The sequence below is a fragment of the Micromys minutus genome (genome assembly GCF_963924665.1).
Source record: "Micromys minutus genome assembly, chromosome: 10".
Lineage (NCBI taxonomy): Eukaryota > Metazoa > Chordata > Mammalia > Rodentia > Muridae > Micromys > Micromys minutus.
The window spans coordinates 9,932,088-10,076,266 of NC_137979.1; the positions used below are offsets into that span (position 1 = coordinate 9,932,088).

The window sequence follows — 144,179 nt, forward strand, 5'->3', positions numbered from 1 at the left end:
AGGAGAAGACAGACTCTTCCACAGTGGGTGGAGCTTCAAAGCCACAGTAACACACTTTCTCCAACAAGGCCACACCTACTGCAACAAGTCCATACCTCCAATAGTGCCACTCCCTGGGTCACACATATTCAAACCATCACAAGCACCATGAATAGATGGTGAGCTTGGTGCACTTAAGGAACAAACCCAGGGAAAATTTGACATGGTGTGTTTCATGAGGGGTCTAGAGTGAGGAGATGCAAAGCCAGATATTAGTTTGCTAATGGTGGAAATGTCAATGTTTCTAATAAAACTTCTCAGCAGGACCTGAACAGGGATAAGTGTTTCAGCTTCTGCTGGTCTAACCTTAAACTTCAGTCCTTGGGAGGACCCAACTTTGTGGTTGCTAGTCTTGAGCCATAAAACTAAACCCTATGACAGACCAGAAGTAAGAGCTCAGTAAAAACCTACTGGATAAATGAGAAAGAGGGTGAAGAAGATGTGTGGAGACCTAAGATGCACCTCTTTACCTCCAAGTACAGAGTGGACCTCACCAACAGCTGCTGAGAAAACATACCAGTCTCTGTGGAGTGTTTCTCACCAATGCACAAGGGAGACAGGCATACTGAAGCAGCCCAGCTCCTGGAGTCAAGAGCTGCTGTAGCCCTGCTGGGCTTTTATGCAGGGTCCACAATGCTCCCACCAAGCCTTCTTCCTCTCTCTTCTCCACCAGGAGTCTGATTTACGGTCTGATAACTCTCCTACTCCAATTGTCCTTTCTGACTCCCTCTAATTAAAAGAGTTGCTTTTGTTTCTTGAAGCACCCATACTAACACAGAAAATCCAGAATGCACCTGGCTGAGCTGGCAAAGCTCCTTGCCACCATGGTGTTACACGTTCTTCTCCAGTGCAAGCATTAAGTGACACAGAAGCCAGAGGAAGGCACCCATAGCTGCTTCTAAAGCAGAGGATATATGAAAAAGAAATGGAGAGAAGATTATGGAAGAGCCTTTTCTAGTTCCTCCTGTTTCTGACAGTTCAGGGCCATCTCAGATCCATAGTTTAAAGCCCCTGGAGAATCTATTTTGGTGACTCTAGAAGTTGAGGTTTTTCATAGCTGTCATTCCCATAATTCAGTCTTTGCTCGTGCAGCAATTTCTCATTCTTTGAGCTGGGACTGTATCGAAGAGGAAATAGTGATATAGATTGTAAAATATTTCTGCTGTGTACGCGCGCACACACACACACACACACACACACATACACATTAGACAGGGTCTCACATACCCAGGCTATCCTGAAACTATTTGTGTAACTGAAAATGACCTTTGACTTCTGCTTCTTCGGCCTCTACCTTCCAATACAGAGATCATAAGCATTCCAAATTTTTGGGATGCTGGGACTTGAACCCACGACCTATGGCATAGTAGGTAATCACTCTAGTGATTGAGCTACATCCTCGGTTCTCACAAATCTTTGCTAAGTACTTCTTCTACCACACCTGTATAAATTAAATGATACGAGCCTGACAGATGAGGGAACGGGCATGGACGAGCTTAAGCCACTTCTTAGAAACTTACAAAGCACAGACTATCCAGACCCAGGTCTCTGAACACAAAAGGCAAGGCTCTTCAACCGCACTGTGGCATTGCCACAGCCAGGGCTGTGAAATGAATACCTATATTTTCTGCCTTTCTAAAATCTGCCCTGCCTTTTTAGATGCAGCATCATTTTCAGACTGTGTGATGATTGTGGGGCTAATTCTACAGCATCTGCACAGTGATCTAAGATAGGCTAGTAATCGCACAAAGTCTCCCTGGGAAAAGCACACAACCCAAGCAGAGCCACTGAGCACTATATAAGATCACTAAGAAACCTCTTAAGGCAAGGATATTTTCCCTGAGGCTGTCTTAGGTACTTTTCCTGTTAGTGTGATAAAATTCCCTGGGGGAAAAAAAGGCACCTTAGTGAAGAAGCATATACTTTGCCTCACGGTTCAAGGGCACAATCCATCTTGGTCTGGAAGGCATGGTGGGAGGAGCTTGAGGCTTGAGGCAGTTGATCATATCTTAGCCACAATCAGGAAGCAAAGGAAGATGAGTGCTAGCTGGCTTGGTTATGGTTACCACTGTAGTGATAAAACACCATGGTCTAAAAACTCAGGGAGCACAGGATTGAGCTTACACTTCCACATCACTGTTCACCATAGAAGGAAGTTTGCTGGAACTCAAACAGGACAGGAGCCTGGAGGCAGGAGCTGATGCAGAGGCGGTGGAGGAATGCTGCTCACTGGCTTGCTCCCTATGGCATGTTCAGCCTGTTTTCTTATAGAATCCAGGACCAGCACAGGGCTGACACCTCTCACAATGAGCCAGGCCCTCTCATATGAATCACTGACTAAGAAAATCCCCTATAGGCTGCCTACATTTCCATCTTATGGAGGCATTTTCTCAACTAAGGTTCTCTCCTCTCAGATGACTCTAGCTTGTTTCAAGTTGATGCAAAACCAGCAGGACCCTAGGGTTCAGCTTTCTCCTTTTTATTCAGTCTGGAATATTAATCCAAAGAATGGTGCCATCTATAGTTAACCTACTCAAAAGAGCCCCCACCAACCCCCATAACAGCCACACCCAAAGGCCCACTTGACAAATGGTTCAAATTTTTATTGGGATTAATCATTACAAGTTGCTAAAAATTGTAATTAGGTAAACTGTAAAACCAAATGCTCCAGTGTGCATAATCCCTGCCTGGGAACAAGTAGATGCAGGGAGAACCTCTGCTGAGAGATGGAAACACAGCAGAAATAGCACCCGAGCACCTGGATCCAGCTATGCCTGGTGCTGATTCCCAAACTTGAGAATCCACAGCTCCTTTGAAAACAGTAGGCAGCTTGGGCTTCCATCAGCTGTGAAATTTTGAGAACAAATAATGTTATACAAATAGTGGTGGAATCGAAAGAAACAGAAAAGAAATTATAGTTACTGACAGGAACCTGATATGGATGCCTCCTCAAAGGCTCTGCCAGAGCCTTACTGATACAATGTGGATGCTAGCAGCTAACCATCGGACTGAACACAGGGACCCCAATGAAAGAGCTACAGAAAAGACTGAAGGAGCTGAAAGGGTCTGCAACCCCATGGGAAGAATAACAGTATCACAGTATCAACCACCCAACCCTCCTCAGAGCTCCCAGGGACTAAAACACCAACCAGTGAATACACATGGAGAGACCCATGGCTCCAGTTGCAGATGTAGCAGAGGACAGCAGTGTCTGGCATCAACGGGAGGAGAGGCCTTTGGTCCAGTAAAGGCTCGTTTCCCCAGTGGAGGGGAATGCCAAGGTGCTGAGGTGGGAGAGGGTGGTTTGGAGTGGGAGCACCTTCATGGAAGCAAGGGGAGAGGGGAAGAAGAATGGGAGAGAAAGGGAAAGAGGATCACATTTAAAATGTAAATACAGATAATATCCAATAAAAATGATTGTAAAAGTATAGCAATATAGTAATTGTAGTAGTAGTAATGATAATGATGATGATAATAATAATATTTTAGGTCAAGAATTTTATGTGGGACCAGCATGTTTGGCTTGTACCTAGCACCTGAAAGGCAGAGACAGGAGGTCATCCTCAGCTGCATATGTAATCTGAGGCCAGCCTGGGCTACATGAGATCCTGTCTTCAAGAAACAAAAAGTATTTCATGAAGTTTCATAAAACCAAGGGCCTTGCTATTTGTTTTTACACACATACACACACCACACACACACCACACACATACACACACACACACACACACACACACACCATACACATACACACATACACCACACACACCACACACATACAACACACCACACACCACACACACACATACACACCACACACACCAAGGAACAGAGTACAGAACTGAAAAAAAACTCAAAAGCATTGTTTTCAATTTCAAAAAGTCCATTGGACGATCACCTCTGGACATGCTAAGAGCTGCACCAGAAGGACAGGACACAGGATCACTGATCCTGTAGAGTTAGGTGACGGGGTTGGGCAGTGAAGGGGGAGGATACTAGAGTAGAGACAAAAGGTAGAGATAGAGGTGACTCTGGGAAAGGAAGGAAGGGTTTTAGATGAACACTGGAAATGCCCGCGTGAACTGGTTCTTTCCAGCCCAACTCTCCATCCCCTCCGCCTTCTCCAGAGCAGTTATCATCAAGCATGTAAAATCTTTGCCTGCCCCAAAAAGGTGAGTTACATGTGAGCAGTTGCTATGTCTGGCTTTTTTCTTTCATTATTGTGCCCTGCAGCTTCTAGAATCAGCAGGTATATAATGAACACTAATAAAGAATAACTCCATAATTCAAAGATACTTGTGTCGTTATATTCAGAAATATATATCGGACTATTATACATAACTGGAACAGTTCGATATTGCAACAGAATCTATGCATTACAATGTTCCACTGTCTAGAGATTTGTAATCCTACAAACAAAAGAAATATGTCCTACAAGCTACTTCTTCATTTTCCATGCTAACTGGAAGTGGATGGCTGAATCACAAGATGTGAAGGCCTCTTCTTTGTAGGGAAAATACCTCAGTCGAGACAGATGGACACAAAGATGTCGCTTCACTCACTAGCCGCCAGCTACATGGGACCACTATGATGAAAACACTAAGTCTGAAATTGGGATGTTTTAACTATTTTAAACACAGACACACACAGAGATACAGAGCAGGATAAGGGGAGGGATGGAGGGAGAGAGAACAAAGACATAGAGAGACACATGAGACCTTTATATGTAACCTTATGCTACATACAAAGTGCATGCATTTTACACATGTATAGAAAATGCAGTATGTGTATGCATTTTGCACATAAAGACCAGAGGCTGACACCAGATGTTTTTCTCTGCTGTTCTTTATTCTCTCTTTTTAAATAGGGTGAGCCATGAAACCCAAAGCTCACCAATTGACTAGACTAATTATCCAGTAAGCTCTGGGCACCTTCATCTCCTCACATGACAGTTACAGACACAGGCAGCTGCACTGTGATCTAAACTCTCACCTAGAAGCATCTCCCCAGCCCAACTTCAGAGTCCTGGTACAAAAAGGAATACAGCTGTGTTGATGTTTCTGTCTTGAGTACATGTTTTTAAACTTCCTATATATTAGGCTAAATAAGATTAGTTTCAATGAATCTCTCCCAGGCATCAAAACTGTAACTCAAACTTGTCATTCACACCAACTACTTCTGTTGGACCAATCGCTATTAAGTGCTGGGTTTGCAAACTCAAGCCTGAAAGCAGAATGCTAGATACTCATCACCCATTCTGGCCTCAGCCTGATTATCCCAAGAAACACCAAGAATCAATACTATAACCAAGTCCACATTGTTCTTCTCTTAAGCCAATTGTTTTGGCCCTTCAAGAAATGATACATTCAACATATGTGTGTATATGTATATGTATGTGTATGTGTATGTATATATGATGTATATGTATATATATATGTATATGTATGTGTATGTGTATGTGTGTATATGTATATGTATATGTACATGTACATGTATATTTATACATATACCACATTTGCATTTATTCTTTGCGAACTTTACACACACGTACAGTGTATTTCAATCACTTATACCCCTCCAACTCACACCTTCAAGCCTCCCCAGAACTTTCTCCCTATGTTTCCTTCTCACAACTTCATGCCCTCCATTTTGTTTCTAGCCCACTAAGTTTAATTTGTGCTGCCCATGTGGGTGTGGAACTACCCACTGGAGCATGAGCAACCTACCAGAGGCCATGCCCTGAAAACAACCTGACCTCTCTCTTCCTCACCACAGCAGCTGTCAATAGGTCTTCAGCCAGGGGGCGGGGCTTGTGTGCCTCCCACCTCTGTGCGGCCATATTGACTGGCTCGGCCTTCTGCATGTCTTGGGAATGGCTATTTGCTAGGGATCTTCAGCCGCGTGACTCCTGGCAAAGCACTCCCACAAAGGACCCTGGCCTTATAAATTTCTGACTTCATCATTCTTGTGCTAGAGACAGGTGGAACTGTCTTTGTTTAGCACCAAAATCAAATCAGCATCACTGAAAAAAATAAATGAGCTTCCTGGATCCCGGTGCCCCGCCACTTGGGGTTCATAACACACTCCCTTCCGGGGATTCTTCTCTCGTTTTTCTTCCGTTTCAAATGTCTTCCCATCTGATCACATTAGCGGAGTCCCTTGAATTAGAACGTAACGACTTTTGGTGTCTATCTGTTTCACTTTACATCACCCAGAGCAAGATCAAATCAGGTTTATGTTTCCCCTGTTCCTTCCCCAGCAACAGACCTTCTAATTCTTTGTTTCGGTCTGAGCTCTCAGGAGACGGTAGTCAGGCCGGATAGATGAGCGAGCCCACAGGCCCCAGGAATATGACTCTATCATCCATCCAGTCTCCACTCTGGCCTCCCACGAGTGCTCTCCTACTTTCTCACGCCAAGTCCACTGCAAACTAACTGGACTTGTTCACAGGAAGACTGTCGGATACTGTCTTTGGACCAGGCGTTTGGGAACCACTTGGGACTGTTGACAATGCCCATCTGGCCACATCTCACAGCCATGGATGGGAATCCCTTTGGTTGGGGGCCAAGACCTGTATTTCATCAAGGTTACTGTTTACACACAGCCTAGAGCTGAAGAGCCAGAGAGAATGAAACCAAATGTGTGAAAGGAATATGTCTGAAGACAGTGAAGGCAGAAGCTGGTGGAAAGGCAAGCTTGAGGCCTGCCAGATGTTGCCACTGTACTATTTGAGCAAAACCCCTTTCTCCTCTTTCCTGTGTGGGTTTTCAACTTCTAATATTCTTCTTTAGAACACATGATTCAACATGGAGGTGGCATTGGGCCCCCATGTGTCATCTTCACCAAAGCAACGAAGCATTATGCCAGTATTTAAGATGATAGTTGAGGCAGGAGCATCGGGGGTTTTATTCAAAGAAAAGAACCAGTCTGAGGAGATCGGTCCATAAGTAAAGCACTTGCCTCAGAAGCAGGAAGGCCTGAGTTCTATCCCCAAAACCCAAAGAAGGGGAAAAAGGATAAAATGGTATATGCTTCTAATCTCAGCAAGGGCCAGATCCTGGAGGCCCACTGCACAGCTAGCCTAGTCTATTTGGTATTCTTCTAGGCCATGAAAGATGCTGTCTCAGAAAGTGGAAGGTGAACCACCTGTGGCAGCCACACCTGTGTCAAAGATTCTACAGACTGACCTGAACTCCCCAAGTTATTGTGGATGATCCCTGATCCCTTCCCAGGCATTTCTCACTCAGCTTTTATCTAACCAATGTCCTCTCACCATCAGGTAAAGTCTTTGGGATGCATTAACTATGCTGTTAGCAGACCACTAACCTCCATCAACTCAGAAGCTAATACCATCATTAGATAGAACATTAAACCTATAGTGGGCATTTTCTGAGTTTCCTTTTCCTTGCCTACCTGATGCTTCCAGCATTGTGTTTAAAACTGTATTTCATTGTGTAAGTATCAAAGTTCATGGAGCCTTTTCCATTGTGGGACATGTCATTTAGGACAACCTTAATCTGTACTCCCAGGCCATAGTTGCTCATATTTGATGCAGAACAAACTCTCTGTGTCCCCTGTAAAGACAGGAGGAAACAGTAGCTGTGGCTAAAAATCTGGAGACATGGGCAATTTAATTCCAAGACACTTGTTACTTGTGCACAGTCTCCCTCTTAACATTGCAAAGACAACAACCACACACCCTGTGAGATTACCCTTCTCTGAATGCATTTCAGGTTCCTATGGGAAATGAGAATCCAGGGTTGACAGCACAAAAGATGGATACTCTGGAGCTGATGGTGTCATTCTTGATTAAATGAAAGCCTTAAAAGCCAGTAGAGATGAGTGTCTAGTTCAAACACCAGCAGGTCGGAGACTATAGACCCTCTGCATCCGTTCCAGCCCCAGAGCAGAAGCCTTCCTCCCTGCTTACAGCAGGCAGGTAGATGGGGCTCCCTCATACCCACTTCAGGGGGACATTGGTTCTAGCCAGACTCTCACTAAGCATATGAGCCACTCACTTTAAGATTTTACTCAGTCACTAATTCAAATGTCGGTTTGCTGTGTTTAGAGAGTTTCTTCTTTCAGATGCTGGTTTACAGATGAGAAAGAGCAGAGGAGGTGGGAAGAGTAAAATAGTGACCAAAGGTTGTACTAAAAACTTGACCTTCAAGCTATGATGACAGCACTTACCTTGTGGGAGCCTGTGTCTGCCAAGCATAATATCCTGTACTTTGGCCTGAGGGTGGGGACACAGGGATCCCTGCAGCTTGCTAGATGGCCACCACCAGCTACTTCAGTGCATTTCAGACCAATGAGAAAGATTGACTCAAACCCATGTGTATGATGAATGAGAAATGAGGCTGATGCTGAACTTTGGCGGCCACGTGCACACAAACACACGCAGGCAAGTTTACACATACAAACACACACATGTACAAATAAAATATACAAAGAACTGGCATATAAACAAAGGAGGGGAATAAACGGTCTCAAGCGTGAGAGTCCAGGAAAGAACAAACAGCAATCCAGACCACCAATGAAAAGCAGTTCTCTATAGCAGCCTTCAATGTAAAGGGCTTCAACCCACTCGCAAGGAGACACGAGTTGGATGTCTGGATTTAGAAACTAAATCCAATGGTCAGTTATCTCCAAAAAAACCTTGCCAATGGTCAAAACCCAGGGATAGGGAGGATCAACCTAGTGAATGGAAGCTGCAAACAAATTATAGTATCTGTAATGTCTGATAAAGCCGACTGCAAATACAAAATAATCAGAGAAGAAGGTTACTACATATCAATAAAAGAGTGGTTCATCAAGAAGACATGGCAATTATAAATATATCTACCCCATACGTTATGTCGGGGCTCCTAATTTGATAAAGCAAGTATCAATGGGCAATGGAAGGGGGAGTCTCTGTAAGCTTCACAGCCAGCAGAGTATGTGTGATGGAGACATGGCTCAAAAAGTTTAAGAACATTGGCTGCTCTTCCAGAAGACCAGGGTTCAGTCTCCAGCACCCACATGGCAGCTCACAGCTGTCTGTAACTCCAGTTCCAGAGCATCCAAGTTTGTTTTTGATCGTGAGTTTTAGGAGTGTTCTTTAATATACCAGGTTTCACTGTAATTTGACACACATGTATTTACATTCCTAATAAATAAAAAAGAACAGAATTTTTTTCAAATGTAGAACCTAGCAGTTTTTAACTTACTTGTGAGTGTGTGTGTGTGTGTGTGTGTGTGTGTATGTGTGTGTGTGTGTGTGTGTGTGTGTGTGTGTGTAGGAAAAGGGAACCTTAAGAGAAGAAGAAATCTTAAAGGGAAGAGAAAGGGGGAGGGTAAGGGAGTGCATTGAACTTGAAAGAAGCAGGGAACTGCTTGGGAGAAGAGGAAACCACCAGGAAGGAGATAAGAAAACAGCAATTGCTAGGGGGAAGTGAAGTTTAAGAATGTATGTGTGTTATGATGTCACAGTAAGACAGTGTGGGGTCATTCAGAGATTCAACCATCTGACCACGAATAAATTTTAACAAAAAATAAAGGGCTATATTCATATATTCCCACTGTATCCAAGAACACTCTCAGGATGTAGCTCTGTATTACACTAGTAGGGTGGGGGTGTTATAAAGGCACAACTCACAAGGCTACATACTTCCGTCTTCACGAAATCAGGGGCAAGAACACAACCTAATGTACTTTCTACCCAGTGTGATCAGGCACACATCCTGCCTTCATGTGATCAGACACACATCCTGCCTTCATGTGATCAGGCACACATCCTGTCTACATGCAGTCAGGAACAACCAAGCTTGTTTACAGCAGCAGAAACATGCATTTTGTACAAGACCAGACAATTACAAGAACAGCCCCCAGCATTCCAGGAAGCTATCTGTCCTTGGGCAAGTAGGGCTTCCAGGTTAATAGCATTTTTTGTTCTATAGTTCTCATAAGCACAGTAATTTTAAACTTTTAAACACAACATTCACCATCTAAAACCTACTTTGCATGCTAATGCAGAGACAAACTTGAAAGGGAAACTGACTCTTGAGTCAAAGAATATTGGCAGAAATACTTTCACTTTGGTCTTGAGATTAGGACTACGGATAAGCATCATGTGTTTGAAGGAAACTGTCCCTAAGTCAACCATAGCTGAGAACGCTGTAGAGGAGAGGAGAGATCTCTTCTGTGGTTCATAATCCCTCTGGTCTCAAGACTAGGCTGGTACGCACTTAAAAATGATTGCTCTTCATTTTCAAAAGTAATTGCCTAAAAGTTCCTGACACCATTTGAGGAAAAAAAAAATCTTAAGAACAAAAATAAATAAATAAATAAATAAATAAATAAATAAATAAATAAATAAAACACTGTAGTAATGTAAATTGCCTGGAACCTGAAGGGTTGGTAGCAATCCACAGGAGACTGAAGGTCCTGGTACACATGCTCCAGTGTTCTTACAGTCTAGCTCCAGGGATGCTCCCTTTGAACATGCGAGTAGCTTCTACAATCATGAAATCCTCCTGCTACCAACCCTAGGGGAAGACTGAAAAACAAAATGAGCCCATATGTTCACTGATACAGAAAGCAGAGGAGCCCAGAGAGAACATAATGTCTTCCTCCTTCTCCAACTCTCCTAGACGGATAAGCACCTATTAGTAATTCATTTTGTAAAAGACTTCAGCACTCAATGTCTGAGGTGAAAGGGAGTCCTTAGTTTTGCTTTGTCCCAGCCAAGATCCCAGGGACCGAGAAGAGGTGAAATTTCTCCTCCAGTCTTGACATGATAAAGGAGTCTGTCCAGAGATGCAGAGTCTGTTGCGTAATACTGTGTCGGCAGGGACATGGGAGTGTCTGTCACTAAGGCTCTCCTGTGCCTTCCTCCATCCTTCTTGTCACTCTCAAAGAAAAGAAGTTATTTTGTGCCTCATTTATCTTTGGTGGGGGTAGGGGAGAGAATATTTTCTTCGTGTTAAAATAAACTTGGTGATTCTAAGCCTCATTAATCTGAATGTCAAAATTCCAAGTAGGGAGGGAGGAGGGGACTGAGCCCTCTGGAAAACAGCAGGTGGGAGAGAGAAGGGGGGCTGTCTTCTTGTTTCAGAGAATTATTCCCTTCTCCTCCCTCCACCCCACCACATTCTTGGTTCCCAAGATATACTGTCTCCCTAACTCCCTGTAACTCTTCCCCCAAAATCAGGTTTCTGAGTCTGGGATAAAATAGAGAGAGCCTGGTGTACTTTGTGTTTTAGGACTATGACAGCTAAGGATCTCTTAGAGTTCATGTTTAAAAGAGATAATACTTTCCAGGTCAAAGTGAGGATTCTATTTAGGGTAATGTAAGCATAATGAAAGGAAACAAAGATATCTAAAGAGACACCCTGTCTCTTTAGTTTTCAGATCATTGAAACAACAGACACCAAGGAACAAGACTTTCTCCCTGAATCTCAAACTAGGGGAAGGGAAGAAAGCTAGAGCCTGCTATGGCCTGAGGTGATTTGTTTTTCACATGGAGCTTTCCCTCCAGACCTCAGTGTCTTAGTTTTACTGCTGTGAACAGATACCATGACCAAGGCAAGTCTTATAAAGGACAACACTTAATAGGGGCTGGCTTACAGGTTCAGAGCTTCAGTCTGTTATCTTCAAGACAGGAACATGAAAGCATCCAGACAGGCATGGTGCAGGCACTGCTGAGAGTTCTACATCTTCAATCTGAAGGCCGCTAACAGAATACTGACTTCCAGGCAGTTACGATGGGGGGTCTTAAAGCCACAGTGACACACCTACTTCCACCTACTTCAACAAACCCACACACACTCCAATGGGGTCACACCCTCTAACAGTGCCAAGCATATAAAATTACCATCACACTCAGTCAAGTGCTTTGCCTTCCTTTCCAATGCTGTGACAGAGAAACAATCAGTGAGAAGAAAGAAGTCAAAGCCACAAGTGGGCAGGGCTCTACTTGGAGATCAGGGGCATTGGATATCCTCAGAGAAAGTGAATTGCCTCTTGACTGTGTTACAGCAAAGGTGATGCAGGGGGAGATGCCACTCCAAGCCATGGGTAAGTCTCCAGTCACATTCTGAAGCACTTTCTCAGCTAGAGAATACAGCAGTCCCCAAGTCTACACCAATCGTCCAGGAGTCTGGAAGTCCATGGCCATCTGAGAAGGGGTCAGAGAGCCTATAGGGCATCTTAAAAATGGTCAGTCTTCCAGGAAATCGCAAAGGGCATCTATCACAGGGTCTGCATCACCCTTTACAAGATGCCTGTCTTTTAACTCCAACATGAGGCACCCGTGGTATACTGTACCTGTGAGATGTCGTGAGAAGCCAAAATCATCAAGGAGGGATGAGCAGAGTATGGTGAGAAGCAAAATGAGGCAGAGATGTAGAGTCGGTCTCAACAGGTAGGGGCTGCTTTATTAAAACAGCAAGGAACCCCAACCTTTCCATGGGATGATGTAGCTACCAGGAAGTTGCACCAATTGTTTATTTGCTTGTTTGTTTGTTTATTTGTTTGTTTGTTTGCTTTCTTGCTTGCTTGGAAGCAGAGTAGGTCACTTTTGAGATCCAGGAATATTGTTCCTGCATATGGAGCAGAACAGTCAGGCTGGGGCTAAGCTTTCTTAAGGGCTATAGAACCTGTCTCAGTTCTTCATGACCTGAGACTGTACCCAACACATGCTCTCCTTCTCTGGAGCCCAGGGGAAGGCAAAGCATAGCCCTAGTGATGTGCTGCTGAGAACTGGGGTGGGCAAGGGTGTGATGTCACGAGTGCCAACCTCTGCCTACCACCTAGGAAAGCACCTAGAGCAGGGAAGGAAGGCGCTCAATAAATGAACAAATGAACCTGTGGAAATGTGGATTTGATCTGACTGGGTTGGGGATCTGAGGGAGAAACTGGAACCATGGAGCTAATGCTAGAAGACTCTGACCGGTGTGAAAAATCCTAATTAAGCTCATGAGAACGTTCAGCCAACAAAATCCTGCCTCTCTAGGATTCTAAAGCTGGTTTTAGTTGATGCTGACCATAGATATAAAAGACAGTAATCATTAGCTGTTTACCTTTTAGATGGAAAGACATTACTGAAATGCTAAACCTTCGTTCTCATCATTTTTTTATCATCATCTAACTCCCTGCCCCCACCTTCCAGAAGTATCCACCAAGGCAATAGGGGATTATATTTTTTATTCATTTACTGACTTACCTGTGAGGTATTGGGGATTGAGCCCAGACCTTGTGCATGCCACACTAGGACCCTGCTACGGAAATATACCTTCAACCCTTATTTAAGTTTTTTATTTGGTGGACAGAGTCTAGTTGTCTAGGCCTTGGACTTGAACTCAAGAATCATCCTGCCTTGGCCCCCAAGTTGCTCAGATTGCAGGCTGCACCAATACAGCCAGAAATAATCCGTAACGTAGCGACCAACAGAGTTAATGTAAACACACCAAAATATAAGCTGGGAATCTCACCCAGTGGTTCAGGGCCTGCCTACCACTGAAGTGTCAGTGCTTTAAGAAAATACAACTAATGTGTTTCAATGCCTTCAAACTTTCCCCTTCAGCTACAAAGCAGTGTCGAGGCTCAGATTGGAGGTAAGACACTGAACACGGGGTTATAATTTCAGAAAAACTGGGTAAGTGTGTCTTTTAAAATGAGACATATATAACCCCAGACACACGTTAACATCAGCAACGCACTGAGGAGAGAACACTTATGGGAAAGGGGGTCCAGTCTGTGCCCCTGGGAAAAGTCACCTCTCACTACAAAGCACATGAGTGAGGCTTGCTAAACTCTTCCCGATGCCCCTCAGAGACTTTCCTAGTAGCTGAGCCTCGAGCATACTCTCTCTCTCTCTCTGTCTCTCTCTCTCTGTCTGTCTCTCTCTCTGTCTCTCTCTCCATGTCTCTCTCTCTGTCTCTCTTTCTGTCTCTCTGTCTCTCTCTGTCTCTCTCTGTCTCTCTCTGTCTCTCTCTGTCTCTCTCTATACATATATCTCTCTCTGTCTCTCTCTCTATCTCTCTGTCTCTCTCTGTCTCTCTCTCTGTCTCTCTGTCTCTCTCTGTCTCTCTCTGTCTCTCTGTCTCTCTCTCTGTCTCTCTCTCTGTCTCTATATATATATCTCTATATATATATATATCTGTCTCTGTCTCTGTCTCTGTCTCTCTCTCTCTCTCTCTCTCTCTCTCTCTCTTGATATTCTTATAAAATCTTTGGCCAACTTGAGCCTTTAAAAACATGGGATATCACAGGAGCAGAAGCTTGGGAAAGCTGGAATGGAGAAGGCAGTTCTTCTGCCAGGCCCAAGCCAGGCTGCAGTCGTAACTGTGGGCACTGTGACAAGCCACAAAGCTCCTCAAGGTCCCCTTGACTCCTCAGTCCACCTGCTCTAAGTACGCGCTTTAATCTGAGTATCCTCACCTGAGCCCCGTCATCTGGCCCATTTCTGTGGGTAAGCCACTCATCAGAGGCCGTGATCCAGCCAGACTAGTCTCCCAGATAAACTGGGTTTAATTTCAAGATCTGATATATCTACATGCCAGCATCCCTTTGTTCACGGAAAACACGCTGTCAGGATGAATTTTAAATTGTGTGTGTGTGTGTGTGTGTGTGTGTGTGTGTGTGTGTGACAAAAACGGACATTCAGAAAACAGGGAGGTGCCAAGGTCACATGGTCTTCATTCCAGGCCCTGCCTGGGGCTCAACTGCATCTCTGCCTGCAGTTTCCATGAAAACAAACCATGTCCCACCAACAAGTTTCCCTCTCCCTTGTCTAATTAAAGCCAGTTTCTATGGCTTAAGTACAGGTCTATCTATCATTACTAATAATTCACTTTGTTAACCTGCCTCTTGACACAGTGAATCTCAGATTCCCCCGAATGAAGGAGGGGAGGTGGATGGAGGACGGATCAACTGACTTCCCAGAGTACACTCTCGGACAAACTACCCATCCTTTCCTGTTCACCCATCTATTCATCTGAAATGTGTAAATGAGTAACTACTCTGTCCTTAGGCTGAAATGCAGTTGGTAAGGTGACCAGTGGTGTCACCCACTTAGAGCTTTGTGTGTGTGCACACTCATACACATATGCACACAAAGACACTCATACACACATAAACACACAAATACATATACACAGACAAACATAAACACGTACACACACACATACACACAGATAGACACAAGCACATACTCAAAACACATAAATACACACACATACACACATAGATAAAAAAACATACATACATATGCATGTGTGTATTCATGTATGAACTTCTTCTCAGGAAACATGGGCAAAGCCTCTTACCACAGCTGGGCATCAGCCACAGAAACACAGTGATTCAAAGACAGTGCAATGAGCGAACCAAGGAGCTAAGCTGGGGCTAAGAAGCAAGCTGAGGAGCAGAGGCAGCCTATGGACAGTTACACTGCTGAAGAAAATGCATTTCCCTCTCCAAGTAACTGTTAACTGTTTCTATATTCTTGGCTAGGAGGTGGGGCCCTGTGAGCCCATCCCCCACCTCCAGGAAGGAAAGTTAATGAACTCAATCTAGTGTGGGTGTGTGTCCAATCACAGTTGCCGACAGTTCAAGAATGCAGTGGGCAAGTGGTACCTGGAGGACAGCATTCCACAGCACACGCATACCCACAGAAAGATGCACACACACATATTCATACATACATGTGAACAAACATGCATAGATATGTGCACATATATACAAGCAAACACATGCATACACATATGTGAGCCAACTTGCAGAGATGTGTACACACACATATCCTCCAGCACATCCATGCATGCACACATTCACTTGTGGAATAAACTTGGGAAGATATATATGCACACAAACACACACATACATGCACACATATGTCCACCCACAAACACACAAGCCCACACACATGCATGCACACACAAATACACAAGCACACACAGAGATCTAGGTGATGCTCAGAAATCGAGAAGGAATTTCAAGCCTGGGATATGTTTCAAGGAGAAAGTAGAAAGAATTACTAATGAGGGAGCACAAGGGGTGAAGGAAGATGATTTCTGTGCCTTCCGAGGAGAAAGGCAACTTAGGCTATGGGCTTGGAAGTCAGGGTGGGTTGAAACACACCTTTCACTCGCCTGTGTCACTGAGCTGTTTTCTTTTTCCCCAGTGATCAGCCTGCACCCTCCTTTCAGATAAATGTTCTCCTCGTATTTCACAAAGGTAGTTCAGAATGTCTGCTGCGGTCTTCTAGCCGGAGCATCGGAGAAAATAAAGTATCAGTTCGGACAAGGACTGTGGAGCTGACTGCTAGACAGCAGAGTGTAGAGATCATCTGAAGTGTAACTCTCTCAGTGTACACACCCCAGGGGGGCTGGGGCACACCAAGGGGGCTGGGGCACACCAGGGGGTGGCACACCACGGGGGGGGGGAAGCTGGGGTACACAGACAAGATGCAGAATGGGTAACTGGAAGAAGAAACACCCTAGATCTCTGCAGCAATTTCACAAGCGTGACCCTGAAATAAGAAACAGACCGCCCACCCTCGACCCACCCCTCATCCCATCAGAAGGACCGGATGTAAAGGCACAGCAGCTCTAGCTCCAGGGACACGGGACACTGCAGGGAGCACACATGGCAGGGAGCACACTGTGAGAGATGAAAAGGAGAGGCCAGAACACCCAAGAGAGCCATTTGGTGATACTTACCAAAGCATGAAATGTGTTTATGCGCAAACCTGACGATGGTTCACCTCCCAGACTCCTCCCAGTGGGAATGGGACAACGGCATGTGGTTATGAAAGCACCATGGATTCACAATGGGCATGCTCGCAATAGGGGGAAAAACCATGGAGACGGACCATCCAAGCAAGTTGTGCGGCACAGTGAAACATTCCCAACCGGGAAGGTGGCGAGATGGGTCTGTTTCCTTCATTGGCACAGGAAGGACTCTGATAGCCTAATACAGGAAACTAACAGCTCCAAACAGTATGAGAGCTGTGGCCCCATTTCCTCACTTGGCCCATTTTTCCACTGAAAGCAAAGACAAGAGTTGAAAGATCCTAAAAGAACACTCAGCACAGTGTGGGCAGGTTTGCTCTGGATAAGCAGGTTAGGACTGAAACCTACTTTCTCTTATTCAAAATTATGTGGGGATCAAGGGTTCAGAAAACAACTTCCCAAAGTGTTTCCCTTACATTTTTTTTTTTTTTTTTTTTTTTGAGGCAGGGTCTCTCTTGTTTCTGCCTCAATGCTTACTCCAGGCTAAACGGACAACAAACGTCTTGATGACTCTCTGGCCTCTGCCTCCAACCTCACCATAGGGATGTTGGAATTAAAGATGTGCACCATGAGAATCAGGTTGTTTGGTTTTAGCATGGGTTTGGGGATCAAGCTCAAGTCATCAAACCTGGTGGCAAGAGCATTTACCCCATGGAGTTCTCTCTACAGCTCTGACTTTTTCTTTTAAAATGTATTTTCCAGGGCAGGTTGGGGTTTCAGACATAATCCTTTGATGAAGTGATTGCTGTATATCTTAGTCAGGCTTTTTTTTTTTTTTTTTAAGATTTGTTTGTTATTTTATGTATGTGAGTACACTGTCGCTGTCTTCAGACACACCAGAAGAGGGCATCAGATCTCATTACAGATGGTTGTGAACCACCATGTGGTTGCTGGGAATTGAAGTCAGGATCTCTGGAAGAGCAGTCAGTGCTCTTAACCACTGAGCCATCTCTCCAGCCCTTAGTCAGGGTTTCTATTCCTGCATAAAACATCATGACCAAGAAGCAAGTTGGGGAGGAAAGGGTTTGTTCAGCTTACACTTCCATATGCTGTTTATCACCAAAGGAAGTCAGGACTGTAACTCAAGCAAGTCAGGAAGCAGGAGCTGATTCAGAGGCCACAGAGGGATGTTACTTACTGGCTTGCTTCCCATAGTTTGCCCAGCCTGCTTTCTTATAGAACCCAGGTCTACCAGTCCAGGGATGGCTCCACCCACAATAGGCTGGGCCCCCCTCTCTTGATCACTAGTTGAGAAAATGCTTTACAGCTGGATCTCATAGAGGCATTTCACCAACTGAGGCTCCTTTCTCTGTGATAACTCCAGCCTGTGTCAAGTTGACACAAACGCAGCCAATACACTGTGCAAGCACAGAGATCTGAGTTACAGTCCCAGCACCCATTTCATGGAAAAGCTAGTCTTATGTAGATTAGTTCCTGTGATGGTGGGAGACAGGAAGATTCCTGGTGCTTGCTGGCCAGCGAACTTAACCAAATCAGTGGGCTACAGGTTTAGTAAGGAACACTTACTCAAAACAGAAGTTAGAGAGTGACAGAGTGGTGATCCCTAGCTTCTACATACATTCATACACACACACACACACACACACACACACACTAAATGAAATAACATAAAACATCTTCCCTTCCTGATTTTTGTGTACCTGTGTGACTATGTAGGTGTGTATCTGTGTTTGAATGACTGTAGGTGTGTGTCTGTGTATGAATAACTGTGTGTATGCGTATTTCAATATGCATGTGTTTATATGTACATAGGCCCACAGGCACATATGTGCATATGACAACTCTATGTGTCAATTCTCAGAAGATACCCACCTTATTTTCTCTCTCTCCCTCTTTCATGTTCCCCTCACAACTTCATGTCCCCTACCTTTCTTTTCTTCTTATTATAACCCAACCAATTTTTCCTGCTCATATATTTGTGTGTATGAGGCCACTCGCTGAGGAACATGGGCAATCTACCAGGGGTCACAACCCTAAAGACAGCTGAGCCTCTCTCTCTCCCCTAAGTGGGTTTGGTCTGTTTGTTCCTGTATTTTGCAGGCAACCACAGCTGCACTCACTTTTTAAAATATGTAAATTATACATGTGTATGTAAAAACTTAGTCAAAGAAAATAAATGAGAAAAAAAACTATGACACATTCTTTAAATATCTGTGAGTACTAGAGCTAGGAGTAAGTTCTTCATATATATGCTTTTCTCTACAATCTAAGTGTTAAGCCATGAATACAGAATGTTGTAAACTGAGCTTTTCCACCAACTTTCTTCCCTGGATACATTAGATTGTTCTACCCCATGAAGCTATCGCAATTAAACATCCCATTTGGAATACAGAGTCGTTCTACATAGCTTATTTGTTCTTATTATTCCCTTGTCAAAACCTCCCCCAGTTTCCTGTTGCCTAGGATATGAGGATCAAATGTAGTATTATCATGATGACCAAAAACCCAGTAAGAGGCTGGAAGCTTCCTGATCAGTTCCTACTGTTCCTACAATGGTTAGTGTCTATGTGCTTACCATGAGCCTTGCTCCAAGCTGTCCCCTTCCCCACACCAATGGCCTCTTATGGTTGCATCTGTCTCTCCAAGAGCTATCGCTCCTTATGAGGTGAAGACAGACTCCACTCTTTCAGAAAGCCCTACCCCTTCCATCATGACTGCCCCTGCCCTCACCTTTCCCTAATTCAGTCTCTGCCACTTGCTTTGACCCATCTCTGCACTGTCTTCCCTGAGTGATGGACACAGCATTTTGCAGGTGGGCTGTGTATTGGCAAAACAGGGATGCCACACATTGACACCCACTGTGAGTTTCTGGGTAGTCACTAAAATAAATCAGAAAACAGATGCCACAGCCAAGTAGCCACACAGCGTGAAATCAAGAAAGCAGTTCTCAAAGATTCTCCAATCCCCTGGAAGATGGAGGTATTCTTTGCTGCCAGGACCATCATCCCCAAGGGACAGGATCCTCTTTGATCCAAGAGGCATGGAGTTTGGTGGTGATGCAGTCCCTCTGAAGGAGAGCCCCCACGTCGCCACTAGTAGGGATCTATGCATGCAGTGTTCCTGGGTGAGAGGTTATCTCCCAATGTTAGGCAGTCTGAGTCCTTGAAATAACCCCAGCATCGGTGATGTCTTGTATTCTGTGATGGAGAGAGGAGGAGTCCATCTCCATCCAAAGAATTCCAAAGGACATTGTCCTTTCTAGCACATTCGAGAAGCTGATCTCTTCCTTGGATACTGGGTCATTGACAAACACAGGCTTCACTCTAGTGAAGCTATAAGGGATGAGGGACAGAGACCTCTTAGCTGCTGATTTCGGTCCATGGGCACTAAGCTCATTACCATACTCCCATAGGAAGCACCACCAGTTTTGAGCCCCTAAGTCACCCAGGAGCATGGTCCAGAGTACCCCGTCCTCTGGGTGATGTCAGGATTGGGGATCAGCTCCTCTTTATAAACAGCAACATGAGGTCTCCAGAGCAGTACCTCCCCCGAGGTTCTACGCCTCAAAAAGAGTGGCAGTAGATACACTCACACTGTGCAATCAGAGTCTGGTGTGGAGACGGTTAAATGTCAGTTAAATGCTTGCTGTGAAAGCGAGGACTTGAGTTTGTCACCAGTACCCATGTGAAAAGTCAGACACAGTGGACCAGTGTGTGGTTTCCACAGGTAAACCACTTGCCACCAACCCTGGACGACCTGAATTTAAGCCCAAAGACCCACAAAGTAGAAGGAGAAACCAGTTCTTGGAAGTTGTCCTCTGATCTCCACATACACAGTGGGGCATGTGAATGAACAGTTTCGTTTTCTTTCATTTTGTTTAGAAAGCTAGGCACAGTAATTCCAGCACTGGGGATTTAGAAGATTCCCTGGGCTCAGAGGACAGCAGCTTTACCTAATCTACCACCCCCAGGTTCCTTTCAGAGAACCTGTCTCAGAAAATAAGGTGGAAAACTCCTAGGAAAATACATTAATATTGACCTCTGGCTACACATGTGTGTGCAACACACACACACACACACACACACACACACACAAACTCATGAACGCATGCACACATACATAAAACAAAGAACAAAAACAAAGCTTTTCTGCCAGACACAGGCCTTTCTATACAGCTCCAGACTTCTCTAATGCCCTAAGACCATCCCCAGCCTACCTCCTAAGTTAATTCCTGCAGCCGCAACTTCAAGCCCTTTCTCTTCTTAGAGGAATTGGTCCCCAGGCTTCGAAATAGCCATTTTTCTTCCAGGACTGCTAAATTGTCCATTGGCCACCTTCTAGGATGACCCATCCCAGGATATTACTCTGGGCCCAATTCTTTGTGCTGTTTTTATCTCTCCTTTTGGCAGCTCTTCAACATGTACTTTCTATTCTGAAAGGTGATTATGAATTCCCAGGGTACATTCAGGGGAAATTGTTTAGAGTAGTTTGGGAGAGGTGTAACGGTTGAGGGAAAGAAGACTTCCCTTCCATCCAAACACCTTGTTTCCTAGGAAAGAGAGATTTAATGCAAATTCAGAGGGTTCTAGACAGGGAGGTAACTTAAAAGATCAAGTACAGAATGGTTCAAATAAAGATGGATCAGAAACACTGATTAAACTTCCATGAGGCCTTTGGTCTTACGCAGAAATGTGCAGCATAAAACACACTTCGGTTTGATTAGTGGACTTGATTTAAAATGTAAAATGTCTTTCTGTAAAATAAATAGTAATCCAGGTGCCCTCTAAGCAGAGCTAGCGACTAACAGAGACAGCCACCACACAGACCATGTGGAAGCCAGGCATCTGCTTGAGCGCCCCACCCTAGGAGCTAATACTGCATGGCAAGGTAGCTTCCAGAAGACTAAAAATCAAAAGGCCTGGATCCTAGCTTGGCTCTCTTTCCAATAGCTTTGTTAGGCTTTAACCAATATCTTTATCTCCATGGGCTTCAATTTCCTCAAACAAATGTGTACATTTTTACAGCACTGTGAGTGGAGCCCAGAGCAAGCGTTGCGCATGTAAACAGGGGCTTAACCACTGAGCCCAATGCTAAGCACCCTCCATGACCCAGAGCTAAAGGTCCTTCTAAGTCTCAGGTTTTGTTACTTTTCTATTGACTATCAAAGTGGCATCTACTACAAAGTACATCTGATGCTACCAGATGCTTGGCAAAAAGACATTTTCTTGGTCCCATATGTGTGTGAAACATTGTGTGTGTGTGTGTGTGTGTGTGTGTGTGTGTGTGTCCTGCCCCCTGAGACAACTCTGTGGACTGTGAACATCAGCATATTAAATACTGATGAGACGCAGGTGTGGTGGCCCAAGTCTGTTATTCAAGCACTTGGAAAACAGAGACAGAAAGTTCAGTGGTTCAAACTCAAACTGTGTGTGGTGAATTTAAGGCCATCTGGGCTACATGAGACCCTGTCTTCAAAATTTAAGACAAAACAAAAACAACTACCATCCACAAAAGACCTTAGGAATCATTTTCACATAAAAGCTCAAAACAGTTTAAATCAATGTCATTCAACATGGCCTTAATTTATTCCAATGAAAATATATTTTCATTGTTGTTGTTGTGATGGTGGTGGTAGTGGCGGGAATTTTGTTTGATGCTGGTGCTGGTTTTGGTGATGATGGTTATGGTGATTGTGGTTATAGTAATAGTTGTAATTGTTACGTTATGAAATACATTTTAGGACACACTGGTAGTAGAGTTGACAAATTTCTTCTTGCCTCCAGTTTTATCCCCATTTTGTGTCCCTCCCCAAGTCAGGTCAGGACCTAGAAATTCCACTCAAGGCCAAGTCCTGGGTGTTTTGTCCTTTCGAGCTGTGATGGTTGGCTTTAATTGTCAATATGACACAACCTAGAATCACCTGAAAAGAGAGCCTCCTTAAATGATTGTCTACATTGGCTTAACCTGTGGGGTCCACTCTGTGTGTACCACTCCCTAGGCAGGGCTCCTGAACTATGTAAGTGTGTTTGTTGTGATAGTGGTGGTGCTGCTAGCCTCTGAGGATGTCTGTGCAGAAATGTCTTAACTTAAGTGATGTGGGAAGACAGTCTAGTGTGGGCAGCACCATCCCCTAGACTGGTGGACTTGGAAGAGCGGAGAAACAGACGTAAGCACAGCAGGTGAGTGAGCGTCCTTTGTGCACGCCTCTCTGCCTTCCACTGTGATAATGTAATGTGATGAGCTGTTTAAAACCCCTGTCCTGATTCCCTCAGAGTGGACTACAACCTGAAGTCATGAACTGAAACAAGCCCTTTCTCCCCTACGTTACTTTCCATTAGGGTTTTATATCACCACAACAGAAACGAAGCCAAGCATGGCCATCAGCAGGTGACACCTGGGCCTGGTCCCTGAGTCTCACAGTACAGAACCCAAAGCATCTCCTTCAGACACTGGTCTGGACACCCAGAAGCAGTGCTAAGGCCAGCAAAGGAACTCTCCTGCTGCTGTTGGCAAGGTGTCACCTCACAATGAAGCCACCTGTCTTAGTCTGCTCTGCTGAACAACAAAATAAAATGTCCAGCAGAAATGGCTTTCTTGGTTCTGAAGATGACAAGTTCAAGACTAAGATCCCACAGCGCCAGCTTCCAGAAGGGATTCTCTTCCTAGCTTATAAAAGAAAAAGAAAAGAAAAGAAAGAAAGAAAGAAAGAAAGAAAGAAAGAAAGAAAGAAAGAAAGAAAGAAAAGAAAGAATACTATTTCTTCACATGCCTATTTCTCTGCTGGACAACAAAGAAGGAGATTCCAGTGTCACATCCACCTCTTAAAGGGACACTAACCCCATTGGGTGAGGCCCGATGACCTCATCTAACCTGAACAATCTCTGGAAAGACCCTATTCTACACAGTCACTTTGGGAGGTTGTGAGTTCAACACATGGATGGAGTGGGGCTCAGTGTGGTGTGTAATGCTAATTCCTCTTCTGGAGAAGGAAGAGGAGGGTTTGGGAGCTTAAGAAGCAGAAAGACCAAGAAGAATTAACACTCCAGGCACAGTACGAATGGAAGAGGGTGAAAAGTCCAGGCACCCACTGTCCCCACCCACCTCAGTGCCCAGGGAAGTGACAGGATATAAGAGGACGGGCTTGTGACATACTTTGAAAGGCCATCGAACAGGAGGGGCCCTCCATGCCAGCTTGGTTCAGAGTCTTCAAGATCAAACTGACTTGCAGGCCATCTGCAGCAGCTTGTGTCTGAGCTCCCCGGGAACTAAGGACACAGCCTCATGCTCTGGGACAAGGAAGAGCCTCAGGGCTGATGGAGAATGATTTCCAGCCACACAGAACAATGTAATCTTACAGCACATTAAATTTAGGAAGCAAAAATAGCTGGGCCGTACATCACTCCCAGGTCTACACCCAAAGGTAAGAAGCACTCGCTCAGCCGTACCTACTGCCCTATCTGCAAGAGCCGAGAAGCAGACCCAGTATAAATGTCCATCGGTTGGTGACTAGACAAGGGAAAATGTGGCATGAACGCATCCACAATGAAATTCTACTCAGCCATAAAAAGAGAAATTATGACGTTTGTAGCAAAATGGATGAAACTGGATATTTTTAACACTGAATGTCCCAGACTCAGAAAGACATGTTTTCGCTCATGGACGAATCTGTAAACACACACACACACACACACACACACACACATAGCTTTGTAGGGGACAGAGGAGTTTTTTTGTTAGTTGGTTGGTTGGTTTCTGGTTAGTTTTTTAGGCCTGGTTTCTCTGGCTGTCCTGGAACTTGTTCTGTAGACCAGGTTGGCTTTGAACTCACAGAGATCCGCCTACCTGTGCCTCCTGAGTGCTGGGACTAAAGGTGTGTGTCACCACACCCAGCAACAGAAGAGGTATGGAGGGGAGTTATGGAGCACACAAAAGAGCGTGATACAGAGTGACGGTGGTTCCTGTGGAGAGGGGTCAGCGGGACAGGGACAGGGCGTAGGTGACGATCAACACACCCAGAGCAGAGGCCTGGAGCCATGTCTCAGCAGTCGTGAATTTCACCCCCAGCACCCACTTCATCCTGCAGCTCTAGCTCCAGGGGTTTCCGCACCCTGTTCTGGCCTCTGCAGACACCCGTGCTCACACAGCAATTCAAGTACACACATAAGTAAAAGCAAATCTTTTTTTTAAGTATATGTAAAAAACCGTCGCTATAAAACCCATTTTGGGGGGGGGGGTAATGGTAGTTTTTAACAGCACTAATAAAAAAAATAGGGCTGGGTTTACGGCTCAGTGGCAGAGCACTCGCCTAGCATAGGGGATGTCCCGGGTCTGTCCCTAGCACTGCAGTAAGTAAATAAATATGACAGACATAATCTGCTGCACTGGGAGTTTCCCAGCTGGCACTCTGATGCTCCATGCTATGGGCTGAGGCCCAGTCCACACCGAGCAGGATGGGAAGCAAGGCTACGAGTACCAACCGGCTCCTGATGAAAACATACATCACGTTCCAAGTGCATGCCAACCTGGAAGTCACTATATATATACATATGTGTGGGGGGGTATATATGGGTTTATAGATATATAGGTACGTAGGTATATAGGTGTATAGGTGTATAGGTGCATAGGTATAGGTACAGGTACAGGTATAAATACATATATATGTATATATATGACTGTATACATGAAGGAAAACATATTTGCCTTTCTGAGTCTGGATACTCAACATTAGAAAATACCCAGTACAGGCAGTGTCCAGTAACCTCCTGATCTCTAAGGAGCCACATCAGCCTCAGGGCACAGCAGCGGGGGGGGGGGGGGGGGGGGGATGTCATGCACCATGCGTCCTTTCTGACTCATCCTTCTGACTCACAATCCCAAAAGCCTCTCTGCCCTATCCTGGCTGGAAACTCTCCCTAATGGGTCCTAAAAGCTCTCTGCTGCTGATGCTGGCATCCCTCCTGAGTAACCCTTTCCTAGAGTTCCAAGACCTAGGAAAGCTTGTTCCTGCCTCAGGGCCATTGCTCATGCTGCGCTGGAACCCTGTTCCTGGGACAAGCTTTCGGGACTCGGCCTCCATTCACCTCTCTATGCCAGAGACCGTATGACTGAGGACCACTTAAGCACAGTCCCTCCAGGCCCACAATAGACAGCCATGGGCACTAGCTTGTGAGGTGTTATGATGACTGGGGAAGGTGAAGGCACTCACTGTGGCAGACCAGCTGATGACCTGGTGATCCGGGTCAGCCACTGTGCAGCCCCAACTGGAAGACCAGCAATAAAACTAAAGATTTTTTTCCAAGAGAAAACTATTAGAAAACAGCTCTTCATGTGCTAGGAAGCTGCTTGTGCTAGTGTAAACTCCAGTGCTTGCACTGACTTCAGATCACTAACTCAGAAGCCCCACCCCAGGTCAAGCTCCGCCCCTTCTGCTTGTGCTTGCCCAATGAGCTCACAGACCTCTCCCCAGGCCTAAGGTCAGTTCTCCTTCCCCTCACAGCCAGCCTTCAGGTCCTGGCCTTATGAACCCTTGCTGTGCAAAGGACACCAGTGGGTGGCTCCTCTGACTGCAGAGGAGAAACAAGACTCAGGCAGGGCAGTAAACGCCTGTAGATCCCTGTGAGAGCCTGTTGCCAGTCACCAGGGAAAAGTTCAGCCCACCACCAGCCTCGTATTGGTGAGCTGTTCCTACCACATCCTTTCCTCCCACCCACAATCTGGGTGCTGGCACATAGGCCGGTGGTTTACTTGTGGCAGGCTGAGGAATGGGGCTGGGATGGTATAAAAGCTGGAGTCAGGGGAGGGAACTTTCCTAGCTAGCAGGGCAGCTTCTGTCTCTCTCCCTGGTTGACCTAAGGGACACAGCTAGAGTATATCGGCCCTCCATTGGCTTCACCCAATCTCAGTAGAGAGGCTTCCGCCTTTGTCCAGTTTCCATTGTAGCCCTATGAAAACCCTTGACAAGAAAAGTCAACAGCCTTTCCATCTCTTGGGGACCCCTCCTGACTCTCTTACCACCCCCTCATGCTTGCACTTTGCACAGACTCACGAAGTTCTCAACGAGCTCAGAACCACTGTCCTAGGCTAGCCTTTGATGACTGACTGTCCAGCATCTTAGGTCTTTGGGTCACGTGTCACTAGGCCGTGAGTAGTATGAATTATCAACCACGAAGCTATCTTTCCAGCCTCCTAACAATCCTCGAATTATAATGATTAATGGGTTTAACCAAGTTGATTCTATGAGATATAAATCATCCCTCCATAAAGTTATACACACATTAAAAACTGCTCGCACATAGTAGGTCCTCAACAGACAGAGGTGGCTAACACTACCTCTCCCAGAACTTTTTGAAGGTTCATGGATTAGTAGCCCTGATAAATTAAAATTCTTTATTGTACAAATATAAAAAAAAATCATGTAAGACCAAAAAAATTAATCCCCTGGAAATATCACTTCATAACCCTATTGAGAAATATGTATTTCTTGTACAATAAAAAGAGAATGAGAAAAAATTCAATTCCATTAAAATATCACTGTAGAAAAAGATCCTATTGTTATGGAGGTGGTTTTAATTTTCTTCCTCTCACGTATTCTCAATTTTGTAGCGATGAATACACACTGCTTGGATAACACGGAGGGCTGTTTGCATAAACGACTTACTTTATACTCAACCTTGGGCTCAACACTACGTGGAAGAGCGTGTTCCCTGGGCTCTCTCCACATGGAATGAGGCCTGATGGATAATGGACCACTCTGGGTGGATGAAGAACAGGCGGAGAGCAAATGTGTTACCCAGGATGGTTAGAGTATCCAAGGAGGCAGAGCCTGGCGGTGGTGCCCCGCAGCAGCCAAGACTAGTGCCAGGCCTGGTGAGACAACGCAGTGAAGACACGCATGCATATGCACATCACATGCATATCACATGCATATCACATGTACATCACATGCACATCACATGCATATCACATGCATGACACATGCACATCACATGTATATCGCATGCACATCACATGCAAATCACATGCATATCACATGCATGACACATGCATATCACATGCATATCACATGCACATCACATGTATATCACATGCACATTACATGCATATCGCATGTACATCGCATGCACATCACATGCAAATCACATGCACATCACATGTATATCACATGCATATCGCATGTACATCATATGCACATCACATGAAAATCACATGCATATCACATGCATGACACATGCACATCACATGTATATCGCATGCACATCACATGCAAATCACATGCATATCACATGCATGACACATGCATATCACATGCATATCACATGCACATCACATGTATATCACATGCACATTACATGCATATCGCATGTACATCGCATGCACATCACATGCAAATCACATGCACATCACATGTATATCACATGCATATCGCATGTACATCATATGCACATCACATGAAAATCACATGCATATCACATGCATGACACATGCACATCACATGCACATCACATGCATATCACATGCACATCACATGTATATCACATGCACATCACATGTATACCACATGCACATCACATGTACATCACATGCATATCACATGCAAATCACATGCATATCACATGCATGACACATGCACATCACATGCACATCACATGCATATCACATGCATGACACAAGTGTGAGCCAAACCCCACCCGTGCCAGTCCCTCCTACGGGTAGGGTCAGAGCATGGAAGTTGTTTTCAGGCGCACGGACCCCAAAAGCAAGGTATCTTAATTTATGTCTTTGGACAGAAGTCACAAATATTCTTGGTCCTGTTCTGTCTGGAGGCCTGGAATGCCAGAAGGGAGCCATCTTGGTCCTGTTATCTCTTTCTTCTTTCTATGATGGATAATTGACCACCCCCAGCAGTGAACGGATGCCTGGTTACCTTGAAGTGACCAGCTCAGCCTCCTCTTCATGGCTCACCACCATCTCTAAATCCTATTAAACACTTTTTCTAAACATCCGTTGGATGGCAGCCCATGTGCAGAACCCCTCCTGCGGTCAGGAATCTCTGTCTCCTTTCTCAAGTTCCCACCCATGAACCCATAAGACTCTTTCTAAATTCGGCATTTCCCCATGAATTTCATTCTTCAAATTTAAGAGAGGGGAATCTTGAGGCCGCCGACCCAGTGGTGGTTTCGTGTGACTGAGCATCTAGTCCCCTAACTACTGAGTTTAAGCTCCCCGCCCCTGAGCCAAGAAAGGAACCTCCATGTTACTCTGGTGTCATGATACATGGAGACAAAGTTCCATGATGGAGGAAGAAGTCTCTGGTCCCTGCGGAGTGCCAGGCTGGGCTGGATTTGCACAACCATATCTGAGCTGAACACAACACTTACCAGTCAATCACTCTGTGGGGGACCAGAACCTGGGGAGTGTAGGAAAGAGGTGGGACTGCCTGCCACACAGACCCTGTTCCATTACCGCTGAGGACAAGTTAGATAGGGCCCCGAATTACAACCTCTGAACCCCTTCTCCTTTCTCCACCCCTCCCATCTCTGGATACCAGCTTCACAACGTCTAGGCTCCTACCATGCTCTGCCTCTTCCCCTGCTCCTTGGCATTCCCCTGCCCCATGACCTCTCCAACCTCTGGAAGGCTCTTCCGAGCAGATTGGCAAGAGGACCGCACCTAACTCAGAAAGGCCTGTGCTTAGAAACTCTAGCTGCAGGTTGCATCTGAATCTATCGCCAATGGCTCTGAGGATCCGAAGTTATGAGGCAGTACAGCCAGGAGAGAAGGAAATGAGCAACCCCAGCTCAGCAAGCACATTGAAGGCTCCAGAGAGCGGACCCCGGTGCAGACAAAAGATACTAGGAGCAGCTCTCGCTAGCCTCCTAGGCGATATCCTTGGGGCAGCACTGCCACCTGCTGGCCAGAAAGGAGCTTTGCAAGAAGGCGCCTTCCCAGCTGGACGGTATTAGAAATAAACCTTTAATACCAAGAGACTAAACACAGATGGGAACCCCAGAGATGGAGGTGTGATCAACGGAAAGGCCTAGGGAGGTACTCGGATTCCTGAGGTATAAAATCCTGGTTCAGATCCCTACGTTTAAACATAACAGTTACACACTGCTTAGCTTCCCAGGCTACCATGTTCTGGTCCAGGAAACGTCTACTCTAGTTTCTGTGGTGATAAAACACTCAATAAAAAGCACCTAGAGACAAATTTTATTTTTCATTTGACTTAAAATTCCAGGTTACACTGTTGTGAGGAAGTTAAGACAGAAACTTTAGCACTCCATCCACAGTCAAGAGAAGGAGAAAACAAACACACAGACCGTTGCTTGATTGCTCTCAGCTAGCTTTTCTCTCTCTTACACTGATCATGGGCCCCAGTTTATGGGATGGTGCCACCCACAATAGACTCTGCCTTCCCATATCAGACAATGTAGACAATCCCCAGAGACATGACCACAGGCCAACATCCTGATAAGAGTCATTAAGACTCTCTTCCCAGGTGATTCCACTCTGTGTCAAGTTGATAACCAGCACAATCCGCCCTTTGTCAACTTAACCCATGAGCATGTCACTTTAAGCCATAACTTCCCATCTGTTGTCGCTAAAGTAATATGTTAAAATCATAATACAAAATACAATTCAACTCCAAAAAGCCCCCAAAGTCTTTCAAACTTCCATTGCTACAAAAGGCTATTTAAATCGCCGAAGTCTTGGTTGTGGGCTCATATCAAATAAAAGACAAAGGGCTGGAGAGATGTTAAGAGCGTGTTAAGGATTAAGAGTGTTTGCTGCTTTTGCAGAGGATCTTAGTTCAGATCCCAGCTCCCACATCAGAGCTCTCACCTTTAACACAGTTGCCAAAGAATCTGGCGCCCTCTTCTGGTCTCTGAAGGTATTGGGCTCAGTAATGCATATATCACCCATGAATACAACTGCATTTATACAATTAAAACCAAAACCTGTTTTTAAAAAAATCAAAAACTAGTAATACTGCCCCGTTTGGGAGTGAGAAGGAACATTAAATATATGACTAAGTTGAGAGATCGGTGAAAGTGTCTCTCCCTTCACACCCACCGGGTCTTCAAGATGAAACTCAATCTGGAGTTCCCACACTGTGACTGTGTCACTCCTGAGTGCTTGTCACAAAAGCAGGTACATAGGCCCTTCAGATATGCTCACTGGTATCTGCACTGTGACAAATACCCCATTCCCACGTGATTCCTCAGACTCATCGGAGTTCAAGAGTTCCCACCACAGGACCGGGGCACCAGGCAGGAGCCCTTAGCATCTAAGTCTCTTTATTCCTGTTCATGCAAGGGGCCGAGTCCTGCCTGGTAACGTCATGCTCAGGAGAAATAATGCCGATGGGACATGGTAAGTGAGTGATTTGCCGGCTGACCAGATGAGTAAGCTACCTGCTCCTCACACACTGGCTCCTTGAGAACAAGAGGCTTGGGAGACAGGAAGTCACTGGAGTCAGGTGAGGTGGGGGATAGGCAAAGGGGTGGAGCAAGTAGTTTTCTTCTCGGGTTCAGGGAACACTAGTTCCTTCCATAAGTTCCCTTGGTCATCCCGTCTTGTCACAGCAGTATGAAAGTAACTAAGACAAGCCAAAGGACCCTTTCGGTCTCTTCGGACTCCATCCTATTAGAACTGATCCCTCCCCCTCCCCACCCTCCATAAACCACTACCTCCTCTGGATCCCCAAGCACCCGAACAGATCCCACCGGTTCTCGTCCGCTCATTGCCTTCCCTGCCCACAGAGTTCTCAGCCCTTCTCTTGAACACTCGTGAGCATTCTCCAGCTCTGGGGAGCTCAGCTCAACTCTCGGCTTCTTCAAGAAGTCTCCCCACCCCCCCCCACCCCCACCCCATACCGCTCTATTAGTTACCGTTGTGTGAATTCAGATGGTGTTTGCTCAAAGAAAGTTCCAGACCAGAGAATAGACTCTGATGCCTGGTCACGGTGTCCAGCAGTTAAGGCCCTGAGAAGCTGTTAGATCACATCTAGACCTAGCTGTGGTTGGGCTACTGTTATTGTGAACATGACCATATCAAGAAATACCTTGGATGTTGGTGACAGACACCTTCGGAGATGTCTGCCAGGGAGTTTTCAGAGAGGTCTAACTGGAAGGCACGGGAGACCCGCCCTGGAAGTGAATGGTACCCGTCCACGGACTGGTACGCCAAAATGATAGCAATGGGGATAAGTGGGGAAGGGAGGAACCAGCGGAGCACGTCATTGGTCTAGTCGTATTTCCTGACCTACCCAGATGTGACCAAGCAGCACTACACTCCTGCCACCACAGTCACAAGCAGCTCCTGACACTGAGCCATCCCCGCCATAATGGAAACTGTGGGCCAGAGTGGGCCAGAGCAAACCCAATTTCATAAAAGAAACTCTACTAACCAGGCACCGGTGGTGCACACCTTCAATCCCAACACTTGAGTGGCAGAGGCAGGTGGATCTCTGAGTTCAAGGCCAACCTGGTCTGCAGAGCGAGTTCCAGGACAGCCAAGGCCACACAGAGAAGCCCTGTCTGGAGAAAGAAAAATATAACAACAGCTTACTATTAGAACTCAGGCCACAGTGAGAGTGGGGGTCTCAGTTACTCATTCTCGCCATTAGACAAGGGATGGGACAAAAACTAAACCGAAAAACACTGGGGACAGAGAATGTCATAAACTAAATGGAGCGGGAAAAAAATGTATATAGACCATGTCACTTGAACACAGAAGAACCTACATCCTTCTCCTCAGCCTAGAGAACTTCCTCCAAAATAGACCACATATCAGGATACAAAGCAAGTCTCAACAGCTATTAAAAATGAACATAATAGCCTGCCTTCTGTCTGAGCACAGCGGAATAAAGCTGGCTGGGCCAAGGATAGCAGAAACCACACCTACACCAACTCCTAGAAGCAACAGCACACCACTGAATAATTATTGGGACAAGAACTCAAGAAAGAAATTTTAGGATTCCTAGAGGTGAATGGAATGAAAACACGTCCTGCTAAAGTCTATGGGAAGACAGTCCTGAGGTTAGGAAAGATTAGGACACTAAATGTCTACATCAAAAAAACAACTAATCTCAAATTAAAAACCGAATGACTCAACTGAAGGATCAAACAACACTTAACACAGTAGATGGGGAAGGGCTGGAGAGACAAGTGTTTGCTGCGCTTGCAGAGGACCCGGGTTTGGTTCCCAACACCCACATGGTGTCTCCTAACTCAAACAAGCCCAGAGCCAGATGGATTCAGAGCAAAATTCTACTCTAGAAGAACTTCAAACAAGAACTAACCCTAACACACCTCAAATCATTTCATAAAGTAGAAAAGAAAGGGACGTTTCTAAACTATTTTACAAGGTTAGTATCACTCTATACCAAACCACATAAAGCCGAAAGAAAGAAAGAAAGAAAGAAAGAAAGAAAGAAAGAAAGAAAGAAAGAAAGAAAGAAAGAGAAAAAAAGAAAAGAAAACAAAAAAACCAAACTGTCTTAATCAGGGTTTCTATTCCTACACAAAACTTCATGACCAAGAAGCAAGTTGGGGAGGAAAGGGTTTATTCAGCTTATACTTCCATATTGCTGTTCATCACCAAAGGAAATCAAGACAGAAACTCACACAGGGCAGGAGTTTGGAGTTGGAGGCAGGAGCTAACTCGAAGGCCATGGAGGGGTTCTGCTTACTTGCTTCCCCTGGCTTGCTCAGCTTGCTTTCTTATAGAACCCAGGTCTACCAGCCCAGGGATGGCTCCACCCACAATGGGCTGGGCCAGGGATGGCTCCACCCACAATGGGCTGGGCCCTCCCCCCTTGATCACTAGTTGAGAAAAATGCCTTACAGCTGGATCTCATGGAGGCATTTCCTCAACTGAGGCTTCTTTCTCTGTAATAACTCCAGCTTGTGTCAAGTTGACACACAAAACCAGCCAGCACATAAACCAAAAAGGAAAGAAAGAAAGAAAGAAAGAAAGAAAGAAAGAAAGAAAGAAAGAAAGAAAGAGAAAAACATGAAGACAGACAAAAAACTCTCAATACGATTCCTCCAAACCAAATTCAAGAACACATTTTAAAATATTATCAAGTTGGCTTCATCCCAGAGACACAGGGATGGTTCAGTATTGGTAAATCGATAAATATAATCTATCACATAAAAAGATTTAAGGACAAAAACTTCATTAGATGCAGAAAAGGCCTTGGACAAAATCCTTTTGTGATAAAAAGAGACACTGGAGCTGGAGATGCTCAGAATGCATCTCCACATAATAAGGGCAATTTAGAGCAAGCCCACAGCCAGCATCACGCTCACTGGAGAAAACCTCAAGGGCATTGTCACTAAAACAAGGAGCAAGACAAGGGTGCCCACCCTCTCTGTCCCTCCTCGGTGTTGTAACTGAAGCAATAAGAGCTGAAGGAGACAGGAGAAGCAAACAAGAAAGGAAAAGTACCAAGCACCTTTATTTGCAGATGATACAATTTGACACACAAGACACCCTAAAAACTCCTTCCGAAAGCAGCTGATAAACACACTCGGCAAAGCAGCAGGATACAAAACTAACACAGGAAAGTCAGTAGCTTTCTTAGCTCCAACGAGTGTACCAAGAAAGAAATCAGGGACATATGGCCATTTACAGTAGCCTCAGAAACAATGAAAACATCTCGCAATAAATTTAACCAAAAAAGTGCAAGTCTTATATAAGAAAACAGTGGCTTCTTAAAATGGGAGATGCTGGGAATCGAACACTGGAACACCATCCCGAGTTCTCCTGCACAGCACCTTACCAGCCGAGCCAGCTCCCCAGCCTCTACATTTAACAGATTCTATTATCTCAAATTAACTTAGCAGTTTCCGGTTCCACTCACACAGGAAGCCTAATGGGCTCAGAACCTAGTAAAAGAGGCCTTGATGGGACATAATTCTGAAACACTGGGCACAAAGGTCCCAAGAAGTTTGGAAAGGGAGGATTCCTGTACTACAGGTCAACCAAGAAGACTTCACAACAACCTGAAAAGGTGAGCTGGGGGAACAACCTTCGCTTCAAAGAGACAAACCAACCACTGGGAGCTTGGCAGCTCTGTGAATGGTTTGTGGAGGAAAGAGTTATCAGCGGGTCCTAGAGGATACCCAGAGTGACAGCCAGTCTTTCGAACGCAGCGAACACAGCGACAGCATTTGCCACAGCTTGCAACATGCAGTTTCCCTGAAGAACTGAGAGTTTCCTCCCCAAAGCCACCACCAAGCCTAGAAGACTAGCAGAGAGTGGAGTGGGGAGGGGGAGGGGAAGAGGAAGGGGGAAGGGAAGAGGAAGAAGGAATGGGAGGAGAGGGAAAGGGAGAGGGAGAGAAGGGGGAAGGGGAGAGGGAGAGAAGGGGGAAGGGGAGAGGGAGGGAAGGGGGAAGGGGAGACGGAGGGAAGGGGAAGAGGGAGAGGGAGAGAAACAGAGACAAGGAAAGAGAGAGAGGGGAGAGGGAGGGAAGGGGAAGAGGGAGAGGGAGAGAGACAGAGACAAGGAGAGAGAGAGAGAGAGAGAGAGAGAGAGAGAAATTGTGTCCAGTTGCTGGAAAGGTTTAGGGGACTCCCTGAGACAATAATACAGGAGGGGCAGGTGAACCATGAAACTGTACACTCAGTGTTGAGACAGAGGATCCATCTGCCCTCCCACCCACCCCACCCCCACCCCCTCCGCACCTCCATCTCTCCTGTCCCTTGCTCCCCAGTATTTGATACCTTTGCTTTTAATTGCTTTTGTTTTTTAGTTGCTCCTGTCATTTTTAGGTAGACTCTCACACCATAGCCCAGTCTGGCCTTGTCTTAGTTAAGGGTTTCCGTTAGCTAGGCTGTAAAGACGCACCATGACCAAGACAACTCTTAGGAAAGACAACATTTCATTGGGGCTGGCTTAGTGGTTCTGAGGTTCAGTCCATTATCATCATGGCAGGAAGCATCCAGGCAGACATGGCACTAAAGACCTGAAAGTCCTACATCTTGTTTCAAAGGTAAACAGGGGAAGACGGGCAGGTAGGACCAGGAGCTCAAAGTCCACCCCCAACAGTGACACACTTCCTCCAACAAGGCTACACCTACTTCAACAAGGCCACATTTCCTAATAGTGCCATTCCCTGGGCCAAGCATATTCAAACCACCACAGGCCTCAAATATTATTTTTCAAGGTTCTGGAGTGTGACCTCCCATGCCTAGCATGTCTTCTTGAACAGCCATTCTGACTGGGTTAAGATGGAGTCTCGACATAAAATTGCATTTCTCTAGTAGATAAAAATATTAAGCATTATTTTCGCGTCTTTGTTTTACTTTTGATCCTTTTGTTTTGTGTCGCTTCTGAGACTGAAGCTCTTGTAATCTAAGCTAGACTTAACCCGGATATGTAGCTGGGGATAATCTTGTTGAACCCTTGATCCTCCTGCCTCCACCTCTCCCATGCCTATAGATTGAAAAGCCTTCCTCTACTCGCTTCACAGTTTTAGTCCTTCCATTAAAGGTGGTCCACTTTGATCACTTTGCTGAGCATAAGGCAGACCCAGCTCTATCTTCCACTCGGATGTCCAGAGACTATCTTTTCTTCCGAGTGTGTTTTCGTACCTTCGGGGCATTATTTCTGGGTGCTACTCTGCTGGTCCACAGGTCGTGCTTTGTGCCAGTGCCCAGCTGTAAGTGTCATGTGACTGAAGATTCACATGTCATCTCTCCAGCATTGCTCTTAGCTCAAGAGCATGGGAAGAGCTTCAATCTTCTCCTGTCATGTTTCCTTCTTCTCACTGCCCACTCTGTGGATTGCCTGCCGGCTCCCCATGCATCTCCCTGCTCTGAGGTTCTGTGGCGCTCCCACTGACTAGACTGCAGTTAGCTCCTAGGGCTCTGACTGACCTGGGAGAAAACATACAGATGCGGACATTTAATACTTCAGCAGAAGCCTCACTAAAGCTCAAGCGCTTTACATCCCACCACACCTCCATCCTCCTCCGCCATCTCACAGAGCTGATTGGCTAGAGGAAACTGAGGCTCAGAAAGGCGAAAAGGGAATAGGAGAGCTGTAGGCAAACACAGGGGTACTCCTCCCTTCTCCCTCCACTGTCCACACCTCCATGAATGAATGCTCTGGCTTGAAGAGAAGGAGGAACACCCCAAGTCAGACTGGGGCCAGGAACAGGAGGAGGTGGTTGTCATGGTAACAAGTGGACAGAGCACTGTGCTTATTACTTCAGCTCTCACTGCTTCAGAGGAAAAGAAAGATCAGACAGGACAGGAAGTCTGGAGTCAGAGGAAGCAGCCTGCGACGAGTGGACTGTGGGTTTGGTGTTGGAAAACTAGGACCTGTGTGTGTGACCTGGAGTGGGTCCTGCTTTGCTTGAGCCTCTGTGGCTGTGGTGCTTTGAATATGCTTGGCCCGAGGCAGGGGGCGGGGCACTATTAAGAGGCATGGCCCTGTTGGAATAGGTGTGTTAAAGGAAGTGTGTCACTGTGTGGGCGGGCTTTGAGGTCTCCTATGCTCAAGCTCTGCCCAGTGCAGAAGAGAGCCTCCTCCTAGCTGCCTTTGGATCAAGATGTAGAACTCTTGGTACCTCCAGCACCATGCCTGCCTGGACACTGCCATGCTTCCCTCCATGATGATAATGGACTGAACCTCTGAACCTGTAAGCCAGCCCCAATTGAATGCTCTTTACAAAAGCTGCCTTGGTCATTGTGTCTCTTCACAGCAATAAAACCCTAACTAAGACAGTGACCATCAGAAATATCAGGCCTAATTGGTCTCCAGTACCTGGCAATCCTGACACTTGGGACTTCTCTATCATGAATCAAGGTGAGAGCTTCCAGAGGGCTGAAAACACCACCAGTGTGACCTAGAGGTGACAGAAACTCATTGGACTCTCAGAACAACTGTGATGTATCTGGCCTTCTTCCCAGCCCCCACAGCGGACCGAACTTTCCTAGAAATCATAGCCTTCTGGAACATTTCTGAGGATGGCACTATAGCAAAAAGGTACAGTGACCAAAACTGACCAGCAGATGGAGCCAAGCACCCTGGAATCCTAAGCAGATTTCTAGTTTGGGGTTTGGTGAAAATTTTTGTGGTTTGGTTTGTTTGGTTGTTTGTTTGTTTGTTTGTTTGTTTGTTTGTTTGCAAGGAACACATACATGCCAGGGCATATGTGTGACAGAGGACAACTTTCGGGAGGTTTTTTTTCTTCCACCATTGTAGATCATCCTACTGGCTCCTATTTCCAGCTTTTATTCCACGAAGGTAAGAGGTGTGTTTAAGGTTCCCACCTTTGAGCTGCCTAAGACAAACATAAGACACTAAGACCAGCCAGTATCTTTTCCCCCTACTTTCCTCTGCCCAGCCGGCAGGACTCCGGTCAAGAAGAATATATTCTAAGACATCCTAACCTAATTCTAGCTTGTTTGTGCTAGAATGATAGCAAATAAAGAAGGAAACCATCGTCCAGAGGAATCTGGGTTTACAGAGCACCTTGGCTTGTGGATACACATAGCACATGTGAAAAACAAGAGGTAAAGTCGATCACAGAGGCTTAACTAGTGTATGTGGACTATTTCATCACGCAGCCCTTCACCTTTGCTCTTGCCTAACCCTGGGGTCTCACACCTGTGTGGTCCTTGTCCCTCACTTCCTTCTGGCTTCACCCTCTCCCTAGGCTGTGAATACCTGTTCTCTGGATCCTGAGGCCAGGCCCATATTTGTTTCATGGCCATTACTTCCTAGTTCTTTGGGATAAGCAGTCAGACCTTAGCAAGATGATGAGGCAGAGACTGGATGGCCAGGCCATGAGAAAACCTAAAGGTCATGGGAGTCCTGAACCTTCCCAACCATCAGCTCCCAGGTAGCTCCAGCCCCTCAGCTCTCTTGTGAGCAATTCCATCTCCAGCAGCCCCTCCCTCTCTGCCCAACCAGACCTTCTCTCCTACAGGTACAGATGTTTCTCTAGCAGAGTCTTCTAGAGGCAGAGCATCCTGTCTCAAGGTCAGGACTCACACTGCTTGCTTGAGAGTAGGAGGGACACTGTTCTAGGTTGATATCTACTACTGTGTTTAAAAAAAAAAAAAAAAAAAAAAAAAAACTCTAGGCTGGAGATGTCCCTGCTCTTCCAGAGGTCCTGAGTTCAATTTCCAGCAACCACATGGTGGCTCACAACCATCTGCAATGGGATCCAATGCCCTCTTCTGGTGTGTCTGAAGCCAGTGGCAGTATATTCACATACATTAAATAAATCTTAATGGGAAAAAAATGTCTCTGTCCAAAGGCAACTGAAACTGGTGTTTTCCAGCTTATACTTCCAGGTCACAGTTAACCACAGACAGAAGTCAGGGCAGGAACTCAGTAAGGAACTGTGGAGGAGGACGCTTACAGGCTCTCTCACCAGCTACTATTTGCCTAGGGAATGGTACCACCCACAGTGGATTAAGAGGCCCTCCTATGTCAAATAGCAATCAAGACACTCACACACACACATGCCCACAGACCAACCTGTTAAAGACTCAGTTGATACTTTTTTCCCCAGGTGATTCTAGGCTACTGTGGAGTCCACCATTCCATTCGAGTCTGACCCTGCTCTGACAGAGGGCACTCCTTCCAACTCGAGGTCCCATGCTTCCTATTCCGTTCACTCTTCCCTAGGATTTGGCTAAACCAGCCCAACTCTGACTCCATGTTGCCTTGGCCAGGACTCAGTGTGTGCTGGCTCTCAGCTGAGTCCTCTCACTGGCAGGCCGTGGGTTCTTTGCTGCTACTCTGCCCTCCAGCCAGAATGAGTCAGGCACCCCACAGCCTCTAGAACCCTCATGATACTGGAGACTGGCCAATCTTTACACTCAACTGATGTACAGACATCAGATGAGAAGCCAGGTCCTGATTGTATTGTTATTTTAATGCTACATAAATAGAATTATGCAGAATGTAGCCCATAGGGCTTTTTCTCCCCAATCCGCATAATTAATTCCCTTCAGAATGACCTCAGCTGTTACAAAGATCTATTCTGGGTTCATTACTTTAATTGCTGAGAAGCACATAGTGTGGCTCTAACAGAGTCTAGGTCTTTCCAGTTTTGGGGGGTGTTACACACATTGCCGCTAGGCAAAGCATGTTCTCCCTTCTCATTGCTAATTACACTAATCAACACAGATGTCCTTACAGAACGGAGGCCTTTGTTTCTGCTGTGTCAAACATGTTCTGTGACCATACTGTCCTTTCTATGCCAAGTCCAGTGGTTCTCACTGTAGAGGTTCTGCACATGATAATTCTGCAGTTCCAGAGACAGTAGGTATCAGCTCCTGTAAACATCTGCAATGCTAATCTGACTGGACAGACAGACCGGACCGGAGACAAGGCCATCCACCTCAGCCATGGTTCATTATGAACAGCTGTTCCTTCCTGAGACTTCAACAGCTGCTTACATGGAGATGGCTCAGCCAGAACCACCAGCATGAAGTGACCTCACAGGACACATGCATCCCATATTCTGTTTCCCCAGTGCTTAGCCCAGTGTCTCTCTTCACAGGCCGGAGTTAGGTGGGATCTAATGTCAGACAGGTACAAACAGATCAGAAGACCTGGGTACAGAGTCTAGCTGAGTCTGCCTCTTAGGAGGTCTCGGTGTCCTTGACTGGGACACTACAGATGCCATCAGATCCTATTCTGTACTGATAACCACACTTCCGACCCTGCAACAGAACACCAAAGTGAGCTGGAGAGTTGCTGTGGAGGCTGTTCTTGGCTGACGACTAGTTATCGGCTAAAATCTAAAAACAGGGGTGGGGGCACACCTGTGAGGGACGTTTGCTTAATGTGAAGGAGGAAGATCCACTTCCAGTCCAGAGCTCTGAGGTGGTCAGACATGCCTTTAATGCAGATCTTCAATGCCAGAACTTTAATACAGATCTCCAGGTGAGAAGACACCCCTTTAATCTGGGCCACACCTTCTGCCAGAAGCCTATATTAGAGCATGAAAGGAAATTTGGTCTTTACCTGCTTGCTCTTGCTAGCAAGCCTTTACTGGCATTGGAGCCTACTTCTTCGAGATCCCAGCATATACTGAAGACCAGCTAACACATCCAGCCTTGCAGACCAAGCAGCTACTGGATTCTTAGGCTTTCTGTTCAGAGCCAGCCACTGTTGGATTAGCTGGACCATAGCCTCTAAGTCCATCCTAATAAACACCCTACAGAGAGAGATTCATTTTCTCAGTTCTAGTACTCTAGAACTTACTAATACAGTTATGCTAGATACAGAAGTACAATACAGATTTCCTGAAGGCAATATTTCCATACTGTCCACTTTCGAAACTTCTCCTTTAACACGCAGCTGAATTATTCAGTGCCACGTGAGAGGTAAGCGGGCTTCGGTTGCATGAAAAACTTAAGCCCTTTGGGTTTAAAATCGCAACTGAAATTTCCATGTTTCCTGTAAGTTCCTCAGAAAAGACTGCCCATTCTAGCTCATAAATATGCGTTCAAAAGTTCCGCAAGTTAGGACTGTGGCAAATGTCTTCAACCTCGGCAGAAGCAGGTGGATCTCTGTGAGTTTGAGGCCAGTCTGGTCTACACAGCAAGCTTCAGAACAGCCACAGATATGGAGTCTCAAAAAGAAAAAAAAATGAAGCTTATCTGGGTTAATATGCAGGAAGTGGCAGAACAATGCTCAGCTACAAATGTGGCACCTGTACCACACCCTGTCCCTACAAGGCAAAGAGGACAGCTTCAAAGAGCAGACAGACTGGAGAGCAGGCTGTGGAGGGTGACAGGACAGGAATACTGCAGCCATGAGCTGACAGCAGCTGTGGATGCCTGCACACAACCTGAACCAGTTCAAGCCAGTCAGCATCCCAGCATAGATGGGGAGGGCTCATAAGGACCAACTGCTAGCTAAGGAGCTATCGATGGCTGCTGTGGGAGGGCTGGGTCACTCTTCTGTGGGGTGTGGCCCCTGGTAGGTTACCCATTCTCCAGTGGACGGCCCTACATGTATGTACAGGTAGGCATCACTAATGGGACTCGGTGGGTTATCAAAACACAAACAACTTTTTAAAGGACATGAGATTGGGAGGGGACATTGTGGGGATGCTTTAGGAGAGTCAGACACGAGGCTTGGACTGTATGGAATGCAAGTGTGTTGCTCACATGTGCGATATTCTCAAACAACAATGAAATACTTTAAGAACATCGGTAGTCATGCATACCCACGTGAAGTGGAGTCACTGACCCGCAGTGTCGGACCTGGAGCGCACAGTGGCGGGGCGCAGAGAAAGCACAAGTGTGGGCCAACTGCAGCTCCCTCCTGCACAAGGCCTTCCACACACAAGGTCAGGCCGCTCAGAAGCGTTCTCTCTGGCAACTACAGCCCTGATCTGTACATGAAACACCCATCACTTCTCGTCACCGCCAGCTCGGTGACAAGTGCTGAGATGGCATCTGGACGTCCCTTTCACTCCCTGGGAAAATGACTGACACAAAGGCTTATTCTCCAAACGTCCCTGCTTCTCAAATGCTTCGTTTTTAAGCCTTTTGTGAAAAAGAACGTTAGAATAAAATATTTTAATTCCAGATATCTCTTAAATACCACACTTATAAGTAGGTATAATTATACTTTATTGTAATGGTTTTCAAAGATAAAGGACGGGGCTCTCAAAACTTACCAGAGACACTAAAACCCACAAAGTTAACAAACATTTTCAGAAGCCTGGATACCAAAACAGCTTTTAACAGAAGAAACTTTCAAAGGAGGCCTGAGAATGTGAGATGGCAGTTGAGCTTTCTCAGAGCACAGTAACAGATACATTAAAACAAAGAAATAACAGGAGGACATCTGAGGCTAAATCCTGCTGTAAGTGAACATCTTCATACGGCTCACCAAACCCCATCACCAAAAGAGCCTCCTCCCACTCTGGACCTGGCAGCTGAAGAAGTGCTCTGCACGAATGCAGCCTCAGGCAGCGTGTGCACAGTGCAGCCTGAAGAGACTCGGGCATCTGCAGACAGGCACCTGCATGGTCTCTCTGAGAAAAGTCATTTGAAGCCAAAGGGCACTTTGCTGTGGTTCATACACATGGCTATGAGTTTCTACTCCATGCCAAACATCTAGAGGTGAAAGAGCACACAGCTCTGTCTGACTTCTGGCTAATGTAGTCTCAGTTCTCTAAAAGCCATAGGCTTTATTCTGGAAAGGAAAATACCCAGGGTAGGAAGAATGTCATAAACCCCAGGATTCCAAACTGAGGTTTTGTTCTCTCCTGTTTAACCATTTTACTGCTGGCTGCAAATGACATCCATGACAGTCTTTAGTGTTTTCTAATCTAAGAACATCCAGTATTTTTGCCAGAATGTCCTGATGGCTTTCCTGAAATACATTTTTTAAAAATAATTTATTACTTATAAGGCTGGAAAGAGCGGTGTAAGCAGCGGAGCGCACCGGCTGCATAGAGAAGCAAGCACCGCGTGAGCTGCACCCCGCCTGCCTGGGCTCTCACACTCGAGCTGTGTCTCGGTCTGGCTACTGGGCGACCCTGAGCAAAGGCAGATTTCTTTGCTATTCCGATCTCAGGCAGACTCGTCTCTGCTCCTCAGTGCTCTGTCTCTGGAGGTCTCTGGGCTGGTGGCTCACACCTGGGTGACTCTGTCTTGCTCTCGATGAGAGAGATCTGCAGCACGGGTAGGAGAAGCTGGAAGGCATCTTGAATGTAGGAGGCACTGTTTGAGGCCTGGCAGGATTGAGAAGTCACCAAAAAGAAAATGTTACAATCACATGAAGGAGAAATACTTAAAAACAAACAACAGACCTGTGTCTTCGAGCCAACAGAAGCCACAGCTTGTGAAGTAAAAAAAGGACAGCCTTGAATACTGCACTCAAGTATGACATGGGACAGGACAGACCTAGGACTCAGATAATGGGGCAACACCAAAAGAATACCAGCTCCCCAACCCACCATCATGGCAGCTTTGACTGCTGCTCGAACTTGACAAGCAAGGACTCTGTTCCACGACTGATGGGTACACGCTGCTCCTGAACTAGTCAGGACTGACAGATGCTCTCAGGAGGCTCTGACCCATCACAGCTCCTTCTACAGACCCAATGCCATGATGGAAACACTGCACAGGTATGAGCAGTACAGACACAGTCTGCTCAGTGTGACAGACATGCAGACAAGAAGCCTTGGAGACGCTCTACACCCAAGTATGCAGATCTGGTTTGTATCTGACAGGCTCTCCCTTCCCAGAATTAATAGCCTAAAATAAAGACATACATATCCAAAGACAAGAGTGTTTCAAATTTGTATGTACGGATAGCCCGTTCAAAACGGGAACAGGGAGCTCATACCAAGAGAGCCTTTTGTACACTTATCAATGGCTGGCACTCCTATCAGAACTTCATTGAGACACGGTAACAGTTTCCAGCCAAAGGAAACCTTAGAGATCATCTAGTTACAGCAATTTGCACTTAAAACAGTTAAGATTGCTGGGAAAGGCATTTCTGACCCAGTCTAATTGGTTCTTTAAAAACTTTATTTATGTTTTTATCTATTTACTTGTGTGTGAACACATGTGGGTGTCAGAGAACAACCTTCAGGAGTCCGTTCTCTCCTTCTACCATGTGGATTCTGTGACTCATGCCCATGCTGTCTGACTTGGCAACAAGCATCTTTATCTTCCCTTACTTCTTACTTAAAATGTAGCCATTATAACATATTGCTCTCCTAGACTTACATACCTTCTTCTCACCAGGCCTAAGCTGTCGAACTCTGAGAGTATGGACTCCAGAAACCACCGCACACTGTGGCAATCTGACTCCTCTCACTCCTCCTCTGGAAACTTTTTCTTTATGTACACTGGTGTTTTCCCTGCCTGTATGCAGACAGTTGTGAGCCACCATGTAGTTGCTGGGAATTAAGCCTGGACACCTCTGGAAGAGCAGCCAGTGCTCTTAACTGCTGAGCCATCTCTCCTCCCACCCTTCCAGAGACTTAAACCAGCGCTTCATTCACACTGACAGGGATATGCAAGCTCCAGTGCCACTCTGTCAAAACACATAAGAACTTTTTCCTGGAAACTGCCTCATGCCTTTTCCTATCACTTCTGCACAAGGCCCAGCCTTTCAGGAAGTAGTGTTTGTCTGAGTGCATTTCAGTCCTTCATGTTCAACAGCTGGTCACCAGAAGGTGTTTCTTGTCAGGGGGTAGGAACTGAGTAATGACAGCCTATGGCTCCTTCCATGACACTTTACCCTCAGCTTTGTTACACCTGATTACTGGGTAGGGAACGTACATCAAATAAACAGTATTTAGTGATGTCTGTATCGGCAAGGCTAAACTGCAATCTGGTTTTTAAAAAGCATAGCCTAAGGATGTAAAAAATTAATGCAGAATGCCTTAGGAGTCAGAGATGTAAAACCATCACTACTGACCTCTAGAAACACCGCAGTGATTAATGGGTTAAGAACATCTGCCTTCTCTTTGACCTGGAATAAAGCAGAGAGTTTTGTCACAGCACACCTTAAGAACAGCAACAGGCCAAACAGAGTCTCACCTTGAAACAGACATGGGTAAAAGAACCTCCTGACCAAGGGAGAGCTAAGTGCCAGCTCTGGAAGGAAACCTCAAGAGCTGTAAGCTTACTTTTTACACCTTTCTATGCAACCAAATTGGGAACGCACTGCTTATTAGTTTGGGAGGTGCTGCTGCTGTTTTTTTCTTTTTTGGGGGGGGGGTGTACTCTTGAGGTTCACATGAGTAACAGCAAAGGCATAAGTGAGGAGCTCAGAGGACATTTCAGGAGCCAGTTCTCTCCTTCTGCCATGCCTCTGGGCACTCAGCTCAGGTCACTGGGCTGCTCAGTTTACCCTGAGTCCTGCCACCAACCCTGCAGTCATTCATCAACTTTTAAAAATATCTTCATTCTGTATGATATAAACACAAAATGGAGTTTTATTCAGGCAGAAAGAGAAATGAAGGTATGTCATCAGCAGGAGAGATGGTACTCTCCACACCTGTCTGCATGTTGAGTAGGACAAGCTGGTCTCACAAAGAAAAGCATACATGTTTTCTCTAATAGATGTGGAATCTGGAGTAACACTTCTTTGTGTGTAATGGGGGGGGGGAGGTAGGAAAGTATTTAAAAGATAGAAAGTGATCAGCCAGCCCTAGGAGGGACAAGATAGAAAAATGGGGGTGAATTAGTACACATGATGTTTAGTGCTGTCGACCTGACAGACTCTAGAATCATCTGGGACATGGCCTCTGAGCTGGCCTGTGAGAGCTTCTCTTTCTGGGCTAAGCATTGCTGATGGGACCCCGCCCTCAGCAGGGCTCCGTACTGCCCAGGTGGAGGCAGCAGGCTGAACACTAGCACGCATGCCTTCACTGCTCTGCTCTGACTGCAGACAGCGATGCCTGCAGCTTCAGGCTCCTGCTGCCTTGACGTCCCCCCTGTAACTTTTCCCCTTAAGCTGTGTCTGCTGTACCATTCGACCACAGCAACAGGAAAAGGAACCAAGACAGTATTCTCAGAGAAATTAAAACAATGAAGTAAATATGCAGATAAACTACAGGAAGAAATGCCATCTTCATTTTAAAAGGGCAATTGGAAACCTGACGACAACACTGGGACAATTCTAAAATAAGAGCATAAGCACCTCAACTGTTTAGAAGACAGGCCTCTGAGAGTCATAGGCATGGTAGGAGCGTGTGGAGAAGGAAATGCTACTGTGTGGAAACCTTAGGGACAGTGATGAAACCTCCCCAACTCCAATTCTAATAACAGTACATCTCTGTAAATACACTAACAAGCATCGACTTGTCACAGACTTGTAAAGACAGGTGAACTTTATGGTGCGTAAACTACATCATTCAGACATTGGCTCCACAAGCAGGAATTCTTACCCCAGCTGTGGTCAGGCAGGTGGTGAACTCTTTAGACAGAGAGGCCAGGTCTTTACACAGCATGACTGTCATCCTGGAGAGAATAGCACAGGAGAGTTCTGCGTTTCTATTCGTTTAAAACACTATGCTTAACAACGGCTACACAGAGACAGATCCCTCCTAGTAATGAAGAAGGACGCCTTTAATGGCGTAAATACATCTCCTTTCAGTATGGAATACACAGTTCTACAGTGACCCGGCCACTTGCTCTATACTACACCTTGGGCTCCAGTGGCTATCAGCAGTCCTTGGTGGTAAGTGCCCATTCCTTCCTGTTACAGACAGACCTTATGGCCTTTTCCCATGATGGATGCTTTTTGGGTGAAGAAGCCATGCTTTCTTCCCTCATCATGACTTCTAAACCAGCCACCCTCTCTCAGGGTGTAGTCCCTGCAGGTCCTCTCCCTTGTCTAGCTCCTTTCCTTCTTACCTAAGTCCCTCCAGCCTGAGCTATGAGACAGCTCCCTGTCCGGGCTCATCTGTCACCTACATCAAGTCTTTCCCACCTAACTCCCTATGGCTCAAACACTGGCTAGTCTCCTTACCATATGTTGACTTCTTGACTCCCAGTACTTCCATAAGATATTCACTGGTACTAATGGCTGGCTGGCTTTCTTTGCTTGTTTATTGAGACTGTCCTGGAACTCATTACGTAGACCAGGTTGGCCTCAAACTTGAGGGTGGCTTAGGCTACATAGCAAGATGCTCTCCCCACCAGCTCCCATGTCTGTCTGTCTGTCTCTCTATCTCTCTGTCTCTGTCTGTCTGTCTGTCTCTGTCTCTCTCTCTCTCTCTCACACACACACACACACACAAACACATACACAAGGATGTCTATTCAGATTTGTAAACTACTAGGCTTAGGCTTATCCTTTCTACTGCAATTATTCATATTTTACTACTTTGAAATATGTTTGTTCAGAGTCAGCAAAAATGAAAAAAATATGTGTGGGACTTGGGTAGTCCCCTTTGAACTGCCTTGGGACTACACCGCCTCCATTTGTAAAGTTGTACTGATCATTTACCTTTTGTGCTGCTGTAAAAATAATATCCATGATAACCCCTTAGCACAGTGCCTGGCATAAATGAGCACTGGTGACTGATGACTGTATGTCAGAGCTGAAGACTTAGAACCAAGATCCACTCCTACAGAGACTAAACCAGTTCGTGAGACAGGCAGGTTTACATGGTAGACTTGTCCCTGCTTGGTAACAGTGCCCTAAATGAGCAAGCCTTGAACATGTGTACCCATGTGCAATGGGACCAGTACCTGTTAAAAAGCAATGTTCTAAAAGCTGGAAGGAACAAGAATCCCTCTCAGCAGGCTCCTTTGAGATGTGTAGGCTGCATCGTACTTACTGGGAGAGAGTCTGGCTCCTCTCTAAGGCGGTCACCTCCTGCTTCTGGCCATGCAGAACCAATGCTGCTGTTTTGTGGAACAATTCAATTGAGCAGGCAGTCAACTCTGCTAAGCTCCGGATTGCAAATGCATGGATATCCTAAGAGCCAAACAAAGCAAACAGAACATTATTGTTATTGTTTATAGTTATAAATGAAAATGACAGCCCCTTGCTTCTTACACTAAAGAAAAGATAGGATGCTTTCCAAGTAGAAAAGATGAAAGGACACTGTTTAATAGGCCTGCTCTTCTTCCACTGTATGGCACCTTCCACAGCTGGGCTCATAATCCAGCAACCAAGGCTTCTGAACAGCTGGCCAAAGGACTAACACAAGTGTCTGGTAACTTACTCTGAGTTACAGCCAACTTCACTCTTTCCCTCCTTCTCCCCATCACTTCATTGTTTTTACTCATTCCTCCTTCTACATTCTGGAACTGAAATGATACCTACCTGAATCATAATGTTGAAATTATTGATACCAGCATAACAAAATAAAAGGACCCTCAGCTCAACTACAATGTCACCTCTATTTTAGTGTGTCAGTGGAGGGTGGGGAGAGAATACACTCACCTGTGCATATGAGTGTAGGGGGGTGTACTCACCTGTGTGCATGAGTGTGCAGTGGGGGTGTGTACTCACCTGTAGAGGAGCTCGCTCACGTGTGGGGGGGGCACACTCACCTGTATGCATGAGGGAACACACTCAACCTGTATGTGGGGAGGTACACTCACCTGTGTGTGTGAGCATGGAGTCCAGAGGCCCATGTCCAATGTCTTCTTCTATCAGCCCCCACTTTATCTTCTGTGACAGGGCCTCTCACTAAACTTGGAGCTTACTGTCATGGCTAGACTGTCTGGCCAGTGATATCTGGAGAAATCCTTCTGCCTTCACACCCCACACCTTCCTTCATTGGGGTTACAACTATGTGATACCACATTCAGCCTTTTATGTGGATGCTGGGAACCCAGGTTCAGGTCCTAATGTGTGAGCAGCAAACACTCTACCACTGAGCCATCTGCCAGCCCCTCAATTTAATCTTTCTTTAAAAGAGCTTAGTTGCTTTGGTTACCTCTATTGAATGTTTCTGGGTTTCCTCGGTATTTTCTGCTTCCAACTGTTTTTCTCCTTCTTCTTTCTCTACTACTGGCTTAGCCAGAGATGTCCTGATCCATTTGTAGGCTGTATTTCTTGCCTAAGTAAGGATTTAGGCAACAATTAAATGCAGTTTTTACCAGGAACACATCAGCACCCTGGAGGATAAGCTGTTCACACAAGAACAGACCATGTAACATTTCAGTCCTTATCTTATAAGATGCAAACCCTTACACTGAACCCTGTCCAATGGCTCCTTATGAAGCCCCCAGTCCTGTCCAATGGCTTCCTGTGAACTACTCCCCACTCCCACCCCATCCTGTGGCTTCTCTGAAACTGAGGCTTGCATTAGGGAAGGCTCATGTATCTGGAGCACAGTTTCACAGGTAGGTCAAGCCACAGAGCACTGCCCCCAGCACTGAGAGTCATCCAGGACCCTTACTTAATAATGCTCACACTAAAGACTTTGGCTCACCATCAACAACCTGGTTTGTAAAATTCTGGGGATTAGTTCTAATGCTTTGTCTTAATTTGGCTCCCAAAAGCCAAATCTTCCAGACACTGAGGGTCCCTGCCCCCAGCTGACTTTGACTGGTAATAAAGAAATGTAGTACAGCCAATGGCTGGGAAAAGGAATGGAGGTGGGACTTTTAGATTGTGAGGGCAAAGAACTGAGGGAGAAGAATCACCGTGACTGGGGAACAAAAAGAGCAGACTTGGAGAGGTGCGGGGGCTGGAGAGGAGTGGCCCGAGCTGCCGGGTGAGCCTTCTGGAAAGTAACTGAGAGAGCTGGTCATCGGGACAGAGTATCCATATTTCCTTTGATTCATCATGGATAATCTATCACCAGAAGAAATTCAGCTTCGGGCTCATCAAGTTACTGATGAGTCTCTGGAAAGCACAAGGAGAATCCTGGGTCTAGCCATTGAGTCTCAGGATGCAGGAATCAAGACCATCACTATGCTGGACGAGCAAGGGGAACAACTAAATCGCATAGAAGAAGGCATGGACCAAATAAATAAAGACATGAGAGAGGCAGAGAAGACTTTAACAGAACTCAACAAGTGTTGTGGCCTCTGTGTCTGCCCTTGTAATAGGACAAAGAACTTTGAGTCTGGAAAGAACTATAAGGCAACATGGGGAGATGGTGGAGATAACTCACCTAACAATGTGGTATCTAAGCAACCAAGCCGGATAACAAATGGTCAGCCTCAGCAAGCTACAGGAGCAGCCAGTGGTGGATACATCAAACGTATAACTAATGATGCCAGAGAAGACGAGATGGAAGAGAACCTGACTCAAGTGGGCAACATCCTAGGAAACCTAAAGAACATGGCTCTGGATATGGGCAATGAAATTGATGCTCAAAACCAGCAAATACAGAAGATCACAGAAAAGGCTGACACCAACAAGAATCGTATTGACATTGCCAATACAAGAGCAAAGAAACTCATTGATAGCTAAAGCCCTGCTGTACTTCTTTACCTGTTAACTCAGTTCTCTAGCTCCTGCTGAGTCATTTATTATTCAGAGTTAGAAAGACCGGAGGATGCCTCCCTACTTTCGTACTGTCTTTTGGGGTATGTTCTTGCTCAGGCTTCCTTACAGTCTTTCCCAGTTCACTCTAGTAGGCTGCTTTCTACACATCACACAGTCTCTTTATCTCTTCACTTAGCTTCTTTCTGTGTTCAAGATTTGGAAGCATTGCCAAAGAGCCATGAAGGAGGCAGCTGTATTAGTAGCTTTTGTCATTATTCATTGGTTGGTTTGGATTTGGCTTGTTTGGTTTTACTTTTCTGGTAAAGAGCAAGAGGAAGGAACAAGAAATGAAGTTAGTGCTTGGGATAGGAGCTTTCACACATGTGTGTTGTTCTACATCACTGTTTTTCACCTAATACTCCAAAGAAGAATACAGTGAGTTTTCCAGAAGTGAGCTTCACTTCTGAACCCAGAGTGATTGGTATATACAGGTAGGTTCTTGGATCCTGTTTCACATGCAGGAACACTATATAAGCAAGTGCCTCTTATTCTCATACAGTGAGTCACAGTGTGGCCCTAATGTAGGCCTGTTAACTTCATACAGTAAGTTGTCAGTAGCCTTTAAAAGATGTACATATACATGTGAAATAGAAGACTTCCTCACTAAAGCAGGGCTTCAAATTTGGGGGGGAAACTTTTACAGTGTATCATGTGAATTCAGATTTACTTCAATACTAAGAATTATGTTTAGATATGAAAAAAAAAAGTTGTTTTGATCTCAGGTAGAAAAGTAGATTGAGTTTTGTGTAGTTTTATACATTTAAAAGGTTATAATTTGTTACTAAAAGTTGTTTGGAAAATTTAAAAAAAAAAAAAAAAAAAAAAGAGCAGACTTAAAGGCCTGCCAACAAGTAAGAATCCAGGAAAGTAGCCTTAGGGGCCATTCCCCCAACTGGGTCTTAGGTAGCAGAGATGAAATACAGATTTTAAAAGATGTCAGCTCAGGAATACCAGAGGGGAGTGAGGGCTAGCCGCAGGGAGGTTTAGAAGTGCCCAACCATTGAGCTAGTCAGGGCATATTCAAATTAGCCGGCATGTGAGTGTACCTTTCATTTGTGTATCCAGAGCTCAAGGGTGGGTACAGTGCACAACCTACTGGGAGCCAAAGTGGGCTAACTATTCACCACTACAGTGCAATTCATAAAAATGGGTCTACATCATTTTTATGTAAACATACATTCAAACATGGCCTGCATGTTTAAAGTGCAGCCAATGTCAGACACACCCACACTGTCGTATGTACTTATCCACTGAGTTCATAAAGATTGTCACTCCATACAAATACCACAGATTTCCTTTCTCCTGATAATGAACCTTTCTCTAGTTTTAGTTATTTTGTTTTAAACACAATCTTCTCATTTTTCACCCATCTTTCTAATTACTGCTGTTCAGAGTGGTCCCGATCTTGATGGCCTACCTATATCACTACTTCCAATCTTAACTTCTTTCTCTGCAAAAATGACGCATCTCAAATGCCTGCTAGACATACATCTGATATTCTGCAACTACTCCACTACAGCATGTAAAGGAAATGAATAACTTCATCTTTCTGTCTCAACCCATCCTTTTATTAGTCAAACTTTGGAGGTAATGTTGTATGGTAGTGACTCAAGCAAACCTCTGACAGCCATGTTGGATTTTTCCATCAGTCTGATTCTGCACAAGGTCCAATCTGCCCGATCCTCTCCTTCTATTACCATCTTGAGCACTCAGAGCAACATCAGGACTGGTCTGTTACTCCTAAGACATCATTTCCACGCAACTTCCAAAGACAAGGCACCTGAACAACCTTTCTCTAAATTTCCACAATCCCAGAATACCACTTAAATTCAGCGCTTACAGAAAACACTGAAATAACTGTGTTAGCTCCCTAAGTAGAATGCACACAAAAGGACGGCAGCAGACTGCCCATCTGGCTTGCATGCCTAGGCCCTGGCAAGTGTGTTTCATAACTACTTTATCTCCTTTCTTTTTGTGGCAAACTGGTTTGGGTTCTAGATTCTTCTGGGTTTATATAGTCTGGATGAGTCTTGCCTATATATTCTCAAGCATCAATGATTAGCAAATGATTCCATTAGCTACCAAGTAACATTAATCCCACTGTTCCCACAGTGGTTGGTTTGTAGACAAAAAGGTGATACAGTGAGGCCAATGAATTTACAGAGTCTCCATTAAGTTGCTAAGAAAGGAAAGCCATCAACCCCAAAGCTGCTAGTGCTTCCTTAAAGCCATGTACAAAAATATACTAAGAACAAAGCCACAGAAAAACAGCAGAGCCTGGAGGTACCGGCTCCTCTCAGAGCCACTCAAAGGCAACCCTACAGCTCACCGTTCCAGTTTCCCTGACTACTGTATCCTCTCTTTATAGCACCCCATTTGGGTTTTTATCTTTTGTAGAGAAAGAATTCCATTACCTGTGCTAATTGGTTTTTGTCATAGACACAAACCTACATATATCTGGGAAGAGGGAGTCTTAATTGAGAAACTGCTTCCAAAGACTGGCCTGTAGGTAGTCAAAGGAACTGTCTTGATTAATGATTGAGGTGGGAGAGCCCAGTTCACTGCAGTTGGTACCACCTCTAGACCAGTGGTCCAGGTTGTAGATTTAATAAAGCAGGCTGGGAGGTGGGTAAGGGGTATAAGCCAATTAACGATGTTCTTCTAGGATGTCTAAAGTGAATTCCTGCCTCCAGGTTTCTACCATGTGATGAAATGTAACATGAGAGTTATGAAAAGAAATAAAGGTTTTCTTCCCTGAGTTGCTTTCGGTCATGGTATTTATCATGGTGACAGAAAATAACTGCCCTTGAATAAAGGCATCCACTTAATTAATTTTATACAAACAGAGAATACATTGAGCTAGACAGTAGCAGCACACCCCTTAAATCCAGCACTTGGGAGGCTGTGAGGTCCAGGCCAGTTCAGTCTATGGAGTGAATTCAAAGACACCCAGGGCTACACAGAGGAACCCTTCTCAAAAAACAAAACAAAAAAAAAAAAAAAAATTAATTAATTAAACTTAAGTAAAAAAAAAAAAAAGCCAAGCCAGGAAACAGATCACAAATGACCCTGGTCATTCCAACTAGACTGTAGAAATGGCACTGGACTTGAGCCTTTAAGTGTCCTGAGTAATGCTGTAACCAGACTACAACATGAATGAGCTGAAGAAAACCTGATACTCATTTTCAGGGTTCTTTTCTCCTCACAATAGTTCTATTCCCAAAGAACCTGCAGGAACAATCCAACAGAATACTGAAAAAGAAAACCTTCATAATACTTAAACATTAACCTCTCTGTTTCAAAAAAAAAAAAAAAAAAAGCAAACAGAAGGGGATAGAGAGATGGTTAAATTGGCAAAAAAAAAAAAAAAAAAAAAAAAAAAAAACAGCCACAGTGATTCGTGCTATAATCCCAGCATTAGTAAGCCAGAGACTCAAGGATTACCCTGGTGCTTAGTATCAGCTAAGCTAGCTGATCAGTAAGACTCAAAAGACCTTATCTCAAAAAGTAAAATGGAGAAATGACTGAGGAAGACAGCTGACTTCAATGCACAGCCTCCACACGCACATGCACAAGCACATAGCACATGCATAAGTAACACTCACAGAAACAAACAGAAGGAATTAATTATACCAAGGCGCAGAAACAGGGATAGTCATAGTGTACTAAGTGAACTGGGATTTATCACAACCAGAGTACTGAATATAAACAAGTTAGAAGACAAATGTTTTCTCATTTTCACAGTAAGAACCAGAAGGAAACAGAGCTCAGACTGTAGGAGTGCCTGGTACGCCAGAGGCCCTGGGCTCCATCCTTAGCACTGCATAAGCCAGGGAGAGTAACACATGCCCCTTTCCTAGCACTGCAGAGGTGGAGGCAAAGTGATCAGGAGGCCAAGGTCTTCCTCAGATACAGGGTGAGTTCAAGACCAGCCTGGGCTACATGTCTCAAAAGAATCCTAACAGATGGTTAATTTAATAAAGAATCCCCAGTACCAGACATAAAAAAGAAAAAGAAGAAAAATATGAGGAGTCAAGAGTAAAAAGGCTGTCTAGGATCTTTATCATAACTCCACAGAGAATGAAAACACATCACCGCTAAGAAACAAACATCTCGCACCTCTGCAGATGTGACAAGCTATCATTTACACAGGATTTTGGACCTAGGAAATATATGCCTAATAAAAGAGAGAAAACCTTAGACAAACCCCCAGTACAGGTAGCAGACAAGGACTGTTCTACTTTTAGAATGGGGGAGGGGAGAAATGTGTTTTTTAAAAAGATATACATCAAGAAAGATAAGGGCAGAAGAACTACTACATATTAAAGGAATCTAAACTAAACAAGTAAAACTAGTTCAATCCCAGGTTGGCTCCCAGTGGGTAGGTGGGGTAGTCTGAATTGCAATGGCTCCCACAGACTCAGACATCTGAATGCTTACTCATCAGGGAAGGGCAGTTTGAATTAAGAAAGTTAGGAGGTGTGGCCTTTTGGAGAGAGTGTGTCACTGGAGGTGGGTTCTGAGACTTCAAACGCCTGTGCTAGTGTGCCAGGCCCTGTTTCTTTGGGTGCTGGAAGCAGAGCAGGATGCAGCTCTCACTACTGCACCAGTACCATGTGTGCCACCCACCATGCTCCCTTCCATGACGATAATGGACGAAGCCTCTGAAGCTACTAGTGTTAAATATGCTGAAGTGACAACTGTGCTGTGGTTATGCAAACAGCCATATCTTCCTACTTATTCTCAAACAGTGAGGTTCATGTGAACACAGACAGGGCACAGGTACAGTGCATGTGGTTAAGCAACAGAAGTAGCATGCCAGCACTAGTGAGCGCAGCGAATGCTGTTTGTGCTGTTTACAACTTTTTTCTCAGTTTGATGTTGTTTCCAAAATGCTATAAACAATGTCATGTTCGGAATGTGAAATGACCCCTAAGGACTCATATTTGGAACACAGTTCCCAGCTGGTGGCACTATGATGGCAGCCTGTGAAGCCTTTCAGAGGTGGGGTACAAGGTCCCTGGGGTGAGAGTCGGAAGGATATGGTCCAGGCCATCCTCTACTGCTATGGCAACAGTCACCACCTCACACTCCTGGCACCACCCGGTCAGGGCTGAACTGCCATACCTTCCCAGTATGGTAGACTAAGATCCTCTGAAAATATGAGCTAAAGTATGACTTTCCTCTCTTGAGCTGCTAGTGTCAGAAATTTCAGTCACAGGGATGTGAAAGTTGTCAGGCTTCACTGGGGAATGCACCATCTGCCCCAGGCCAGGCTCTCACTCCTTACCTGCCTGGAGAGGAGAAAATATGGCTGTGCTGGCTCCACACAGCCAACAGCTCTCATGGCCAGACAACAATGCATGCCTGTTGCTAACAGCTGTGGAATTGTTCAGAGTTGGAAAAGGACACAGAGGCAGGAAGCAGCACATGACAACAAACAGTATCTCATGAGCAGAGAGTGGAGTATGTGTGACGTCCCTCCTCTGAGCTCTGACAAGACTCTATCCCAAACACATGATATCTTAGCGTCACCACATGGCTCAGCCATGGGACTCTCTCATTCCCGAATTCTAAATGGCCACTAGCAGAGCCACCATCACTGTCTAGCCACAGCAATGTATGCTCCAGCTCCATGCAGGCAGGGCCCATCCCCATCATCTCTGATCGGAGACCACACTCATCAACACCTTTGATCCCATAAAGATTAGTCAGTACTGCCAACTTTAAATGACTAACTCTATAGGGTCAATGAAGCATTCAAACAAAGTATTCCAAAAAACAGGTCGGGATGGGACACATGCTGGGAAGACAGACATGGGCTCTGCACACTGACCGAGAGAATAGTAGGTAGGGAAAATGTGTGGAGAACTATCGAGAATACTTCCTCGGCCTTCTCAGTGGTGGAACCACACGCATGTACCACCACACCTGACTACCCATTCAAATATTACAAACAAAAGAATGAAAATCCACAAAAGGGAGCAACTTACCCTGGCAAGTTTCTCTGGTCGGGAAGACACACGAAGCTGAACAAACAGTTCTGTTATCTCCTTGGTAAAATCTTCATCCCCTAAGAAACAAGAGCCACATAAAACATTCAAGAAAGACTGTCAAGAATGCTGTGCTGTCTAGTTTTAAGTCAACTTGATCCAAGCTGAGTCATCTGAGAGAAGAGAACCTCAACTGAGACAACGTTTCCATAAGACCAGATTAGTGATTATGGAATTAGTGACTGATGGAGAAGGGCCCAGCCAACTGTGGGCAGTACCCACCAACCCCTGGGCTGGTGGTCCTGGGTTCTATAAGAAGTCAGGCTGAGCAAGCCAGTAGCAGCACCCCTCCATGGCCTCTGCAGCAGCTGCTACCTTTCTTCCCTGTTGAGTTCTCACCCTAGTTCCCTCAGCACTGAATTGTCACCTGAAAGTGTACGTGAAATAAAAACCCTTTCCTCCCAGAGTTGCTTCTGGTCATGGTGTTTATTACAGCAATCCCTCAGAAGGATAAGGAGACAGGAAATGTGTAAGCAAATGGGGATCATGATGTAACAAACTAGACATCTAAACAACAATGCCTTCTCTCTTTCTCATCTAAATCCTGCCCACTGGCCCTGGCTAAGCAGTACAGAAGATAAATCTTAAACCACAAAAATCTTTGAGCATGAACATCTTATAGAATATTTCTTAATCATAAGTTCATGCTACTCGAGAGCAGATTAGTTTCCTTCTATGCCTACTACTTCCCCAGAAACATCCCCAGAGGAATTCCAGGGGAGTCATCTTGGTTCTTTTCATTCAACTGCACTTTTGCTCTTTCTCTCTTGGTAGTTAAGGCAGAGAATAAAAGTGATTTACTGATCCACAGTGTGATGTCTCACTGATAGTCTTCACTCACATAATTACAGTAAACAACTCACAGTCACAACCTGCCATGAAAGGACAAAAACCTGACCTCCATAGTCATTTTCTTTTCCCAACTAAGTGTGACTAGGTGTGAGGGAGGGCTCTGCTACCACCTGGGGCACAGGCACTCCAAGGAGTTCACAAAATAACCAATGGCACAGAGGAAAGAACAGGAATCTATGTTTACCACAGCTAATAATTCTACTCTGAGGCATATTTTAGGTTGTTAGTAACAGAACATTATGGTAACACATATATTAAATTTATAAGCATTCAAGTATATTATGTCTGAGTGGTCAAAAAGCTATTACTATCAAATGTAGTGATGAAAAAAAAAATATTTGGCAAATTGCTGTCAAGTTCTGCTACACAGAACTGACTATACAAACAGTTGCTGCATTAGACCAGAAGTAGTTGCTGGGCATGTGGTTTAATGGTGAGTGCTAGTCTAGATGCATGGATGAGAAGGAAGCATGGTACTACTGCTTAAGGGGAGGAGGGCTGTGGGTAGAGGATTCCGACATCTAGAAAACACAGGGGCCCGTGGGAATGAAGACATCTGAAGCCTAAGTTTCTGTCTTAACTGCATCAGTGACATACAATTAACTTCTAAGTCACTGGTGCATTTTCCACCAAAATCAGAGAAACAGGGCAGGCAAAAGAATCACAGAGGAGAGATGGGGCAGGGCAGGGCGGCAGGAGGACTGTGCTAAAATGTTTTCAAAGTCTTCGTTCCTAGCAAAGGTAAGAAGGAATATCACAGACTGGTCCATCTGTTCAGAAAACTTAAAGCCCTCAGAATAGTAAAATACACACATAAATAAATACATGCATACATATATCATGATTTCTAATTACTGTGCAAAGCCCAGATGTTGACTCAAATGAAGAAATACAGTTAACTGTTCCATGTACAAATGATCTACACTAGGTTGACAAATGAATAGAAACTGTTCTACCTTGGCCCACTTAGGAACAATGAAAGAACCTGCCTCTCATAAAACCAAAGCTGTTTCACTGGTTTCCTGCTGAGGCTTTCCAAATGCAGGTTTTTGGCTGTTTTTTAATATTTTCTAAAGAGTTGCAATGATAGTGAGCACTTGTTAGGCACCTACTACATGGCCAACTATAAAGATATTTAATTTACTCCTCAGAGCACTACCAGAAGAAGCAGACCATCTTCTAACCAAGTTGAAACAAGGCTCTGTGATGAGCCTCTTCTAGAGGTCGCACAGGTTGTGAGAGGCAGGTCTACATGGAACCCAAGTCTAACCTCAAACTGTATCACTTGAGATACTAAACTAGTGTCTCAGGATCTCCAGACAGTTTTTAACATGCATATTCAAAACCATTTCTAATCAAGAGCTGAACCTTCATATAAACTGTCACTAGTGAGACATTACAGATGAAGCCAGCTTCACTTCTCATAACAGAAAACATCCCTTTCTTGGTTGTGAGCCTAGACCTTAGCGGCTGAGCCATCTCTCTAGCCCAACATCGCAGTCTTAAGTCACAGCAACACTCGACTTCTGTCTTTCTCTTACAGAAAAGGCCCTCAAACCCTGTCCCAGGGGACCTTTGCTTTGTACTCATAAGTTAAGTTATTTGGCTTTCCACTCATAGTAGATTGGAAATGAGAAAAATCAAGTGAGACTGAGAGCTGTCCAAGCCAGGCTTCCCACACTCAACAGAAATAAAAGATAAACTCACAGAAGGAAACAAGAATACAGCTCTAAAAAGCAATTGCAGAGGGCTTTTAAAGCACTGCAGTTTGGCATAATTAATCTAGAAATTCTCAAACCATAAAACTCTGTGGCCTCCCAGGAGCTTTTATTTTACACACAAGTTATACATATTTAAAATTAACATTAAATGTCTACAGTATTATTCATTAAAAATAATAAATGCACTGTAATCAGGAAATATTATATAAGAAAATAATCTATTTTCAATTTTTAAAAAAATAATAATAAACCCAGGCTGGAAAGATTGTTTCACAGGTAAAGACTTGCTGTGCAAGAAGATGACTTGTGTTCAGATCTGCACACTCACATAAAGAGCCAGGCACAAAAGCTGTGTCTGTGATACCAATGCTGGAAGACGGGACCAAAAGATACTGGACGCTCACTGGCCAGCCTACAGGAGTCTGGAGTTCTAGACTCACTGAGAGATTGTGTCTAAAAAACTCAAGATAGAAAACAATAGAGGAAGGCACCCAACATCATCCACTGGCCTCAACTAGGACGTGCACATATGGGCATGAACCACCCAACACACTCGTGCTCGAGTACACACACACACACACACCACATGCAGGCACAAAATGATAACAACCCCACTACTTGTTAATAAAACAAATGTTTTTTGAAACAGGGATAATGACCAGAAGATTTTTGCCCCCACCTCGCAGGTACAGAGATTATAGGCATGGATTACCATGCCCCATTTTATGTGATTGTGGGGACTGAACCCAGAGATTCACATGTTCAGGCAAGCATTCTACCCACTGAACGATACTGCTGACCACAATAAAACATACTTTTAAGGAAAAATATATCTTCCAAAAGGGGAAAAATTACTGAAAACAATGCCATTGTTTTGTATCTTTGTGACATGTCTGATAGCTTAATGAAAGAGATTCTCTTACGCAGTTTTACTCTTAGGCTGTTAAAACAAGATGTTTAAGGTGGACAATATCCAACCATGCAGGGATGCATTACTAAGGTAAGATTCATTTTAATGACTTTCCAGATAGTAGTAACAATTACCCTTGAATAATCTTGTGTGTGTATGCACACACACTTCAGCCAAAAGGAAGAAGGAGGGGGAGAAATGGAGGGGAGGGGAAGAGAGGAAGAAAGAGGGGGAAATGTGTAGAAGCCAGAGGGCGACCTCGGGTATGAGTCCTTGCCTTTCTCTTAGTTTTTTGCTTGTATACTTTGTTGCTCACCACAGTGCACTAGGCTCACTGGCCTGCAAGCTTCTGGGAATTCTCCGGCCCCCACTTCCTATCTCCCTGTAAGGATGCAAAGATTACAGACGACTCTACCACACTGTGTACACTGTGTGGTTTAAATATGGATGCCCCCACTACAGACTCGTATGTTTGAATGCATGGCCCACTGGGAGGCACTATTGGGAGGTGTAACCTTGTTGGAACAGTTATGGCCTTGTCAGAAGAAGTGTGTCACTGGAGGCAGGCTTTGAGGTCTCCATTGCTTAAGCTATGGCCCAGTGTGACACACAGTCTCCTTCTGCTGCCTGTGTACCAAGATGTAGAGCTTCTCCAGCACCATGTCTGCCTCCCTACCCCCATGCTTCCCACCATGCTGATAACAGACTAACCCTCTAAAACTGTAAGCGAGCCCCAACTAAATACTTTCTTTTCTAAGAGGTGCGTTGGTCATGGCGTCTCCTCACAGCACTTGCTCAGCTTTCACGTGAGTTCTGGAGACTCACACTCAGTCCCTACACTTGATCTCACTAGCCCCTAATGAATAACTTTTAGTACTACAGAAAAAACCAACAGATGGTTATTTTTTAAAGGACAGCTGCAATGCCCTGCATTACAATACACAACACCCATAAACCATACTTCCTGACAATTACACTTTCTAAAACGTACAGATATACAAGTTGTAAACATAAAAAAGGAAAAGGATCACCATCTTCTGGATAACAAGTACCTTGCGTGCTTCAAGATGGGATCAGGGATTCCAGAAGTGGGAAAGGAATGGATGAAGTGTCTAACTACACACAACGGCTAACAGTGACGACTCGGCGAACAGGAAAGAAGCTAACACAGTAGCTCTGTAACAGCAGCAATGGGCAGAGCCGTGCCGCAGGTTATAGTTAGAAATGTGGCCCTGCAGGAGAGGGTGTGAGGAAAGCATGGAGAACCTGTGACAAAGTGCACAGAAGACACGCCCGCAGACCCTGCATTACCTTGTCTCTCCTCCTCCTCTTCCTCACAGAACTCTGCTAGGGAAAAGGCTTCTTTGAGCTGCTCTAGCTCAAGTCTAGTTGTCTGTAGTTCTTCTCCACTCAGAGAACTAAGGATAGATTTCACCTAAATGGATATGAGACTATTAAAATTTGTAGGAAAAAAAAATCTCAAATACAGAAGAGTCCACAGGTCAAATAAAATATGAATTATAAACTAGCCAGTCAGCATAGTGTTTCTGGGTAGGGAAGGGGGAGCAGCATCCCACTATGTAGCCCAGATTAGTCTTGAATGCTCGACTCTCCTAACTCAGCCTCCTGAGAGCAGGGACGACAGGCTTGTGCCAGCATGGCTAACTCCCATTCCTTAAAAATCTTAACTTCAGAGCTGAAGAGATGACTCAGAGGTTAAAAGCAGTAGCTGCTCTTCCACAGTACCTGGATTCAATTCCTAGTACCTACAGGGCTGCTCACAACTATGTCTATAACTCCAATCCCAGAGGATCTGATATCCTCACCCAAATATACATGCAAGCAAAACATCAAAGCACATGAGTCATTATTCTTATTTTAACTCAATGTTTAATGCAAGAATCTAATTTCTTCAGAAAGGTTGAGAGAATCTGTACTTTCTAATGTAACATGGGCTAAAGATATTTGACAACTATTAGTGCTTAACAGCAGCTTAGTAATAAAGAGAAGTAAAGGGTCTTGAATTGGGCTAGAGAAATGGCTCAGGAGCTAAGAGTGCTTGCTTCTCTTCCAGAGGACCTGAGTTCAGATCTCAGCACCCACAGCAGGCTGCTCACTACCAACTACAACCTCTGGTACCCTCTCCTGGCATCCATGGGTACCTGCAGCATATGGCATACACACAGGAATACCAAAAAATAAATTCTTAACCAGGTATGATGATGTCCACCTTTAACCCCACTACTCAGGAGGCAGACAGCAGATCTCAGTGAATTTGAGACCAGCCTAGTCTACACAGCAAGTTCCAGGCCAGTTAGGGCTACATAGTGAGAGGTCCTGTCTCAACATAAACCAAATCTTAACACAGCAAACAAACAACAACAACAAAAGGCCCTGAGCCAACTAAAAGCCAACAGCTAACTGCATGCAAATTGGCAGCTTGTCAGTAAGGTTTTTTGGCAGCTAAAGTCAAAGAGACCTCAGAAAAAAATAAATAAATAAGTAAATGCAGACAGACAGATAAGTAATGGAAAATAACATGGATGTTAAAAGCTCTTCTTTAACCCTGTCCTTTCTGTGTAGTCAGGACAACCACCTTGATCCTCCCCATCACCGAGCTCATAGATTGGTTTGTGCTTGCTGTGTAGTGTACGTCCAAACTCTCAGCCTCCTCCAAAAACACCTCACCTTCCAAGTGCACAACAGAAAAGCATCGAGGGGTTTGAGGTTGGGAATTACCTTTATTTCACTTTCTCGGGAAAGCATCTCCAGAGCTTCTAGATGTGAAAGGCCTTGAAACTCATCAAAGAGTAACCCATAATGAGTTTTCTTGTCTGTTTCCATGGTTACCTCATTGGAGGGCCACTGCTCTTCTTTATCCTTTGTCTCTCGTAAAACCTAAAAAGAGATTGAAGCGTTGTATTACACCAAGTAATGAGAGCTCAAGAGAGAGTCTACAGAGCAGAAAGGAACACAGCTGCTCGGGCTCCATTCAGAGCACGGCCCTGTCAATCCTGGCATCACAGATCAAATCCAAGGAGCTCAGGAACAGCAGGAAGAAGTTATCACACAGAATCTGATGCTAGACAGTGGAAATAACATCCAAGACACCAGGTGCTGTTCTGCAGGTGGTTTAAACATTAATCTAACAGCTCTGACAGGGCTTAGCATTTCTCTACTGACAGAAGGCTGCTCAAAAGGGAAGCGGAGGAACAGCTCGAACTCCTCTATGTACTGGAGCTCACTGCCTATCCCACACTCCCAAAGGATCCCAAAGAAAGTAACACTAATAAGGTTTCCAAGTTAATATCAGCAAAAATCAAATCAAAACACAAACAGGAAGTGCACAAGTGAACAGAAAACAGAACCTGTGACAGCGTAGAATTCCGGTTCATCATCAAGCCCTTGGTTCTTTTAAATCCTGGATCCCCTTCTGCTATGACATCCATTGTCTTCTTCCCAATGAATTCCAAGGCATCCAAACCTCCACTGATAACGCTCTTGCCCTAGGAAAGCCAAAAAATTCCATTAAACAAATTTCCATGAAATTCCATTACATTCAGGAATGGCTATATAGTGTGAGACGGCTGATACAGGCCTGCAGTCTGTATCAGCTACTCGGGAGGCTGAGGGAGGAAAACAGCAAAGGCACAAACAGTTAGCTCCAGGCCTGTTTGAGCAAATGTTAAGAACCCTCCTCAAAATAAAGGTAAAAGGCTGCTGGGGATATATTGCTAGTTTAGTGGCAGTGTGTTTGTCTGTAATGTGTGAGGCCTTAAACTCAGTCCCAGTACCAGGAGGAAAGAAGAAGAAGAAGCCACAATACCAAGTACTAGGCTGCCTGAAGAGCAGCTGAAGCAAGCACACATTGCTCATCCAAATGCACACAGAACCATTCAGGGTACCTGAGAGGCAGTATCTGCTCAGCTGCCTTACCCAGTGTCTTAATTAGTTTCCACTGCTGTAAGTAGACACTATGACCAAGGCAACTCTTATAAAGGACATTTAACTGGGGCTGGCTTACAGGTTCTGAAGTTCCTTCTGGCATGGCAGCATCCAGGCAGCATGGCACTGGAGAAGAAACTGATAGTCCTACATCTTGATCAGAAGGCAGCCAGGAGACGACTGTCTCCCAAGTGGCTAGGAGGAAGGTCTCGAAGCGCACCCTACAATGACACACTTTCTCCAGCAAGGCCACCTCTCTTAATAGTGCCACTCCCTGGGCCAATATACACCCAAGGGAAATGCACACATAAATAGACTAGAGGGCGTGTACAGAAGTGTGCAATACCACACTCTATGACAGCTCACACTGTAAAATGGCTTGGTTATTTACTGTGGGATCCACAAAATGTGACCAAGTCACACTATGAATACAGCAAAGCTGCAGCATGGACGCATTCAGACACAATATGTGGAAGACTGGATGTACATCTATGGCTCCATTTATACAAAGCAGAAGAGCAGGTCAAAACAATTCATGGCAGTACAAGTCCCAAGGGTGGCTATGTGAGCTGGGGAAAAAACAGATGCCTTGAGATAGAAAAGCAACAGACTTACAGGTTTTTTACTATGGCTGAAAATTAGAATGCTGTGAAAATTCAACTACACATATATGATGTCATATTCTATACTGCATACCATATTTCAAAAAGTTAAAGATCCAGTCTCAAACACAAAAAGTTTTAAATAAATAAATAAATAAATAAATAAATAAATAAATAAATAAAAATGCTGGCCACCCACACTCATGTAGGAAAGACATTGAGAGCCCTGTCATTTTTCAAACATTCTCACCATCTACAGTTTATCAAGTGTTCATCAAAAGAGATCACATGCCCCTTCTGCTTAAAAGATAAAGTTATATGAGAAATATATTTTTTTAAAGATTTATTTCTTTTATGTATGTGAGTGCTCTGTTTTCATGCACACAAGAAGAAATAATCAAATCCCATTACAAATGGTTGTGAGCCACCACCATGAGGTTGCTGGAAATTGAACTCAGGACCTTTAGAAGAGCAGCCAGTTCTCTTAACTACTAAGCCATCTCTCCAGCCCCAAGAAATAACTTTGTAAAGCAGAAACACTTCCTAAGGACACAAAACCAAGACTTGCCAGTCCCTAAGATAGTCTGTCACCCTACAGCTCACACTCCACTTGAGCACACAGGCCCCTGCACCGTTTCTCACCGTGCTCTGCACAGCTGTTGAGATGGTCGAGAGCATCCCGAATGGCCCAGACACGAGTGAGCTTCCATTCTCACCGGCAGTTGTTTCTCCTGAGACAGAGAAGATATAGACACGTGAAAGAAAGGATCATTCGCTGCTTTAACAACAAATGTGTGGTTTTTAAAAATTAGACACTGGGGCTGGAGAGATGGCTCTAAGAGCACCAACTGCTCTTCCAGAGGTCCTGAGTTCAATCCCCAGCAACCACGGGATGGCTCACAATCATCTGTAATGGGATCAGATGCCCTCTTCTGGTGTGTCTGAAGAACAGTGACAGCATACTCACATACATAAAATGTTAAACATTTGCTATGTTACAATGAAAGATAGGTAGGCACCTTTTTTTCATTCACTTCATTTCAATAATAAAATCGAGTCTTGAAGAAACTAAAGACTGATACAAAATCAGACTATATACTGAATGATCTCATAGACACAAGTTTTTAGGTAAAACAAACTATGAAAAATAGGCAAGTGACTAACCAGGGATTAAAGGTACATAAACATTTTTGGCCAACAAACTACTCTTATCTTCCAATTAGCTTCAGGAAAGTACATACCACAATGTTCTATTGATTACACAGCATAAATGTATCTACCTCTCCAAACATCCAAACATAAAACTGTACAGCTAAAGGTAAACCACAGCTCACTTTAGAAAACGATGCTCACTCGTTGTCATCAAACAGACCCACACTGAAAAGGTGTCCATCTTTCTGCTTAAAGAGCCAAAGGCGGTGTGATTATGTATTCATGTGTGTGTAGTACACATTATGTCACATATGTGCATGTATGTGAAAGCCAGAGGTTGACCTTGAATGTTCTTTAGGAAAGCCTTTCCTCTGAAAGTCTCTCTCACTGATTAAGCTAGGCTAGGTGGCCATCAAGCCCCACACAGCTTCCTCTCTCTGCCTTTCCAACAGTAGTAGAACAGGTCTTTTCAAATGGGTTCTGGAGATCAGGGCCTCACGCTATAGCATGCAGTTCAGACTGAGCTACTACATAATCTGAGAGCCCAGCCTGAAATATTCTCTTCCAGAGGGCTCTGCTTCCAGTTACACTGTACTAACTGCTCTAGGACCTGCCCTCCTGCTATGACAGCTATAATACTGCATGAGAGTCGTAAGAAACTATTTTCCGAGTCAGACGAGGAGATTTTGGTCTAACAGAAAATGACTCCTGTGACTCAACTGGCTTGCTATCCAGAACTTTCCAACTATAGGGATGGGAAGGCAGAAATGAGAGACAGCAGGAGCTGAGAGGACTCTGTAACACAAAGAAGATGGAGGCATCCCATAATCCTAGGCTTCTATAGAAACACATACACCTGAATGCCTCTCTATGAATGCTGCACTTCGGAGTATCAAGTATATAGGCACAAGAAGACTCCACAAGGCTGGGGAAAGAAACTGCCTTAGAGAATAAGCTAAATAATCCCCAAAGCTCACACTAGGCTAAGATGCTTGACTTCCAACCTACCAAGTACCTGGGAGATGGATAGAGCCCACAGAAAAGCCAAGTCTTAAACAAACCCTTCAAGTAAAGGATACTCCAGACTCAGCTTAAGCAAGCACACTAGCATTTTTGGTTTTATTTTGAGATAGGTCTCAGGTTCTCTACTTCCTGGCTACTGGAACAACTTCTGTGTGCCACTATACCTAGCTTAGAAACATTATAGGATTCATTCAAGCTGCACACACCATGACTACCTGCAAATGAAAGAAAAGCAAAGATGAGCACGGTCCTTTAAAGAAATACAGATCCCTAAAAGATGACCAAAGCAGCCTGGTGGTGGTGGCACACACCTTTAACCCCAGCACTCAGGAGGCAGAGGCAGGCAGACTCTGAGTTCAAAGTCAGCCTGGTCAGAAAGGACTTCTCATCAAAAAGTAGTCTACTCTAATTTGGCAAAGTTCTATCATTCTTACAGAACTACAATCTAAGCCACCAACTTCCAATAAGTAGAATTACTGTCAGCCCTTGAGCCTGAGCCCTACTCTCAATTCTCATCTTCAGAGACATAAACCCATGACTCTGGGTAGCAGCTCGCCTCTAGTGTTATGAGGATGACAGTTTACACCTAATGCTACTTCTAACTCCCAAACTCACTCTCCTCTTACTTCTGGACACTACAGCATCAGCATAAGACACTACTTTTATTACATGTATTTTTATTTATATGTATGTGTGAGTAGATGCTAAATGTATGCAGGTGCCCCTGAAATCGAGAAGAGATCAGATCCCCTGGAGTTGAAATTATAGGTGAACTGCTTATCACAAATGCTGGAAACCAAACTTCAGTCCTCAGAAGATATAGGAAGAGCCCTTGGGGTTCAGTCATCTCTATAGCCCCATAATTCTCAATGCCATTTGAGAATTATGCTAGGAAGTGCTGGAAGAAGAAATTGGCTCTCTTCATAGGAAGAGACGGTAAGGGAAAAGTCACTTTCTTTCTGCTTCATTCCTGACTTTGAGCACATTTGGTTACATATCATCTGATGAACCTTAGCACGGCATAAGGAAAGACAGGTGTAAGCTCTGGGCTGTGATTCCAGCACCTAAAGAACTAAGGCAAAAGGACTGTGTGACCGCAAAGTCAACCCGGGTAAGAAGGCAAGATGAAAGGGGTGGGGGGTGAGTGAGGAAATAGAGAAGAAAGGGGGAAGGGGAAAGGGAAAAGAGGAGACAAATGGGAAGAGAAGGGGAGTAGAGAAAAGGTATCAATATGAACAGAGCCTCAAATTCACACACAGAAGCCTGTGTATTTGTATAATGTGAGCTTGTCTCCAGGCTGCATCTAATCTGCAGTCAAGTGACCTAACTAACTTTATGCCAATCTAATTCTTACTCCGAGAAACTCATAGATGGGAACAACTGGAGCCAGACAGTTTCTAATGGTCATGTATGCCAGAGCTCTATCAAGGTGGAACTGGAGGAGTCCAAAAGGAAGTCAGTTAGTTTCATGGGAAGATGACTGAAATAAGCAAAGAAAACAACAGTGAGAAACAATGAGACCCCCGAGGGATAGAAAAAGTAAGCCTGGCCTTAAAACTCTACCGGTCCCTAGTGATAACTATGTCCTTTGGGTATGAGTGACTGTAGGTTTCCCTCTGATCCAGACAAACCAGGATAGAACTTCATCGTCATACAAAAAGCCAAGTGAAAACAAACCAGCTAGTGCACAACAATCATTCCGTCTTGCCACAACACACTCAAACTGGGCTAACTCTACTGATGAGAGGTCTAATTATAACAAGCAGAACAGCGAGCTCCTCTCACAGCCCTACTGCTGAGTGTTCACCAGCCCTCTGAGCCACTGCATCCACACAGAAGTGCAATAAAGAGACACATGAATGGCTATGGGAGACACAGCTGGAGCTCAAGACTCCAAACCCCCTTCTTCACACAGTCTCACGATGTCCTAAGTGTCAGGGACTGAATTAGCATCACCACTAAGTGCTAAAAAGGAACCTAACTGTCAGTTTCAACCAGAACCCCAAGCACATATACTGACCTGCTGCTTGCTTGACTTCAGCTGAAATTTCAGTGGGGCTAGGAATCCCAAGAGAAGTCTCCGCCTTCTCAATGACGTTTGAAATACCTTGTCCTAATTGGAGGGGGAAAATTAACATTTGTGTGCTGTACATTGTTACTAAAACTGAAGAAGCAAATAAAAATAATAATAAAATCTGCTTATTGCTAAAATCATGGTCACAAGACACATTATTTTAATGATATATCCATCCTTGTCATTATCTCCTTACCAAGAAACAAAAACAAAACAAAAACCCCACTGACTTATCACTAAAACGTTGGCTTAAATGAATCTCTGGACTTCAACTTCCTAATGGAGCATGGCATGAGCCCCAGTGCACACAAAAATGGTCTTACCTACTGTAGCTACTGTAGCCGAGGCTGAGGAGAGCAGAGACTTGCCCCAGCTGCCCCAATAACCCCATCCAGTCGGAGATGCATCTTTAGAAGCAGTCTCCTGTTGTTTTCCAGTGAGAAAAGAAACAAAAGAAAACAAGGAGTTAGAGGAGACTCAGAAGTGCACAGACAAGAAGAAGCAAATCTATGACAGGTAAATCCTGTAGGACTAACAGCCGAATGCCAGCAGCACATCAATGCCCTGTGGCAGATGCAGTTCCTGATAAAGGTATTGCTGCATCAGAAAGCTGACACTTTATGGCTGTGAAAAGAAGGAAATGCCATTGTAAATTAGTACTGACCCCACATCCCTTTTAAGACTTGTGCTTTTAAATCCCCAAAGTTTAATTAATAGATATGCTACTATGGCTACAGCCTGTGAAACCTGAGCAGGAAGTTCAGAAGCCTCAAGATCGCTGGAAGGTTTGGATTCTGGTCTTTTCCGGGTGGACACTACAGGCTGAGATTTATTCTCGGGCTTCTCCTCTGGTTCACAGTTCTCATCTTTAAGGACTGTGGCTGCTTTGGTTACCACTGGAGTCTCTGTAGCATCCTTATCTGACATGACTACAACATCACCTGCTAAGACAAAAGCCCAACAAGAATCTACTGATACCAGTTTCTTTAGTATAAACTATTTGCTTGATGTGTTTGAGACATTTTTTGAGACATTTCAGATTCAGATTCTACTACAGCAATATAAAGAGATCCTATATACCTCCACTCAGCTCCCCATCAGAAGCTAAGATTGTTACAATTCACCAGGGTCCTTCCAATTTTACAGTTTTTACATGTACCTTTATGTGTACATTAATTACATAAAGTGTTACATTCACAATTGTCCCTTGGTATCTGCAGGGAATTGCCTGCAAGAACCCTGCAGACAAAATCTCAGTGGTCACATCCCTTCTATAAAATGGACAGCATGTGCATCTCATCAGAGTGCGCCCTCACAGATGTCTAATACCATATTTGATGCTTTGTAACCGACTTAACTCTCTTGGGAACAATGACAAGTCTGCACAGGTTTAGTACAGACGAAACTTTTTCCAACTGTTTTCCACTTATGATTAGTTAAATCTACAAATGCTGAATCCCGGACACAGAGGGTCAACTACTTAACTCTACTGAGCATCAGTACAGGTAAGGTACAAACCAATCCTACGGATACCTGGGCCATCCTACCTGTAACCAGACACTTCCCACATTTCTTTCAACCTATAGCAACCAGCTACTGATCTGTTCTCTGACACTGACATTTTCAAGTCATATACATTGAAGTATACAGATTATCCTTGAAGCTACTTTTTTCATTTAGCCTAAGTCCCTCCTTTCTACTATGGTTTCATCAAAAGTTCCTTTCAATTTCTCAGTAATATCATTGTGAATGGATGGGTGGGTGGATGAATGGATGGAGGACGGAGGAGATCACAATGTATTTGCCCATTCAAGGTAACCTGCAGTTTCCAACATGAGACTATTATACAACAACTTCCAAAGTTCACATACAGGTATTTATGTGAACATAAGCTTTTCCTCTGGAATAAATGACCAAGACTAGATCAATAATATGGATCATATTAAGTCCATGCTTATTTTTATATGTAACTGCCATCTTTTCTAGAGTAGTACAAATAAAATTTCTGCATCCTGATCAGGTTCCCCCGCCCCATTGAGCCATTTTTATAATTATGTGGTGGTTCATTTCCTCAAGACTAAAGACACTTGACGTCTTTTCGTGTGCTTATTTGCCATCTGAATATTCCCCCCAAGAAGCACCTGGCTCTATCTTGTTCGAGTTTTTAGTTGGGTTGCTTTGCTGTTTCTGTTGTGAGAGCACTCAATGCCCTCAGTTCAATATCACGGCAGGGCAAAGCTTATTTCCATGGTCTTACTTCAATTTTGCCTTTTGAGACAGGATCTCCCTCTTTGCTGACCTCTAGCTTATAGCAATCCTGCCTCAGGCCTCCAAGTTCTAGAATTACAGACATGAGTCAACACACCTGTCTTTTTATTATTTTCATGGGGTCTCTCACCAAGAAAGATTTTCATTTTGATGAAGCCTGAGTATCAATCTTTCCTCTCACTACACTATCCTTCAAAAATGGCATCATTAAGCATCCATTCTCACTTCAATTTTTCCAGAGATTGTTTAAACCATGTTAGATCAGCTTTCTATATTTTAATACTCTTTGAAACTATTCCTAGTACTGTTTTGATAGTTAGACCATCTGATGTAACCAAAGAATAATTGAATTCCATTTTTTTTTTATTTCATTTACTCTGCTGTGCTTGGATCAAACCCAGGACCTCATTCATGCTAAACAAGAGCTCTACCACCTAAATACATCCACTGATCCCTCAGGTCAGCTTTGGAATAGCAATATTATCCAATTTAGCCCCTTCCAAGAACACAGTTCTTTGGCAATTAAAGCCAACATGTCAGTGGTACTCCCACTAAGAGAAATACTAGTTTCCAAAATAACCAGTTGTCACCAACAAACACACACACATACAACACATATACTAGGTATTCTGACAAACATTTTATTCAGGTATGCACTAATGGCAGGATAAATCCAACTCAAGCAATCATGCTTCTAATGCACTAAAAAGTTTTTACAAGAAAGGCAGATGAGATATAGCCCAATAATTGAAGCACATACAAAAAATACTTAGTGCTGCTTTGCCTACAATCCCAGCACTTAGGAGGCAAAGGCAGACCTCTGAGATTTCAAGGCCAGCCTGATCTACACAGCGGGTCTTAGGACAAAAAGAGCTACATGATGAGACCCTGTCTCAACACACACACACACACACACACACACACACACACACCCCAAAACTTAGAGAACAGAGAAGACAGTATAAGCATCAGAGAATGATTCATAAAGTGTATCTAGAGCAGTCACAAAATCGAAATCTGTTAGCTAACTACAGCCTATAGGTGTTTTTAGTCAGTCAACACTATTTAAACCCTTTAATTAGTTGCTAACATTTGAAGTCTCATCTCTCATAGCAACAAATAGATGTTTCTAGGTCCCTTGTAAAAAGGCAATGCAACAGGGGCATCTGAGTAGGTAAGACCTATCTGGTACCAAATGGCTGTTGAATCCTTTTGCATGACAACAGTATTCTCTCATACTCTACTATCTCCAAATTTCTATTATTCTTTTATAGTAATTAAATTAGATCCTGCAGGCATCTGTGTTTGTAATGTCTACCTTCAAGATGCTTAAGATTTTAACAAACTAAAATGCCAATGAAATAAAAGATTCAAGGGTGTGATGGTCAATCTCAGTTGCCAAACTGATAAGCCTAGACCCACCAGAGTCCTCTGGGCACATCTTGAGGTTGACAGATTCGGGAAGACCCATCTACTGTGGGTGGCACAATTACACAGGCTGGGATCCCGGGAGGTATAAAAAGGAGAAAGCAGGCTGACGGCACGAATTCCCTGCTCTCTGCTTCTAGACTATGGATGCAGTGTGACCAGTTTTCTGTGTGACCTTCCTACCACTGAGAACAAGTGAACTGTGACTCAGAGTAAGATCACCTTCCTTGTTTTTGTCTGGGTATCTTATCTCAGTAGGAGGAAAGCAACTAAACAAAGGGCATGGAAACAACTCAGAAGAAAGGTCAGCCACCCAGGAAATAGTCACCTAGAGTAATGGCTATACTAGGGAAGAAGCAAAGGGTGACAAAAAGAAAGGTGGATTAAGACTGTGTTGCCAACTGCCATGCAAACCAGAAAAATAACTCATTTACTTATTCATGGCAAGAACCTTTTGCACATGTACCCAGCTCTGGATACAGAGAAGATATATAAGGCAATTTCTACTCCAGTCAGTCCAGAGGCTGATCTAACAAAAAGACACCAACAAGCTTACACAAAGTTGAGGTGTTCTTGCAGCTGTATAAAATATTTTAGAACTACCTTTTTCTTCTTTCTCCGAGTTATGACCTATAAATAGTCCACTGATGTGCTCTATGTAAACAAATAGAACATATATATTTCATACGTTCGTTTAAATTTTATGAAACTAGAACATTCCAATTAGTAAACTCTGGTTGTCACTATCATTTCACTTGCACAACAAGGATTTTAGTAAGCTTCGAGGACGTGCGAAGCGTTTAGGCTGAGCCAGGAAACAAGATTTGTATGTGTGGTGACGACCCTCTTCGCCGTCCCTGTAAATAATATTAAACACATACCAGACATACGGAATTGTACTGTTTAATGTTTTCCGGGTTGTCTGTGGCAAATGGGTTTTCCTGATTGGAGGAGAAGGATCCAGGTGACTGGAGAAGTCGAACGAGGCGCCTCACAGTCGAGACACAAATATGCCCAAAGCACACGCGTCCCCACCGCTTTTACCCGGAGGCAGTGCGACTGGCATGGCCGACTAGCTGAGAGCCGGGCCTGGGGACAGCGCTGCAGCCCGTCCGCGCGACGAGGAGCCGGGGCAAGCGGGAAGCGGCGGCTCCCGGGCTAACGTGGCCAGTCTCTCGTCCCGACACGTCCCACCCCCAGGCCTGGGGTAAACAAGCCCTTCAGGCCGGCAAGACCACCGAACACAGCCGGAAGCGCTGCAGCCCCTCAACCAGCGACCCCGGCGAGCTCAGCCTTCGCCGCCCTCACCCGGATGCCCCGAAGCCCGGACACCGCCCCTCACCGAGGCCACCGCCGCCCGCTCGCCCAGCCGACCGTCCCGGAAGTACTCCTGAGCGCCGCACGGAGGCGGGTCCGCCTTCACGGAGTGCTTCCGGGTCAAGCATCTACTGGGGCGGAAGGCGCTGACTCCAGAAAGGTGAGTGAATACTCTGCTCAGGTAGCCTCCTGAGAGATAAAGGATGCTTGGAGCTGGACACGGAGGGTGCCAGGATGCCCGCCCTACGGGAAGGCTGGGAGTGGGTGTGGGGTTCCACCCTGAAGTATTTACAGCATACTAAAGGGCCGGCGACGACCCGGGACGTAACCCGGAATCCAGTGCAGGCCCTGCTCTAAGCGCTCTGCCGAGGTGCTGGGGAAGGGAGACCTCAAACAAATCAAAACAACGGTATCTGAGAGGGTGGTTAGGTGCTTTAATCGAAGTTGAACTGTGGCGATGGAACGGAACTGAGTGAGGAAGTGCGAAGGAGGAAGCCTGCACTTGGAGAGACAAGTTTTTGAACAAATAGCGAAGGGAGGCGACACGGAGAGAGGGAGAACAGAGACCTAGGCACCAAGTCTCTGTCCGGTCAGTGACAAGGCGTGTGACTTTAAATTTGGAACTCGGTGGGAAGTAATTAAAGGTTTCTAAGCGGGACAGTGGCATGCTTTTGATTTGTTATTTTAGGGTTGCTCAAATGTGCAGCGTGTCGTTTCATTTGCCCCTGAGCAGTTTACCCAAGAAGGCATGAAACAAAATTTTGTAAAACTGGGGGACGGGGAGGTGTGTGTGTGTGTGTGTGTGTGTGTGTGTAAGTGTAAAGACTTGCTTTCTTGTGTTTCGCTCTTGTGCTGGTGTATAGCTAAGTGGTAGTGCATTTGCCTGTCATGTGCAAGGCCCTGAGTTCGATCCCTAGCACAAAAAACAGGGCGGTGTGGGGGATTCCCCTCTTCCGTCAATCCCTTACATCAGTGTTCAGATGTAACTGCCACTTCCTAAAACCCTCCAAATATTTTTCTTTACTTTCTGTGGTAATTCTTTAAATTTTGATGTGCTGATGTTACCTAGGACCTCACTAAATGCCTATTCCTTTGAAGTAGAATTGCAAGTTCAAGGCTACCCTTGGCTACATGGAGAACTCTAGGCCAGCCAGAGCTAAGCAACCACATCGTATCTCAAACAAAAATGTCCTGGTCCAACAAATAAACCAGAAAATAGATTTCTTCTGGTTTTCTTTTGTAAAGGAAAAATGTATAGGAGTGTATGTTGGCCAACTAGTAACGATCTTGTCTTTTTCAAAAACATAGTTTCTTGTGGGAAGATGCTGCTGGGGGAAGGAAATGATAAGCAAAAAGAACAACTAGAACCAGAATGTTAAGTTGAAGACTCTCTAGAGACAGTAGAGATTAAGGCACACATAATTGAAGCTTTGTGTAGGGGCTGGAAACATTGTATAATTTTTAGGCAGAGAAAGGGATGAAGATGGCATCAGCTTCCAGATATGGAAACTAAGAGTCCTAGAGCACTTCAGAGCAAATGCTAGAGGTTCAACTAAAGACCATACCTAGTTATAAACTATGTCAGGTATTTTGTGTGTATGTGCACTGCTGCCTACAGACCCAGCTCCTGGACAGTTACAGCTGCTACCTGAAGTTTTAAGCTTATCTCCTGGCTAGTGAGAAGTCTCCTAATAGATTATGTTTTTTCTTTGAAAGACAGTATTTGGATATACCACAAGTGGTTAGATTGGATTTAAGGACCAGGTGCTTATAACTACAGAGCCCATTCTTCTGGCCACTAAATTGCATAATCCTATAGTTTTGGCATTGCAAAACTGGGAGGATTCTGTGGATCCCCTCTAAGGCATGTGAATATTGAACAAGTAGGTCTGGGGTTACCATGAGGGGCTATATCTACTGACTTAAAGATATAGTGGAATCTTCCTCACTTTCAGACTACAGAGGAAAGAAAATGAGGTGGGTAGGTCCTGAATCTAAGCCTGCTGTGCCAAAAAAGGATACAAGTCAGAATAATACTGGTATTTAGACAGAGCTCCAAAAAGGATGGTGTCTTAGGGTTTTATTACTGTGAAGAGACACCATAACCAAGGCATCTCTTATAAAGGACAACATTTAATTGTGTCTGGCTTAGTTTCAGGATTTCAGTCCATTATTATAGCGGAAAGCATGGCAGCATGCAGGCAGACGTGGTGCTGGAGGAGCTGAGAGTTCTACATCTAAACAGGAAACTGGAATAGCTTGAGCATAGGAGACCTCAAAGCCCACACACAATGACACACTTCCTCCAACAAGACTACACCTCCTAATAGATCCATTCCCTATAGGCTAAGTGCTAAAACATGAATCTATGGGAGCCAAACCTGTTCAGACTACCATTGATGGATACTCAAAATGTTTTATTGTGCCAGAAAATATGTTGACATTTGAGCTAAGATTTTCCATATGCCTGGGGGTAGAGAGGTGTAAACTTCAGGAAATTACTAGAAAAATAGACTAGAAACTTCTAAGTAAATGGCCCTCAAAATGATGACCTCTGTTTGAATAATAGTAACTTTAAATATATAATTTAGTGTGTATATATGGGAACAGACAGCATTGTGCTGTGGTGCGTGTGTGGAGGTCAGAGGACAACTTGGTCGAGTCAGTTCTTCCCTTGTACCTTTATGTGGGTCCCAGGATAGAACTCGGGTCTTCAGGCTTGCTCAGCAGGTGTCTTTACCCCTGGACCATTCTCTTTGGCCTAAGAACTAACTTTGCAATGTCACAGATCTCCATAGCAACACTGGCGGGAAGCAGCACTGCGTTTGCTCTTTGCTGTGGATGGTGGGGACGCACAAGCTGTTCTCCATTTGCTTTCTTCCTTGCCACCTCAGAATGCCACTTTGTCAACTGTGTGGCAGTTTATACGAGAACCTCCACTTTGCAAGTGACTAAAGACAGAGCAGAGCGGATGCGCTGTAAATACAAGGAGCAGTTAATTATGGGACTAGGACATTAGTATCCTGCTGTAATTGGAGTGAAAAACATTACCATCTGGGTGCTAGTGTTCTCCCCCTTGACTTTTCCCAGAATGATTTCTGTAAACTGCAGTCTCCGCAGCCAACTAAATACTGTGCCACCAGAACGGAAGTCAGCCACATTGCTTCCTTATTTGCTTCTGTTGAGAACTGGAGCCAGATGGAAATATTTCTTCACTCAAAGTTGGCAGGAACAGCAGCCAAGCAGTCTGCTTGGGACGACAGCGAAGACTCTTCTCTTTCTGACTGTTAAAATAATAGTATTCAGAATGGTTTTCTGGGGTAAAATCATCCCTCCAGCACTACTCATGCCGTGTGTGTGTGTGTGTGTGTGTGTGTGTGTGTGTGTGTGTGTGTGATTAGCTTTTCTGCCCCCAGCTTCTAAACTTTTGTAAGTTCCTGAGTGTGGGGGATGGTCTGACTCACCTGAGCGGCAGCGGCAGCACTCTGCCCTTCGTGTGATAGGTTCCTGGCTTAAGTAATGATATAAAGCCAGGCTTTGAGTTGAGCCGTGACAGTGATGACCTCCATCATCACTGCTTTGAGAAAGAAATGGTCACGAGAAGTCTAGGCTGCGGTAGCAGAGACCACTAACGCTAACTTAAGATTTCATGTGAGGAATAAGCCATGGGGATCTGAATTCTCCATCTCTTTGTGCTGTCACCTTGGACTTTTGCCACTGTTGTGCCCAACGGCTCAACATCTCTTACCTGCAGGTGGGCTCCTCATGGCTGATAGCAGAAGGCCTTTGTGTTCATATGTCTACAGTGGGTCTAAAGTGGCTGGTGCAGACTGGACACTCAAGACTGTTGTCAGATCAGATTTTCTTCAGCCATGAAGTGAGGTTCAAGCTGCTGTGCTCCCTTTGACATAGGATCAGCTTCAGGGTGGCTGTGGTGTTTCTCAAGACCCTGTTATGAAGGAGTTTGTGAACCCCTAGCCCACCCAAGTGGCTGTGTTAATATAAAACAAAGACTGTAGTACCATAGGGTACTTTGCTCAAAACATCCCATAGTGCACAGTACTTTTGAACCTTCCTAACATTTGGACCCTTTAATACAGTTCTTCATGTTGTAGTGATCCCCCAACCATAAAACTATTTTTGTTGCTACTTCATAACTGTAATTTTGCTACTGTTACAAATTGTAATGTAAATATATGGATATGCAGGATGTCTGATGTGTCACTCCTGTGCAAGGAGCATTTGACCTGCAGGTTGAGACCCACTGCCAAAGTATAAAGGGACTAGTTGGAGACCCATGATAACAAGGGTCACCTGGTGACTGCAGCTATGGTTATCTTAGTCTTACAAGGCTTATTAATCTTCTTTCTCCTACCTAACCATTTCCCCCAGTTGCTTCCTTGTTTGTAAAATAAGTTTTAATGATTTGGTTTTAATTGTGAATTAAACTAAATAAGGAGCCAGACAGTGGTGGCCTGTACCTTTAATCCCAGCACTAGGGAAACAGAGGTAGAGGAAGGTAGATATGTAGAGGAAGGTAGATATCTGAGTTCGAGGCCAGCCTGGTCTACAGAGTGAGTTCCAGGACAGCCAAAGCTACACAGAGAAACCCTGTCTTGAAAAAAGCAAACTAACAAACAAGTAAAGATGTTTTTTTCTTTAAGGAAAAAAAAAGTCATTGGTGCCAAAAATTTTAAGAGCCAAAGCAGCATGTATGAGCCTCTTTCTCTACATCCTCCTCAGTCTTCTCATGGCTCTCTCTTCTCTCCACCCATCTTGTCCTGGCTCTCAGCTTTCCACTGTAGGTAGGCTGAACCGAACTGTTCAACACCCTGGATGCTCACTTTTCTCAAATGGCCCTGAAATACAAATATCTCCATTCTAAATCCCAAGAACAAAGGTTTCAGTTAGCTTACTTAACTGGGAGATTGACCCAAGTCTGCCCTCTGAACCTCTGTCACCCTGGCTTTATCAGATTGTAGACATTCAGTTTTACCAGTGCAGAGGAAGGACGCTTGTCTGCCACAAATGCAGGGCACAGGTGATGTGATATTTTGATTGATGTTAATGAAAAATGGTGATTTGTAGTGAGACTAAGAAAAGTGATGTTTTGAATTAAAAATTAAAATTGCAGTGGTGCCTCCCCACACCAGAATACTATATAGTTTATGGTATTCCGAGTAAAAGTGCTTAATGGTGTAACTGTCAAATGGTGCAAGTGTAAGTACAGTATCTAAAGAACCATCAGCAATAATAACGAGTGCATTTAGTGAGTGCAACTGTTTTCCATGGATTATCTCTAGGTGCCACCCTCCTGTAAGAATAGATACTGTTGTTTTTCGTACTTTAAAGATGAGGGGGACAAGGCACAAACTTTAAGTCCTTCATAAAAACTACAGGGCTGGTTAAAATCCAGGTTTGAATGTCCACCTAGGAAACAGGCTCAATCAAGTCTACCCTCTGAACCTCTGTCACCCTGGCTTTATCAGATTGTAGACATTCAGTTTTACCAGTGCAGAGGAAGCCAGGACCAAAATGGAATGTGACAGGTCAGCTCTGTGGTAGGAAGTGTTCCTGTAGTCTAAAGCACCATTAGCAAGACTGTCAGAGAAAGAGGAACTGTGTTGGTGTTACCAAATGTCAGCCAAGGGACCCTTACCTCAGAGTTACCCAGGATGCTAATGTAAGCCTACATCAGATCTTGTTTGTTTGTTTGTTTAAATTTTTATTTATTTAATATATGTGAGTACACTGTCACTGTCTTCAGACACATCAGAAGAGGGCATCAGATCCCATTACAGATGGTTGTGAGCCACCATGTGGTTACTGGGCATTGAACTCAGGACCTCTGGAAGAGCGGTCAGTGCTCTTAACCGCTGAGCCACCTCTTCAACCCCTAGGTCTTATTTTTAAAAGCTCTCTAGATGATAATATCTTCTAAATTTGGTGATTTTTTTTCCTCTGCTTTAACCTTTTCCTTTTAATATCTGGTAAAGAGGAGGCTGCAAGGCTGTTTGAAGAATGATTGTACACTTGAGTATAAAACACTAGCACAGTGTCACTCACTCCACAAGTACTGCCACCTGCTTCAGGCCCCAAGGTGAACACCCACCATGTTTATTGAGAAAACAAAAGGCAAATCAAGTAGCTCTCCACAGCTCCAGTCTGTACCAGTTCTGCTTTACCTCCTATCCTGGTACCTCCTTCCTCTCTACCTGTACCAGCAGAGTTTCAATAGAGAGCCACATTCTCTTCTATTTAGGTTTCTAGTGAGCACATAGGAGGTGCCAACCTGTCAAAGGATATACATTGATGCTACCCACGGCAGAAATGCAGGCACACTGTAGAAAGCCTCCCCAAGAAGCTAAATAGTACAGTAGATCTGAGGGATGGGCAGATCAAAAATAGAACTGCTCAAGTGGGAGGCCAAGGCACAAGCAGAGGGGTCACTGGTCCAGAGGTACAGGAAAGAGCCACAAGTTGTAGTGGTAGGTATATCTCACAACCAAACTCACGAGGCAGAGAATGCCAGATCCTGATTCTGGAGGGAAAGAGACTGGGTTGGATTCTTGGTTCTAACATGAAATCAGAGGTAGACTCAGGGGATTATAATAACTGGGGTACGTAAGAGATACTTGTCCGGTGACAAGAATTGAAGAGGTCAAAGATTAAAGTAGTTCAAGAGACATGGCTCACTTGTGAAATGAGCATTGACTGCAGGATCAAGGCATCAAGAGAAAACCACAGCATGGGAACAGACCTTCCCCTGGCACACTGGTCTCAACAGACTGCTGAGTCAGCAGTCCTCACACCACAAGGCTGCAGAGATAATAGGGATACAGCTCTGAGCTTGAAGCAGGTGACAGTGACTGGAGTGAGTCATTTTTATACTTGGCCACACGGGTGATTTTATCCACAAAAGTGATACACAGGTCCCTTTTAAATAAATAACACAAAAAGAAAATGAGTGGATTTAAAGGTTTTGCCTTAGTAAAGAGTATGGCAATGGGAGTGAATGGCATTTCAGTTTGATCTAGATGAACCTGGGGAACTCCCTGTCAAAGTCCCAGGGAAAGCTTGGATCCTCACCATGAGAACTGCTAGTCTAGGAGGACAAAGTCATACTGTCAGATACTGCTCCTCACCAGTGACCAAGAATGGAGCCTGGCTTCCGGTCCTCATCGGTGCTTCACTGTTGGTGCCTGTCGGTTCCCATCAACTTCTGGCATAATCCTAGCAAGCCCTCACTGGGAAGTTTATAAAGTAAGCTAGATTGTTTACTAAGTGCCCAAGGCTGCTTCCTTCAGTGTCATTTTAGTAGGTTTTTATGAGGAAATGGAAGTAAACACATATTTAATATATTCTGTAAAGACAAAGTCTGAAGTTTTTGTTTTGTTCTAAATAAATCTATCCTTAAAATTTAGAGATAGATTTTTTATTGTTATTGTTCACCCAGTCCTTTAAGAGCTTAATGAAAACTAAATGACATTTTAAAACTCGTAATTCAGGCTTTGAGGGTTTAATGGCAATGACCCATTGGTTTTTATGTCCTATGATCAAGCAGCCTTCCTGTGAGTATAGAAGGGATAAATGTCATCCTCAAAGCTAATTATCTTGGACTTTGAGAAGAAATAAAGCAGATCATCTTGCCACATTTTTATAGAAGTATGAATTGACATTCTCCTTGTGAGTTGGTAGTTTAAAATAGGGAATCAAATTAGCAAGAAGAAAATCCTAAACACCAAACCGAGACTAGACTTTTATTTTGCTTTTTAGTTATTCTTCCAAATTTGTCTAATAGTTGTTCCTTATAATTGTGTATTTGAGTTTCTACCAGCTGCACACTTAAGATGTCAATTTTGTTAGACTTCAATCCAGAAATAGATTTCTGTACATACTATTTAATATACTATTTTGTCTCTTAATTATAAAGAAGATGCTATGGGGCTTTTTTTTGTATAGCATTCTGAGGGGAAGGTTGTATAGCCTCAGAAGTCAGTATCTTGCTTATGTAAGTCACATAGTATTTTTTTTTCCCTAGCAAGAACAGATTTTGCCTCAGATGTCCCTGAACTGTTTGTTTGATCTGCATATGTAGTTGAAGTATACAGATTTTAACCTCTGTGGTGATGAATAAGACATATCAGTTGCTTTACATACCGGTCTAACATATGGTAATGGTGCGGGCTGAAATAAAAGATCATTAAACTATATTCCAGCTCTCCTTGATTGCATAGAATTTTGTGTGTGAAATGGAATCTCTCTCTTGAGTTTAGAACCAGAGACATCCTTAGAGTCTCTCATCCATCTTCTTAGTGGACAGATGAGAAGTAGAAGTCCAGCGAAAGCTGCTTGTCACAGTATGGGGCTGCCAGCAAGGTTTGCCTACAGTCTGAGACTGCTGGTGCCTGGCTCAGTTTCTCCATCTCTGGGAGCTACACTGACCTCCCTGATAGCAGCACCCGTTGTTTAATTGGTTTTATGTCTGTTTGTTTCTGGGGCATGCAGTTTTATTCCATGATGAGTCTTGGTTGGGTAAACACTATGTGGCTTTCTTTTAGGCTGGCCTCCACTCTCATCTTTTAATTCCGAAAGCCTCGGAACACCTTGAACCACTTCTTTGGAAAACTTTTCTACCGGCAACAAGTCATTCACTGCGATCCTGTTCAGCATAGCCACATCTGACTTTCCCAAGTGTAAACAGGACTGCCTTTGATTTTCCCATGAAGCTGCATCATTGCCTGTCCGTTTTACTGGTGGTCACTCTTGTGCCAGCTGCCCTGCTTTTGGAAGATGTGGCTCCACTGGGAACGAATCACAGTTCTTACAATGCATCGTTTCTCCCGAGCTTTGAACTCTTAGCAGGCTCCTACTCAGGTGACGATGTCATCATAGCCAAAGAGGGAACAAACGTTTCACTGGAGTGTCTTCTTACAGTGGATCAGTATGGAGAAGTCCACTGGTACAACTCGAAAGGACGGCAGCTGCACAGCAGAGGTAATCCTGTAAGGTGTGATTAGCAGGTGACTTAACCTGCTCTTGGGGTTATGTCACCGAGTAAGAATTCTCCAAAACAACGTGTCAAGGAGACTAGCCCAATGGGGGTTCAGGATACAGCAGGGGTTGAACACTTTTCTAGAATGCACAACCCGGGTTTGATCCCCAGCATGGGATAGTGGGAGGAGTTAAGTTTAAAGCATTATACATATCAAAAAGAACAAAATAATTATAATTATTTTGTTTTTTAAAAGGATGGAGATACATATATCAAAGAAAAGCTAAACTAGCAGAAAACACTGTTATCAAGATAAACAATATTAGCTCTTAAAACAGAGGGGATTCTTTGTTTTAAGTTAAAGCAGAAGAGACAGTGCTCTTCCCTTCTCATACCCAACACTTAACTGGGGACTATGTCTCAGTGGTAAGTCCTTTCCTGGCAAACATGGGTTAGATCTCTGACACAATACACAAAAAGATCTTAGTCTTTTCCAGTTGCTGTAATAAAATACCCTGCCAAAAGGAGCTCAGGAAGAAAGAGTTTTAGCTCACAGTCCCAGTCTATCATTGCAGGGAAGCCAGTGGCATTAGCTCAAAACAGCTTGGTCATATTTCATCTGTAGTCAGAGCAGAGGCAGTGAAAGCATGCTGCTGCGCAGTTCAGTCCACAGGTTACCCATTGAACAATCTCTGGCCCCATCCTAGATACGTTTAAAAATAACTTCTGTACCTTGTCAAATGAGTTTGTGATAAAAGTAAGCAACATTTCAATAAAAGTATATAATCCATCACCCCACAAATAAGCATGTCTTTATACTTCTGAGGAATGTTCTTTCTGTGTATAGTAGCAGCATGGTGTAGACTCACATGGAAGACCATGTCTTGAAAGATTGGGTTTTTGGGTCTGTGTGGGTGTACCTGTCTCCCTGACAGGCTTGGTGTCTGGCAGTGAAAAAGAAATGCTGGCCTTAGGATGGTCAGAAAGATCAATTTTCATTGCTTATCTTACGCTGATAGAATCCTAGTCAGACATGACAGTCTGCCTGCTTGCGTGCCCGCCTTCTTTCTTTCCTTACCCCTTTCTCTTTTTTTTAACATGATTTAAACAATAGAACCTAACAGACGAGCTACAGTAATTTTATGAAAAGGCAAATATCAACAAGGCAGTTGGTCTTTTCTGTAATTTTTTTTCATTTCTGTTGGATTTATCAGGTGGAAAATGGTTGGTTTCTGATAACTTCCTAAATATCACCGGCGTAGCCTTTGATGACCGTGGGCTCTATACGTGTATCACCACTTCTCCAGCTCGTGCCTCCTACTCAGTCACTCTCCGTGTGATCTTCACCTCTGGAGACATGAGCGTCTATTATATGGTTGTCTGCCTGATCGCCTTCACAATCACACTCATCCTGAATGTCACTCGGCTGTGCCTGATGAGCACCCATCTCCGCAAGACTGAGAAAGCCATCAATGAGTTCTTCAGGACTGAGGGGGCTGAGAAACTCCAGAAGGCCTTCGAGATTGCAAAGCGTATCCCTATCATCACCTCAGCCAAAACCCTCGAGCTTGCTAAGGTCACTCAGTTTAAGACGATGGAGTTTGCCCGCTATATTGAGGAACTGGCCAGAAGTGTCCCTCTCCCACCCCTTATTCTGAACTGCCGGGCCTTTGTTGAGGAAATGTTTGAGGCTGTGCGAGTGGATGACCCTGATGACATGGGAGAGAGAATTAAGGAGAGACCTGCTTTGGATGCTCAAAGTAGCATCTATGTGATTAACCCCGAGCTAGGCCGAAGTAACTCTCCTGGTGGAGATTCAGATGATGGCTCTTTAAGTGAGCAAGGACAGGAGATAGCAGTACAGGTGTCTGTCCACCTCCAGTCAGAGACCAAAAGCATTGGGACAGATTCTCAAGACAGCAGTCATTTCGGCCCACCCAGTGACCCTGCATCTGCTGAGGGCAGCACTTACCACGGAGAGTGAGCATGTGACAACTGACAGCTTACCCAGTGCTCAGGGAAAGAGCCTGCTATGAGAACATAACAGTATTATAAAATGGCCAGGGCCTTCCCTTTAACCAAGCACATCACAGCATGAATTGCCAAAGGCATCCTGAAAGGGCAGCATTTTTCTGATACTTGACCATTTTTGTAAGGTTACAGGAGTGATGTGTGTTGAGATTGAAAGATGCCTGGACCTGAGTAGGACTTCTGGTCACAGTTTTTCTTTGGCTCATGTGTGACACAATCAAGCCTGGGTTTCCTTATCAGTAGAATCAGTGACTTGTTCTCATTGAGTTGAGATTTCAACCAAAACTTACCTATTGCACCTCTAAGTCAGACTTTCACTAGACCTTTGGTCCATCCTTTGGGACTTTATTCTGCACTGTAGTTGTCTACACCAGTGCCAGACATGGAGATGCTCTGCGCTGGTGAGTGAACGTGTGCTGAGCACATCTTTTTAAGTCAGGCACCAGTGTGTTACAGAGATCTAGAGAGTAAATTTCTATCAGAAAATCACTCTCACCAGGTGTGGTAGCACACACCTTTAATTCCAGCACTCCGGAGGCAGAGGTAGGCAGATCCCTGAGTTCTAGGCCAGCCTAGTCTATGGAGCAAATCTAGGATAGCCAGGGCTACACAGTGAAACCCTGTCTCAAAAAAAAAAAAAAAAAGAAGAAGAAGAAGAAACCACTCTCCATGAGAAATGTATTCTTCTTGGGAGTACATCCTATCTTTTTAGCTTACCAAGACCTTTAGTCCATCGAGGCTGGCCTTGATGTCCCCAAGGAAAAATGTTTTCAGTGTTTTGTGAACAACAACTATGTCAAGTCACCTCTCTTTTAAAAAAAAAAAAAAAAAAAATCATCAATTTTGATACTTTTTAATAACGTCTCAGCCTTTCTCTTTTTAAACATACTAAATTCCCAGGTGGGCTCTATGTAGGTCTAGGACTGCAGAATTCCCTTTAATGCCCAGCTGCACTCCTGCCCCCTGTGTCCCTCAACCTGGTGCTAAAGGTGCTACACCTCTTGTTGTGTTGAGACTCGGTGTTTTGGTTCCTCAGATGCATCCTTTTGAGCGAGGGCTCTTTTGTAGCCTTTCTCAAGGCACCTACCTGAAATCAGATGAGATCATTGTGCCCAGTGTGTTATTCTATTAAAACAAGCAATCCAGACCTAAGTGGGGAAATGACAAATGTTGCTGCCTGCCCCATCCGGGTACAGTACGCACTGAAGCTGGCACTTCCCGCTGGTGGAGAGTGACGTGACAGATTGTAAGTAGTCTTCACAATCATTTTCCTCAGCTGCAGGAAGCTCCTACCATAGAATTTTAACATCGTGGCCGTGGAGCTCAATGTGATGCTTCACTTCATTTGGCTTCTGGTTGTGGGAGATTTGCTTGAGCTAGAAGATCCTGAGGGAAATGTGCAGAGGAGGTGTTCATTCGAATTTAATTTAAAGTGTCAAACAGAGGACAGCAGGAAATTCAAAGTGTAACCAGTGAGCTCAGTGCCTGCCTTTCTCAGGCTCATCAGATACAACACCTCCGCTCTGGACAATGAACGAATCAGTGTGCAGTTTTATCAAGTGGCATATGGATAATATGGTAATGCTGCCTTTTCTGTCTCTCAGGCTGTTTCCATGGAAACCTCCAGAGCCAAACAAAAGCTACCAATCATTCAACTAAAAAGCCTGCCTTGGCTCAGAGATGTGAGTTTCTTTGAGGAAAGCTGCTTTCATACGTTTGGCTGTAGAATAAGGGCTCTTACACATACCCTAAGTTACAGAACATGGTTTTCTTCCTACTGTTCTCTGGACATAGTAAATTTTTTAAAAGCTCTGTGGGGTCAATCTCCTGAATTTCCCTCAGATCTGCAGTCCCTCTCCTGATAAAGCAAGGTCAGGGTCACCTCTTACAATGAAGTCTGTTGCCTTAAATACTGTCTTTACCCCCACATATTCCTAGAAAGGAAATTAATGTCTTGAACTTTAAGGTAAACATATTTAATGACCAGAGTTTCAGAAAATGATACTTTGCAAAAATGGAAAATATCAAAACAGGTAAGCTTACAGAATTAATACAGGCCATTCTACCATAGCCTGGGCCAGTCATCACAGAATCATGAAACAGACACTCGATGTGTGGAACACAGCTGTAATCCTAGTACCTGGGAGGCAGGGGCAGGATTACAAGTGCTAAGCCAGCCTGAGCTATCTAAAAAGATCCTGTCTCAAAAAGCTAACCAGTAGGCATGTATTTGGGGGAATGGTCAGTTTTCCTGCATGCACTAAGCCTGGACTTGATCCAGTGTTATCTTAATGCAACTGCCCTGCTTTGAGCCCTCCAAGTTCTGTCAGAATAGGGTAGGTAGGTCAAACTCAGGAAGAGTGGCAGACTTGTAAAAGCTACTTTTCAAAGTGAAGAGAACAACTGTTAATATTTTGTGTCTAATCAAACTAAATGGATTTAACAGTCTCATCTGTTGGCAAACCTTTTTTTTACCTTAGAAACTTAAAAACACAGTCTGAAAGTCTGTTACCAGATGGTGTCATTATCTTTCTGTCTGGCTGAATTTTATAGGTTTGTTTTGTTTTAAATGCCTTTGAGCAGTAAAATGTATCTAAAATAGATCTGTTGCCATATTGTGAATTCTGTATTGCCATTTAATGAACTTCAGTGTCCTTACAGAATTAATTAGTGGCTTCATAAAAGAAATCTATCAAAAGTTGCCATCTCAGCATCTTCATACCCTCCTTTCACACATGCACTTTTGAGTCGATGCCCTGTCGTGTTTGTGACAGTTTGGTAACTGCAGTCCTCAAACCCATGTTTAATATGGCTTAAATATTTTTTTTAAAGCAGGTCTTGCTGTACTGTCGAACCTGGCTTCAAACATGCTATCCTCCAGTCTCAGTCTCCTGGATACTAGAATCACACATGCATTGCCATGCCAGCCTTCGTCTGCTTTTGTCTCAATGTGTAGCCTAGGCTAGCCTTGAACTTGGAGCAGTCCTCTTGCTTCTGCCTCTCGAGCACTAGGGTTACAAGTATGTATCACTATGCCTGGCTTTTAGGCTTACTTCTTGAGTCAAGTCCAGTGAGCTTGTCTGTTTCCTGTTTGCTGCACATTGATATAAACATGGTAAGAACTGCTGACCCAGGGATAATTGTGAGATGCCCTGTTGCTACTTTGCCTCTCTTCCACATGCCGAGGTCAGATCCCCATCTGCAACCTCAGGAGCCCGTGGGCCAAGGCTTTCTATACCCTACATGTAGTGTCCACCCTACAGCAGACTAAGCTGGGTCACTGGCTGACCAGGAGGCTGCATGCATGCTGTCTAGAGCCTAGCGCAGTGCTGGCCTCACCTCACACCAGCCATTGTAACCCTAATGTATCCTCTTTCCAGAGCCTAGTCAGGAATGGGACAACACTCAGCCTCGTGAAAACTTCTGGGTGCTTATGGACCTGTCACACAAAAGGGAATGAGTGTTTGATAGTACTTGTATCTCAACAATTATTTTAATAAAATTTGCATTTAAAAAGTCAGAGTTGAATGTTGTGTATTAAATGGAGTATTTACTTGAATCCACAGAGTGAACTTCTCAATATATGATCTGGTTTGATTTTTTTCAGATTTATTTTATTTGTATGAGTGTTAGCCTACATGTGTGTCTGTGTTCCAAGTGCATGCCTGGTGCCCAAGGAGGTCAGAAGAGGGTGTTGAATCTTTGGAACTGGAGCCATGTAGAAGGCTGGGAACCAAATCCAGGTCCTCTACAAAAGCAGCAAATACCCTTAACGGCTTAGCCATCTCTCCAGCTCCTGAAGTTTGATCCTGATGATTATAAATAAGAGTGTATCTGAATGAATGCAGTGTAATTGTAAATAATATTCTCCTAATCGGTGTGGTGCCATGAGCCACACTTTGGTGGGTACTCTGTCCACAACAAACAGTAGCAGTCACTCTGGACCCAAACATCATAGCTTCCTACTTCTGAAATAAAGCTCTCTGTGACTAGGAAGCAGATCTAACAATGACCCAAGAGTCGGACCTGGTGTGTTTTCCCCGTGTGTTGTGTTTATGAGCTTCAGCAACTGGGAGCATTGGCTCTGGGAGAAGTGTGGCGTTCGTTCTGGTGACAGAACCCAGCAGAAAAAGGAGAAAGGCAAGGGTGGAACATACAGCCCATTACTTAAGTGCCACAGGCTCTGGGGTGAAGAACCAGCCAATTTTCACTGGCAAAATACACGATCCTAACGCCACCACTGACTTTGTAGTCAAGGATGGGCGTGTGGCATTTGATACTAATTAAAGTGAAACAGGAGCAAATTTAAATCAAGCGTGGAATTCCACCACATATGTCAGCATTTGCTAACTAGGCTTGACGAGTTAATGATGCCTGCTTGGTGGAAGAATCCATGCTAGGATTAGCTGGATCAGCACAGGAAACATGTGGCCTAGCACAGTAGATAGTTCAGGGGCTGCATCAGCAGCGTTGGCCATGTCCAAATGATACACGTCAGTCATAAGTTCCTCGCACTCGTCGGAAATGTTGTATGTTATATGGTTATGTGCTGAGGCAACCTGGGGATGCTGGCCAACCAAAAACAAACTTCATCAATTCCAGCACAAGCAATTCAAGGCAGATGCAAGGACTCAGGCTAGCTACCGTGGACTTGGCTTCTAGACTCTTCTCCATTCTTGCATGTGGCTTTCATTCTCATAGTCACGATATCCCAGTTGGATTCTAGAAGGAGCTCCTGAGACACTTTTGGTGAAATCAGTTTATGTTGGAGATGATTGTAGAAATGCAGAGAAGTGAGACATGAAGGAACATACAGGAACGCTTTGGGAAGGGTTACTTACTAATCTTCCTGGGGACACTCACGTCTTAGAGCTGTCTGGACCAAAGGCCAGCAAGCTGGGATATTTGCCCTCCAAAGTATCTATTATTAGTTACAGGCTATTCTCAGGGTCTCTAACACCCTGGTAATTGAGCCCACCTGACTCTGGGTGACAGGTGAATGCTCAAGTCTGTCGGTAGGAAGTCTATGGTGACTGGCAGGATCCCCACAGCACTGGCTAATAGGACAGCCCACCTACCCCCAGCATAGGATCTGCATTCAGGGTAGAGAGAAGGGCAGACAGTTAGAGGGCAAAGCTGAGCCTGCTCTTGTTTTGAATCAAGAAAACAATAGACTTCCTGAAGCTGTACCCTTTTGTTGCTGTGAACAAATATCTGGCAAAAGCAGGCTAAGGAAGGGAGAGTTGTTTGGGTTCTTGGTGTGAGGGGACGGTCTATCATGGGGGAAGGTGTGGAAGCTTGTTCACTTGAGCAGATCACGAAGTAAGACTGACCTCTGCTCCCAACCAGTTAATCCTCTCTGAAGACACTATCGCAGAGGTCTGCCTCATCAATCTAGGTGATTCTAAATCCAGCTACCACAAGTTGTCCCCACTGTGGCCATAAGCATGAGATGAGAGCCAGCAAGATGGCTTATTGGGTAAAAGCAAATTCCCAAACAGGTAAAAGCACTTGCCACCAAGCCTACCACCCTGAAGTCAATACCCAGAACCTACATGCTAGGAGAGATACTTTCCCAAAGTGTCCTCTACCCTCCACATGCACACTGTATATATGTGTTCACACACAATAAATACATGTAAAAATAAGGCCTGAGATTACTGTACTTTGGGCTAGGTATATTACCTAAACCCTGCATCGCTGCTTAGGGTTAGAATAATGAACTCTATAGGCCACAGGAAGTGTGCAGCAGTCTCTTCCCCGTCAGTCACAGGACCAAATGTGCGGAGTGTTGAAAAAGTTTCCTCGCCTACTTGAGAAAGAAGAAATAGGCCTGTAGGCTCATGAGGAGGCAGGCAAGCAAAAAGCCACGAATACAAGTAGATTCTCAAGCCTTTCCAGGCTATTTCCAGAAGAGATGCTAAAAGCAGCTGATCTGGAAAAGGAGGCTTACATATTTCTAGAGGAAGGTTTAGTATTCAACATTACTGTTAGCTTTGGTTTTTCTAAAGTCTGCAGCTTATACACGCTTGACACTGATTTTCTTTAAGTAATGAAACACCATCAGAGCCCCTTAAATCACAGCCATGTTCCTGAGATTTTGTTTTCACTGGAACTATCGATTAGGCAATGTATATATGTAAATACACATATGTCACCCCATATGCTGGGGGACCCGTGGTGCTGCTGGCTGCTAATTATTTCTGACAGTTGGGCACACTGGTTTGCCTCCCGCTCAGCTGTTCAAGAAGGAACACTCAAGTGTCCTGAGTACCAGTGAATCAGCCCTGAAGGGTCTCCTTCCAAGAAAAACTCCACCCTGTAGAAAACAGCTTGTCCCTAAGAGAAGGGAAGTACCTGGAAGAACTCCCTCCGTGTTTGGTTTCTGTGTGAAACCTATTGCTCTTTTGGAGTCCTCGAGAAGTCCTTTCCCGAGGCACTTCTACCCTAACTCCTGGAACGCCTAGGATAATACGTGCTGCCTTTTGAACATGGAAAATGTAGCACTCAAGGGCCCTGAGACAGAACGTTGGTGATAAGCTTGCTCTAAGGGTAATTAATGCTATGAATGGACAGGCAACACATGTCAGGGGCTCTGAGGAGATTTCAGGCCTCAGTGCTATAGGTGGACGACATGGCAGGGACCCTGAAGATAAATCAAGCCCACATAGAGGAGTTGTGGTCCCTTCTTACAGGAAAAAGGAAGATTTCTACATAGGCCTGCAGCCAGGGTCTCTGATTCCCCCACAGGTGTCAGGGAAAGGGGTGAAGAGAATGTATGGGATACCAGTAGACACCCTTCGATACGTCTGAGCCTGGACACGTACTTCCCGGATGAGAAGAGCAGGCCCTTGGAGACCTGTCAGCTGGAGATTCACATGCCGTGCTCTCAATAGGGAGCCTATATGGCTAGCAGAGGGAAGGGCAGCTGCAGGTGGAGTGGCCTGAGCAGCACTCTGTTGTGGATTCTAATACTTTTGTCAGTGGGTGTTTGCACACACAGTAGGTGCAGGACCATGAGTAAAACCAGATGCACCTCTGTTCTTCCAACTGTGAGAAGACAGACAGACCAGTCACATAGAGAGCGAATGGGTTAAAAACTGGGGCACCTTGAAGGAAATGGAGAGGACCTTGATCAAAAAGGCCTGGGAGATTTGGCCTCAGGAAAACAGTTCCTCAGAAAGCAAAAAGAAATCGCTTGGGGCTTGTGGTTTGAATAAGAATGGCTCCCAAAGGCTGGAACTGTTAGGGAAGGATTAGGAGAAGGGGCCTTGTTAAGAGGTGTGTCACTGGGGGGTGGGCTTTGAAATTTCAAAAACCATGCCATGCCCAGTCTTTCTGTCTGGTGCCTGGGAATAGATAACTCTCAGCTTCTGCTCCAGCACCATATCTCCCTCCCTACCTGCCTACCACCATGCTCCCTGTCATGATAGTCAAAGGCTCATCCTCTGAAACTATAACCCGCTCCCCCAATACCATGTTCCTATGATAAGCCAGCGGAAAGGACTTGTGTGCTGAGTGCTAACCGGCTCAGGACAGGATAATACAGACAGAAGAACTGAAGGGCAAAAGGCAAGTGTGACAGAAAAGAGCAGTGTCACCAGGTCAGGGTTAGATTTGAGCTAAACATGGTCGAGGACGTCACAGTAGGGAAGGAAGACTGTCAACTTGACCAGGAAACTCAGAAGTCTTCCATCCTGACCCACTGTCTCCGCAGGAGAACAAATCCAGTTCTGGGGCCTGGAGAGCTGGGTCAGTGGGTAAAAAACACATCAGGCAAGCATGTAAGTCCCCAGAAGGCAAAGCTGAGCATAGTAGCATAAGTCTATGAACTCCAGGGCTCCACTGACAAGATTGAAGGCTGGAAACCAAGAATGAACACCCTGGCGCACACCGTGGCAGAGACAGAAGAATGAACGAGTATCCGGGAGCCCACAGGTCAGCTAACCTGGTACACACAGTGGGCAGCTAGTAACCCTGTCTCAGAGTAGGAGTGCCTGGTCTCCTCACCGGAACACCAGCTTTATGAAAGCAGAGCCCTCACCATCTCACTCCCTTTTCCTGCCCCCAGCAGCTGGAAAAGAGCTTGCCAGCAATTAATAATCATTTACTCTGTTCTTTCTTTGATATCAGAGAGGGGGATACTGATTCCAGAGGCTGAAGCAAATTATTTGGCCTCACTTTATATCTTTACCTGATGGAGGAAGATAATAGACTACTTGATTCCTAGAATGCAGGGAAATTAAAATAAATAGATATGCAGAAGACTTCAGGAAGAAGTAGGAGAAAATATTGGAATATATGGACAGGGAGCCATTTGAAAGTAGCAAAGTGGAGACAGTTTTGTTTTCATTTCCTTTTCTTCTTTTTTTTTTAAGGATTTTATTTTATTTTATAGACAGAATCTATGTCACCTTGGTTGGCCTGGAACCCACTCTGTAGACCAGGTTAGCCCCACACTCACAGAGATCTGCCTACCTCTGCCTCCACATTGCTGGGATTAAAGGTGGGCACTCCACGCCCAGCTAAAATCTTTTATTGCATGCCAGGCTGTCTGGCAGATGGTTGTATTCTGAGTCATCACCAAGATCTTCCGAACCCCAGAATGTTCTGGAGAAAGATATGCTGTGATCAAGTACGTGTGACAGTCTCAAAAGCTCACCAGAAGGGGACCAGATGTGGCCTAATTGGCCTGCACAAGTCCCTTGGTTCAGTCCCCAGCACCACGTGGACTGGAGGTGATGGCATAGGCTTGTAATCCCAGTCCTTGGAGACAAAGGCTGGAAGATTGAGTTCAAGGTAGTCTTCCTCTATATGGTGAATTCAGGATTTGTCTGAAAAACATACAACCCTGTCTCAAAAGAGAAGGAAGGAAGGAAGGAAAAGAAAACACAAAGGCCACCTGGGACTCTTCACAGATGGTCTTTCAGCTGATTCATACTTATGGAATGCCCTAGGAAAGACTGAGAAAGAAAACGACTACACGTGTGTGTGCACAGGAGAAGTTTGTTGAAGCAGGAAAACAAGCACTCAGCATGGTCACCTGAGGTCCAGCCACTTGTCATTGCCTCTATGTGACACCCTCTGCAGAATGCTAAGATGCACAGCTCTAGGTAGCAGGAGGCAGAAAGGTGGCAGTGGCCTCCCCCACCTGCTCACCAGAGGACTTGAACGTGGTATCACTTCTCTAGCTGTCAGACTGGCTGTCTGCGGGAATGCTACCTCACCGGGTTATAGGGATTCACATGTCTGGTACAGAGAGAACCAACAGTGAATATCAGAGTGTTTGGGGCATCTTTAGCTTAATAGCTAATGGTTCGAATTTTAGACCACTTCAGCAGGACAAAGAATTCAGAAATGAATGTCTCTTCAGGAGGAAAGGGAGGAAGAAGAGAAAGAGGAGGAGAAGGAGGCGTTATAACATGTTGAGAGGTGTCTTACTCCTCCATCTGTTCAACATTTGGGCCCTGGGATGGCTTCCCTCTAACAGCTTTGAACACATTCCATGCTATCTCTGGTCTATTCTGAACATCTTAAATCGAATTAGCATATATCCCTATCAATTCTGCGAGCAGCCAAGCTTTCCTTGCTGTCAGAGCGCACAGATGGAAAGAAGCGTGGTTTCTTTGTGGTCTCTTCGTGGACTCCAGCGGTGTTAATAACAAGTCATGTACTCTAGGTTTTCTTATTTTTAAGTAACTAGGTTTTGAATTGTAGTGCAAGCACGTTGTCTTAAGTTATCAACCGTGTAGAGGATTTTAGGTTAAAGAAGAAACAAGTGATTCTTTGCTTCTCACCTCCTGGCTCCCCGTTTATGCTCTACATACTAACAGCATCCTTTTTTTTTTTTTTTTTTTTTTTTTAGCATAAAGTAGAGTTTATTCTGGGCATAGGGAGGGGAGTTAAGAGGATAGTAGAGTCAGAGAGAGAGGAGAACAGAGAAATAGAGACCGGCCATGAGCTCATGGAGAGAGAGTGGGGAAGGGAATTGGGAGAGGAGGAGCAAGGAGGGGAGGGGAGAGCAAGAGACTAACAGCATTTTACACATCCTTCCAGAAATTTCCTGTCCATCCTTTCCTTCAACATACATTCCTCTGAAGTGTCTTTATTTTACACAAATATTACCCTGTCGTTCTTTCCCATTTCCCTCCTGTATAGTCTCTCCAGACCCCAGATCTTAGATCTCTTCATACCTATAAACCTACCTCAGTATTTTTTGTTTTTTGAATAGCCACCTGGTATGCTTAAAATAATGCATTTATTTTTACTTTATGTGCATTGGTGGTTTGGTCAGCGTGTATGTCTTGGTGAAGGTGTCAAGTCCCCTGGAACTGGAGTTACAGACTAGTACGAGTTGCTATGTGGCTGCTGAGAATTGAACCCAGGTCCTCTGGAACAGCAGTCAGTGCTCTTAACCACTGAGCCATCTCTCCAGCCCCAGCTGCCTGGTTTTCTTTAATGAACTCCCCTAGATGTATATGCAAATGTTTGTACCTTTCACTTGTACAAGCACTTTTATAAAACACTTCCTCTGGATGTATGTCTTGGCCCATTTGAGAGGCTTTATCTGTTCAGTAAGTTCTTACTCTCAAACTCTGAATAAACATTCTACTATACGTTTGCACAACAGTAGCCTGCCACTGATAACTGCTGGGCTTCCAAAGAGAGTCCTGAGGCTGGTGACTGCCTTACGGAACAGTAGAGAGGCAATCAGTATCTCAGGATGGATTCTTAATTTTTTATTGATTATTTGGGAATCTCACATCATGCACCCAACCTTCCCATGTCTGCCCCCACCTCCCACAGCCCCTCCCACACACAATCAAAAACAAAGAAACAAGTCCATTTTGGGTGGTCCATACACTCACTCACTGGGACATGGTCAACTTCCTAGTGGCCAGCCTCACAAGGGAGGATGAGTCTTTCTCAGTCTGCATCCATACCAGAAACCATCAACCAAGGGAAATACAGTGGCTGCAGACAGGTGGCCCAGCTCTCCCACAGCCCACAGACATCAACACGGCTTTAGGCAGAAGGCCAGACCGTGGACATCCACATGGGCTCTGATGGTCAATCAGGCTGCGGACATCAGCACATCCCCTGGTTGACCCACTCAGGGCCTGCAGCAGCTACAGGAACCATGGGCCTCAAACGGCCTCAGGGGCCTAGTCATGCCACTCACATCAGCATGGCCTTCTGAGGCAGCGAAGTCCGAGGAAATGACGAAGGCATGAAGCAGCAGTGCAAACTACGTAGGTCCACATGGATCTCAGGCTTCATGGATGCCTAGAGCTGCGGCATAGACCACAGACACCAGCATGTCCTTTGTGAGCATTGCAGATCTGGTGGTCCTTCAAGGAGGTCCAATGCAGAAAGAGAAACTTTCCTTATCTGGGCTCTCCATCATTGCAGAAAGCCACTGTGATCCAGCGGCCGGGCGGCAGGGTCAGAGGCTGAGTCTGACTCTGCATAAGCTCCTGTCTGTAGCACACCATTCCACTGACCAATGGCATCCCAATGACAACATGTCCTCCTCAGCCCTCTCTCTCACCTGTCACAGCCATCATGTCCCCACAGCACACAACACGGCTCTGTCTCTCCGTCTCTCCCGCCTCTCCATCACATCTTTGTTTGTCATGGTGACACCTGCAGCGAGATGGGGGTGGGACACTGGGTGTCTTCTGTCACCTGTGCTGGAATTCCAGGGCAGGGTGATGGGTGTCTTCCACATCATTAGTTTTTGGGGTGAAAATTGGTTGTTATCATGGTGATAATAACCTGCTTTCAAGGGATATGGGGCCTCCCATAGAGGTTTTGATAACTGCTCCCTATTGGTTTTATTGCTTGGATCCTAGAATAGCAACCAGTTAGGAGTTCATGGTGAGTCCTGAGGTTCCCTAAGTAACTGCAGTGAGTTAGTACAGTCACAAGCTCTAGGGGCCCTGCAGTAACTGCGGTCAGTAAGTTGGTACAATCAGAGTTCCACGGGGCTATAGTAATTACAAGTCATGATTAGTTAGGATAACCAGAGTTCTAGGGAGCAGGATTGTGACCGGAGTCTCGGGTTGATAGACTCCCAAGTTCTGGTGTGGGGATGTTATCGTGCGTTTAATAGAACCATTCAACTGATTAGAAAAGTCTTGTTCTTCCTATATTTGTGTTTGCTTTGGTTTGGGTTTGGTTTTTCCAGACAGGATTTCTCTGTGTAGCCCTGGCTGTCCTGGAACTCTGTAGACCAGGCTAGCCCCAAACTCACATAGACTCACCTGATTCTGAGTGCTGGGATTAAAGATATACACCACCATGCCCTGGGTTCTTTTTAAATTCTTTATTTAGTGTTACCTGGGTGGGTGCATACATGCTACAGTGTGTATGTGGTGGTCACAGGATAGCTTGAAGGAGCCAGTTCTTTCCTTCCCCCATGGTATCCTAGGCTAGATATAGGTTTGTGAGATGTAACAGCTAGCACCCTTACCCACTGAGCCATCTTGCCAGCCCATAAAGTCCTTTTTCAATGGTCAAGGAAAACCTACTGAACTTCAACATTAGAAATTTCCCCTGACAGGCTGGAGAGATGGCTCAGTGGTTAAGAGCACTGACTGCTCTTCCACAGGTCCTGAATTCAAATCCCAGCAACTACATGGTGGATCACAACCATCTGTAATAAAATCTGATACCCTCTTCTGGTGTGTCTGAAGACAGTGACATTATACTCTCATTAAATAAATAAATAAATCTTAGAAATTTCCCCTGGCTACGACTCCAAAAAGCCTTTATATTTTTGACAGAATAATGTCCCTGCAGCCAGGGCGTGTTAGCCCCAGCATCTGAAGGGAAGTGGTTCCAACATCAACAGAGCAACGCTGGCCTTTGTCCTGCAAGCCAGGAGCTTCAGAAAAAAAACTGGCCACTTACATTATGATTGTTATCCACCCAACAAATATCAACAGATCACCTGATGGTCACCGAGAGAACCAAAGTGCAAAGCCTGCTGCTACCGCTGCCACCTCACCATGTGACCTCCGATTGACCCTTGCTCTTGCTTGACTTTACTCTCTTTAAAACCTGCTCTGAATCACAGCAGCCTCGGGGAGCCTCCCCAGCAAGGCTTCTGTATTAAGAGCAGGAAGACACCAGCTTCCCCAGTGTACTCTCAGTCCCTGGACCACAAGACCCTTCTCGGGTTACCGGCATGTTGTGGGGTTACTCTGCTAGTCTCCTGGATAAGCCATGTGGATGCTGGCTTTTAATCCCAGCACTTGGGAGACAAAGGCAGGCCCATCTCTGAGTTCAAGGTCAGCCTAGACTACAGACCAAGTTCCAGGACAACCAGGGCTACACAAGAGAAGCCCTGTCTTGAAAAAAGCAAACCACAGCAAAAATCACCACGGACTTAATGGGTTAATACAACAGAAATGTCCTGTAACCATGAGCTTGGGCTACACTGATTTGGCTCTTAAAGGATTGCATGCCTAGGAACTATCTGGATTTGAGAATAACACACACACACACACCAGTTAATTTTAAAATGTCTTGGCTACCTCAAAGGCTGGGCACTCCTAAACATTCCCCTGCTACCCCAGGCCCAATCAGGGAAGTGGCCAATGGCCACTTACCCAAATTCTTACATGGCTTGTTGGCTCCTACATCCATCTGTCCATCTGTCCATCTGGATCTCTCCCCTGAGTCATTGTGATTCTTTCTTCCTCCCATGTACATCCTAGACTGCACAACTCTAAGGGTCCTACCCTGTCTCCCTTTGCCCAACCACTGGCCACTGGCATTTTTATTGATCGATCAAAAACCAATTAGGGACAAGTACTCTTAGCATTTGGACACCCAGCTTCCAGATTGAATCAAAGCATCAGAACCAATCTCTAACAATGTCCTCTTTCACAAATGTGAAGCTTGATGTACGAAATCTAGATGTTGGTGAGGCCATGCAGTCTCTAGGAGGCCTAGGGAAGGATCCTTCTTGCTCTCTCTGGCTTCCAGTGTCTAGCCCTTTATGTTTTCCCACTTGCAGCTAGCTGCATCACTGAGAATCCGGCCTTCATTATCGCATTGCCTTCTCCTCGTGGGTCTCCACTGTCTCCTAAAAAGGGAACCAGGCATGGTGCACACCAGCGATCCCAACACTCAACAGAGGAAGGATGATCAGACTAAGCTCATTCAAAGGAGAAAGGAGGGCTAGAGAGATGGCTCAGCACTGACTGCTCTTCCAGAGGACCTGAGTTCAATTCCCAGCAACCACATGGTGGCTCACAACCATCTGTAATGAGATCTGATGCCCTCTTCCGGTGTGTCTGAAGACGGCTACAGTGTACTCATATACATAAAATAATTTTTTTAAGGGAGAAAGGAAATAGAGAGGGAGGGAGAGAAGGAAATGACAAGTCTTTGGAGTATGACCCACCCTCGTCCAGCGGGACCTCATTTTTACCAGTCACAGCAGCAAACCCCATTTCTAAATGTCATTTGCTGGGTCTCCAGGTGGACGTGAGTTGAAAGACACTGTTCAACTCTTTGCAGTTGCTGTTTCAATACAGATGCTTCTAGTGCAGATACAGACTGTCGCAGCAGTGTGTCCACAGACCCTGGCAAGACCTGCAGCCTGGTACAGAGGGGTGCAACTCGGGGTCAAGAGTGGGGGAAGGCATCTGAGCATTCAGATGTTTTCCACGGAATCAGCATCTGCCCCTTGCAGTCCCGTATGAGGATGATGCAGGCAGGAAGCAGGCTTGTTTGCAGTCACACAGAGCCAGGGTAACACAGCACAGAGGGTAACCCGGGGACACTTGTGCAAAGCCTGGGGATCTGTACATCCTACCATGATTACCATTGCTCTAACTGATTGTTCACTGCTATTGTGCTCCTTTGGGGGGACCATCAAAGGTCAGGTGTGAACACAGAGCACCCCCTCCCAACCCGACTGTCCCAGGGGCTACAGGCTCTGGCTCTTCGGGTGGTGAGAGGCATCTCTGATGTTGGCGCCCTTGCCTCTAGCGTGACCTCCCTTCCCCTGTCCCTCTGGCTGTGCTGTGGAAATGAAAACTCATTCTCCAGAGCCCAGACCCCTTTGTCAGTAAATCACAGGCAACAACAGAGCACTCTAGAGCACTGGGGAGAGGAAGAAGTGTTTGGAGGAACGGAACTCCTATGCAGCATTAAACGCAGCGGGGAGAGTATAAAAATACACTCAATCAACATGTGTTCTTATTAAAAGAGCTACTCACCCCCGCCCCTGTACTGGAGACTCTTTCCAACCATGGGGAAAGCTTTCAGGTTCCTTTCTATTAGACAAAACTTTCCAGCAGCCCGCTTGCCTCCAGTTTCCCTCCTCCCACTCTGCCTCCTCACGTCATCCATCTGCTGAGATCTCTGTCACTGTGGTCCCCTGTGCTCCCATGCCACTGAGCCCTGAGAACTTCCTCCATCTTGTTGATCGGCTTCTGACCATTCTTCCCCCTTGCAGTCGTTTTCTCTCAGGTCCCTGAGGTAACAACTTCCTTCCTGTTGTGGCGCTCCCCAGCAGCTGCCTCAGAAACGTGGGGATTTTACTCGCTTGTTTGTTTGTTCGTTCTTTTCTCCCCTCCTAGCCGACGTCATCTGGCTTTGGTCATCTAACGTCAATTGTCACCTAGAGCCCCACATCCAGTCTGGTCATCTCCCCTGAGTGAGGCCCAGTCAGCATCTCTTGTTGGGCCTCACAGAAGACACCTTAGTTGGGGTAAGGTGGCACTCCAGAGGCAGAAGCAGGCAGATCTGTGTGAGTTTGAGCTAGCCTGGTCTACATAGTGAGTTCTAAACTCAAACTTCTGGCCCTTCTAACCTCCCCTCTTCTGGAATGGGAGAAGCAGCTTTGGAGTAAACACAGGAACCATTCAGAACTCTGTCTCCCACATACAGCCAACCCAGCCTCAGATCAGCTGCAAAAGTCTGTTCCAGCCTCAAGTTAGGCTCAGACCCCACAGATTGTAGCCACCAAGCCACCTTAGTCCTCTCTCTGACAGCCATGCCTTCAAGGCTCCGCTCCCTGTTTCTTCCTCTGTGACCTCTCCAGCCAGAAGCCAAAATGACATAACGGCCTATGCATTAGGATCCCTTGGGGAACGGTAGAAACTGCTGAGCCCAGACCACGTCTCAGACGGACCAATCAAAACCTCACATGGGTGTAGCTGCTTCTGAAAGTCAAATCCAATCATTCTCCTGCCTAGAAACCTGAGCTGGTTTTTTGTTTTTTTGTTTTTGTTTTGTTTTGTTTTGTTTTGTTTTGTTTTTGTTTTTTGTTTTTGTTTTTTGTTTTTTTTTTTGGGTTTTTTTGGTTTTTTGGGTTTTTTTTTGTTTTTGTCTTGAAATAAAAGCCAAAGTCCTGGCACGGACCCCCCCCCCCGCCCGCTTTAACTAGCAGTCCCCACATTTTAGCTCTGCCCCACTGACACATGCCTGACTCTTCAGGTCTGCACAGGGCCTGATCATTTGTGTTCTATCCAGCCTCTTGGGGACACTAATGCTCCTGGGCTGGGCTCCATGGCAGGGGCCTACCTTCCTGGCACAGTTTACCTACCACCTCTCAGAATGTATCTTCTACTCTCCACGGGCTCAGTTAATGCCAGACACTCTAATATCGTTCATCCTAGTCAAGCCAGACACACTCACATTCTCTTTCGGCTGTTCCTTCTGCCTCAAGATCCCCACCTCTAAAAGCCACCGTATTATGTGAAGCTTCGCGAATACCTTTTTTAAAGTCACCATCTTCCAGCCTGTTCAGAGGCTCGTGGTAAAAGTGCTTGCTGTTGCAAGCATAGGACCTGCGTTAGGGTCTTTAGCATCTACTTAAAAAACGAGGCTTGGTCTGTCGCAAACATAAAATCCCAGTGCTGAAGGAAGTGACAGGCATGCTCAGGCTTGATAGCATGGGTTAGCTTTAGCTCCAGGGAAAGGCCATGCCTCAGGGGATAAAGCAGAGAGTGACAGAATACACAGACAGACAGACAGACAGACAGACAGACACACACACACACATATTGCTCTCCTCCTTTACTTTTTCCACGGATCCCGCCATCCGTCATGTGTTGACACATGTATATTTAGTTTTTCAGCCCCACACATGCTACAACATAAGCTAACGAACACACGGAGTTTTGTTCTCACTGCTGTATCTACAGCATGTCAAACCACACCTGGTCCACAGCAAAACTCAACAGCTTGATGGACTAATGGAAACCCCCATCAGACTTTCTGTAGTTCCAGGGGCAGCCAGCAGAGGCCGCTGTGGTGCCACTGATAGGACACGGGGCACATGCTCTTACTAACCAGCCAGCTGCTCCCATTCCTGGGTGGGAAACAGCTACCAATCAGGCCCAGCTGAGGTATGGATGCGTGTTTATTATTATCTCCAAGAGCTTGTTGGGGGCAGCTCCGGAAGATCAGCTGCAACCCATATTCGGTAAGCTTTTTTGTAGGGAAGTCATCAGGGTGAGGACAGTTCAGCAAATCCACAATGCATGGACAGACGCCAGCTACCCCGGGAACGGAAAGAGGGAAAGAGTGAAGTCGACCAGATTCAGGAGACGCAGTCCAGGACTGGAATTAGAGTGAACATGTGAAGCTGACATTCAGAAACTAAATTCCCAAGAATTACAGAGGGCACAGACAGGCACGAAGCCCAGCTTCCTTTGTGCCCCGATGTCCTCAGTTCGCACTCTCTCTGTCTCTGTCTTTTTCTCTGTTTCTCTCTGTCTCTGTGTCTCTGTCTCTCTGTCTCTGTCTTTTTCTCTTTCTCTCTCTGTCTCTTTGCCTCTCTCTGTCTTCTTGTGTTTTAGCATGTGCACATCACACGTAGACATAAACAGTTCCAGTTCTCCTTAAAACTCACCCACCATTGTTCTTTATGACAACACAGTACACAAAAGTTCTGGGCTTAAGAATTTTAAAACAGGGCTAGAGAGATGGCTCAGTGGTTAAGAGCACCAACTGCTCTTTCAGAGGTCGTAAGTTCAATTCCCAGCAACCACAGGGTGGCTCACAACCATCAGTAATGGGACACTGCTGAGGACAGTGGTTAGTTCCCAGCACCCACACTGGGCATCTTTTGGCCTCTGTGGACACTGGACACTGCACACCTGGTGCACATAAGCATACATATATATAAATAGTAAAACAAAGAGCCCTGTGGTTTATCCTGAATACTCGTTAAAAGGTGAGCATCCCATAGCTCTGAGAGGCCTCACCTCTTATTGGGCCCCCTCAAGCTTTGCAACCAGTCCACAGACCATCTCTAAACAAAAATGTCCTCTTGCTGTGACTGATCTGAGACCTTGGATTTCCCCAGCTTGCTCTTGGTGAAGTTGGAGCCACACTCCCCGTGAGGTTCTGCCACAGTCATTGTCCAGCCACTGTCCCTTCTACTCCTGCCCCCAAATTTAAACAGAGAAACGAAGCTAGGAAAGGCTGAAAGCTGCCCTAAGTCATCAAGAGAATTAAAGCAAAGAAAAGGGCGAATGGGGGCAGGGGACACCTACTCTCCAATCAAGAGCCTCTTAGCTCTCTAAGCTACCCACTTGGGCACAGAAGGACTCACTTAGTGACAGTGTAGCCTTATCCCAGGATACCATGGGTTGTACATCAAGAGGTTCCTGTTGACCACACCAGCCTCAGCACCCTATGTCCTGACTCCCCCAATTCTGCCTGTCAGCCCTGTGACTTGGATGGCCTTGCGGTTCCTTCCAGCATGACTGGAAACTATGGAAGCGCAGCCCGAAGCACGCCTCAGTCAAGACTATGGTGGGGTATTTGCCCTGCCAGGACTGTTTAACTACTGGGCAACTTTAGGCAGGCCCAACACTGAGGTACCTTCTTTAGGCAAAAATTCAAGCCCTAAAACTTCCCTCTGTCGTTTGTCTATAAGACTGCCTTTCCCAGCATCCTTTGTGCCTATGACTGGTTCCACACTCAGTCCTATGCATAAGAGTCGAGGGCAGCTTTTTGGAACCACTAATTTTAGACATGGAACTCAGTTTTTGGGGGGGGTATTTTTAAAACTGCTTTCTTAGAGTGAGTGAACTTTACTCAGAGAGGAAAGGCCTTTATGTTGAATTCTGGGAATTCCAAAGCAGAGAATCCTCCTAGCACGTACCAAATGTAAGAGGAAGACAGCCAGCGTTACCCACCTACTCACCTGCAACTCTAGCCCCAGGCTCACAGTTCTGTGATTTCAAACCATTTCCTGACGCAGCTTTGGTCTCTCTGGAGTCTAAAAAATCGTTTTTTCTTCCTATCATGTTGAATCTAAAGTCATTTATCTCCGTTTCCTCAGAGCACTCTATAATCCATCTCCTCTTCCTTCTAGTGCCTGCAATCCAAGGAGAGGGAGGGGCCCAGGCTACCTGTCCTTCACAAGTGCCTTTGCCCCGCCCCCCAGAGGCCATTAGATTGACCCCCTCTGAAAACCTTCAAGCACCACATCCCTAGTGCCTTCTTGCCACTGGGCATTAATCCTGACAAGAAATGGCGTCTGTGCCAGCCCTCTAGAGTTCTTCAGAGCTGGAGAGAAGGCGTGGTCTGTAAAACACTCACAGCTCGGCCAGGAGGATCCGACTTCTGTCTTGTAGAACTCAGCCATCTGAGGGGGTCCGACCAACACGTTCACGAGATCACCGGTGCCTCCTTGCAAGAACCCACTGCTATCGGGCTGTGGGCTAGGCATAGTCTACAGAAGGAGAGGTCCCTGGGCCCTGGTGAGCACTCAGATACCCCTCCTGGCTATCTGTGAGCGGTCTGCTTTAGCCACATGGCCCCCGGGGCACGGTGTCTTGGAGGAGCTAGAATCCGTAGGTTGGAAAGGTTAACTGGAAATTCCTTCTCAAGGCTGTAAGATTCTCCTATCTTGCTGGGTGAGAACTTTCCAGTGGCGTTGCTTTGGGGACACCCACGCTCTGGTAGGGATCCTTCCTTACCCATGCTCTATAAGGAAACCCAAGAAATGTGTTAGGTCTCCCTGGTGAACTTCCGTGGCATTCATGGTCCGCCATCAAGACATTATAAGAAAGGGGTAGATACCATTTCTAGCTCCTCAAGGAAAAAAAATTCTCACAGCAGATTTTCATAGCCATTGTTAAGAAACATCAGGTTGTGAAGCCCAACCAACCCTATTTTTGAAGAAACTCCATTTTGTGCAAAATCAGGGGCTAAACTCTAATTCCAGGAAGAAAATCACAGCTATGACAACCCTCCCCCCATCTCCTTAGCAACAGCCAGGCTACAATAGCAGGACCAAGGTACATAACCTAAGGCATCCTGCGGAGAATAGATATCCTGACAATCCTGTTTGTCAGGTGGTTCTGCCCCCATGTTTGGTACCTACAATTACTCCAGAAATGCAGTTTTTGCAATATTAACTTGCTGACCCACATGGAAATTCGCCAAGTTTGCCATAACCACAATAAAAACCCTGCACCCCTAAACGTGGGGCTCTCTGACCCGGTGCAATGGTGGAGTCTGAGAGACCTTACTCATGAACTCATAATATAAGACTCTTGTGTGTTTGCATTGGAATTGGCTCCTCAGTGGTCATTGGGGTCCCTGGGACTCCGGCATAACAAGTGTAATAGGCGTGCACTTTAATCCCCAGTGCTGGGGAGGGGGGAGACTGGTGCGCATTTGAAACTATCTGGCCAGCTAGCTTAGCCGAATGGGCAAGTTCCCAGCCAGGGAGAGGTGTCTCAAATGGCCAGGGAACTAGCTCAAGGGTAAAGTACCTGACTGCATTCACAAAAACCGGGCTTCAATCCTCTGAATGGGATTGTAGGGTATGGAAACACACACCCCCCCCCCAAAAAAAAAAAAAAAAAAAAAAAAAAACAAGATGGACAGCTCCTGAGGAACACCGGAGGCTGACCTCTGCATCCACATGGGTGTGCACATGGAGGTACAGAGAAGGGAGAGACAGACCAGGCCCTTGGTGAGGGTGCACAGTAATGACAGTAGCGGGGTGGCTCTAAGCCCTTCCCACTCTATTGTATGGTTTCTGAGGACACGTCCTTCTCCCTCTTAGGTTGGCACAGAGTCCTGAGTCAACATCCTTCCCCTCTCTAACCCCTTCTAAGCTCCTCTCCAGCACCCTCCTTCTTTATCATGGAAATTAGAAACTGGTAAGGGAAGCGGCCTGCTGGCGGCAGCTGCTGGCCCTGGGCCTTTTGTTCCTAGGGCTGATGTCGGGCTGCTGGCTGCCATTCTAATAAGCTGCAACTTCTGACTCCCACCGAACCTTTGTGTGTGGGTATGTGTACATACGTGTGTGCAGGTGCACATGTCTGCGTATGCATGTACAGACCAAAGGATAATTTGGGGTGTCAGTCTCCTTGTTTTGAGACCGGTCTCTCACTCAGTCCTGGGGCTCACTGACTAGAATGGCTGACCAACCAGCCTCAGGGAGCCCACAGTCTTCTCCTCCGTAGCCCTGCGATTACAGGCTTGGCGGTCCAGGTGAATTCTGGAGCTCAAATACGTGCTTTCCGCTGTTACCTAAGCTATCTCCCTATTCCTCAAGCTATCTTTTAATTTCATTGTACTTTCAAGTTCAGAAGCCATTCCCACAGCCCTTGGGGCCAGTTAAGATGGCAGCAGCTAGTGAAACCGAGGTTTTAGGATTATAGTCCTATAATTTCAGGTTTGTGGAACCGAGTTCAGAAGTTTGGGGTTTGGCTGTAGGAGGTCTAGAGCTGTCAATCACATGAGCAGGTCCTTTATTGATTGTATGTGCGCACCATTTGACTTGCCTTGTTTTCTAAACCTATGGCTCTTTAGCACAACAGTCAGAGCCAACAGTTTGTGTGGGCACAGTTTCAATGGAACATAGCCACACCCACTGTGATGGTTTGTATGTGCTCAGACCAGTGGCACTATTGGGAGGTGTGGTCCTGTTGGAGTAGGTGTGTCACCGTGGGTGTGGGCTTTAAGACCCTCATCCTAGCTACCTAGAAGTCAGCTTTTTCCTAGCAGCCTTCAGATGAAGATGTGGAACTCTCAGCTCCTCCTGCACCATGCCTGCCTAGATGCTGCCATGTTCCGGCCTTGAGGATAATGGACTGAACCTCTGAACCTGTAAGCCAGCCCCAATTAAATGTTGTCCTTATAAGAGTTGCTTTGGTCTTGGTGTTAGTTCACAGCAGTAAAACCCTAATGAAGACACCCATTCTCTACGTGGTACATATGACAGCCTTCTTGCTAGTAAGGAAGAACTGAGTAGCTGCAACAGAAACTGAATGGAAGGCAAAATATCTGCTATCTGACCCCTTACACGCAAGGGTTGAAACCAGCTGACTTGTTCCTGCCTGTAATCCCAGCATCTAAGAGCCTGAGGCAGGAGGATTGGATTGCTATGAGCTCAAGGTCAGTCTAGACTGAAATAATGAGGTCTGGACTAGCCTGAGCTTTTAGAGTAAGGCCTTTTTTAGAATAGCTAAATATTATTTGAAACAATACTTTCAGGTTTTATTTATTTATTCTCAACATAGGGTTTCTCTGTGCAGCTCTGGACACTCTGGAACTGCTCTGTAGACCAGGCTAGCCTCAAACTCAGAGACCCACCTGCTTTTGCCTCCTGAGAGCCGGCAATCAAGGTGTGTGCCTCCAAGCCCTGGTTACATTTTATTTGTGGTAATGTTGTAGAGGTGAGATTTTTGTTTGTTTAATTTTGTTTATTAATATAAAATGATGTGTATGTGTGTGTTTGTTGCCACGGACCACCACAGCCAGGTATGGGGGGGGGGGGTCCCTGGGACATGGGTCCTTGAGGACCAAGTGGGTAAGAATTCAACGGCGACAAACAGAAACAAAGAAAGAAGCAGTCTGAATCTGAGTGTATTTTGCAGCTTTCAAACAGGGGTTTTTATGCCTAGAGAAACAGGTATTACCACTCTTAAGAGATGTGTCCAGTGAAGCAGCTACAAAGAATAATTCTCATCATCATGTGGCACAAGAAAATACAAAATCATTCAGGTATTACAACTTCTAAAAAGTGAGTTCAAAGTATCAATTACAATAGAAGAGATAACATTATTATCATGTAACAGAATACAGCACAAAAACCCACTTATAGTTAATAGCATATTTCTAAGAGCAGGTTCATAAGGTCCTCGTGGGCACTTGTTAGTAACATCTAAGTCCTGAACAAGTTAATACATTTCTATGAGTAATCATTATCTAACATCTAGCTCCTGCCTTTAAAAAATCCTCAAAGTACAATTTAAAACTATTCTTCATTCTTTTCTAAAAACAATGCTTTTTTTTTTTTAAGCAATATGCCAGAGCCCGCCTCAACTATACACGCATAGCCATAAAAGATCATTTATTGTTGGGAAGCTTTTCATCGTAATACTGTGTTGTAATTATGTAAATGACTATGAAGCAAAGAGCTGGATCTCTTGGAGAAGAAGGCATGGCCAGTGACCCCATCTCAAGGGATGGCTTTCTATCCAATTTCCTCGCTTACAATCTCAACGCAGGCTACCAGGAACATCTCGTAAATACAGAGAAGGAATGGAAGAAGGTAAAGCAGACAGATTGCCATAAGAACTATGGCTCACACAGAATCTACTGGGGTCGGTGTGGCAGTTTGTGTATGCACATGGCAAGTGTAGGTTCCTGCAGGGGCCAGAAGAGGGCGCCAGATTCTCTGGAGTTGGAGTTTCAGGAAGCTTTGAGCCACCCAATGTGGATGCTAATGACAAAGCCAATGTCCTCTGCAAGAGCAGCAAGTGTTCCTAACTACTCAATCATCTCTCCAGCTCCTGTTTGTTCGCTTGTTTCTTTCTATCTTTGTCAGTCAGTTGTTTGAGCCTTGAGTTGTTGAGTCAAGTCATAGACCCTTGCTATGCATCTCTGGCCTGACACTTGCAGATATCCTCCTGCCTCTGCCTCCTGATTACAGTCCTGTAGCACCTTGCCTGGACCACTACATTTTAACCATAATTATAGACCCTGACTCTGCTAGGTGTCTTCTGCACCATCTGTTACTCAAAGTGCTTCTGGATGTATGTCATATTTAATGATTGTGACAACTTCCATCATACACACACACACACACACACACACACACACACACTATCATTCCTGGGCCACCGAGCAGCACTGCCCCAAGTGGCACAGGCAAGATTCCTGAGCCCTGGATTCTACTTCTAGGACCTTTCCCACGAATTTTCCTCCCTGATCACTTTGGCGACTCGTGCTGTGAGAAACAGCTGTGAAGATTTTTCTCCTTTGACTTGAAAGCTGCTCCCAAGTTCTTTTCAACAGGACAGCTCTCAGCCATTAGAGTGAGCTCTGTGAGTGTGTAGGGAGCGACTCTGTTCATTTTTGTTTCTTTTAACACAGTGCCTCATGTAGCCATGGACAACCTTGAACTGGTCCTCCTGCATCTACCTCCTGGGTTCAGGGGTTACGGGTGTGATCCACCACACCCTGTAGGCATACATTGTTTTGCAACCTACTTTTAATAAGGGTTCACCCCCTCCTCTAGCCCATCACCCAGCAGAGGTATCGGGAGAGAAAAGTGATTAGGATGTGGGGAAGTGGACCTGTTCAGCAATATTTCTTTGATCTTCTGTGATTCAGCAGCTGCAGGCCAGTCGTACACCAGTCAGCTATAGTGAGCCTCACGAGCAGTTCTTGATCGAGTTTCTCTCAGTGGCCGCATTATCACAAGTTGAGCTCAGCAATGCTGTGTAAGGCAAACCAATACATGAGTGTTGTTAGCGGAGAGTAGGAGGCAGAGCCAACCAAACCAAGTTCAGTGCTTGTCTCCCACTGTCTGTGGGGTCCTATTTCTACTCCTGGGTCCTATTTCTACTCCTTCTTCAAGTGTCCTTTTACCTGTCTGCTGGGTCCAAACATCCTTTCACCTGTGTCTGCTTCAGGAAAATAATCTTTCACCTGTGTGCCCCAGCAAACCATCCTTTGACAGAATTAACTTTCCAAAGGACTAGAAGTTTCCACTTCAACACCCTGTTTATACAGTGTTGAGAAGTAAGCCCAGGGCTCCACACACACTAGGCAATAGGTCTATAACTGAGCTACATCCTCGGCCCCACACAGGAGTGTCTTCTCTACATTTGGCTGCCTTTCATAGCATTTATTTTTGCAGTTGCCTGTGTCTGAGGCAAACGATCCCTGCTTTCCCTTTATGCCAATTGCCTTTCAAAATTAATTTATTTAGGAGTAAAAAATGGAATTGATTCAAGTATTAAGAAAACCAGGATAATAACAGAGCAGACGGCGTGTATGTGTGACACAAAGCAAACAGTGGGGGAAAAATGCAAAGAAAGAAACGGGGAAAAAGCCCTGAGTGCAACACACATACACATACACACACCACAACACACACACACCACACCATACCAGTCACACCACACATACATCACACATACATACCGCCCACAACCACACAAACACACCATACACATCACACACCACACATACACACCACACACACACAGTACAAATACATATACCACACGTATGCACGAACACACACAACACATACACAGCACACTTACACCACACACATCACACACCACACACATGCATACATACACAACACATACACAACATACACACACATTGCACATACACGTACCACACAAACCACACATGCACACATCACACACACACACACACACACACATACACACACACACCATGCATGCACACACAACACCCCCAAGAAGTCTGGAGGCCTTACCTCCTCCCAGCTAAGTCACTGAGCTCAGGTTCTCTCTCTTAGAGTTTAGATTAAATCATCTCTAACATTCAGTGGCATCTGGTTGTCTCTTCAGGCTTGGAATTTACCAGATTTTAACTCAAACTACGATTCACTTAGACTTGCTAGAGCTGCCCTTTCTAAAGACCAACAGCCCCCACCCCACGCCTCTCTCTCCTTGATGAGCTGACATCCCCTCCTAGGCTCGAGCCCAGTCACTGAGAGGATGAGCTCTCTCAGGTACTTAATTTGCATAGTCTGCCTTTAAATCAAACAGGACCAGGTTGGCCGAGGACATTTACCAGGAGAAAAACATGTTCCTTGACATTTCCTTCTTCACAGATATTCTACTGGAGGCCCTAGGAGCTCCGCTCTCATCAGAGGACTCCGCTTGCTCATCCAGAGACAGCCATGTTCACAGCTCACCACAGCTGGGGAGGGGGGTGGAAAAGGGATTTTATTGCCAAACATATGAAACAGCCTTGCAAATGGAATCCAGGCCTGCGTGGGAAAACAGCCTGAGGGCTGGCAAGATGGTTCAGTCCATAAAGTGCTTGCCCTGCAGACAGGGTCCCCAGAACCCCAGTTTAAAACAAAGCCAGGCTTGGTGGCACTGATAGGAGGTAGAGACATGCAGACCCCTGGGGTTCACTGGCCAGCTAGCTCTGCCCACTTGTCAAGTTCCAGGCCAGTAAGAGAACCTGTCTCAACAAACATAAGGTAGAAAACTCCTGAGGAGCAACACTGGAGGTTACCCTGTCCTGCACACACATATAAGCACACAAGCACACACTGGCACACTTGCACACACCACCTGACCAGAAGGGAAAGGCCTGTTCACTGTTGCCTTTAGAGTCGCCTGAGCAGTGGGGGGTGGGGAGCAGCTAGGACCCAGCAGGAGCTGCGACCAGGGTACCAGTCTCCCAGTTTAGCTCTTTGGCCCCTGCATCAGTCCTAGGAAGCGATAATCAATAATCGATAATCGACAGCACTTATTAGTCTCACTCCTCCTCAGATTGACCACAGCTGCTTAAGCAGTGGGTCATGTCCCCATGTGGAGCCACACAGCTGACTGTGGCAGTCGTGAAAAAAAAGAAAAACAGCGGCAAAGGCTTCTGGATGTAGAACAACCAAAAATTAACTGGAAATCAAACATGTCGGGCAAAACACCCACAGACATAAAATTAAAATAAAGGTTAAGACACACGCATGACATCTGTGGCAGTGCCTGTCTGTGACCAATGTTCTGTTCGTGATGTCATCGCAGCCTTGGGGCTGCACCCAGGACCCAGGCCCTCTGCAGCTCACCTGCCGTCAGCCGCTGGATACTAAGGAACGCTGCCTCACCGACCTCAGCCCAGATTCAAGGCTGAGATATGTTCCAAGTCTCCTAAAGGCTTACTCTCCATGCTAAGTTTTCAGTTCCCGTAGAAACGCAGTGATCTAATCAATAAAACAAAGATGGTGTTTCTACCGTCACCCCTCAGCATGTGTCAAATTGGTACATTTTGGAATGTGTTGTAGTAGAATGTTTGGTTTTAAAATTGCTGTTTGGGTTGTGATGAGCTTCATTAAAATATCATTAACTGAACACTGGCTTGGGATTAAGTGGGATTCCCGACTATTTCTAAACACACTCCTGTCATTTGTACCATGTATCCGCAGCACCGATGGCAGAAGATCAAAGTACCCGCCAACGCTAAAGAACACTGAAGAGGCTGTGTCCTGCATCAAATACGCAACATGAACCACATATGTAAAAATAAACAAGATTATCCATCTCGTTAGTGGGCACATCTGATTAGTTTGTAATCAATGATAGAAGTATGATGAGATGGTTCAACCAGGCAAAGGCTTGATGACATGCCTGATAACCTGAGTTCAACCCCCAGGACATACACACACACACACACACACACACACACATGCTCACGCACTCATGCATGCACGCACACACAAAATGCAATAATTTTTAATGAAAAAAAAATAGGTTTCTATACATTTATCGTGTGATTGCTTGCGTGCTTGTTGTATACACCTACATACTCTAAATGACATGAAAGAAGCTACAACCATAAAGGGTCACAAGGGGACGGTCACCTGGTTCACATGAAGGAGTCGGGACTCAGACTCCACTGCAAGTGTGAGAAGTGAAAGGGCTCATTCCCTAGGCCGTAAGAGAAAAGGCTGAGACAAGCTCAGGGAGGTAAGCTCACACGGCTAGGTAGAAACACAGGTGGGATTTGAACCCAGGTCTTGTTCCAGTTCATCCTCTCATGGAGCCTAGGTGAAAAACAGGAGAGCTCAAAAAAGAGAAGGAGGGACCCAGAGCCTCCGCCTCCTAAGCAGCTGGGTTGTAGGCAGGCACTTCTGAGGCTGGTTGCTTCTTTATTGTTAAAAAGACAACCCCCGTGCCCTTTCTGTTTTTATTTTCTGTGTTTTCCTCCCTGCCTCCCTTTCTTCCTTCCTTCTTTCCCCCCCATAGCTGTGGATCGGACTCAGAACTTTATGAATATTAAGTAGGCATTCTACCACTGAGCCACCGCCATGCCAGTCACCTGAGTCACTTCTGCGGGTCCTCTGTTCTCACTTCAGGAGCACAACTACCTCCCTCGCCTCCCAGCTTCCTGCCAAGCTCACTTCCCTCTCCAAAAAATAAGGCAGGAATATAAATATTTGGCTGGCTGGGGTATGCGGAAAGGGTGGGTCCTCCTAGGAAGGCCTTTGCACGGGTCTTTAGGGGAGCTCTGTGAAATGTCAACCTTCCCTCACGGCTGCCGCGTCTCTCTAGACAGAGAAGAGAAGAGAAAAAGCCGGCTCTGTGAAGCTTCTGCCAGGCACGGGAGCCCCTCGGGCACTCGCTGCTTTCTCGCTCTCGCCCTTTCTTTTGAGCTTGATGTCTTTTTTATCCCGCACCAAGGGGCTTTGTGTGTGCTTCTCTTCATTAATTTGATCACAGAGGGCAGATCTAAGACACGATCCAAATAAATGAAAGGTTCTCCAGGAGCTACCCAAGTCGAAGCAGTCTCCTCTTTAGAGCGCTCATCTGTGCCTCTGAATTCATTAGCGAGGGGGTACAGCGGCATCGCCAAAGAGGCAGGCATGAGGTGCACGCACCCTGGAGAGCCCTCTGCGCACGACACCGGGTCACCTTCCACCGCCGCAGTCAACCAGACAAGTGTTGCAATCTACTAACACTTTATCATGAATCTTGCCGCCTGCCTGACAGCCTCTGCCCCTCAGATTAGATTTCAGGGACTAGACTGCCGTTCTCCTCTACCTGGAAAGACAGTTACAAGCGCAGGGGAGACGAGCCATCATTATTGGTAGCCTAACCAGAAAGGCAACAGCAACAGACAACTCCCTGATGCCCCCACTGAGCAGTAGGCCACAGCTTGGACGCTGTAGTTATATTTTTTATTATGTGTATATGTAGGTCAAAGGCTGCATTGATTAATATTCTGTTGCTGTGGTAAAATGCCATGACCGAGGCAATTTATAGAAGGAAGAATTTCATGCCTGACTTTGAGGCCAGCCTGGTCTACATAGTGAGTTCCACGAAAGCCAGGGCTACACAGAGAAGCCTTATCTCGAAAGAGGAGGAGGGGAGGGGGGAGGGGGAGGGAGGAAGGCAGGGAGGAGGGAGGGATATTGTTCCAGAGCAATAGGAGTCCACTCGGTGGGGAGACACGGAAGTGGAAGCAGACATAAAGCAGGCATGGCGTCCAGAGCAGGAAACAGAAGTTGAAAGCTCACATCCTCAATAGCAAACACGAAGAAAGAGGGAACCAGGTATAGCATGAGGCTTTTAATTTCAAAGCCCACAACCCACTGACATACTTCCTCCATCAAAGCCACGCCTCCTAAACGTCCCCCAAACAGCGCCACCATCTGGATACTGAGCATTCAGGCACCAAATCCTGCAGAGGTCAATTCTCAGACCACGGAAGTCAGCTTTAGGCAGCATTCCTCAGGAGGAGCATCTACCTCCTTTTTGAGACAGAATCTCCCGCTGGCCTGGAAGCCAGGCAGTCTCTGCCGCCCAGTGTTGAGAGTGTAGGTCTGCAATGGCTGACGCTCTAAGCAGCACTGAGCTGCTTGGAATCCACTCTGCCCTGAGCTCTAGGAAACAGCAGCGGGAATGTTTCCCTAAGTCGATGGCAAAAGGACTGACTCCCTGTTTCCTGCAGTCTCCCAGAAGCCCCCTCACTCATCCAGGTCTCCATCTCTCCCCCTGACGGCTGGCCTGAGGCGAGGGCATGGAAAAGGTCATCATTCATTAGTGGTGATCCCAGAAGGAAAAAGCTGTGTTTTTGTTAGAGACGCCACACAGCTGACTGACAGCTGACTGACCGTCTGACCTGAGTATCTGTGACTGTGAAGTATAGGAATGTCGCAGGATCAGAGGCAGATTATCTTGGGCTATGTTTTATATATATATTAACATATAGTGTATATATATATATGTTATATATATAATATATTATATATATATATATATATATATATATATATATATATACTCTGATTGTAGGTCACCCAGAGTAGGTGCTGGGAACCAAACTCCAGTCCCCTGCAACATTAGTGCACACTCTTAACAACTGGGGCCTCTATCCAGCCCATTTAGACTCTTCATAGCCATGTATAACCGTTTTTAAACAGACACCTACCTTCCACCAACCCAAAGGCTAAGGAGGCCTGCAGATTGTATCTGAGGCCAGCAGCAGGGGCCTTGCTGCTTTGTTAGAGCCACGTGCCCAGTGCCTCCACCAATGTTTTTGACGTGCCTTGATAAGTGACTTGTTTTTACTCAAACCAAGATGGTGGTGGCCGTTGTCGAACACTTCATTTGGATGTGTGGATGACACCTCACTGAAATGATAAGACCACATCTAAACCTGTCTGAGTGGTGACTGGACACATCCCCATCTCTTATGTGTCACCTGATTTCCTTGCCACCGAGACCAAAAGCCCAAAAAGAGGCAACTCAAGGGAGAGAGGTGTATTTTGGCTCCTGATTACAACATAGAATCTGTCGTGGCAGGAAAGCCACGGTGTCAAGAATGGGAAGCAGTTAGTCACATTCAGTCTGCAATCGGGAGCAAGGAAGTGGGGGAAGCCTATGAAGTCTCACGGTCCACCTCCAGTGACTCACTTCCTCCTAAAGGCTGTAGAAGGATTTCAGTCTGCTCTGGCATGGAATTACATCCAAAGAATTTATAGTTCTGTGTGAACTGGCTGAAATTACACACCTTTAATCCCTCTGGCTGGAATAAGGAGCTACTGGACCCTTAACACAGACCCTTAATCACAAACAATGAAGGTAAAGACGGTTTGTAGAAGGAAGCAGCCGTGTTTGAAAGTCACATCTAGTTGAGGGGCAGACAAAGTAATGAATCAGAGACAGAAAGCAGAGGGCGAGCCACCCAGCATGGTCTAAGAGGAATCTCTTCTCAGCAAAAAATGTCTTTCTTCACACTTAACCTGCCTATACCCAGGCATTATAGACTATATGTGCCCTTTTCTCTCCAACTTTCACGGAATTTGGCAGAAAAAGAAAGAAAGAAAGAAAGAAAGAAAGAAAGAAAGAAAGGAAGAAAGAAAGGAAGGAAGAAAGAAAGGAAGGAAGGAAGGAAGAAACCTGTACCTGCTACTTCTGTCAATGCTATAACAAAATGCCTGAGGAATGCAACAAAGGAAAGAAAGGTTTATTCTGCCTTAGAGTTTTAGGGTCCAATCCATCATGGTGAGGAAGTCCCAGGAGTGGGAGCAGGAGGGGGAGCAGGGGCAGGGAAGGGGAGCAGGAAAGGAGCAGGAGGAAGAGGAGGAGGAGGAGCAGGAGGAGGAGCAGGAGGAGGAGCAGGAGCAGGAGGAGGAGGAGCAGGAGGGGGAGCAGGGGCAGGGAAGGGGAGCAGGAAAGGAGCAGGAGTGGAAGTGGGAGCAGCAGCAGGAGCATCAGCAGCAGCAGGAGGAGCAGGAGGAGGAGGAGGAGGAGGAGGAGCAGGAGCAGGAGGAAGAGGAGGAGGAAGAGGAGGAGAAGCAGGAGGAGGAGCAGGAGCAGGAGGATGAGCAGGAGGAAGAGGAGGAGGAGCAGGAGCAGGAGGAGGAGCAGGAGGAGGAGCAGGAGCAGGAGGAGCAGGAGGAAGAGGAGGAGGAGCAGGAGCAGCAGCAGGAGGAGCAGGAGGAGGAGCAGGAGGAGGAGCAGGAGGAGCAGGAGGAGCAGGAGGAGCAGGAGGAGGAGCAGGAGCAGGAGGAGCAGGAGGAAGAGGAGGAGGAGCAGGAGCAGCAGCAGGAGGAGCAGGAGGAGGAGCAGGAGAAGCAGGAGGAGGAGCAGGAGAAGCAGGAGGAGGAGCAGGAGAAGCAGGAGGAGGAGCAGGAGGAGCAGGAGGAGGAGCAGGAGCAGGAGCAGGAGGTGGTCATGGTGTATCTAAAAGCAGGAAGCAGAGAGAGGTGAACACTTACTTCACTTTCTCCTTTTTATCCAATCCAGGATGGAAGCCCACAGAATGGTGCCATCCACATTCAGAATGGATTTTCCCACCTCCGGGAAGCTTAGTCTCCTTTTTAACTGGCCCTCACAGAGAGGCCCAGAGCTCTGCCTGATTCTAAATCCAGTCAAGTTAACAAAGAAGATGAATGGAACCACCCTGGGCTTTCACTAACAAGGGCGTGTCAGTACCAGATCCCTTAGGGAGAGCAAGGTGATCATAGGCTGGGCCATAAGCACTCAGGGGGAGGGGATCTGACTTCGTGGGGGAAAGCGGAGTGTAATCAGCAGATGCTCGCTGGTTCTCCACTGTGCTGAGTTTTGCCCCAAGTAGCATTACCTGAGCCCTATTATCTTCTCCTATGCCTTCTGTACAATACCCACTAAATGAAGAGACAAAATCAAGGCGGGGAAGCATAGCCCGTTCTTCCTCCGTTGAACACACTGATTCATGAGGACTTTCTTTTTATCATCTTAGGATCTTTGAGCCGGGAGCAGTTTTAAAGGTCACCTATTTCCGAACCTTCATCTAATCCTCTCAAATTAAAAACTACGCAGACGTGATATGTCTGGGTTGGATGCTCACAAGCACCGCACTACATGTCTTATCTGAAGTCTCTCCTCAGCACACTGGTCCTTGAACCCTTGCCTCAGCCCTCTGTGGCAGCGTAATTATACTCACCCCAGTGCAGACCTGATGCCTGGGGCTCAGGAGTTCCTATTGCTCGGCTGCGCAGCAACCACGAAGCCAAGTTTCTTTGGTTGGGAACCCCAAGGCCCTTGGCCAACCTGCTCCGCTCACTGCTTTAAATTTTTACAATGGGTTGTCAATAATTTAAAAATGGAAGGCAAACATGAGAACCAGCCAGACTTTCACCTTTTCCTGGGGAGTCAGAAAACCTGGCCACTTTAGACCCGTGTTTCTACACGGAAAGGAGACGTCTGGTGATGGGTCCTTTAGATACAAGCGGATCATGTCAATAACTTGATTGTCTTTTCCAGTCTCCCTAATCATACTCGGAACCAAACCCAAAACTGTCACAGAAGTGTAACTGTTCTTATAGGACAGAAGTGACTTTCATGAGACACTTGAGCCCCCCCACCTTTTACCTGTCATACACAATGGACCCCGAGAAGTGTGAATGCCCCCGGGAGTCTCACGCTAGGGGAAGAAAAGGGCTGAAGCCTGGCACTAGCCAGAGTGGGACCGTGTCCCCTGGGAAGTGATCCCACAGTTCTGACAACTTGCCAGAGAGCCTAGAACCAATGGTGAGCAGAGGCACTAGCTCGAGTGAGCCCTGGACCCAATAGCTCCTTAATGTCACATCTTCTCATTATTCCTTGTTCTGGGTCCTCCACCGCTACTGATAAGCTTTACCCCCAGCCTGCCACATCTGTGGAAACAGACAGACAGACGATGGACAGTTTCCGAGGCAGCCACGAGTCCAGCAAGAGCCAGGCTCAGCTGGTAAAAGAAGACCTTCCCCAGTGGAAAGGGAGGGGTCTAGTTTTGTGATATCGTTCCTCGTATTATTTCAGAGAACTGAAGATAGAAACTTCTCAGAGCCTCTCTAGACAGCTGGATCTGGAGCAGGTCTATTGATGCCACCTCTCCTCCCAACCTGTTCTGTCCAGTAATAGACAAGGGGGGGGGAGGGGATGGGAGAGGAGGGGGGAGGAGAGGAACCATTGAAAGGTCCCATGCTAGGAGGCCATTCCTGAGGACAGTACATCTATTGTCCTGGTGGTCACCAACCCACAGAACAGCCTGTAAGAAGGATAGTGAGGTTCCGTGAATGAAGACAGAGAGTGCAGGGCTGAAAGGATGGAGCAGGCGATGTGACAGCCTGTGAGGAGGGCGGGCTACATGCATGGATGGTTTAACCCATCCTCAGACTGAGCTTCCCATCTGACTGCTCTCAGTACATCTTACCTCAGTTCGCAGATGCAGAGCTGGGGGTGGATTTCCAGGTGTCAGAGCGTCTGCCAGGCGCACTGCTCCTTGACATGTTAAGTGGTACTTGGCCTTTGGTGCCTGACATTTCCACAAATAAGAAAGTGACACACTCCATGGGTGCTCAAGTGCTCTGTGGAAGGAGAGATCCGTGCTAAAGGTAGAGAAACCGGGTGCCTGATGAAGACAAAGGGGAGGTCGGCACAAAGCTCTCTCTTACAGTTATCCTAGGGCTCTCCCTCACCCCCGTGTTCCTGAGTTTAGAAAGCCACGTGCTCATGAGGAAGGCAGAAAATGAGTTGGCGTCAGAGGATCACAGACAAAGGAAGGCAAAGGTCACGAGGAGCCAGTTCACACTCTTAAAACTGAGGCTCTTCTGTGACCGCCATGTTGGTGTCGAACAGTTTCTGATGACTTAAACCTCTTCTCCAGAAGTTGAAAGAAAACACGGAGACTCAGGATGTGAACAAGCTGATGTCTATTAAAAAAAAAAAAAAAAGATGATGTTCTGGGTTTCTGCACCAATGTTAGGAAATAGATGAAGAGAGTGGGGGAATATCCTCCATGGAGGTGCAGCGAGGCCTGGGGCAGGGGGATGCCTCTGGGGAAACCATGTTGGGAATCCCTTCCCCCTGAGGGACCAGCCACATTATAGTATAGAATAGAGTTTATTCAGGGCATGGGGAGGGGAGTTAAGAGGGTAGTAGGGGCAGAGAGAGAGGAGAGAAGAGGAATAGAGAAGTAGAAACTTGCCATGAGCTCCTGAAGAAAATGGGGGGAGGGAGAGAGGAGGGACAAAGGGGGTAAGGGCAAGAGAAGAGAGAGAAGGGGTCCCCCTTTACAGCGTCAGGTATCTGTGGGGTGGTGTTTACAGAATCCCAACACAAGCAACATATGTTCTGGAACATTGAACCCTGCAAGGGTCAGGAGAGGCTCTGTCCCCACCCCATCCCCATCTTTACCCCACCCCAGCTTTGCAGAAGACTTAAAACAACTGCCTGGGGGTGGGGGTGGGGGTGGGGTGAGGAGATCCTGACCCACAGAGCTGCAGAGAGGAAATTCCCAGCCTGCAAGTGCAGAGGGTGCCAGGGTTGCAGCTTTCATTGCTTTTCACCCATGTCGGAGTGCGCTTTGCAGTGGTGCAGCTGCTGGCTTTTGAATCAAATAGACTCCTGAGAATAGCCTCCAATAGAATGCACTGGCTTACCAAGTTGGACTTCGGTGCAATTGTTACTGGGGACCCTCGTGGGTTTCCTTTCTTGGGTGAATAGATGTGATTATATATCATATCTCCCCAGAAAAATTCTCTCACACTCCACATGTGGATTCAAGCTCCTGTCCCATAGTAGAGGGCTCACTTGCTCAACTAGGGTATCTTGGTTACAGGTAAGAGAGACAACCTGTTACATCCACGGCTGGGGAGTTCAGAGATCTACAGAAAGAGCTGGCTATATGTTTGAAAACTTGTGTGTGTGTGTGTGTGTGTGTGTGTGCGCGCGCGCGCGCGCGCGCGCACGCGAGTGTGAAAAAAGAGAGACAGAGAGACAGAGACAAACAGAGACAGACAGAGAGATGGAGAAAATGGGCACACAGTGTGTCCATATGCCACAGTGTATTCGAAGGTGGAGGGATAGCCTGAGTGTCAGTCCCCTCCTACACAAGACAGGATCTCTTGCTTGTTCATTGCTGCGTACAACAGGTCAGCTGGCCCAAGACTTCCAGAAATCTGTCTCCACTTCTCATATATCAGAGCATGGGGCTCACAGAAACACCACTGCCCCCAGCTTTACAGGGGTTCTAAGGATCCAAACTCAGGTCCTCATGCCTGTATGGCAAATGCTTTACCCACAAAACTATCTCCCAACCCTGAGAAGTGGTTATTTTTAGGTCATTTTAGGACAATTCAAGCAGAGCGCTGACTGTCCACATCTAGAACCCATTCCTGGGCTTATTCACAGTAGGTAGCTATCTTAATTAGGGTTTTACTGCTGTGCATAGACACCATGACCAAGGCAACTCCTAGAAGGACAACACTTAATTTGGGCTGGTTTATAGGTTCAGCGGTTCAGCCCATTATTATCAAGGTGGGAACATGGCAGCATCCAGGCAGACATGGTGCAGGAGAAGCTGAGAGTTCTACATCTTCAACTGAAGGCTGCTAGCAGAATACTAGCTTCCAAGCAGTTAGGATGAGGGTCTTAAAGCCCACACCCAGGGACACACCACTCCAACAGGGCCACGCCTTCTAATCATGCCATTCCCTGGGCCGAGCACATACAAACCATAAGGGTAGCCGAACAGTTTGAAAATGGGATCTGTACCATTAGGAAATTCCCAGACCAGACCTTACCTCAGTCAAACCATTTATCTTTGTTTTATTCATTACATGTGTTTATTCTGAAGGGAGTCTCCGTGTGCCATAGTGGGGGTGGGGGTATAAGTCAGAGGCCAGGTTGCAAGAGTTTGCCTTCCACTATGTGAGCTCTGGGGATCAAACTCAGGTTATCAGCTTTAGCAACAAGCGCCCTGGCCTGCTGAGCCGTCTTGCCGGCCTGCCATCTGTCTTTTAAGTGGTACCCTTCCTTAGCGATAACACAGAGAACATAACAGTGGCTGCCATACTGAGCGATGCCGAGAAGTGCTTGAGAAAGTGTGCACCGAGGACAGTGTGGTGTCTGGCGCACAGCCAATGTGTAATAGTAGGAGCCACTAAATAGAACGAGTTCAGATTCTGCTGTCTGTCTGCCATCCTAGCTGAGCATCCGAAAGTGGTACTTACCATCTGGACCCTGACTGTCCACCTGGTTGTGTATGGATCATAAAGGCTCAGGGAAAGCCAAGATAAACAACACTTCCCAGAAGACATACTGCTGGAAGGGAGGGACCTGTGCTGGTCAGAGGTCTCCTTTCTTTACCAACACTTGCATACTGGGACCCCAGCTCTAGACCCTGAATTTCGTATGCAGTACAGATTTTTGGCAAAGCCGAGATTTCCATAGGAAACCTCCTTGTCAGCACTTTGGACAGCGTCCCAAGAATCCCGCAGCGCCAGAAAAGCAGAGGGGGAGTGGGGGTAGGGTGAGGGAATGGATCTCAGGCTGGCAGAAGCTAAAACTTTAGCAAGAAATGATGCAAAGATCTCTCCATAATTTCTAATAGTTTGGGGAGATTGTACAGGCAAGGGAATAGTGCAAACCAACTAAGAATGAAATGTCCCCCATTTGTGGCTTTCATTCCCCTCTCCCCACAGAAAGTCCACTGCTTGTTAAAAGTTTGGGTGAAAGAGCTCCCCTACCACCACCCCACCCTACCCCCAGCTGATTTCATCAGTCATACTGCCCAATACACTGAACTGGAACTTCGAGGAGTCTGAACCTAGAGTCTGAACTGGAAGCCTAAATAGGACCTTCCAGAGTCAGTCCACTGGCCTGTTGATCACCCACCCGACCCACCTCAAGGATCTGGGACCTCTTGAGTCCAAACCAGAATTAACAACAATAACAAAAAAAAACCCAAATAAACAAACAAAAACAAAACAGTGTCAGTTCAAGCCATTCTGCTTATGAACACCCACACGTTCTCCACTGTTTTGTGCTTAGGACAATACCTGATGCACATCATGTGATTTTTGGGGTAGGGGACCTCTCCCTTGGGAACAAACTTGAACCTAGCAGTAATAATAGTTTGTGCTCCCACTGGGATCTGACGGGGAAGCCTGGAACATGAGTTGGGTAATGGAGGCCCCAGCGTGATCTCTGGTTATCCTCTGGCTGACTGGATAACCAGGAGAAAGTGATTGTGGTACCTGTGATAAAGTATGATCCTTGTCACTTATCTGGGTATGTCATATGTAAAGAGACATGCAGCCACTATATCTTAAGGCTTGGGGAATAAAGATGTCCTATGTGTGTAGTAAAGAGCTCCTTAAGCACAAACATGGGATTTGTGTGTGTGTGTGTGTGTGTGTGTGTGTGTGTGAAACTGAAAATCCTAAGGAAAGACAGAACCATAGGCACAAGTTGACCTTTTAAATCTACTTTTTAAGGAGAATTCTGTATTTAACATCTTATGCCTATGCATAATTGAGTGTGTATATGATTAAAATCAATTGCATTATGAGTCAGGACATACATTATAGATTATATAACTTAAAATCTGCCAGTCAAAATAAAGAACCTTGGACTGGAGAAATGGCTGGGCAGACGCTTCTCTTGCAGAGGATTTGAGTTCAAGTCTCAGCACCCATGTTGGGCAGCTCATAACCATCTGCAATACCATCTTTAGGTGATCGGACACATTCTTCTGGCCACTCAGGGCACCTGCACTCGTATGCACATACATATACACATACTCACACAATATACATAATTAATCATAAGATAAACATTAAAAATAGAGAGCCACCCTATGCTCCTAGCAACTAAACTCCCTTTTCTCTTGAACTTTGTAAAACAAAGCCCAAAACAATAATGAGTTCCATCATCCATTCCTGCCACTTCCTGTCATTCTTGACAGCATGATGCTATCACTTGGCTTGGAACAAACTTTCCTTGATTTTTTTGCAAATCTATGTGCACTTAATTCAATATGTTGAATAAGATGCAAAGAACATGGGAACACTTGGCCAATCCCATAACCAGTGTAAATACCTGGAAGCAGAAATATGAACACGGGGACCTTAATTTAATTCTCACAGTCCATATAAAAGTACTGGGCATGGGGTTGGAGAGATCTCTGTGGTTAAAAGCAATGATTACTCCTCCAGAGGTCCTGAGTTCAATTCCCAGCAACCACATAGTAGCTCAAAATGTAATGGGATCTGATGACCTCTTCTGGTGTGTCTGAAGACAGCAACAGTGTACTCACATACATAAAATAAATAAAATCAATCTTTTTAAAAAATACTGGGTATGGTGGTATGGGTTTGTAAACCTGGGAGTGGGAAAGCAGAGACAGGAAGATCTCTGGCATTTACTGACTAGTCAGCTTAGCCAAGCGTCTTAGTCAAGGTTTTAATGCTGTGAACAGACACCATAACCAAGGCAAGTCTTACAAAGGAAAACATTTAATCGGGGCTGGTTTACAGGTTCAGAGGTTCAGTCCATCATCATCAAAGTAGGCGCAGAACATCATTTAGGCAGGCATAATGCAGGCAGAGCTGAGAGTCCTACATCTTCATCTGAAGGAATACTGGCTTCCAAGCAGCTAGGATGAGGTTCTTAAAGGTCACACCCACAGTGACACACCTACTCCAACAAGGCCACACCTTCTAATAGTGCCATTCCCTGGGCCAAGCATATATACACCATCGTACCAAGTCAGTAGGTTCTAGGTAAAAGTGAAAGACCCTGTCTCACAAAACAAGGTGGAGAGGTTGACCTCTGGCTTCCACACACTCTCATAGGCATGCATCCAAACACATATGTGTCTAAAAACACGTATACACATGCCAAAACAACAAAAAAGAACTTTCCTAAAGTACTGCCCTAGGGACTAAGCAAGTCTTTAATCACATGGACCCTTATGGAAAAGCAAGACATATCTCAAATCCTAGAATACCCCTTTATTTGGTCCAAGGTCATAACTATTAACTGGCCATTGCCAGTTAACCTGTTAGATACCAGGAGTCACCGAACCACAATAAGCTCCACAGCTCTATTCATAACCTGAGGACTAATAAGGCAGGCCACCTTAACTACATGCAGAAGTGAGTATTTGGCCTACTGTCTAGCATGGTCTGCTCAGTGCCCAAGCTATGGCTCTGTTTACAGTGGTGCTTCCCTAGATTGCTGCATCATCCAAGGCTGCTAAACAACAGCTGGCATCTCTAGCTGTTATGGTGGACTAAGAAGCATCAATTGCCTCTGATATGCAGCTGGCAGTTCCAGCTGACACTTTCCCCTCTGTCAGTTACTGTTACTGCTTAGGTAACCTTGAGGAGGGGACTTGTGAGTCTTGTAACTTTCTAGCTTCCCAAGCCTGTAAGTTTCAGGAACTTCCTGAATCTTATGAGCCGCCTATTCCCCAAAGGGAATACCCACTCATCAGCAGTGTGAACTACATTCAAGTGTCTTAATCAGCTTTCACTGTCAACAGCCTAAAGTCTTCAGAGATGGAAATCTTTATTGAAGGATTAATACCATCAGAATGGCCTTGGGGTGTGTCTGTGGGATAGTCTCAAATGGAAAGTGATGTACAAGGTTCAGCCCACTGTGGGTAACACCATTCCCTAGGCAGGAATTCCTGAGTTGTATAGGAAAACTAGTCGAGCATGAGGCTGTGAGGGAGCCAACAAACAGTATTCCTCCATGGTTTCTGCTTCAAGAAACCTTGCATTCCTGCCTTGACTTCCCTCAGTAATGAGTGTGTTCCAGAAGTGTAAGTCTAATAAACCCTTACCTCTCCTAAGTTGTTTATGGTCAGACTGTTTTTATCATAGCAACAGAAGGCTTCCAAGAACCTTGTTTTTCCTGCACCAGTCTTGCCCTACTCCCATATCCCTCATGGACTTAAGCATCTTCTAATATAGTGGGTCCGTCAGAACCGCTGGGGAGAGAGCTTACTCAGGAGTGGAGGATTTATAAATTTGTCTCCTGTCCATCATTTTCCACAACTCCACACACACCCACACACATACCCACTCCTGCAATCTACAAACACTTTTTTACTGCAAGGAAGCCCAGGAGGTATCAAGGTGGCAAAGAGTTCTGTTTTCACTTCCTTGAAAATTCTCCTAAACGGTCTGTCTTGCCAAGCAGTCTGCAAAAAGAAAAAGAGGTGAGGTTCACACCGTTCAACTCCCAGGCTGTTGCTATGGAGTCCTCCAGAAACCAGCATGCCAGCAATGGCGGGGGTAGGGGGTGAAAGGCTGCCTCAGCGATGGAATCAAAAGAGGGGAAAATAGCTAGCAGGGGAGCCAACTCTGGTTAAAATGCAAATACCTTTGAGAGGAAGCAATTGAGGGAAGGGAAATTCTGAAGCCCCCCCCCCCCCAGTCTCTGCACGGGAGTGTTGCTGAGGCTAAGGCTGATAAGCCAGTGCCTTACCCAGCGGGAGAGGCCAGGCTTCATCTCCTGCCAAAGTGGGAACCAGGCGTGCTAAAGCCATGCGCCAGAAGTGTGTGCCTGTGAGCTGCTCCTAATGAGGTTCTTAGAATGGAGCCCAAAGGGTTCCCAGCCAGCAGTGCCTACCCCAGCAGAGGGTACCTACTTGGAGGGTTTGCACCAGAATTTAAAGTGAAGAAAGTGGAGGTTGAAAATTCAACCCAAATGGAAGATTTTAGAGGGCAATATCAAAATATACCTCCCTGGGGGCACCCCAGAACTAGATGGGTAGGGTAGAAAGTCTTCTTAGAGCCTGAAGTGCCTCAGCTCCTTCTGATAAGTACAGAAATTTTTTTATGTGCTTATTGAATCTCGCCAAAGATAAGCTGCATCCTTAGCTTAAAACATGCTAAAAGTCAAGCATTTAACCATAAATGAGATTATATCCTATACAGTGATTATATTGTACTAAGTGATGTGTTTTTAAAAAGATAAAAAAGAGGAGGAGGTTATGTTTTTGTGGGTGTGTGGTGAGGTATGGGGGAAGGGGGTCCCTCTGAGGGACCATACTGAGGCACTCCTTCCCCTTGAGGGACTAGCCACACTATGACAGTATAGTATAGAATAGAGTTTATTCAGGGTATGGGGAGGGGAGTTGAGAGGGTAATAGAGGCAGAAAAAGGCAGAGAGAGAGAGAGAGAGAGAGAGAGAGAGAGAGAGAGAGAGGAGTAGGAACTGGCCATGAGCATGAGGAGATAGAAGGGGGAAAGGGAATGGGGAGAGAGTGGGAGCAAGAAGGGAAAAGCAAGAGCAAGAGAGTAAGGAGGGGGCTAGCAGCCCCTTTTATAGTGAGTCAATCATACCTGACTGTTGCCAGGTACCTGTGGGGCAGAGTTTAGACAAAATGTTAACACTAGGGATCATTCTTTCTGAACCCTTGTAAAATGACACAGCTAAAAGACGTTTGGTAAAGCTACCCCTGGAAGTGGGCAGAGCTTGAAGTCTGGGGACAGGGATTAATGCACTGCTGCTTCCAGGAAGCCCCCTTGAGCCCAGTATTGGGGTGCTGCTGGGCTTTGGGAGTATCTTACATGCTTGCATAAAGAGAATGGGGAGGATCTCAGCCCATGGCTGCCTCAAAGGACTAAAGGGACAGACTTAAGGAAAAGAGCCTAAGAGCAGCCATGTCCTCACTTATGTAGGTAGATGCATGTGTGCATATGGATGTGGAAACCAGAGACCAACCTGAGTGTCATTCCTCAGGACCCTTGTTTGTTTTTCTTATTAAGATGTGCTTATTTCTGTGTTATGTGTTTAAGTGTTTTTCCTGCATGTATATTTGTGTACCCCATGCATGCTTGATGTTCACAGAGGCCAAAGAAGGTGATAAATCACCTGGAACTAGAGCTAGACAGTATGAGCTGCCATGTGGGAGGTAAGAATGGAAATCAGCTTCTCAGTGTTAGTGTTGTGCCTAAAGGTCCCAACATCCGGGACGTCCACACCCACAGAGACACAGAGACCGAGATCGATGCAATAAGCAAGAGGTTTAATTATTCCAATGCGCTGGGGTGGCCTACATCCAGAGCATTACTGTTACAAGCAGTTTTTATACTTTTTAGGGGTACAGGTTACATCAGCAAGGTTATAATTTAAATTCATGGGCTAAACATATTAACATCTAAACCTGTTGATTAGTGAGGATATGCGTCAAAACTCTAACTAGGACTCTCCAGAGGGTCAGATGGCTATCAGTCAGCACATTTTACAATTCTCCCGAGAATTGTTTACTTAAGGAAGTCCCTTAGTCCAAAGCAGGGTGGGCCGCTGGGCCATTGTTTCTGCACTGGTGGGGGGAGGTAGAGAATTTCTCACTACAACTTCCTTCATTAGGTCTCAAACCCAGGACAAGTCTCACTACTTGTGGCTCCTCTCAGCACTTCTCACTCTACCCTTACCATAAACCTCTCTCTTCCAGGGGTTGGGCTTCAGCTCCTTTCCCCCATCCTGATCCTCATATAAAACTGGGCCACTGTGGCTAATCTGGTCTCTTGGTCAGTGGCTCCTCTCCTGCTGTATGTACCCTCCCCCTCTCTCCTCTCATGTCTGGTTTAGTGTATCATCCATGTTCATCCTGGACTCTTCTCCCTGGTCTAGGGGAGGAACCACAAAACAGGCGACTTCATACAGGTCTTGACCTGGGGTTCAGTGGCTTAGTGATCCATCAGGGTTGATGTCCCACCTCTCTCTTGAGATGATTTGCTTGTGAAGCAAAGTGGTGCATGAACAGAGGCATAAGCAGACGAGTAGACAACATACTTTGGCCCTCAGGTAAGCTTTTTGCCTATAGCAGCAGACTTCTCCACTTAGTTGTAGCTTGCCTAGCTAGGGCCCCAATCAGTGTATTTGCTGAATTCTTGGATTTATGTGAAGTAGAAACTTAGGCTTTCTTTGGAAAGTCATTTGTGTTGGATGGTGTTTTGCTGGGGACAGACACGTGAAGGAACTTTTCCCTGAAGCAGACACGGTGAAAGATGTTTTGCCACTGCAAACACGTGAAGGGATGCATGATGAATCGATAACAGCATGTGTATAGGCTTGAGTTACATTGTGTTGAGCTCTGTTCATGGTGACACCATAGACAGAAACTTGCCAAAGAACCTCTCTTGAGGTCCCTACGCTTCTTGCTGCTTCTGAGGATTCAGGTAGCTTTGCAGAGTGTTGTTAGCGAACAGATTCAAGTGCTGAGGCAAGACTCCTGGGAGGCAAGACCCACTTGAGAACATGTGATGTTTGGAGGGAGTATAAATAGGACTCCCTGGACAGTGATGGGGGCTTCTTGATCTCAAGTCTTCATCTTTGCTGATCTTCACTTTGTTAAGAGGGCACAGCAGAGAACTTCTCCTGGTATCCCTGCTGGTCTGGGTTTCTCATAATGACTCGTGCCAAGTTGGTGGAAGTCTGGCTGTTTCTGCTAAGTCATGCCACCATTGCTGATTTGTGTTTGCTATCCTGACAGTCCTGAACTGGACTGCTGGCATATTCATGAAGTATTTGTGATTGGATTAAGCTCCTGCTACTGAATCCTGAGAACTGAACTGTGATTTCCTGACAACGCAGATGGGATTTGCTCCAAAGAACCATTTCTGAACAGGTCCACTTCCCCTGAATCCTAATAACCTTTCTTTTTCACTACCTTTGGTGGGTGGTGGGCTAGATGGGAGGTGAAAGCATTTAAAAACCCATATTAAAAGTAGGAGTTAAAAACTCTAAGCCTACATTTATGGTTTGCTTTTGTCCTGTGGCTATAAAATAAAAAATCCATGGTCTGCAGAGAACAAGTCACTTGGGGTGATCTGAGTCTGGGTCTCCAGGCTATGGTTGCTCAGACATGACTGAGAATAGACTCTTACTCCTTTGGGAGGACTCTGCTTTGTGTAGATGTGAGGGCAGAGGGCTGGGATAGAGGACACACAGAGAGGAGAAGCTTAAATGACAGCCCAGGATTATATACATCATAGAAATAACCGTGCTACAGTTAGGTTTAGGAACATGAAGTAGTCAATTAGCTCACTCTTCTCAGGAGATTGGAGACACACACATAGAGGAGAGACAGACAGACAGACACTGTCAGAGAGAGAGAGAGAGAGAGAGAGAGAGAGAGAGAGAGAGGAGACTGTCAGAGAGAAAGAGGAGAGAGAAGCTGTCAGGTCCAAAGGGGGAAAACCCCCAAACACACCCAAAAAAGAGGACTTGGTCCAAAATGAGTCTTGGCTCCGTGCAAGCTGGACTCTAAGCTCGCTGAAAAGCTCACTGCCATTTCTCAGGAACCTGAGAAACTGGTTTCTTCCTTATTACTTAATCCTTACCTACAGTGTATGTCAAAGCCACTAACCCAGAAGCTCCAGCCCTCACTACCCCAAACTTCTATCACTACCCCAAACTTCTAGGCCGATCCAGTTCACAGGGTTTCCTTCCCTGACCCTGCAACTACCTGTTTTACTAATGACCCATGTTCCCTCTCTTCTCTCTGCTTCCTTAGAGATAGTGACAGTCTACCCCTCTCCTTCCTGCCCTGGGAGGTGGCCATGGCTCTGCTCTGAAGTTCTTCAATGGTCTCTGGCTATTCTTTCTCACTCTCTCAATCTATAATAAAAACTTTCTCACCGTGACTTCTCTCCACCCTGGTTTTGGTTTTGTTTGTTTGTTTGTTTGTTTTTTCAACAGTGTTTAAACCTTAGCCCAGAAGGGAGGGAATTCATTTGCATTTGTTCTATAGGCTGGTACAGAGCCAGTGGGAACCGGTCCCTGCCTGGATCTACTGCCCAGCACTTTTCCTTACTCTGCTCTTGCAGTTTTAGCATCTTGCCCACCAGGCTCGGCGATGCCTCTTTCTGGACAGCTTGTAATGTTATTCCAAGGCTCCATGCTTTATTCCTCAGGGGCCCAGCAGTGTGAGGACAGCTGGTGTAAAAAAAAAATGCTTACAGCTAGATTAATAAGGGAAGCGACACTTCTGAGTTCCTTCTCTGGGGCAGGAAGGCGGGGAAAGTGGCTGGGTTTGCTCCCCAGACACCCCCAGAGGCGAGGACGAGGCCGACCTTGCTCTTCTGGCCTCCTGATCAGACTGTTGGTACTTTTCTGTGGATTTCTCCTCCCAGCAGCTGCCATGACTCTCTACTGCAGGAAACACACTTGGTCCTCAGCTAACTCTAGCCTCATGCAGGCACCCAGAGCACCCTGAAGGCCAGCAGATGGGACGTCCCTATCATGCTTTTGTTCTGTGACAATGAGAGTGGGTCTAATTGTTTCCACACTGGAACATGTTATTCAGAGCAACCTGAGTCCGTCCATGTGTGTCCCAGGGCTGCGGTCACTCATATCTGGCTCATAAACTGATTTGTATTCTCTCTCCCTTTGAGGTGAGAGCTGTGTTTTGTGCTGAAAATTTTGATTACCTGTTTCTTTTGTCAATACTAGCTTCCAAGGTCAGAGGTCTTAGTTTGGGGGCTTATTTTCTGCTTGGTATGGTGTCCTCCCACTGTCACAGCACCTATGGAAAAATAAGTGTGAAATGAGCCTTTATCAGGTGAAATACATACCATGAATACTATGCAGTGTGGAAAACCGGATGAAATAAATGGTCACACCAGCGAGAGGATGTCTAGAGGAGTTGGAGTATGAGGTGCTCACAAGGACAAAAAAATAACTCTTGTAGGGTGATGGTAGCAATGAACTTCTTTAATCCCAGCTCTCAGGAGACAGAGGCAGGTGGATCTCTGTGAGTTCAAGGCCAGCCTGGTCTTTAGAGTTAGTTTCAGGACAGCCAGAGCTGCACAGAGAAATCTTGTCTTGAAAAACCAAACCACCACCACCAACAACAACAACAACAAAAAGAGAACCTTTCGACTACTAGAAAAAAAAAAAATCAAGCTCATCAACCGGCTGGGCCAGGCTTTGCAGTTGGCCAAAAAGGAAAGAATTTTGTTTTCCATCTTCTCTTCTCTATAGCTGTTGAGAGGCCATGCTTGAATAGCCATCGAATACAAAAGCAAAAGCAAGTGGGTTCATCAAAAGGTCACCAAGGGTCTTCATTACTTCTTCCCCACTTAGCACTCAGACTGCTGGAATGGTAGACTTATCTGCCCAGCCCTGAGATCATATGGGTACACCCCACAGCCCCCTGTGTGTGTGTGTGTGTGTGTGTGTGTGTGTGTGTGTGTGTGTGTTTTCATGTTCTGAGGCCCTCCCTTCTCCCCAGGGTTGTTGGCCATTGGCTCAAGAGGACAAAGAGAGCAGACTCGATGGGCAGCATCCAGACAGCCCATGTGAGTACAAAGAAAATGGCAGACTTCTGGAACCAGCTTCAGAGAGGCAGCTCAACTTTATTCGGGTGAATCGAGGGCTATATAGTTTTGGGGGAAGAGGGTAAGGATTTTTCAGGATGGGTAAGTATCATTGGCTCGAGCTCAGGTTACTGAAGAATGCCTCATTTGCATGGAGAAGCATACCAGAAACTCCAGGTGCTTGCTGGGCATATTCTAATCTGGAGAAAGGAAGCTGAACCTGTATTATCACCAAGGCTACAAGACATTCTGAAGGTAGAGGAGGTGGGGGTGGGGCTCCCCAGATCAGACTGAGAAGAGGAAGTCCCCCACCCCGCAAAAGAAAAGGGGGGTCCTCCATCTTGTACTGAGCTCAAAAGATGAGCTGGACATCTTTTGTCCAGCACTGTCTGGACATAGAGAACCTTTGAATAACATGACCCAACAGTGTCCTATCCCACTGAGTTTTCAAACAACCGTTCTAAGCAAAATGGAGTGAGGAGTGTGAAGCTCTGACCTGAGGAGCCAGGACATTTCTCTGGAAGGTACAGAGATTCAGGCCCTATAATGGAAAGGCAGAAAACGGAGGGGAAAGGCCTCGGAAGTCAAGCTTCAGTTCCCCTGGGCATGGGGAGACATGGACACCCACAGACAGAGAGTGGCTACACAAAGCCCCAGCCTAGGCTTGCTGAGTGGTGGGTTCTTTATTGTATCTACCCTGTACTGGCTGGTTCTGTGTCAACTTGACCCAACCTGGAGTTATCACAGATAAAGGAGCCTCAGTTGAGGAAATGCCTCCATGAGATCCAGCTGTAAGGCATTTTCTCAATTAGTGATCAAGAAGGGAGGACCCAGCCTACTGTGGGTGGTGCCATCCCTGGGCTGGTAGACCTGCGTTCTATAAGAAAGCAGGCTGATCAAGCCAGTAAATAGCATCCCTCCATGGCCTCTCCATCAGCCCCTGCTTCCTGACCTGCTTGGGTTCCTGTCTTGACTTCCTTTGATGATGAACAGCAATGTGGAAGTGTAAGCTGAATAAACCCTTTCCTACCCAACTTGCTTCTTGGTCATGATGCTTTGTGCAGAAATAGAAACCCTAAGGCATACCCTAAGAGACAAGAGGTGGCCCATGGTGCCATCATGAGACAACACAGGGTTCAAACCAAGCTTGATGCTCCTGGTCCCTTCTCAGGCTTGAACATGTCACAAGAACCAGAGTCCATTTACAACTTCTGACACCTCCCTACCCCCTATATCTCTAATTTTTTCAATGCCTACTTTTAATGATGACTCCTAAACACTTAAACTTCTTTTATAGCCCACCACCCACCAGAGGCAGTGGGAAAGAAAGGATACAGGGGAAGTGGACCTGTTTAGAAATTATTCTTTGGAGCAACTCCAATCTGTGTTGTCAGGAAATCAGCAGTTCACAGGTCAGCAGTGACAGCTTGATCCACTCCCAAACACTTGGCAGATACACCAGTAGTTTGGTAATGTTGGGATAGCAGCTGCAGTGGCAGAACCTAGTAGGAACAAACAGGCCTTAGTCAAATTGGCACGAATCAGAAGAAGGAATTCTGACTAGCAGGAATGCCAGAAGAAGTTCTCGGCTGCACCTATCTCAATGAGGCAAAGATCATCGAAGACGAGAGGACCAACACGCATTGCACAGCTAGCTTTACCAGCCTCTCACAGTCCATTGAGCCCTATTTTATATGCCCTCCAAACATCATGTGCCCTCCATGGGTCTGGCCTCAGCGCGTGAGTCTGTCTCTGCCAATCAGCCCAAGCCAGTGGAAGTGGCAAGAACATCACCAGAAGTTTGTTGGTGCATTTTTCTCTGTGCAGTCCCAACAAATGGAGCTCAGCTACACAATGTAAGGCAGACCAATACTTGCGTGTCATTAGCGAAGCATCCTACATCACATGCTCTTTTGAGTGCTTGCTTTAGCAGAGCATCCTCTCTCCTGTGTCTGCTTCAGTGAAACTTTCCTTCACAAGTCTGTCTTAGCAAAATGTTCTTTCACCTGTGTCTGCTTTCTTCCTTTTGCCCCTTATCCAATCTCTTTGCCGAAGAGCAGCCCTTGTTTGCTTCTCATTAACCAATTACAGGAGAGTGAAATTCACTGTGACATTCCTACCAGAAAAGGAGATTGAAGACATCCCTTGAATGATAAACATATCTGCCCCCAATGCAAGGATGCTCCACCACTGCCTTCCCATAGCCTCCTTAGTGAGCCTCGGAAACAGATTGCTTCCCAAGCCCTCTGTGGTGATTGGTATTGATAGTCATAAAATTTGATAGGATCTAGAGTCATCTAGAAGACAAACCTCCAGATGGAGCTGGGAGAGAGTTTCTAGGCTGGGGTAACTGAGGTGGGCAGACCCATCCCAACTGTGTGTGGTGCCGTGCTATGGGCTGGAGTCCTGGACTGAGTCAAAAGGAAAGAGCCAGCTGAGCACCAGCATCCGTCTCTCTGCCTCAGAACAAAGTGAGCAATTGCTTCAGGTCCTCCCTTCCAAGGTATACCAGTAAGCTGTGAGCTAAAATAAACCCTGGTTAAGTTTGTTTGTTTGTTTGTTGTTTGCTTTTGTGTGGGTTTTTGTTTTGTTTTGTTTTGTTTTGTTTTAAAAACAGGTTCTCTGTGGTCCTGGTTGTCCTATAACTCAACATAGAAACCAGACTGGCCTTGAACTCACAGAGATGTGCCTGCCTCATCAGAGTCCTAAGATTAAAGACATATGCCACTATTCCCAGCTAAGATGGTTAGTTTTAATGGCCAACTTGACACATCTTGTAATTACCTGAGAAAAGAAGTCTCAATGAGAGGTTATATAGATTAGGTTGAGTTGTGGGCACCTCTGTGAGTAATTATCTTGACTAATAGGAAGACCCACCCACTGTGGGAGGCTCCATCCTCTGTTCAGGGGATTCTGGATTGCATCAGGGTAGAAAAATCAAGCTGAGCACTGCCACGATGCTTTAATTTATTGCTCTCTGCTCTTTAAAAGAAAAAAAGAGATTTATTTATGTGTATTAGCATTTATCTCTCTATAAGTGTGCAACACACGTGCAGCTTCTCACAAACGCTAGCAGAGGGCATCAGATCCCCCTTGAGCTGCAGTTAGATGAGATATTGGGTGCTAAAAAACAGGTTCACATCTTTTGGAAGAGCAGCCAGAGTTCTTAACCACGTGTGTATTCACACGTGGAAAACAGAGTTGATGCCACCTGTTTTTCCCTCTGTCTTTTTTGATTTTGTTTTGTTTTCCAAAGTCTCTTCCATTAAATCTGAAGCTAGGCAACAGTTTTCCTCTGTCTCAGCCTCCCCAAGTGCCAGGATTACAGACAGGAGCCCCTCCCCTACAGGCCTTTTAGAGAAATGCTAAAGATGCAAACTCTCATGCTTGAATGACAATCACTTTACCACAGAGTCCTCTCTTCAGCCCCTGGAACTCACACACAGATGACTTTCTTTATTTAAGGTTTGTTTTTCCAGTCAGAATGTGGATTGCAAGAAAGATGAGACTTTCAAGTTGAGTTGATTGCACAAAGCATAGAGCTGGGAGCCACTGAGACCTTCAGTCAAGCTTAGCCCTCTGAGTCTGGCTGGAAGTTAGAAGCTGTAGACCATTCATGTAATAGAGACAAAGGAAATAGAGATTCACTGCATGTAGGCAGCACCTTTCCTCGTGAGATAAAAATGAAAGGCTCCTACCCCTCCTACAGCAATGGGTGGGATGTGCCCAGACTAGAGAAACATGTCAAATTCTGTTTTCTCTAAAGCTCAAGGCGTTCCCTCAATCCTACTTCATGGCCTGCCTCAGGCTGAGAAAATCCACCCTCTGGCCAGAAGCTCCCTGCAGGCAATTAGGGCACCAGGAATAAATATATGGAGAAATCCCTGGGCAGTGGAAAAGTACTGGCATGGTCCACACAAGCCATGAAGGCTGTGAGGGTAGATGCCACAGATGCCCAGCACACACTAAGAAGCATTTGGTATGATGTCTTTGGCTATGTGTGACCCTAGGTAAGTCACTAACCTTTTTCTTTTAAAGATTTATTCATTTAATGTATATGAGTACACTGTAGCTGTTTTCAGACACACCAGAAGAGGGCATCAGATCCCATTATAGATGGTTGTGAGCCACCATGTGGTTGCTGGGAATTGAATTCAGGACCTCTGGAAGAGCAGTCAGTGCTCTTAACTGCTGAGCCATCTCTCCAGCCCCCATTAATCTTTTTAAAGAAACATTATTATTAATTGTATTTATTTTATATTAATATAAAACATAATATATAAGTAATTATATTAAAATATTAAGTGTAATTATTAATTACATTTTGTTCATTTTTAAATTAAGTGTGTGTGTGTGTGTGTGTGTGTGTAAACCATAGTCCATGTACAGAGGGCAGAGAACAACTTGAGAGTAAGTTTCTCTCCTTTCACTATGAGGGTCCAAGGAACTGAACTGAGGCCATCATGGTTGGCAGCAAGTGTGTTCTCCACAAGGGTATCTTCTCAGCTCAATCTATGTTTCTTTCAGCTCCCTTATCTCCTAGGCAGAGCTGTCAGGAGACAGGAGAAGGAGCTGTAGGTCACAGCATCAGGCTAATAGATAAAGAAAGAGTAGAAGACTATCCCTGATCTGGCTTTACACCAGGAGTAAGCAGAGTGAACAGCACACATCTGAGAAGAGCTTCGTGCGCATGTGTGGGAGAGACAAGTGCTATGCTGATGTCCTAAAGGGTAGACAGTCTCAGTGCCCAGGACTGAAGTGGCTTTTGAGAGAATGCCCCTCCCCCCCTCCCCGTCACTACCCTTCCCCCTGCTCAGGAGCACAGGTTCTCAGGAGGGCTTTTCTTTGGTATAGGTTTGCATAGGTTCCTCTCTTGTTGCTCTGATGAAATACCCTGACAGAAAGCAATTTAGGGGAGAGAGGATTGATTTTGGCTTACAGTCTCAGAGGGATGGAGTCTGTCATGGTGGGAAGGTAGGGAGTAAGGAAAGGAATCTGGCTGATCACATGTCATCCACACTCAGGGTGAAGAGGAAGGAAGCAGAGGAAGAGAAGTAAATGAGGTGAGACTATAAAACCTCAAAGCCAGGCCCTTAGTGGTCCATTTCCCCAGCAAGCCTCCATTACCTTAACCACCATAACCATTTCTGTAATCTTCCCAAACGGTAGCAGCAGTTGGGGAACAACTTTCCAAATGCATGAACCTATGAGGGGCATTTCACATTCAAACTTTAACACTTGTCTTAATCAGCTGTGTCTACTTCTATTTCTGACTATGTGTGCCTGGTCCAATTCGCCCTGTGACATAAAAATCTGGTTATAGCATTAGGTGCCGTAGATTCAAAGTCATACTTCTATATACACTGAGCCTTCATCTCAGAACATGTGGGAGTGCAGACATCTTGCCCTGGCCTTGGCACAATGGAAAGTGCATATAAATACTCCCTGAGTGAAGGTTGAATGTGCTGAGCATAAAACTTTATAGCGACATAACTGTTTGTTTGTTTGTTTGTTTTTAAGACAGGGTTTCTCTGTATATCCCTTGCTCTCCCGGAACTTGCTCGTAAACCAGGATGGCCTTGAACTCATAAACGTACATAAATCTGTCTGTCTCTGCCTCCTACATCCTGGAATTAAAGGCATGTGCCAACACCACCCATCTAACTTTTTTTTTCTAACAGCCACCTGGCAATGAAACAAGAAACCAAACAAGTGGGAGGTTACCCTGCATCAGACACTTGCTGAGAGGGACTGAGTCTTGTCCCTGGAAAGCCCTGCTGCCTTGGGACTGAGCCACAGGCCTGCTGGTGAGCATCCTCTCTGGGCTCAGCTGTTCAGCAGCTGCAAGGTTATGACTGAGTTCTCATCTCCTGTACATCCCATCATACCTAAAATTGAGAGAATAATGCACCTGTCTTCTAGACTGTTCTGCAGATCCAGAGATATAACAGACAAGGCTCTGATTTACAGAGCCATAAATACAGCCCTTGGTCCTCTTTGATTTTCTGCCTCCAACTGTCCCCAGAGTTCACTCTCATCCTTATTTGGTGATGGTGAGACTACATCAGTGGCTAGAACATTCTGTTCACTGAAAGTCTCATCCAATTTAAAATGCTGCTTGGGTTGGCAAGATGGCTCTGTGGGTAAAGGTGCTTGCCACCAAGACAGATGACCTGAGTCCAGTTCCCAAAGGCACAGGATGGAAGAAGAAAATCAACTATCACAAGTAGTCCTCGGACCTGCACACGAGATCTATCTCTTAGGCTAGGCTCAGTGGTTCAACCCCGGTACAAGAAAGGAAGGGAGGAAAGAAAGAAGGGAGGAAGGGAGAAAGGGAGTGAGAGAGGGTAGAGAGGAAGGGAGGGAGTCAGTTGTTAGTCATAATTATTTCAGCCTTAGGCTGAGAGGATCACACTGAGCAAGGACCCTTCTGGCCTAGGTAATTAACCACACTCAATTGCCATGGAGGTTCTGAGAGCAATCATAATGCAGCCGAGTCAGTTTCCCATTCTTACAGAACCTTCCCACTCAGGAGAGACTCCCAAGAAGCCTGTACAGGCCTCTCCTGAGGCCCTGGCTCTTCATCATCTGTGGGAGGGGTAGAGGGAAGGAAGACTGAGAACACACTCCCCACAAGCGTTCACCTCTGTCTCTTTCTTTTACGTTTGTTTTTAGTTTGTTCTTTTTAATTTGTCCTTCCTTTCATCCTTCTTATTAGACAGGGTTTCATGTGGTCCAGGTTGGCCTCAAACTTCCTTAAACTCCTAGTGTTCCTGTGTCCCTCTCCGGGGTACTATAATTGCAGGTCTTACAAACCACATCTGGTTTGTCCGGCGCTGGAGACTGAACCCAGGACTCCTCCAGGCTAGGAAAGCACTCTACCAACTGAGCCATACTCCCAATCCAGCCTTCTTAGTCTTCAATCAGAATATAAAAAGAAATCTGGTCTGGCAAGGGGCTGACAAAACTGCTGTTTTCCAGGCTGCCCTGGGATGCATGTCTGGACAGTGATGAGTTTGATCAGAAGAAGGAGAAATGCTCTCTGGATCCTCTGCTCAGACCCTGTACCTGGATAAAGGATGAGTTCCCCTGCATCTCTCTGTGCAGAGATGTCATGGTCATACATCCACTAGCTGCTCAGCCTGCTTTCCATACCACCAGGTCTTTCTCAAGGCACTAATATATTATGCCGCTGACAGGACCTCCCATCCTCCTGGCTTTCTTTCCCTCCCTCCTTGGAGACTGTTACTTCATCCCCTTGGATCTCAGAACCCTTAGTTGGATTCTCCTGCAGCTACCATTTTGGCATTACGATGTTGTGTCTTTACAGCCTGTTTCTCCATCTCCCACCTGATGTAGGGATGTGTTATAAAGTTCTCCTGGACTTGGCTAACAGCACAGTGGTTGATACAGTTCTCAAAGCAATTACCCTGTGAGTATCCTGAGTCCAGAAGAAACGTGATTCTTGTGTGCCCTGCTCTCCCCTCTAAGGAGACAAAGCATGAGCCTGGAAAGATGCTCAGTGGGTGAGTGTGTTTGCCTCTGCCCTTGCAGAGGACCATAGTTCAATTCCTAGCACCCACATAGAGTAGCTCACAACCATCCGCAACTCCAGGTCCAGAGGATTCAACAGCCTTCTTCTAGTCCCCAAGGGCACCAGCACACTCACACACACACACACACACACACACACACACACACACACACACACCATTAAAAAGATTTTTAAAAGATGTAAAGTAGCCCTGAGCCATGTGTGAAGACCTGCATCTTGCCTGGGGCAACCTTCCTTCTGCTTTCCCACAGTCCCCTGGTGCGAGCTGTCAGCAGATTTGACAAGGCCTGGGGGAACTCAGTGGTAAGAGGAACAAGAAGAGCCTGGACTCCGAAGCTGCAGTCAGGCAGAGCCATTTCTCCTCAGAGCCTGAGGCCTCTTTCCCCAGGGGCTGTGCTAATGAGGCGAATGCTAATGTTCCGTAGGAGTGTAACCAAGACCGTTAAGGGCCTGAGACCAAGTCTACCACCCATTAGCCAGCTAATGGGGGAAGGCATGTGTAGGTAAGCACTTGAATGGCTATCAGCCACCCAGCCTCGGCTGTGCAGCCAGCCAAACGCCTCTAGATCCTTCTTTCTGCCCTGTACTGATCACATGGCCTTCACCAAGTCAGTCTGTCTCTCAAGACCTGATCATTAGAGCGAATTCATTCATTCTGCAGGTATCTGACAGGTCCTGGGATTTCATTGGTCTTTCCCCAGTGGCTTTAGGACTTAAGTCTCCTTCAGAGCCCAAGAAGGAAAAAGCAGCAATGAGAAGGGAGGGTAGAGCCTCATGTAGCCCAGGCAAGCTTCCAAGTTGTTATGTAGCTATGGGTGACCTTGAACTTCTGATTCCCATGCTCAAGCTCCTAGGTTGCTATGGTTACAGGCATGCGCCATTATGCCTGGTTTTAGGTGGTACTATATTTTATGCATGATGGGCAAGTATTCCACCACATAAGCTACATCCCAGCCCACCACAGCTTCTGTTACTCTGAAAATCTGTATTGATGTGACGCTGCTTTATGTTTAAGTGCTGGCAACTAATTTGTGTTTGTAAAGATTTTTATGCTGAGCCAGGCTGAATGGCGTACATCTTTGATCGCAGCACTTGGGAGACAGAGACAGGTGGATCACTCTGTGAGATCAAGACCTGCTCGGTTTACATAGTGAGTTCTAGGACAGACAGAGCCACATAGTGAAACAAAAGAAAACGAAAAAGAAAAGAAAGCAAGAAAAGAAAATAATTGTATATGCTGAAAGTCATGTCGGCTGGATTTGACTCAGTCCTAACTAGCTGGCTTCTGGGGAAAACTGTGAGGTAGTCCCTGTAAAGATCCCAGCTCAGAGGCCTGGCTTAGGCTCAGCATCACCAGTGTTGAGAATTATAATTCACACCCAGCTTCCAGATAGTTATTAGTACAGAAGAGAGTGGGGCACGTGTGTACAGATAAAAGCGAGTGGAAACGCTAATGTGGACCACAGATGAAATCAAGGCAAATCCCTGGAGGGGGCATCATAAGAATGAACTCTGAGAGCATAAAGATGCCTTTCTGAGACCCACAGGTTCCCAGCCTCAAGACCACACAGAGAACGTCACCAACAAAGTCATTGAGAAAGCCAGGCAAGGGCTGGGGGACATGGCTTAGGAGATAAAGTCCTTGCAGTGCAAGCCTAAATTCTAGGTTCAGATACCCAGGACCCATGTGAAAGTCTAAAAGCTGGGTGCAGGAGTGTGCATCTGGAACCATGGGGGGGGGGCAGCAATGGGGCTCTCTGGGGCTCAGTGGCCAGCTACGGGGAGGGGACAGCAACGGGACTCTCTGGGGCTCAGTGGCCAGCTACTGTAGCCAAAATGAAACAGTCAGGTCCAAGCTCACTGAAAGACCAAATATTTTCTAAAAAATTGAGGAAGATACTTGATGTTGATCTTTGACCTCATCTCTGTGAGTGAGCCCCATCTCCTCCACTGTACATAGGTACACAATGTCACCTAACACTATGTTCTTGGATAGGATAAATTAACATCATAAATATGATTGTTCTGGCTGGTTTTATGTCAACTTGACACAAGCTGGAGTTATCACAGAGAAAGGAGCCTCCCTTGAGGAAATGCCTCCATGAGATCCAGCTGTAAGGCATTTTCTCAACTAGTGATCAAGGGGGGAGGGCCCAGCCCATTGTGAATGGTGCCATCCCTGAGCTGGTAGACCTGAGTTCTATAAGAAAGCAGGCTGAGCAAGGCAGGGGAAGCAAACCAGTAAATAACATCCCTCCATGGCCTCTGCATCAGCTCCTCCTTCCTGACCTGCTTGGGTTCCAGTCCTGACTTCCTTTGGTGATGAACAGCAATGTGGAAGTGTAAACTGAATAAACCCTTTCCTCCCCAACTTGCTTCTTGGTCTTGATATTTTGTGCAGGAATAGAAACCCTGACTAGGACAATAATCTTGCTCTAAGTTAATTTATAAGCCCTAGGCAGGTCAAATAAAAACTACCATCAAATTTTCTCTTTCCTGCAGCTGAACAAATTGGTAAGAAACTCAATGGCAAGAAACACAAACCAGAACAGTGAGGAAAATCACAATGGAACAGAGAGTGCCAAGCTTCCCAGTGCCACATAGTATCAAACAGTTGCAACAAAGCAGAATGGGAAAGACAGAAAAATTACCTAATTGTATATATGCAAATTTAACATGTTACAAACGCTAAAGGTGAAACCAGTTGGGGAGAGAATACTTAGAAAATCATTTAAATAAAAATGAAGAAAAAATAAAGCTGAACCCATTCCTCATGCCACTCACCACGAGAGATCGAAACACAGAAACAGAAATACTAAAAGAAAACACTGCTCAGGAAAGAAGGGAGTACAGCCCAGGAAAGAAGGGAGTGTTCCTAACCACAGCTCAATGACCACATGCAATAAAGAATGTGTGGGTAATCAGATTAATTCACTGGCTACAAGGCTGAAGACTTTATAACCAAAGGGGTTGTAATGACAAACTGGCAGGAATACTCAAACACAGCAAAGTCCATACATTTGACATATGTAAGAGCTTAAAACTGGAGCCAAAGCAGGCCAATAGCCTGCAGAGAAACACACTAGTAAGTTATTCTACAAGTCCACAGAGAAGGCAGGCAACTGGCTTTTAGTACTTTGAAAAGATACTCAGGAAGATGCAAATTAAAACTACATGGGCTGGTGAGATGGTTCAGTGGTTAAGAGCACACGCTGCTCCTTGAAAGGACTAGAGTTCAGATCCCAGCACCAATATTGGACTGCTTACCCCAGCCTCTAACTCCAGCTCCATGGGATCTGACAGCCTCTTCAAGTTTCCATGGGCATCTCACACAGTGTGGCATATGCACATAAATACACACTTTTAAATGTAGGTTATGTGTATAAGAAAATGTAAACTTGTCTTTCTGATCCTGGTTTATTTTTCTTAACATAATGATTACTGATTCCATAATTCTATTGTGTCTTTATCATGTCACATTTTACTATCTATTTGCTTGTTTATGGGCTTCAGGCTACTTTCTCTTCCTCCCTCCTTCCCTCCCTCCCTCCCTCCTTCCCTCCCTCCCTTCCTTCCTCCTTCCCTCCCCCTCTCTCTCTCTTCCTTCCTATGTTTTGTTTGTTTTGTTTTCTCTGTAACAGCCCTGAATGTTCTAGACTAACTTTGTAGGCCGGGCTGGCCTCAAACTCAGAGACCTGCCTGCCTCTGCCTCTCCAGTGTGGTTTCATTTTATTTTTTTAATTGCTGTGAATGAGTGATAAACATGGGTTGTTGATAAACAGAGCCCTTCCAGCGTATATCCAGGAATGGTATGGCCACGGCACTGGTTTGTTTTCCTCAAGTTGACACAAGCTGGAGCCATCTGGGAAGAAAGCTGACCTGGGAAATTACTTCCAACAGATTGACCTAGGAATGTTTGCGGAGGCATTTTCTTCACAGAGGACTGATGTAGCTCACTGTGGGCAATGCTACCCCTGAGCAGATGGTTCTGGGTTAAGAGAGCAGGCTAAACAAGTCTTGAGGGTCAAGCCAATTAGTGATCCTCCATGACAGCTGCTTCAGTTCCTGCCTCAAGTTCCTGCCTTGACTCTTCCCTGGATGACAGACTGTATCTTGTAAGTCAAATACTTTCTTCCCCAAGTTTTTTTTTTAAGAGTTATTTATTATATTTATATGAACACACTATAGCTGTCTTCAGACACACCAGAAGAGGGCATCAGATTCCATTACAGACGGTTGTGAGCCACCATGTGGTAGCTGGGAATTGAACTCAGGACCTCTGGGAGAGCAGTCAGTGCTTCGAAACCACTGAGCCAGTTCCTTCCCCAAGTTTTGTTGTTGTTGTTGTTGTTGTTGTTGTTGGTTGGTTGGTTGGTTTGTTTGTTTTGGGTTTTTTTGTTTTGTTTTTTGGTTTTGT

At 45.5% G+C, this 144,179-nt stretch overlaps 3 protein-coding genes across 3 annotated transcripts; 2 read left to right on the forward strand and 1 right to left on the reverse strand.

Moving 5' to 3' along the window:
- Positions 1-42,377: 42,377 nt before the first annotated feature.
- Positions 42,378-74,169, reverse strand: FAM114A2 (family with sequence similarity 114 member A2). Its single transcript, XM_080922579.1, is given in 15 exon segments — positions 42,378-43,412; positions 43,414-43,503; positions 45,204-45,257; positions 46,678-46,750; positions 48,076-48,215; positions 49,186-49,308; positions 56,741-56,820; positions 61,595-61,718; positions 63,023-63,181; positions 63,652-63,789; positions 65,473-65,561; positions 69,026-69,118; positions 69,403-69,502; positions 69,827-70,020; positions 74,084-74,169. Coding segments are annotated over 14 exon segments (1,524 nt in total). The 5' UTR covers positions 70,007-70,020; positions 74,084-74,169; the 3' UTR covers positions 42,378-43,331.
- Positions 49,927-50,787, forward strand: LOC308425837 (synaptosomal-associated protein 23). The gene has a single exon (XM_080923403.1). It carries the CDS (start codon positions 50,040-50,042, stop codon positions 50,670-50,672), a length of 633 nt encoding a protein of 210 aa, XP_080779529.1. The 5' UTR covers positions 49,927-50,039; the 3' UTR covers positions 50,673-50,787.
- A 44-nt stretch (positions 74,170-74,213) lies between the features above and the next one.
- MFAP3 (microfibril associated protein 3) lies at positions 74,214-88,568 on the forward strand. Its single transcript, XM_080924384.1, has 3 exons — positions 74,214-74,252; positions 82,654-83,089; positions 84,302-88,568. Exons 2-3 carry the CDS (start codon positions 82,816-82,818, stop codon positions 85,069-85,071), a joined length of 1,044 nt encoding a protein of 347 aa, XP_080780510.1. The 5' UTR covers positions 74,214-74,252; positions 82,654-82,815; the 3' UTR covers positions 85,072-88,568.
- The last annotated feature ends 55,611 nt before the right edge of the window (positions 88,569-144,179 follow it).

What these genes read in the sequence shown, in the direction of transcription:
- LOC308425837 (XM_080923403.1), top strand. Translation starts at nt 50,040, where the DNA reads ATGGATAATCTATCACCAGAAGAAATTCAGCTTCGGGCTCATCAAGTT.
- MFAP3 (XM_080924384.1), top strand. Translation starts at nt 82,816, where the DNA reads ATGAAGCTGCATCATTGCCTGTCCGTTTTACTGGTGGTCACTCTTGTG. An exon ending in ACGGCAGCTGCACAGCAGAG is followed by an intron (nt 83,090 to 84,301) that starts GTAATCCTGTAA and finishes TGGATTTATCAG; the next exon opens with GTGGAAAATGGTTGGTTTCT.